Source organism: Eschrichtius robustus, chromosome 14 (assembly GCF_028021215.1).
Source record: "Eschrichtius robustus isolate mEscRob2 chromosome 14, mEscRob2.pri, whole genome shotgun sequence".
NCBI lineage: Eukaryota > Metazoa > Chordata > Mammalia > Artiodactyla > Eschrichtiidae > Eschrichtius > Eschrichtius robustus.
The window spans coordinates 63,424,478-63,568,656 of NC_090837.1; positions in this window are offsets into that span (position 1 = coordinate 63,424,478).

Sequence of the window (144,179 nt, forward strand, 5' to 3'; positions counted from 1 at the left end):
GGTTCCACATTCAAACCTCAGTCATGTTTCCAGGACACAGGTGTCCAGAATCAAACCTCAGTCATGTTCCCAGGGAACAGGGTTCCAGAACCAAACCTCAGTCATGTTCCCAGTCCACAGGATTTCAGAATCAAACCACAGTCATGTTCCCAGGCCAGAGGGTTCCACAATCAAACCTCAGTCATGTTTCCATGCCACAGGGTTCCAGAATCCAACCGATGTCATGTTCCCAGGTCACAGTTTTCCAGAATCAATCCTCAGCTATGTTCCCAGGCTACAGGGTTCCAGACTAAAACCTCCGTCATATTCCCAGTCCACAGGGGACCAGAACGAAGCCTCAGTCATGTTGCCAGGCCACAGGGATCCAGAATCAAACCTCAGTCATGTTGCAAGGCCATAGGGCACCACCATCAAAGCTCAGTCATATTCCCAGCCCTCCGGTTTCCAGAATCATACCGATTTCATGTTCCCAGGCAACAGGGAACCAGAATCCAAACCGATGTCATGTTCTTGGGCACAGGGTTCCACTATCAAACCTCAGTCCTGTTGCCAGGCCACAGGGTTCCACCATCAAGCCTCACTCATGTTCCCAAGCCTGAGGGTTCCGCAATTAAACCTCAGTCATGTTGCCAGGCCACAGGGTTCAACCATCAAACCTCAGTCATGTTCCCAGGAAGCAGGTTTCCAGAATCCAACCAATGTCATGTTCCCAGGCCACGGGCTTCCAGTATCAGGCCTCAGTCATGTTCCCAGTGCACAGGGTTCCACCATCAAACCTCAGTCATGTTGCCAGTCCACAGGTTTCTGCCATCAAACCTCTGTCAAGTTCCCAGGCCACAGGGTTCAAGAATCAAGCCTCAGTCATTTTGCCAGGCCAGAGTGTTCCACCGTCAAACCTCACTCATAATCCCAGGCCACATATTTCCACAATGTAACCTCAGTCATTTTCCCAGGCCATAGGTGTCCAGAATCAAACCTCAGTCATATTCCCAGGACACATGTTTCCAGAATCCAACCTCACTCATGTTCCCAGTCCACAGGGTTCCACATTCAAACCTCAGTCATGTTCCCAGGACACAGGTGTCCGGAATCAAACCTCAGTCATGTTCCCAGGGAACAGGGTTCCAGAACCAAACCTCAATCATGTTCCCAGACCGCAGGGTTTCAGAATCAAACCACAGTCATGTTCCCAGGCCAGAGGGTTCCACAATCAAACCTCAGTCATGTTTGCATGCCACAGGGTTCCAGAATCCAACCGATGTCATGTTCCCAGGACACAGGGTTCCAGAATCAATCCTCAGGTATGTTCACAGGCTACAGGGTTCCAGAATAAAACTTCAGTCATGTTCCCAGTCCACAGGGTTCCAGAACGAAGCCTCAGTCATGTTCCCAGGCCACAGGGATCCAGAATCAAACCTCAGTCATGTTGCAAGGCCATAGGGTACCACCATCAAAGCTCAGTCATATTCCCAGGCCTCCGGTTTCCAGAATCAAACCGATTTCATGTTCCCAGGCAACTCGGAAGCAGAATCCAAACCGATGTCATGTTCCTAGGTCACAGGGTTTCACCATCAAACCTCAGTCCTGTTGCCAGGCCACAGGGTTCCACCATCAAGCCTCAGTCTTGTTGCCAGGCCACAGGGTTCAACCATCAAACCTCAGTCATGTTCCCAGGAAGCAGGGTTCCAGAATCAAACCAACGTCATGTTCCCAGGCCACGGGGTTCCAGTATCAGGCCTCAGTCATGTTCCCAGTACACAGGGTTCCACCATCAAAGCTCAGTCATGTTGCCAGTCCACAGGTTTCTGCGATCAAACCACATTCAAGTTCCCAGGCCACAGGGTTCCACCATCAAGCCTCACTCATGTTCCCAAGCCTGAGGGTTCCGCAATTAAACCTCAGTCATGTTGCCAGGCCACAGGGTTCAACCATCAAACCTCAGTCATGTTCCCAGGAAGCAGGTTTCCAGAATCCAACCAATGTCATGTTCCCAGGCCATGGGGTTCCAGTGTCAGGCCTCAGTCATGTTCCCAGTACACAGGGTTCCACCATCAAAGCTCAGTCATGTTGCCAGTCCACAGGTTTCTGCGATCAATCCACATTCAAGTTCCCAGGCCACAGGGTTCCAGAATCAAGCCTCAGTCATGTTGCCAGGCCACAGGGTACCACCATCAAACCTCAGTCATGTTCCTAGGCAACAGGGTTCCTCCATCAAACCTCAATCTGGTTCCCAGGACACAGGGTTCCAGAATCAAAACAATGTCAAAATCCCAGGGCATGGTTTTCCAGTACCAGGCCTCAGTCATATTTCCAGGGCACAGGGTTCCACAATCAAACCTCAGTCATGTTGCCAGTCCACAGGTTTCTGCCATCAAACCTCAGTCAAGTTCCCAGGCCACAGATTTCCAGAATCAAACCTCAGTCATGTTCCCAGGGAACAGGATTCCAGAAACAAACCTCAGTCATGTTGCCAGGCCACAGGTTTCCACCATCAAACCTCAGCCATGTTCCCAGGCCACAGGATTCCAGAATCAAACCGTTCTCATGTTCCCAGGCCACAGGTTTCCAGAATCCACTGATGTCATGTTCCCAGTCCACAGGGTTCCAGAACCAAGCCTCAGTCAGGTTCCCAGGGCACAGTATTCCACAATCTAAAGAGATGTCATGTTCCCAGGCCACAAGTTTCCAGAATCACGCCTCAGTCATGTTCCCAGACCACAGGGATCCAGAATCAAACCTCAGTCATGTTACCAGGCCATAGGGTACCACCATCAAACCTCAGTCATATTCCCAGACCACAGGTTTCCAGAATCAAACCGACTACATGTTCCCAGGCAACAGGGTACCAGAATCCAAACCGATGTCATGTTCCCAGGCCACTGGATTCCACAATCTAACATCAGTCAGTTCCCAGGCCAATGGTTTCCAGATTCAAACCTCCGTCATATTCCCAGGCCACATGGTTCCAGAATCAAACCTCAGTCATGTTCCCAGAACACAGGGTTCCAGAATCAAACCTCAGTCATGTTCACTGGACACAAGTTTCAAAAATAAAACCCCAGTCATGTTACCAGGCCACAGGGTTCCAGAATCAAGCCTCACTCATATTCCCAGCCCACAGGGTTCCACAAATAAACCTCAGTCATATTCCCAGGCCAAAGGGTTCCACAATCAAACCTCAGTCCAGTTTCCAGGCCACGGTTCCACCATCAAGCCTCAGTCATGTTCCCAGGCCAGAGTGTTCCACAATCAAACCTAAGTCATCTTGCCAGGACACAGGGTTCAACCATCAAACCTCAGTCATGTTCCAGGAAACAGGGTTCCAGAATCCAACCAATGTCATGTTTCCAGGCCACGGGGTTCCAGTATCAGGCCTCAGTCATGTTCCCAGTGCACAGGGTTCCACCATCAAAGCTCAGTCATATTCCCAGACCACAGGTTTCCACCATCAAACCTCAGCCATGTTCCCAGGCCACAGGATTCCAGAATCAAACCGTTCTCATATTCCCAGGCCGCAGGTTTCCAGAATCCACTGATGTCATGTTCCCAGTCCACAGGGTTCCAGAACCAAGCCTCAGTCAGGTTCCCAGGGCACAGGGATCAGGAATCAAACCTTAGTCATGTTACCAGGCCATAGGGTACCACCATCAAACCTCAGTCTTATTCCCAGACCACAGGTTTCCAGAATCAAATCGACTACATGTTCCCAGGCAACAGGGTACCAGAATCCAAACCGATGTCATGTTCCCAGGCCACTGTATTCCACTATCAAACATCAGTCATGTTCCCAGGCCAATGGTTTCCAGATTCAAACCTCAGTCATATTCCCAGGCCACATGGTTCCAGAATCAAACTTCAGTCATGTTCCCAGAACACAGGGTTCCAGAATAAATCCTCAGTCATGTTCCCTGGACACAGGTTTCAAAAATAAAACCCCAGTCATGTTACCAGGCCACAGGGTTCCAAAATCAAGCCTCACTCATATTCCCAGCCCACAGGGTTCCACAATTAAACCTCAGTCATATTCCCTGGCCACAGGGTTCCACATTCAAACCTCAGTCATGTTTCCAGGACACAGGTGTCCAGAATCAAACCTCAGTCATGTTCCCAGGGAACAGGGTTCCAGAACCAAACCTCAGTCATGTTCCCAGTCCACAGGATTTCAGAATCAAACCACAGTCATGTTCCCAGGCCAGAGGGTTCCACAATCAAACCTCAGTCATGTTTCCATGCCACAGGGTTCCAGAATCCAACCGATGTCATGTTCCCAGGTCACAGTTTTCCAGAATCAATCCTCAGCTATGTTCCCAGGCTACAGGGTTCCAGACTAAAACCTCCGTCATATTCCCAGTCCACAGGGGACCAGAACGAAGCCTCAGTCATGTTGCCAGGCCACAGGGATCCAGAATCAAACCTCAGTCATGTTGCAAGGCCATAGGGCACCACCATCAAAGCTCAGTCATATTCCCAGCCCTCCGGTTTCCAGAATCATACCGATTTCATGTTCCCAGGCAACAGGGAACCAGAATCCAAACCGATGTCATGTTCTTGGGCACAGGGTTCCACTATCAAACCTCAGTCCTGTTGCCAGGCCACAGGGTTCCACCATCAAGCCTCACTCATGTTCCCAAGCCTGAGGGTTCCGCAATTAAACCTCAGTCATGTTGCCAGGCCACAGGGTTCAACCATCAAACCTCAGTCATGTTCCCAGGAAGCAGGTTTCCAGAATCCAACCAATGTCATGTTCCCAGGCCACGGGCTTCCAGTATCAGGCCTCAGTCATGTTCCCAGTGCACAGGGTTCCACCATCAAACCTCAGTCATGTTGCCAGTCCACAGGTTTCTGCCATCAAACCTCTGTCAAGTTCCCAGGCCACAGGGTTCAAGAATCAAGCCTCAGTCATTTTGCCAGGCCAGAGTGTTCCACCGTCAAACCTCACTCATAATCCCAGGCCACATATTTCCACAATGTAACCTCAGTCATTTTCCCAGGCCATAGGTGTCCAGAATCAAACCTCAGTCATATTCCCAGGACACATGTTTCCAGAATCCAACCTCACTCATGTTCCCAGTCCACAGGGTTCCACATTCAAACCTCAGTCATGTTCCCAGGACACAGGTGTCCGGAATCAAACCTCAGTCATGTTCCCAGGGAACAGGGTTCCAGAACCAAACCTCAATCATGTTCCCAGACCGCAGGGTTTCAGAATCAAACCACAGTCATGTTCCCAGGCCAGAGGGTTCCACAATCAAACCTCAGTCATGTTTGCATGCCACAGGGTTCCAGAATCCAACCGATGTCATGTTCCCAGGACACAGGGTTCCAGAATCAATCCTCAGGTATGTTCACAGGCTACAGGGTTCCAGAATAAAACTTCAGTCATGTTCCCAGTCCACAGGGTTCCAGAACGAAGCCTCAGTCATGTTCCCAGGCCACAGGGATCCAGAATCAAACCTCAGTCATGTTGCAAGGCCATAGGGTACCACCATCAAAGCTCAGTCATATTCCCAGGCCTCCGGTTTCCAGAATCAAACCGATTTCATGTTCCCAGGCAACTCGGAAGCAGAATCCAAACCGATGTCATGTTCCTAGGTCACAGGGTTTCACCATCAAACCTCAGTCCTGTTGCCAGGCCACAGGGTTCCACCATCAAGCCTCAGTCTTGTTGCCAGGCCACAGGGTTCAACCATCAAACCTCAGTCATGTTCCCAGGAAGCAGGGTTCCAGAATCAAACCAACGTCATGTTCCCAGGCCACGGGGTTCCAGTATCAGGCCTCAGTCATGTTCCCAGTACACAGGGTTCCACCATCAAAGCTCAGTCATGTTGCCAGTCCACAGGTTTCTGCGATCAAACCACATTCAAGTTCCCAGGCCACAGGGTTCCACCATCAAGCCTCACTCATGTTCCCAAGCCTGAGGGTTCCGCAATTAAACCTCAGTCATGTTGCCAGGCCACAGGGTTCAACCATCAAACCTCAGTCATGTTCCCAGGAAGCAGGTTTCCAGAATCCAACCAATGTCATGTTCCCAGGCCATGGGGTTCCAGTGTCAGGCCTCAGTCATGTTCCCAGTACACAGGGTTCCACCATCAAAGCTCAGTCATGTTGCCAGTCCACAGGTTTCTGCGATCAATCCACATTCAAGTTCCCAGGCCACAGGGTTCCAGAATCAAGCCTCAGTCATGTTGCCAGGCCACAGGGTACCACCATCAAACCTCAGTCATGTTCCTAGGCAACAGGGTTCCTCCATCAAACCTCAATCTGGTTCCCAGGACACAGGGTTCCAGAATCAAAACAATGTCAAAATCCCAGGGCATGGTTTTCCAGTACCAGGCCTCAGTCATATTTCCAGGGCACAGGGTTCCACAATCAAACCTCAGTCATGTTGCCAGTCCACAGGTTTCTGCCATCAAACCTCAGTCAAGTTCCCAGGCCACAGATTTCCAGAATCAAACCTCAGTCATGTTCCCAGGGAACAGGATTCCAGAAACAAACCTCAGTCATGTTGCCAGGCCACAGGTTTCCACCATCAAACCTCAGCCATGTTCCCAGGCCACAGGATTCCAGAATCAAACCGTTCTCATGTTCCCAGGCCACAGGTTTCCAGAATCCACTGATGTCATGTTCCCAGTCCACAGGGTTCCAGAACCAAGCCTCAGTCAGGTTCCCAGGGCACAGTATTCCACAATCTAAAGAGATGTCATGTTCCCAGGCCACAAGTTTCCAGAATCACGCCTCAGTCATGTTCCCAGACCACAGGGATCCAGAATCAAACCTCAGTCATGTTACCAGGCCATAGGGTACCACCATCAAACCTCAGTCATATTCCCAGACCACAGGTTTCCAGAATCAAACCGACTACATGTTCCCAGGCAACAGGGTACCAGAATCCAAACCGATGTCATGTTCCCAGGCCACTGGATTCCACAATCTAACATCAGTCAGTTCCCAGGCCAATGGTTTCCAGATTCAAACCTCCGTCATATTCCCAGGCCACATGGTTCCAGAATCAAACCTCAGTCATGTTCCCAGAACACAGGGTTCCAGAATCAAACCTCAGTCATGTTCACTGGACACAAGTTTCAAAAATAAAACCCCAGTCATGTTACCAGGCCACAGGGTTCCAGAATCAAGCCTCACTCATATTCCCAGCCCACAGGGTTCCACAAATAAACCTCAGTCATATTCCCAGGCCAAAGGGTTCCACAATCAAACCTCAGTCCAGTTTCCAGGCCACGGTTCCACCATCAAGCCTCAGTCATGTTCCCAGGCCAGAGTGTTCCACAATCAAACCTAAGTCATCTTGCCAGGACACAGGGTTCAACCATCAAACCTCAGTCATGTTCCAGGAAACAGGGTTCCAGAATCCAACCAATGTCATGTTTCCAGGCCACGGGGTTCCAGTATCAGGCCTCAGTCATGTTCCCAGTGCACAGGGTTCCACCATCAAAGCTCAGTCATATTCCCAGACCACAGGTTTCCACCATCAAACCTCAGCCATGTTCCCAGGCCACAGGATTCCAGAATCAAACCGTTCTCATATTCCCAGGCCGCAGGTTTCCAGAATCCACTGATGTCATGTTCCCAGTCCACAGGGTTCCAGAACCAAGCCTCAGTCAGGTTCCCAGGGCACAGGGATCAGGAATCAAACCTTAGTCATGTTACCAGGCCATAGGGTACCACCATCAAACCTCAGTCTTATTCCCAGACCACAGGTTTCCAGAATCAAATCGACTACATGTTCCCAGGCAACAGGGTACCAGAATCCAAACCGATGTCATGTTCCCAGGCCACTGTATTCCACTATCAAACATCAGTCATGTTCCCAGGCCAATGGTTTCCAGATTCAAACCTCAGTCATATTCCCAGGCCACATGGTTCCAGAATCAAACTTCAGTCATGTTCCCAGAACACAGGGTTCCAGAATAAATCCTCAGTCATGTTCCCTGGACACAGGTTTCAAAAATAAAACCCCAGTCATGTTACCAGGCCACAGGGTTCCAAAATCAAGCCTCACTCATATTCCCAGCCCACAGGGTTCCACAATTAAACCTCAGTCATATTCCCTGGCCACAGGGTTCCACATTCAAACCTCAGTCATGTTTCCAGGACACAGGTGTCCAGAATCAAACCTCAGTCATGTTCCCAGGGAACAGGGTTCCAGAACCAAACCTCAGTCATGTTCCCAGTCCACAGGATTTCAGAATCAAACCACAGTCATGTTCCCAGGCCAGAGGGTTCCACAATCAAACCTCAGTCATGTTTCCATGCCACAGGGTTCCAGAATCCAACCGATGTCATGTTCCCAGGTCACAGTTTTCCAGAATCAATCCTCAGCTATGTTCCCAGGCTACAGGGTTCCAGACTAAAACCTCCGTCATATTCCCAGTCCACAGGGGACCAGAACGAAGCCTCAGTCATGTTGCCAGGCCACAGGGATCCAGAATCAAACCTCAGTCATGTTGCAAGGCCATAGGGCACCACCATCAAAGCTCAGTCATATTCCCAGCCCTCCGGTTTCCAGAATCATACCGATTTCATGTTCCCAGGCAACAGGGAACCAGAATCCAAACCGATGTCATGTTCTTGGGCACAGGGTTCCACTATCAAACCTCAGTCCTGTTGCCAGGCCACAGGGTTCCACCATCAAGCCTCACTCATGTTCCCAAGCCTGAGGGTTCCGCAATTAAACCTCAGTCATGTTGCCAGGCCACAGGGTTCAACCATCAAACCTCAGTCATGTTCCCAGGAAGCAGGTTTCCAGAATCCAACCAATGTCATGTTCCCAGGCCACGGGCTTCCAGTATCAGGCCTCAGTCATGTTCCCAGTGCACAGGGTTCCACCATCAAACCTCAGTCATGTTGCCAGTCCACAGGTTTCTGCCATCAAACCTCTGTCAAGTTCCCAGGCCACAGGGTTCAAGAATCAAGCCTCAGTCATTTTGCCAGGCCAGAGTGTTCCACCGTCAAACCTCACTCATAATCCCAGGCCACATATTTCCACAATGTAACCTCAGTCTTTTTCCCAGGCCATAGGTGTCCAGAATCAAACCTCAGTCATATTCCCAGGACACATGTTTCCAGAATCCAACCTCACTCATGTTCCCAGTCCACAGGGTTCCACATTCAAACCTCAGTCATGTTCCCAGGACACAGGTGTCCAGAATCAAACCTCAGTCATGTTCCCAGGGAACAGGGTTCCAGAACCAAACCTCAATCATGTTCCCAGACCGCAGGGTTTCAGAATCAAACCACAGTCATGTTCCCAGGCCAGAGGGTTCCACAATCAAACCTCAGTCATGTTTGCATGCCACAGGGTTCCAGAATCCAACCGATGTCATGTTCCCAGGACACAGGGTTCCAGAATCAATCCTCAGGTATGTTCACAGGCTACAGGGTTCCAGAATAAAACTTCAGTCATGTTCCCAGTCCACAGGGTTCCAGAACGAAGCCTCAGTCATGTTCCCAGGCCACAGGGATCCAGAATCAAACCTCAGTCATGTTGCAAGGCCATAGGGTACCACCATCAAAGCTCAGTCATATTCCCAGGCCTCCGGTTTCCAGAATCAAACCGATTTCATGTTCCCAGGCAACTCGGAAGCAGAATCCAAACCGATGTCATGTTCCTAGGTCACAGGGTTTCACCATCAAACCTCAGTCCTGTTGCCAGGCCACAGGGTTCCACCATCAAGCCTCAGTCTTGTTGCCAGGCCACAGGGTTCAACCATCAAACCTCAGTCATGTTCCCAGGAAGCAGGGTTCCAGAATCAAACCAACGTCATGTTCCCAGGCCACGGGGTTCCAGTATCAGGCCTCAGTCATGTTCCCAGTACACAGGGTTCCACCATCAAAGCTCAGTCATGTTGCCAGTCCACAGGTTTCTGCGATCAAACCACATTCAAGTTCCCAGGCCACAGGGTTCCACCATCAAGCCTCACTCATGTTCCCAAGCCTGAGGGTTCCGCAATTAAACCTCAGTCATGTTGCCAGGCCACAGGGTTCAACCATCAAACCTCAGTCATGTTCCCAGGAAGCAGGTTTCCAGAATCCAACCAATGTCATGTTCCCAGGCCATGGGGTTCCAGTGTCAGGCCTCAGTCATGTTCCCAGTACACAGGGTTCCACCATCAAAGCTCAGTCATGTTGCCAGTCCACAGGTTTCTGCGATCAATCCACATTCAAGTTCCCAGGCCACAGGGTTCCAGAATCAAGCCTCAGTCATGTTGCCAGGCCACAGGGTACCACCATCAAACCTCAGTCATGTTCCTAGGCAACAGGGTTCCTCCATCAAACCTCAATCTGGTTCCCAGGACACAGGGTTCCAGAATCAAAACAATGTCAAAATCCCAGGGCATGGTTTTCCAGTACCAGGCCTCAGTCATATTTCCAGGGCACAGGGTTCCACAATCAAACCTCAGTCATGTTGCCAGTCCACAGGTTTCTGCCATCAAACCTCAGTCAAGTTCCCAGGCCACAGATTTCCAGAATCAAACCTCAGTCATGTTCCCAGGGAACAGGATTCCAGAAACAAACCTCAGTCATGTTGCCAGGCCACAGGTTTCCACCATCAAACCTCAGCCATGTTCCCAGGCCACAGGATTCCAGAATCAAACCGTTCTCATGTTCCCAGGCCACAGGTTTCCAGAATCCACTGATGTCATGTTCCCAGTCCACAGGGTTCCAGAACCAAGCCTCAGTCAGGTTCCCAGGGCACAGTATTCCACAATCTAAAGAGATGTCATGTTCCCAGGCCACAAGTTTCCAGAATCACGCCTCAGTCATGTTCCCAGACCACAGGGATCCAGAATCAAACCTCAGTCATGTTACCAGGCCATAGGGTACCACCATCAAACCTCAGTCATATTCCCAGACCACAGGTTTCCAGAATCAAACCGACTACATGTTCCCAGGCAACAGGGTACCAGAATCCAAACCGATGTCATGTTCCCAGGCCACTGGATTCCACAATCTAACATCAGTCAGTTCCCAGGCCAATGGTTTCCAGATTCAAACCTCCGTCATATTCCCAGGCCACATGGTTCCAGAATCAAACCTCAGTCATGTTCCCAGAACACAGGGTTCCAGAATCAAACCTCAGTCATGTTCACTGGACACAAGTTTCAAAAATAAAACCCCAGTCATGTTACCAGGCCACAGGGTTCCAGAATCAAGCCTCACTCATATTCCCAGCCCACAGGGTTCCACAAATAAACCTCAGTCATATTCCCAGGCCAAAGGGTTCCACAATCAAACCTCAGTCCAGTTTCCAGGCCACGGTTCCACCATCAAGCCTCAGTCATGTTCCCAGGCCAGAGTGTTCCACAATCAAACCTAAGTCATCTTGCCAGGACACAGGGTTCAACCATCAAACCTCAGTCATGTTCCAGGAAACAGGGTTCCAGAATCCAACCAATGTCATGTTTCCAGGCCACGGGGTTCCAGTATCAGGCCTCAGTCATGTTCCCAGTGCACAGGGTTCCACCATCAAAGCTCAGTCATATTCCCAGACCACAGGTTTCCACCATCAAACCTCAGCCATGTTCCCAGGCCACAGGATTCCAGAATCAAACCGTTCTCATATTCCCAGGCCACAGGTTTCCAGAATCCACTGATGTCATGTTCCCAGTCCACAGGGTTCCAGAACCAAGCCTCAGTCAGGTTCCCAGGGCACAGGGATCAGGAATCAAACCTTAGTCATGTTACCAGGCCATAGGGTACCACCATCAAACCTCAGTCTTATTCCCAGACCACAGGTTTCCAGAATCAAATCGACTACATGTTCCCAGGCAACAGGGTACCAGAATCCAAACCGATGTCATGTTCCCAGGCCACTGTATTCCACTATCAAACATCAGTCATGTTCCCAGGCCAATGGTTTCCAGATTCAAACCTCAGTCATATTCCCAGGCCACATGGTTCCAGAATCAAACTTCAGTCATGTTCCCAGAACACAGGGTTCCAGAATAAATCCTCAGTCATGTTCCCTGGACACAGGTTTCAAAAATAAAACCCCAGTCATGTTCCCAGGCCACAGGGTTCCAAAATCAAGCCTCACTCATATTCCCAGCCCACAGGGTTCCACAATTAAACCTCAGTCATATTCCCTGGCCACAGGGTTCCACATTCAAACCTCAGTCATGTTTCCAGGACACAGGTGTCCAGAATCAAACCTCAGTCATGTTCCCAGGGAACAGGGTTCCAGAACCAAACCTCAGTCATGTTCCCAGTCCACAGGATTTCAGAATCAAACCACAGTCATGTTCCCAGGCCAGAGGGTTCCACAATCAAACCTCAGTCATGTTTCCATGCCACAGGGTTCCAGAATCCAACCGATGTCATGTTCCCAGGTCACAGTTTTCCAGAATCAATCCTCAGCTATGTTCCCAGGCTACAGGGTTCCAGACTAAAACCTCCGTCATATTCCCAGTCCACAGGGGACCAGAACGAAGCCTCAGTCATGTTGCCAGGCCACAGGGATCCAGAATCAAACCTCAGTCATGTTGCAAGGCCATAGGGCACCACCATCAAAGCTCAGTCATATTCCCAGCCCTCCGGTTTCCAGAATCATACCGATTTCATGTTCCCAGGCAACAGGGAACCAGAATCCAAACCGATGTCATGTTCTTGGGCACAGGGTTCCACTATCAAACCTCAGTCCTGTTGCCAGGCCACAGGGTTCCACCATCAAGCCTCACTCATGTTCCCAAGCCTGAGGGTTCCGCAATTAAACCTCAGTCATGTTGCCAGGCCACAGGGTTCAACCATCAAACCTCAGTCATGTTCCCAGGAAGCAGGTTTCCAGAATCCAACCAATGTCATGTTCCCAGGCCACGGGCTTCCAGTATCAGGCCTCAGTCATGTTCCCAGTGCACAGGGTTCCACCATCAAACCTCAGTCATGTTGCCAGTCCACAGGTTTCTGCCATCAAACCTCTGTCAAGTTCCCAGGCCACAGGGTTCAAGAATCAAGCCTCAGTCATTTTGCCAGGCCAGAGTGTTCCACCGTCAAACCTCACTCATAATCCCAGGCCACATATTTCCACAATGTAACCTCAGTCTTTTTCCCAGGCCATAGGTGTCCAGAATCAAACCTCAGTCATATTCCCAGGACACATGTTTCCAGAATCCAACCTCACTCATGTTCCCAGTCCACAGGGTTCCACATTCAAACCTCAGTCATGTTCCCAGGACACAGGTGTCCAGAATCAAACCTCAGTCATGTTCCCAGGGAACAGGGTTCCAGAACCAAACCTCAATCATGTTCCCAGACCGCAGGGTTTCAGAATCAAACCACAGTCATGTTCCCAGGCCAGAGGGTTCCACAATCAAACCTCAGTCATGTTTGCATGCAACAGGGTTCCAGAATCCAACCGATGTCATGTTCCCAGGACACAGGGTTCCAGAATCAATCCTCAGGTATGTTCACAGGCTACAGGGTTCCAGAATAAAACTTCAGTCATGTTCCCAGTCCACAGGGTTCCAGAACGAAGCCTCAGTCATGTTCCCAGGCCACAGGGATCCAGAATCAAACCTCAGTCATGTTGCAAGGCCATAGGGTACCACCATCAAAGCTCAGTCATATTCCCAGGCCTCCGGTTTCCAGAATCAAACCGATTTCATGTTCCCAGGCAACTCGGAAGCAGAATCCAAACCGATGTCATGTTCCTAGGTCACAGGGTTTCACCATCAAACCTCAGTCCTGTTGCCAGGCCACAGGGTTCCACCATCAAGCCTCAGTCTTGTTGCCAGGCCACAGGGTTCAACCATCAAACCTCAGTCATGTTCCCAGGAAGCAGGGTTCCAGAATCAAACCAACGTCATGTTCCCAGGCCACGGGGTTCCAGTATCAGGCCTCAGTCATGTTCCCAGTACACAGGGTTCCACCATCAAAGCTCAGTCATGTTGCCAGTCCACAGGTTTCTGCGATCAAACCACATTCAAGTTCCCAGGCCACAGGGTTCCACCATCAAGCCTCACTCATGTTCCCAAGCCTGAGGGTTCCGCAATTAAACCTCAGTCATGTTGCCAGGCCACAGGGTTCAACCATCAAACCTCAGTCATGTTCCCAGGAAGCAGGTTTCCAGAATCCAACCAATGTCATGTTCCCAGGCCATGGGGTTCCAGTGTCAGGCCTCAGTCATGTTCCCAGTACACAGGGTTCCACCATCAAAGCTCAGTCATGTTGCCAGTCCACAGGTTTCTGCGATCAATCCACATTCAAGTTCCCAGGCCACAGGGTTCCAGAATCAAGCCTCAGTCATGTTGCCAGGCCACAGGGTACCACCATCAAACCTCAGTCATGTTCCTAGGCAACAGGGTTCCTCCATCAAACCTCAATCTGGTTCCCAGGACACAGGGTTCCAGAATCAAAACAATGTCAAAATCCCAGGGCATGGTTTTCCAGTACCAGGCCTCAGTCATATTTCCAGGGCACAGGGTTCCACAATCAAACCTCAGTCATGTTGCCAGTCCACAGGTTTCTGCCATCAAACCTCAGTCAAGTTCCCAGGCCACAGATTTCCAGAATCAAACCTCAGTCATGTTCCCAGGGAACAGGATTCCAGAAACAAACCTCAGTCATGTTGCCAGGCCACAGGTTTCCACCATCAAACCTCAGCCATGTTCCCAGGCCACAGGATTCCAGAATCAAACCGTTCTCATGTTCCCAGGCCACAGGTTTCCAGAATCCACTGATGTCATGTTCCCAGTCCACAGGGTTCCAGAACCAAGCCTCAGTCAGGTTCCCAGGGCACAGTATTCCACAATCTAAAGAGATGTCATGTTCCCAGGCCACAAGTTTCCAGAATCACGCCTCAGTCATGTTCCCAGACCACAGGGATCCAGAATCAAACCTCAGTCATGTTACCAGGCCATAGGGTACCACCATCAAACCTCAGTCATATTCCCAGACCACAGGTTTCCAGAATCAAACCGACTACATGTTCCCAGGCAACAGGGTACCAGAATCCAAACCGATGTCATGTTCCCAGGCCACTGGATTCCACAATCTAACATCAGTCAGTTCCCAGGCCAATGGTTTCCAGATTCAAACCTCCGTCATATTCCCAGGCCACATGGTTCCAGAATCAAACCTCAGTCATGTTCCCAGAACACAGGGTTCCAGAATCAAACCTCAGTCATGTTCACTGGACACAAGTTTCAAAAATAAAACCCCAGTCATGTTACCAGGCCACAGGGTTCCAGAATCAAGCCTCACTCATATTCCCAGCCCACAGGGTTCCACAAATAAACCTCAGTCATATTCCCAGGCCAAAGGGTTCCACAATCAAACCTCAGTCCAGTTTCCAGGCCACGGTTCCACCATCAAGCCTCAGTCATGTTCCCAGGCCAGAGTGTTCCACAATCAAACCTAAGTCATCTTGCCAGGACACAGGGTTCAACCATCAAACCTCAGTCATGTTCCAGGAAACAGGGTTCCAGAATCCAACCAATGTCATGTTTCCAGGCCACGGGGTTCCAGTATCAGGCCTCAGTCATGTTCCCAGTGCACAGGGTTCCACCATCAAAGCTCAGTCATATTCCCAGACCACAGGTTTCCACCATCAAACCTCAGCCATGTTCCCAGGCCACAGGATTCCAGAATCAAACCGTTCTCATATTCCCAGGCCACAGGTTTCCAGAATCCACTGATGTCATGTTCCCAGTCCACAGGGTTCCAGAACCAAGCCTCAGTCAGGTTCCCAGGGCACAGGGATCAGGAATCAAACCTTAGTCATGTTACCAGGCCATAGGGTACCACCATCAAACCTCAGTCTTATTCCCAGACCACAGGTTTCCAGAATCAAATCGACTACATGTTCCCAGGCAACAGGGTACCAGAATCCAAACCGATGTCATGTTCCCAGGCCACTGTATTCCACTATCAAACATCAGTCATGTTCCCAGGCCAATGGTTTCCAGATTCAAACCTCAGTCATATTCCCAGGCCACATGGTTCCAGAATCAAACTTCAGTCATGTTCCCAGAACACAGGGTTCCAGAATAAATCCTCAGTCATGTTCCCTGGACACAGGTTTCAAAAATAAAACCCCAGTCATGTTACCAGGCCACAGGGTTCCAAAATCAAGCCTCACTCATATTCCCAGCCCACAGGGTTCCACAATTAAACCTCAGTCATATTCCCTGGCCACAGGGTTCCACATTCAAACCTCAGTCATGTTTCCAGGACACAGGTGTCCAGAATCAAACCTCAGTCATGTTCCCAGGGAACAGGGTTCCAGAACCAAACCTCAGTCATGTTCCCAGTCCACAGGATTTCAGAATCAAACCACAGTCATGTTCCCAGGCCAGAGGGTTCCACAATCAAACCTCAGTCATGTTTCCATGCCACAGGGTTCCAGAATCCAACCGATGTCATGTTCCCAGGTCACAGTTTTCCAGAATCAATCCTCAGCTATGTTCCCAGGCTACAGGGTTCCAGACTAAAACCTCCGTCATATTCCCAGTCCACAGGGGACCAGAACGAAGCCTCAGTCATGTTGCCAGGCCACAGGGATCCAGAATCAAACCTCAGTCATGTTGCAAGGCCATAGGGCACCACCATCAAAGCTCAGTCATATTCCCAGCCCTCCGGTTTCCAGAATCATACCGATTTCATGTTCCCAGGCAACAGGGAACCAGAATCCAAACCGATGTCATGTTCTTGGGCACAGGGTTCCACTATCAAACCTCAGTCCTGTTGCCAGGCCACAGGGTTCCACCATCAAGCCTCACTCATGTTCCCAAGCCTGAGGGTTCCGCAATTAAACCTCAGTCATGTTGCCAGGCCACAGGGTTCAACCATCAAACCTCAGTCATGTTCCCAGGAAGCAGGTTTCCAGAATCCAACCAATGTCATGTTCCCAGGCCACGGGCTTCCAGTATCAGGCCTCAGTCATGTTCCCAGTGCACAGGGTTCCACCATCAAACCTCAGTCATGTTGCCAGTCCACAGGTTTCTGCCATCAAACCTCTGTCAAGTTCCCAGGCCACAGGGTTCAAGAATCAAGCCTCAGTCATTTTGCCAGGCCAGAGTGTTCCACCGTCAAACCTCACTCATAATCCCAGGCCACATATTTCCACAATGTAACCTCAGTCTTTTTCCCAGGCCATAGGTGTCCAGAATCAAACCTCAGTCATATTCCCAGGACACATGTTTCCAGAATCCAACCTCACTCATGTTCCCAGTCCACAGGGTTCCACATTCAAACCTCAGTCATGTTCCCAGGACACAGGTGTCCAGAATCAAACCTCAGTCATGTTCCCAGGGAACAGGGTTCCAGAACCAAACCTCAATCATGTTCCCAGACCGCAGGGTTTCAGAATCAAACCACAGTCATGTTCCCAGGCCAGAGGGTTCCACAATCAAACCTCAGTCATGTTTGCATGCCACAGGGTTCCAGAATCCAACCGATGTCATGTTCCCAGGACACAGGGTTCCAGAATCAATCCTCAGGTATGTTCACAGGCTACAGGGTTCCAGAATAAAACTTCAGTCATGTTCCCAGTCCACAGGGTTCCAGAACGAAGCCTCAGTCATGTTCCCAGGCCACAGGGATCCAGAATCAAACCTCAGTCATGTTGCAAGGCCATAGGGTACCACCATCAAAGCTCAGTCATATTCCCAGGCCTCCGGTTTCCAGAATCAAACCGATTTCATGTTCCCAGGCAACTCGGAAGCAGAATCCAAACCGATGTCATGTTCCTAGGTCACAGGGTTTCACCATCAAACCTCAGTCCTGTTGCCAGGCCACAGGGTTCCACCATCAAGCCTCAGTCTTGTTGCCAGGCCACAGGGTTCAACCATCAAACCTCAGTCATGTTCCCAGGAAGCAGGGTTCCAGAATCAAACCAACGTCATGTTCCCAGGCCACGGGGTTCCAGTATCAGGCCTCAGTCATGTTCCCAGTACACAGGGTTCCACCATCAAAGCTCAGTCATGTTGCCAGTCCACAGGTTTCTGCGATCAAACCACATTCAAGTTCCCAGGCCACAGGGTTCCACCATCAAGCCTCACTCATGTTCCCAAGCCTGAGGGTTCCGCAATTAAACCTCAGTCATGTTGCCAGGCCACAGGGTTAAACCATCAAACCTCAGTCATGTTCCCAGGAAGCAGGTTTCCAGAATCAAACCAATGTCATGTTCCCAGGCCATGGGGTTCCAGTGTCAGGCCTCAGTCATGTTCCCAGTACACAGGGTTCCACCATCAAAGCTCAGTCATGTTGCCAGTCCACAGGTTTCTGCGATCAATCCACATTCAAGTTCCCAGGCCACAGGGTTCCAGAATCAAGCCTCAGTCATGTTGCCAGGCCACAGGGTACCACCATCAAACCTCAGTCATGTTCCTAGGCAACAGGGTTCCTCCATCAAACCTCAATCTGGTTCCCAGGACACAGGGTTCCAGAATCAAAACAATGTCAAAATCCCAGGGCATGGTTTTCCAGTACCAGGCCTCAGTCATATTTCCAGGGCACAGGGTTCCACAATCAAACCTCAGTCATGTTGCCAGTCCACAGGTTTCTGCCATCAAACCTCAGTCAAGTTCCCAGGCCACAGATTTCCAGAATCAAACCTCAGTCATGTTCCCAGGGAACAGGATTCCAGAAACAAACCTCAGTCATGTTGCCAGGCCACAGGTTTCCACCATCAAACCTCAGCCATGTTCCCAGGCCACAGGATTCCAGAATCAAACCGTTCTCATGTTCCCAGGCCACAGGTTTCCAGAATCCACTGATGTCATGTTCCCAGTCCACAGGGTTCCAGAACCAAGCCTCAGTCAGGTTCCCAGGGCACAGTATTCCACAATCTAAAGAGATGTCATGTTCCCAGGCCACAAGTTTCCAGAATCACGCCTCAGTCATGTTCCCAGACCACAGGGATCCAGAATCAAACCTCAGTCATGTTACCAGGCCATAGGGTACCACCATCAAACCTCAGTCATATTCCCAGACCACAGGTTTCCAGAATCAAACCGACTACATGTTCCCAGGCAACAGGGTACCAGAATCCAAACCGATGTCATGTTCCCAGGCCACTGGATTCCACAATCTAACATCAGTCAGTTCCCAGGCCAATGGTTTCCAGATTCAAACCTCCGTCATATTCCCAGGCCACATGGTTCCAGAATCAAACCTCAGTCATGTTCCCAGAACACAGGGTTCCAGAATCAAACCTCAGTCATGTTCACTGGACACAAGTTTCAAAAATAAAACCCCAGTCATGTTACCAGGCCACAGGGTTCCAGAATCAAGCCTCACTCATATTCCCAGCCCACAGGGTTCCACAAATAAACCTCAGTCATATTCCCAGGCCAAAGGGTTCCACAATCAAACCTCAGTCCAGTTTCCAGGCCACGGTTCCACCATCAAGCCTCAGTCATGTTCCCAGGCCAGAGTGTTCCACAATCAAACCTAAGTCATCTTGCCAGGACACAGGGTTCAACCATCAAACCTCAGTCATGTTCCAGGAAACAGGGTTCCAGAATCCAACCAATGTCATGTTTCCAGGCCACGGGGTTCCAGTATCAGGCCTCAGTCATGTTCCCAGTGCACAGGGTTCCACCATCAAAGCTCAGTCATATTCCCAGACCACAGGTTTCCACCATCAAACCTCAGCCATGTTCCCAGGCCACAGGATTCCAGAATCAAACCGTTCTCATATTCCCAGGCCACAGGTTTCCAGAATCCACTGATGTCATGTTCCCAGTCCACAGGGTTCCAGAACCAAGCCTCAGTCAGGTTCCCAGGGCACAGGGATCAGGAATCAAACCTTAGTCATGTTACCAGGCCATAGGGTACCACCATCAAACCTCAGTCTTATTCCCAGACCACAGGTTTCCAGAATCAAATCGACTACATGTTCCCAGGCAACAGGGTACCAGAATCCAAACCGATGTCATGTTCCCAGGCCACTGTATTCCACTATCAAACATCAGTCATGTTCCCAGGCCAATGGTTTCCAGATTCAAACCTCAGTCATATTCCCAGGCCACATGGTTCCAGAATCAAACTTCAGTCATGTTCCCAGAACACAGGGTTCCAGAATAAATCCTCAGTCATGTTCCCTGGACACAGGTTTCAAAAATAAAACCCCAGTCATGTTACCAGGCCACAGGGTTCCAAAATCAAGCCTCACTCATATTCCCAGCCCACAGGGTTCCACAATTAAACCTCAGTCATATTCCCTGGCCACAGGGTTCCACATTCAAACCTCAGTCATGTTTCCAGGACACAGGTGTCCAGAATCAAACCTCAGTCATGTTCCCAGGGAACAGGGTTCCAGAACCAAACCTCAGTCATGTTCCCAGTCCACAGGATTTCAGAATCAAACCACAGTCATGTTCCCAGGCCAGAGGGTTCCACAATCAAACCTCAGTCATGTTTCCATGCCACAGGGTTCCAGAATCCAACCGATGTCATGTTCCCAGGTCACAGTTTTCCAGAATCAATCCTCAGCTATGTTCCCAGGCTACAGGGTTCCAGACTAAAACCTCCGTCATATTCCCAGTCCACAGGGGACCAGAACGAAGCCTCAGTCATGTTGCCAGGCCACAGGTATCCAGAATCAAACCTCAGTCATGTTGCAAGGCCATAGGGCACCACCATCAAAGCTCAGTCATATTCCCAGCCCTCCGGTTTCCAGAATCATACCGATTTCATGTTCCCAGGCAACAGGGAACCAGAATCCAAACCGATGTCATGTTCTTGGGCACAGGGTTCCACTATCAAACCTCAGTCCTGTTGCCAGGCCACAGGGTTCCACCATCAAGCCTCACTCATGTTCCCAAGCCTGAGGGTTCCGCAATTAAACCTCAGTCATGTTGCCAGGCCACAGGGTTCAACCATCAAACCTCAGTCATGTTCCCAGGAAGCAGGTTTCCAGAATCCAACCAATGTCATGTTCCCAGGCCACGGGCTTCCAGTATCAGGCCTCAGTCATGTTCCCAGTGCACAGGGTTCCACCATCAAACCTCAGTCATGTTGCCAGTCCACAGGTTTCTGCCATCAAACCTCTGTCAAGTTCCCAGGCCACAGGGTTCAAGAATCAAGCCTCAGTCATTTTGCCAGGCCAGAGTGTTCCACCGTCAAACCTCACTCATAATCCCAGGCCACATATTTCCACAATGTAACCTCAGTCATTTTCCCAGGCCATAGGTGTCCAGAATCAAACCTCAGTCATATTCCCAGGACACATGTTTCCAGAATCCAACCTCACTCATGTTCCCAGTCCACAGGGTTCCACATTCAAACCTCAGTCATGTTCCCAGGACACAGGTGTCCAGAATCAAACCTCAGTCATGTTCCCAGGGAACAGGGTTCCAGAACCAAACCTCAATCATGTTCCCAGACCGCAGGGTTTCAGAATCAAACCACAGTCATGTTCCCAGGCCAGAGGGTTCCACAATCAAACCTCAGTCATGTTTGCATGCCACAGGGTTCCAGAATCCAACCGATGTCATGTTCCCAGGACACAGGGTTCCAGAATCAATCCTCAGGTATGTTCACAGGCTACAGGGTTCCAGAATAAAACTTCAGTCATGTTCCCAGTCCACAGGGTTCCAGAACGAAGCCTCAGTCATGTTCCCAGGCCACAGGGATCCAGAATCAAACCTCAGTCATGTTGCAAGGCCATAGGGTACCACCATCAAAGCTCAGTCATATTCCCAGGCCTCCGGTTTCCAGAATCAAACCGATTTCATGTTCCCAGGCAACTCGGAAGCAGAATCCAAACCGATGTCATGTTCCTAGGTCACAGGGTTTCACCATCAAACCTCAGTCCTGTTGCCAGGCCACAGGGTTCCACCATCAAGCCTCAGTCTTGTTGCCAGGCCACAGGGTTCAACCATCAAACCTCAGTCATGTTCCCAGGAAGCAGGGTTCCAGAATCAAACCAACGTCATGTTCCCAGGCCACGGGGTTCCAGTATCAGGCCTCAGTCATGTTCCCAGTACACAGGGTTCCACCATCAAAGCTCAGTCATGTTGCCAGTCCACAGGTTTCTGCGATCAAACCACATTCAAGTTCCCAGGCCACAGGGTTCCACCATCAAGCCTCACTCATGTTCCCAAGCCTGAGGGTTCCGCAATTAAACCTCAGTCATGTTGCCAGGCCACAGGGTTCAACCATCAAACCTCAGTCATGTTCCCAGGAAGCAGGTTTCCAGAATCCAACCAATGTCATGTTCCCAGGCCATGGGGTTCCAGTGTCAGGCCTCAGTCATGTTCCCAGTACACAGGGTTCCACCATCAAAGCTCAGTCATGTTGCCAGTCCACAGGTTTCTGCGATCAATCCACATTCAAGTTCCCAGGCCACAGGGTTCCAGAATCAAGCCTCAGTCATGTTGCCAGGCCACAGGGTACCACCATCAAACCTCAGTCATGTTCCTAGGCAACAGGGTTCCTCCATCAAACCTCAATCTGGTTCCCAGGACACAGGGTTCCAGAATCAAAACAATGTCAAAATCCCAGGGCATGGTTTTCCAGTACCAGGCCTCAGTCATATTTCCAGGGCACAGGGTTCCACAATCAAACCTCAGTCATGTTGCCAGTCCACAGGTTTCTGCCATCAAACCTCAGTCAAGTTCCCAGGCCACAGATTTCCAGAATCAAACCTCAGTCATGTTCCCAGGGAACAGGATTCCAGAAACAAACCTCAGTCATGTTGCCAGGCCACAGGTTTCCACCATCAAACCTCAGCCATGTTCCCAGGCCACAGGATTCCAGAATCAAACCGTTCTCATGTTCCCAGGCCACAGGTTTCCAGAATCCACTGATGTCATGTTCCCAGTCCACAGGGTTCCAGAACCAAGCCTCAGTCAGGTTCCCAGGGCACAGTATTCCACAATCTAAAGAGATGTCATGTTCCCAGGCCACAAGTTTCCAGAATCACGCCTCAGTCATGTTCCCAGACCACAGGGATCCAGAATCAAACCTCAGTCATGTTACCAGGCCATAGGGTACCACCATCAAACCTCAGTCATATTCCCAGACCACAGGTTTCCAGAATCAAACCGACTACATGTTCCCAGGCAACAGGGTACCAGAATCCAAACCGATGTCATGTTCCCAGGCCACTGGATTCCACAATCTAACATCAGTCAGTTCCCAGGCCAATGGTTTCCAGATTCAAACCTCCGTCATATTCCCAGGCCACATGGTTCCAGAATCAAACCTCAGTCATGTTCCCAGAACACAGGGTTCCAGAATCAAACCTCAGTCATGTTCACTGGACACAAGTTTCAAAAATAAAACCCCAGTCATGTTACCAGGCCACAGGGTTCCAGAATCAAGCCTCACTCATATTCCCAGCCCACAGGGTTCCACAAATAAACCTCAGTCATATTCCCAGGCCAAAGGGTTCCACAATCAAACCTCAGTCCAGTTTCCAGGCCACGGTTCCACCATCAAGCCTCAGTCATGTTCCCAGGCCAGAGTGTTCCACAATCAAACCTAAGTCATCTTGCCAGGACACAGGGTTCAACCATCAAACCTCAGTCATGTTCCAGGAAACAGGGTTCCAGAATCCAACCAATGTCATGTTTCCAGGCCACGGGGTTCCAGTATCAGGCCTCAGTCATGTTCCCAGTGCACAGGGTTCCACCATCAAAGCTCAGTCATATTCCCAGACCACAGGTTTCCACCATCAAACCTCAGCCATGTTCCCAGGCCACAGGATTCCAGAATCAAACCGTTCTCATATTCCCAGGCCACAGGTTTCCAGAATCCACTGATGTCATGTTCCCAGTCCACAGGGTTCCAGAACCAAGCCTCAGTCAGGTTCCCAGGGCACAGGGATCAGGAATCAAACCTTAGTCATGTTACCAGGCCATAGGGTACCACCGTCAAACCTCAGTCTTATTCCCAGACCACAGGTTTCCAGAATCAAATCGACTACATGTTCCCAGGCAACAGGGTACCAGAATCCAAACCGATGTCATGTTCCCAGGCCACTGTATTCCACTATCAAACATCAGTCATGTTCCCAGGCCAATGGTTTCCAGATTCAAACCTCAGTCATATTCCCAGGCCACATGGTTCCAGAATCAAACTTCAGTCATGTTCCCAGAACACAGGGTTCCAGAATAAATCCTCAGTCATGTTCCCTGGACACAGGTTTCAAAAATAAAACCCCAGTCATGTTACCAGGCCACAGGGTTCCAAAATCAAGCCTCACTCATATACCCAGCCCACAGGGTTCCACAATTAAACCTCAGTCATATTCCCTGGCCACAGGGTTCCACATTCAAACCTCAGTCATGTTTCCAGGACACAGGTGTCCAGAATCAAACCTCAGTCATGTTCCCAGGGAACAGGGTTCCAGAACCAAACCTCAGTCATGTTCCCAGTCCACAGGATTTCAGAATCAAACCACAGTCATGTTCCCAGGCCAGAGGGTTCCACAATCAAACCTCAGTCATGTTTCCATGCCACAGGGTTCCAGAATCCAACCGATGTCATGTTCCCAGGTCACAGTTTTCCAGAATCAATCCTCAGCTATGTTCCCAGGCTACAGGGTTCCAGACTAAAACCTCCGTCATATTCCCAGTCCACAGGGGACCAGAACGAAGCCTCAGTCATGTTGCCAGGCCACAGGGATCCAGAATCAAACCTCAGTCATGTTGCAAGGCCATAGGGCACCACCATCAAAGCTCAGTCATATTCCCAGCCCTCCGGTTTCCAGAATCATACCGATTTCATGTTCCCAGGCAACAGGGAACCAGAATCCAAACCGATGTCATGTTCTTGGGCACAGGGTTCCACTATCAAACCTCAGTCCTGTTGCCAGGCCACAGGGTTCCACCATCAAGCCTCACTCATGTTCCCAAGCCTGAGGGTTCCGCAATTAAACCTCAGTCATGTTGCCAGGCCACAGGGTTCAACCATCAAACCTCAGTCATGTTCCCAGGAAGCAGGTTTCCAGAATCCAACCAATGTCATGTTCCCAGGCCACGGGGTTCCAGTATCAGGCCTCAGTCATGTTCCCAGTGCACAGGGTTCCACCATCAAACCTCAGTCATGTTGCCAGTCCACAGGTTTCTGCCATCAAACCTCTGTCAAGTTCCCAGGCCACAGGGTTCAAGAATCAAGCCTCAGTCATTTTGCCAGGCCAGAGTGTTCCACCGTCAAACCTCACTCATAATCCCAGGCCACATATTTCCACAATGTAACCTCAGTCATTTTCCCAGGCCATAGGTGTCCAGAATCAAACCTCAGTCATATTCCCAGGACACATGTTTCCAGAATCCAACCTCAGTCATGTTCCCAGTCCACAGGGTTCCACATTCAAACCTCAGTCATGTTCCCAGGACACAGGTGTCCAGAATCAAACCTCAGTCATGTTCCCAGGGAACAGGGTTCCAGAACCAAACCTCAATCATGTTCCCAGACCGCAGGGTTTCAGAATCAAACCACAGTCATGTTCCCAGGCCAGAGGGTTCCACAATCAAACCTCAGTCATGTTTGCATGCCACAGGGTTCCAGAATCCAACCGATGTCATGTTCCCAGGACACAGGGTTCCAGAATCAATCCTCAGGTATGTTCACAGGCTACAGGGTTCCAGAATAAAACTTCAGTCATGTTCCCAGTCCACAGGGTTCCAGAACGAAGCCTCAGTCATGTTCCCAGGCCACAGGGATCCAGAATCCAACCTCAGTCATGTTGCAAGGCCATAGGGTACCACCATCAAAGCTCAGTCATATTCCCAGGCCTCCGGTTTCCAGAATCAAACCGATTTCATGTTCCCATGCAACTCGGAAGCAGAATCCAAACCGATGTCATGTTCCTAGGTCACAGGGTTTCACCATCAAACCTCAGTCCTGTTGCCAGGCCACAGGGTTCCACCATCAAGCCTCAGTCTTGTTGCCAGGCCACAGGGTTCAACCATCAAACCTCAGTCATGTTCCCAGGAAGCAGGGTTCCAGAATCAAACCAACGTCATGTTCCCAGGCCACGGGGTTCCAGTATCAGGCCTCAGTCATGTTCCCAGTACACAGGGTTCCACCATCAAAGCTCAGTCATCTTGCCAGTCCACAGGTTTCTGCGATCAAACCACATTCAAGTTCCCAGGCCACAGGGTTCCACCATCAAGCCTCACTCATGTTCCCAAGCCTGAGGGTTCCGCAATTAAACCTCAGTCATGTTGCCAGGCCACAGGGTTCAACCATCAAACCTCAGTCATGTTCCCAGGAAGCAGGTTTCCAGAATCAAACCAATGTCATGTTCCCAGGCCATGGGGTTCCAGTGTCAGGCCTCAGTCATGTTCCCAGTACACAGGGTTCCACCATCAAAGCTCAGTCATGTTGCCAGTCCACAGGTTTCTGCGATCAATCCACATTCAAGTTCCCAGGCCACAGGGTTCCAGAATCAAGCCTCAGTCATGTTGCCAGGCCACAGGGTACCACCATCAAACCTCAGTCATGTTCCTAGGCAACAGGGTTCCTCCATCAAACCTCAATCTGGTTCCCAGGACACAGGGTTCCAGAATCAAAACAATGTCAAAATCCCAGGGCATGGTTTTCCAGTACCAGGCCTCAGTCATATTTCCAGGGCAGAGGGTTCCACAATCAAACCTCAGTCATGTTGCCAGTCCACAGGTTTCTGCCATCAAACCTCAGTCAAGTTCCCAGGCCACAGATTTCCAGAATCAAACCTCAGTCATGTTCCCAGGGAACAGGATTCCAGAAACAAACCTCAGTCATGTTGCCAGGCCACAGGTTTCCACCATCAAACCTCAGCCATGTTCCCAGGCCACAGGATTCCAGAATCAAACCGTTCTCATGTTCCCAGGCCACAGGTTTCCAGAATCCACTGATGTCATGTTCCCAGTCCACAGGGTTCCAGAACCAAGCCTCAGTCAGGTTCCCAGGGCACAGTATTCCACAATCTAAAGAGATGTCATGTTCCCAGGCCACAAGTTTCCAGAATCACGCCTCAGTCATGTTCCCAGACCACAGGGATCCAGAATCAAACCTCAGTCATGTTACCAGGCCATAGGGTACCACCATCAAACCTCAGTCATATTCCCAGACGACAGGTTTCCAGAATCAAACCGACTACATGTTCCCAGGCAACAGGGTACCAGAATCCAAACCGATGTCATGTTCCCAGGCCACTGGATTCCACAATCTAACATCAGTCAGTTCCCAGGCCAATGGTTTCCAGATTCAAACCTCCGTCATATTCCCAGGTCACATGGTTCCAGAATCAAACCTCAGTCATATTCCCAGAACACAGGGTTCCAGAATCAAACCTCAGTCATGTTCACTGGACACAAGTTTCAAAAATAAAACCCCAGTCATGTTACCAGGCCACAGGGTTCCAGAATCAAGCCTCACTCATATTCCCAGCCCACAGGGTTCCACAAATAAACCTCAGTCATATTCCCAGGCCAAAGGGTTCCACAATCAAACCTCAGTCCAGTTTCCAGGCCACGGTTCCACCATCAAGCCTCAGTCATGTTCCCAGGCCAGAGTGTTCCACAATCAAACCTAAGTCATCTTGCCAGGACACAGGGTTCAACCATCAAACCTCAGTCATGTTCCAGGAAACAGGGTTCCAGAATCCAACCAATGTCATGTTTCCAGGCCACGGGGTTCCAGTATCAGGCCTCAGTCATGTTCCCAGTGCACAGGGTTCCACCATCAAAGCTCAGTCATATTCCCAGACCACAGGTTTCCACCATCAAACCTCAGCCATGTTCCCAGGCCACAGGATTCCAGAATCAAACCGTTCTCATATTCCCAGGCCACAGGTTTCCAGAATCCACTGATGTCATGTTCCCAGGACACAGGGTTCCAGAACCAAGCCTCAGTCAGGTTCCCAGGGCACAGGGATCAGGAATCAAACCTTAGTCATGTTACCAGGCCATAGGGTACCACCATCAAACCTCAGTCTTATTCCCAGACCACAGGTTTCCAGAATCAAATGGACTACATGTTCCCAGGCAACAGGGTACCAGAATCCAAACCGATGTCATGTTCCCAGGCCACTGTATTCCACTATCAAACATCAGTCATGTTCCCAGGCCAATGGTTTCCAGATTCAAACCTCAGTCATATTCCCAGGCCACGTGGTTCCAGAATCAAACTTCAGTCATGTTCCCAGAACACAGGGTTCCAGAATAAATCCTCAGTCATGTTCCCTGGACACAGGTTTCAAAAATAAAACCCCAGTCATGTTACCAGGCCACAGGGTTCCAAAATCAAGCCTCACTCATATTCCCAGCCCACAGGGTTCCACAATTAAACCTCAGTCATATTCCCTGGCCACAGGTTTCCACATTCAAACCTCAGTCATGTTTCCAGGACACAGGTGTCCAGAAACAAACCTCAGTCATGTTCCCAGGGAACAGGGTTCCAGAACCAAACCTCAGTCATGTTCCCAGTCCACAGGATTTCAGAATCAAACCACAGTCATGTTCCCAGGCCAGAGGGTTCCACAATCAAACCTCAGTCATGTTTCCATGCCACAGGGTTCCAGAATCCAACCGATGTCATGTTCCCAGGTCACAGTTTTCCAGAATCAATCCTCAGCTATGTTCCCAGGCTACAGGGTTCCAGACTAAAACCTCCGTCATATTCCCAGTCCACAGGGGACCAGAACGAAGCCTCAGTCATGTTGCCAGGCCACAGGGATCCAGAATCAAACCTCAGTCATGTTCCCAGTCCACAGGGGACCAGAACGAAGCCTCAGTCATGTTGCCAGGCCACAGGGATCCAGAATCAAACCTCAGTCATGTTGCAAGGCCATAGGGCACCACCATCAAAGCTCAGTCATATTCCCAGCCCTCCGGTTTCCAGAATCATACCGATTTCATGTTCCCAGGCAACAGGGAACCAGAATCCAAACCGATGTCATGTTCTTGGGCACAGGGTTCCACTATCAAACCTCAGTCCTGTTGCCAGGCCACAGGGTTCCACCATCAAGCCTCACTCATGTTCCCAAGCCTGAGGGTTCCGCAATTAAACCTCAGTCATGTTGCCAGGCCACAGGGTTCAACCATCAAACCTCAGTCATGTTCCCAGGAAGCAGGTTTCCAGAATCCAACCAATGTCATGTTCCCAGGCCACGGGGTTCCAGTATCAGGCCTCAGTCATGTTCCCAGTGCACAGGGTTCCACCATCAAACCTCAGTCATGTTGCCAGTCCACAGGTTTCTGCCATCAAACCTCTGTCAAGTTCCCAGGCCACAGGGTTCAAGAATCAAGCCTCAGTCATTTTGCCAGGCCAGAGTGTTCCACCGTCAAACCTCACTCATAATCCCAGGCCACATATTTCCACAATGTAACCTCAGTCATTTTCCCAGGCCATAGGTGTCCAGAATCAAACCTCAGTCATATTCCCAGGACACATGTTTCCAGAATCCAACCTCACTCATGTTCCCAGTCCACAGGGTTCCACATTCAAACCTCAGTCATGTTCCCAGGACACAGGTGTCCAGAATCAAACCTCAGTCATGTTCCCAGGGAACAGGGTTCCAGAACCAAACCTCAATCATGTTCCCAGACCGCAGGGTTTCAGAATCAAACCACAGTCATGTTCCCAGGCCAGAGGGTTCCACAATCAAACCTCAGTCATGTTTGCATGCCACAGGGTTCCAGAATCCAACCGATGTCATGTTCCCAGGACACAGGGTTCCAGAATCAATCCTCAGGTATGTTCACAGGCTACAGGGTTCCAGAATAAAACTTCAGTCATGTTCCCAGTCCACAGGGTTCCAGAACGAAGCCTCAGTCATGTTCCCAGGCCACAGGGATCCAGAATCAAACCTCAGTCATGTTGCAAGGCCATAGGGTACCACCATCAAAGCTCAGTCATATTCCCAGGCCTCCGGTTTCCAGAATCAAACCGATTTCATGTTCCCATGCAACTCGGAAGCAGAATCCAAACCGATGTCATGTTCCTAGGTCACAGGGTTTCACCATCAAACCTCAGTCCTGTTGCCAGGCCACAGGGTTCCACCATCAAGCCTCAGTCTTGTTGCCAGGCCACAGGGTTCAACCATCAAACCTCAGTCATGTTCCCAGGAAGCAGGGTTCCAGAATCAAACCAACGTCATGTTCCCAGGCCACGGGGTTCCAGTATCAGGCCTCAGTCATGTTCCCAGTACACAGGGTTCCACCATCAAAGCTCAGTCATGTTGCCAGTCCACAGGTTTCTGCGATCAAACCACATTCAAGTTCCCAGGCCACAGGGTTCCAGAATCAAGCCTCAGTCATGTTGCCAGGCCACATGGTTCCAGAATCAAACCTCAGTCATGTTCCCAGAACACAGGGTTCCAGAATCAAACCTCAGTCATGTTCCCAGAACACAGGGTTCCAGAATAAAACCTCAGTCATGTTCCCTGGACACAGGTTTCAAAAATAAAACCCCAGTCATGTTACCAGGCCACAGGGTTCCAAAATCAAGCCTCACTCATATTCCCAGCCCACAGGGTTCCACAATTAAACCTCAGTCATATTCCCAGGCCACAGGGTTCCACATTCAAACCTCAGTCATGTTTCCAGGACACAGGTGTCCAGAATCAAACCTCAGTCATGTTCCCAGGGAACAGGGTTCCAGAACCAAACCTCAGTCATGTTCCCAGTCCACAGGATTTCAGAATCAAACCACAGTCATGTTCCCAGGCCAGAGGGTTCCACAATCAAACCTCAGTCATGTTTCCATGCCACATGTTTCCAGAATCCAACCGATGTCATGTTCCCAGGTCACAGTTTTCCAGAATCAATCCTCAGCTATGTTCCCAGGCTACAGGGTTCCAGAATAAAACCTCCGTCATGTTCCCAGTCCACAGGGGACCAGAACGAAGCCTCAGTCATGTTGCCAGGCCACAGGGATCCAGAATCAAACCTCAGTCATGTTGCAAGGCCATAGGGCACCACCATCGAAGCTCAGTCATATTCCCAGCCCTCCGGTTTCCAGAATCATACCGATTTCATGTTCCCAGGCAACAGGGAACCAGAATCCAAACCGATGTCATGTTCTTGGGCACAGGGTTCCACTATCAAACCTCAGTCCTGTTGCCAGGCCACAGGATTCCACTATCAAACCTCAGTCCTGTTGCCAGGCCACAGGGTTCAACCATCAAACCTCAGTCATGTTCCCAGGAAGCAGGGTTCCAGAATCAAACCAACGTCATGTTCCCAGGCCACGGGGTTCCAGTATCAGGCCTCAGTCATGTTCCCAGTACACAGGGTTCCACCATCAAAGCTCAGTCATGTTGCCAGTCCACAGGTTTCTGCGATCAAACCACATTCAAGTTCCCAGGCCACAGGGTTCCAGAATCAAGCCTCAGTCATGTTGCCAGACCACAGGGTACCACCATGAAACCTCAGTCATGTTCCCAGGCAACAGGGTTCCTCCATCAAACCTCAATCTGGTTCCCAGGACACAGGGATCCAGAATCAAACCAATGTCAAAATCCCAGGGCATGGTTTTCCAGTACCAAGACTCAGTCATATTTCCAGGGCACAGGCTTCCACAATCAAGCCTCAGTCATGTTGCCAGTCCATACGTTTCTGCCATCAAACCTCAGTCAAGTTCCCAGGACACAGATTTCCAGAATCAAACCTCAGTCATGTTCCCAGGGAACAGGATTCCAGAAACAAACCTCAGTCATGTTGCCAGGCCACAGGTTTCCACCATCAAACCTCAGCCATGGTCCCAGGCCACAGGATTCCAGAATCAAACCGTTCTCATATTCCCAGGCCACAGGTTTCCAGAATCCACTGATGTCATGTTCCCAGTCCACAGGGTTCCAGAACCAAGCCTCAGTCAGGTTCCCAGGGCACAGTATTCCACAATCTAAAGAGATGTCATGTTCCCAGGCCACAAGTTTCCAGAATCACGCCTCAGTCATGTTCCCAGACCACAGGGATCCAGAATCAAACCTCAGTCATGTTACCAGGCCATAGGGTACCACCATCAAACCTCAGTCATATTCCCAGACCACAGGTTTCCAGAATCAAACCGACTACATGTTCCCAGGCAACAGGGTACCAGAATCCAAACCGATGTCATGTTCCCAGGCCACTGGATTCCACAATCTAACATCAGTCAGTTCCCAGGCCAATGGTTTCCAGATTCAAACCTCCGTCATATTCCCAGGCCACATGGTTCCAGAATCAAACCTCAGTCATGTTCCCAGAACACAGGGTTCCAGAATCAAACCTCAGTCATGTTCACTGGACACAAGTTTCAAAAATAAAACCCCAGTCATGTTACCAGGCCACAGGGTTCCAGAATCAAGCCTCACTCATATTCCCAGCCCACAGGGTTCCACAAATAAACCTCAGTCATATTCCCAGGCCAAAGGGTTCCACAATCAAACCTCAGTCCAGTTTCCAGGCCACGGTTCCACCATCAAGCCTCAGTCATGTTCCCAGGCCAGAGTGTTCCACAATCAAACCTAAGTCATCTTGCCAGGACACAGGGTTCAACCATCAAACCTCAGTCATGTTCCAGGAAACAGGGTTCCAGAATCCAACCAATGTCATGTTTCCAGGCCACGGGGTTCCAGTATCAGGCCTCAGTCATGTTCCCAGTGCACAGGGTTCCACCATCAAAGCTCAGTCATATTCCCAGACCACAGGATTCCACCATCAAACCTCAGCCATGTTCCCAGGCCACAGGATTCCAGAATCAAACCGTTCTCATATTCCCAGGCCACAGGTTTCCAGAATCCACTGATGTCATGTTCCCAGTCCACAGGGTTCCAGAACCAAGCCTCAGTCAGGTTCCCAGGGCACAGGGATCAGGAATCAAAACTTAGTCATGTTACCAGGCCATAGGGTACCACCATCAAACCTCAGTCATATTCCCAGACCACAGGTTTCCAGAATCAAATCGACTACATGTTCCCAGGCAACAGGGTACCAGAATCCAAACCGATGTCATGTTCCCAGGCCACTGGATTCCACTATCAAACATCAGTCATGTTCCCAGGCCTATGGTTTCCAGATTCAAACCTCAGTCATATTCCCAGGCCACATGGTTCCAGAATCAAACTTCAGTCATGTTCCCAGAACACAGGGTTCCAGAATAAAACCTCAGTCATGTTCCCTGGACACAGGTTTCAAAAATAAAACCCCAGTCATGTTACCAGGCCACAGGGTTCCAAAATCAAGCCTCACTCATATTCCCAGCCCACAGGGTTCCACAATTAAACCTCAGTCATATTCCCAGGCCACAGGGTTCCACATTCAAACCTCAGTCATGTTTCCAGGACACAGGTGTCCAGAATCAAACCTCAGTCATGTTCCCAGGGAACAGGGTTCCAGAACCAAACCTCAGTTATGTTCCCAGTCCACAGGATTTCAGAATCAAACCACAGTCATGTTCCCAGGCCAGAGGGTTCCACAATCAAACCTCAGTCATGTTTCCATGCCACAGGGTTCCAGAATCCAACCGATGTCATGTTCCCAGGTCACAGTTTTCCAGAATCAATCCTCAGGTATGTTCCCAGGCTACAGGGTTCCAGAATAAAACCTCCGTCATGTTCCCAGTCCACAGGGGACCAGAACGAAGCCTCAGTCATGTTGCCAGGCCACAGGGATCCAGAATCAAACCTCAGTCATGTTGCAAGGCCATAGGGCACCACCATCAAAGCTCAGTCATATTCCCAGCCCTCCGGTTTCCAGAATCATACCGATTTCATGTTCCCAGGCAACAGGGAACCAGAATCCAAACCGATGTCATGTTCTTGGGCACAGGGTTCCACTATCAAACCTCAGTCCTGTTGCCAGGCCACAGGGTTCCACCATCAAGCCTCACTCATGTTCCCAAGCCTGAGGGTTCCGCAATTAAACCTCAGTCATGTTGCCAGGCCACAGGGTTCAACCATCAAACCTCAGTCATGTTCCCAGGAAGCAGGTTTCCAGAATCAAACCAATGTCATGTTCCCAGGCCATGGGGTTCCAGTGTCAGGCCTCAGTCATGTTCCCAGTACACACGGTTCCACCATCAAAGCTCAGTCATGTTGCCAGTCCACAGGTTTCTGCGATCAATCCACATTCAAGTTCCCAGGCCACAGGGTTCCAGAATCAAGCCACAGTCATGTTGCCAGGCCACAGGGTACCACCGTCAAACCTCAGTCATGTTCCTAGGCAACAGGGTTCCTCCATCGAACCTCAATCTGGTTCCCAGTACACAGGGTTCCAGAATCAAAACAATGTCAAAATCCCAGGGCATGGTTTTCCAGTACCAGGCCTCAGTCATATTTCCAGGGCACAGGGTTCCACAATCAAACCTCAGTCATGTTGCCAGTCCACAGGTTTCTGCCATCAAACCTCAGTCAAGTTCCCAGGCCACAGATTTCCAGAATCAAACCTCAGTCATGTTCCCAGGGAACAGGATTCCAGAAACAAACCTCAGTCATGTTGCCAGGCCACAGGTTTCCACCATCAAACCTCAGCCATGTTCCCAGGCCACAGGATTCCAGAATCAAACCGTTCTCATGTTCCCAGGCCACAGGTTTCCAGAATCCACTGATGTCATGTTCCCAGTCCACAGGGTTCCAGAACCAAGCCTCAGTCAGGTTCCCAGGGCACAGTATTCCACAATCTAAAGAGATGTCATGTTCCCAGGCCACAAGTTTCCAGAATCACGCCTCAGTCATGTTCCCAGACCACAGGGATCCAGAATCAAACCTCAGTCATGTTACCAGGCCATAGGGTACCACCATCAAACCTCAGTCATATTCCCAGACCACAGGTTTCCAGAATCAAACCGACTACATGTTCCCAGGCAACAGGGTACCAGAATCCAAACCGATGTCATGTTCCCAGGCCACTGGATTCCACAATCTAACATCAGTCAGTTCCCAGGCCAATGGTTTCCAGATTCAAACCTCCGTCATATTCCCAGGCCACATGGTTCCAGAATGAAACCTCAGTCATGTTCCCAGAACACAGGGTTCCAGAATCAAACCTCAGTCATGTTCACTGGACACAAGTTTCAAAAATAAAACCCCAGTCATGTTACCAGGCCACAGGGTTCCAGAATCAAGCCTCACTCATATTCCCAGCCCACAGGGTTCCACAAATAAACCTCAGTCATATTCCCAGGCCAAAGGGTTCCACAATCAAACCTCAGTCCAGTTTCCAGGCCACGGTTCCACCATCAAGCCTCAGTCATGTTCCCAGGCCAGAGTGTTCCACAATCAAACCTAAGTCATCTTGCCCGGACACAGGGTTCAACCATCAAACCTCAGTCATGTTCCAGGAAACAGGGTTCCAGAATCCAACCAATGTCATGTTTCCAGGCCACGGGGTTCCAGTATCAGGCCTCAGTCATGTTCCCAGTGCACAGGGTTCCACCATCAAAGCTCAGTCATATTCCCAGACCACAGGTTTCCACCATCAAACCTCAGCCATGTTCCCAGGCCACAGGATTCCAGAATCAAACCGTTCTCATATTCCCAGGCCACAGGTTTCCAGAATCCACTGATGTCATGTTCCCAGTCCACAGGGTTCCAGAACCAAGCCTCAGTCAGGTTCCCAGGGCACAGGGATCAGGAATCAAACCTTAGTCATGTTACCAGGCCATAGGGTACCACCATCAAACCTCAGTCATATTCCCAGACCACAGGTTTCCAGAATCAAATCGACTACATGTTCCCAGGCAACAGGGTACCAGAATCCAAACCGATGTCATGTTCCCAGGCCACTGTATTCCACTATCAAACATCAGTCATGTTCCCAGGCCAATGGTTTCCAGATTCAAACCTCAGTCATATTCCCAGGCCACATGGTTCCAGAATCAAACTTCAGTCATGTTCCCAGAACACAGGGTTCCAGAATAAAACCTCAGTCATGTTCCCTGGACACAGGTTTCAAAAATAAAACCCCAGTCATGTTACCAGACCACAGGGTTCCAAAATCAAGCCTCACTCATATTCCCAGCCCACAGGGTTCCACAATTAAACCTCAGTCATATTCCCTGGCCACAGGGTTCCACATTCAAACCTCAGTCATGTTTCCAGGACACAGGTGTCCAGAATCAAACCTCAGTCATGTTCCCAGGGAACAGGGTTCCAGAACCAAACCTCAGTCATGTTCCCAGTCCACAGGATTTCAGAATCAAACCACAGTCATGTTCCCAGGCCAGAGGGTTCCACAATCAAGCCTCAGTCATGTTTCCATGCCACAGGGTTCCAGAATCCAACCGATGTCATGTTCCCAGGTCACAGTTTTCCAGAATCAATCCTCAGCTATGTTCCCAGGCTACAGGGTTCCAGAATAAAACCTCCGTCATGTTCCCAGTCCACAGGGGACCAGAACGAAGCCTCAGTCATGTTGCCAGGCCACAGGGGTCCAGAATCAAACCTCAGTCATGTTGCAAGGCCATAGGGCACCATCATCAAAGCTCAGTCATATTCCCAGCCCTCCGGTTTCCAGAATCTTACCGATTTCATGTTCCCAGGCAACAGGGAACCAGAATCCAAACCGATGTCATGTTCTTGGGCACAGGGTTCCACTATCAAACCTCAGTCCTGTTGCCAGGCCACAGGGTTCCACCATCAAGCCTCACTCATGTTCCCAAGCCTGAGGGTTCCGCAATTAAACCTCAGTCATGTTGCCAGGCCACAGGGTTCAACCATCAAACCTCAGTCATGTTCCCAGGAAGCAGGTTTCCAGAATCAAACCAATGCCATGTTCCCAGGCCATGGGGTTCCAGTGTCAGGCCTCAGTCATGTTCCCAGTACACAGGGTTCCACCATCAAAGCTCAGTCATGTTGCCAGTCCACAGGTTTCTGCGATCAATCCACATTCAAGTTCCCAGGCCACAGGGTTCCAGAATCAAGCCTCAGTCATGTTGCCAGGCCACAGGGTACCACCATCAAACCTCAGTCATGTTCCTAGGCAACAGGGTTCCTCCATCAAACCTCAATCTGGTTCCCAGGACACAGGGTTCCAGAATCAAAACAATGTCAAAATCCCAGGGCATGGTTTTCCAGTACCAGGCCTCAGTCATATTTCCAGGGCACAGGGTTCCACAATCAAACCTCAGTCATGTTGCCAGTCCACAGGTTTTTGCCATCAAACCTCAGTCAAGTTCCCAGGCCACAGATTTCCAGAATCAAACCTCAGTCATGTTCCCAGGGAACAGGATTCCAGAAACAAACCTCAGTCATGTTGCCAGGCCACAGGTTTCCACCATCAAACCTCAGCCATGTTCCCAGGCCACAGGATTCCAGAATCAAACCGTTCTCATGTTCCCAGGCCACAGGTTTCCAGAATCCACTGATGTCATGTTCCCATTCCACAGGGTTCCAGAACCAAGCCTCAGTCAGGTTCCCAGGGCACAGTATTCCACAATCTAAAGAGATGTCATGTTCCCAGGCCACAAGTTTCCAGAATCACGCCTCAGTCATGTTCCCAGACCACAGGGATCCAGAATCAAACCTCAGTCATGTTACCAGGCCATAGGGTACCACCATCAAACCTCAGTCATATTCCCAGACCACAGGTTTCCAGAATCAAACCGACTACATGTTCCCAGGCAACAGGGTACCAGAATCCAAACCGATGTCATGTTCCCAGGCCACTGGATTCCACAATCTAACATCAGTCAGTTCCCAGGCCAATGGTTTCCAGATTCAAACCTCCGTCATATTCCCAGGCCACATGGTTCCAGAATCAAACCTCAGTCATGTTCCCAGAACACAGGATTCCAGAATCAAACCTCAGTCATGTTCACTGGACACAAGTTTCAAAAATAAAACCCCAGTCATGTTACCAGGCCACAGGGTTCCAGAATCAAGCCTCACTCATATTCCCAGCCCACAGGGTTCCACAAATAAACCTCAGTCATATTCCCAGGCCAAAGGGTTCCACAATCAAACCTCAGTCCAGTTTCCAGGCCACGGTTCCACCATCAAGCCTCAGTCATGTTCCCAGGCCAGAGTGTTCCACAATCAAACCTAAGTCATCTTGCCAGGACACAGGGTTCATCCATCAAACCTCAGTCATGTTCCAGGAAACAGGGTTCCAGAATCCAACCAATGTCATGTTTCCAGGCCACGGGGTTCCAGTATCAGGCCTCAGTCATGTTCCCAGTGCACAGGGTTCCACCATCAAACCTCAGTCATGTTGCCAGTCCACAGGTTTCTGCCATCAAACCTCTGTCAAGTTCCCAGGCCACAGGGTTCAAGAATCAAGCCTCAGTCATTTTGCCAGGCCAGAGTGTTCCACCGTCAAACCTCACTCATAATCCCAGGCCACATATTTCCACAATGAAACCTCAGTCATTTTCCCAGGACATAGGTGTCCAGAATCAAACCTCAGTCATATTCCCAGTACACATGTTTCCAGAATCCAACCTCAGTCATGTTCCCAGGGAACAGGGTTCCAGAACCAAACCTCAATCATGTTCCCAGACCGCAGGGTTTCAGAATCAAACCACAGTCATGTTCCCAGGCCAGAGGGTTCCACAATCAAACCTCAGTCATGTTTCCATGCCACAGGGTTCCAGAATCCAACCGATGTCATGTTCCCAGGTCACAGGGTTCCAGAATCAATCCTCAGGTATGTTCCCAGGCTACAGGGTTCCAGAATAAAACTTCAGTCATGTTCCCAGTCCACAGGGTTCCAGAATCAAACCTCAGTCATGTTTCAAGGCCATAGGGAACCACCATCAAAGCTCAGTCATATTCCCAGGCCTCCGGTTTCCAGAATCAAACCGATTTCATGTTCCCAGGCAACTCGGAAGCAGAATCCAAACCGATGTCATGTTCCTAGGTCACAGGGTTTCACCATCAAACCTCAGTCCTGTTGCCAGGACACAGGGTTCCACCATCAAGCCTCAGTCATGTTGCCAGGCCACAGGGTTCCACATTCAAACCTCAGTCATGGTCCCAGGACACAGGTGTCCAGACTCAAACCTCAGTCATGTTCCCAGGGAACAGGGTTCCAGACTCAAACCTCAGTCATGTTCCCAGGGAACAGGGTTCCAGAACCAAACCTCAATCATGTTCCCAGAACGCAGGGTTTCAGAATCAAACCACAGTCATGTTCCCAGGCCAGAGGGTTCCAAAATCAAACCTCAGTCATGTTTGCATGCCACAGGGTTCCAGAATCCAACCGATGTCATGTTCCCAGGACACAGGGTTCCAGAATCAATCCTCAGGTATATTCACAGGCTACAGGGTTCCAGAATAAAACTTCAGTCATGTTCCCAGTCCACAGGGTTCCAGAACGAAGCCTCAGTCATGTTCCCAGGCCACAGGGATCCAGAATCAAACCTCAGTCATGTTGCAAGGCCATAGGGTACCACCATCAAAGCTCAGTCATATTCCCAGGCCTCCGGTTTCCAGAATCAAACCGATTTCATGTTCCCAGGCAACTCGGAAGTAGAATCCAAACCGATGTCATGTTCCTAGGTCACAGGGTTTCACCATCAAACCTCAGTCCTGTTGCCAGGCCACAGGGTTCCACCATCAAGCCTCAGTCTTGTTGCCAGGCCACAGGGTTCAACCATCAAACCTCAGTCATGTTCCCAGGAAGCAGGGTTCCAGAATCAAACCAACGTCATGTTCCCAGGCCACGGGGTTCCAGTATCAGGCCTCAGTCATGTTCCCAGTACACAGGGTTCCACCATCAAAGCTCAGTCATGTTGCCAGTCCACAGGTTTCTGCGATCAAACCACATTCAAGTTCCCAGGCCAAAGGGTTCCAGAATCAAGCCTCAGTCATGTTGCCAGACCACAGGGTACCACCATGAAACCTCAGTCATGTTCCCAGGCAACAGGGTTCCTCCATCAAACCTCAATCTGGTTCCCAGGACACAGGGATCCAGAATCAAACCAATGTCAAAATCCCAGGGCATGGTTTTCCAGTACCAAGACTCAGTCATATTTCCAGGGCACAGGCTTCCACAATCAAGCCTCAGTCATGTTGCCAGTCCACAGGTTTCTGCCATCAAACCTCAGTCAAGTTCCCAGGCCACAGATTTCCAGAATCAAACCTCAGTCATGTTCCCAGGGAACAGGATTCCAGAAACAAACCTCAGTCATGTTGCCAGGCCACAGGTTTCCACCCTCAAACCTCAGCCATGGTCCCAGGCCACAGGATTCCAGAATCAAACCGTTCTCATATTCCCAGGCCACAGGTTTCCAGAATCCACTGATGTCATGTTCCCAGTCCACCGGGTTCCAGAACCAAGCCTCAGTCAGGTTCCCAGGGCACAGGGATCAGGAATCAAACCTTAGTCATGTTACCAGGCCATAGGGTACCACCATCAAACCTCAGTCATATTCCCAGACCACAGGTTTCCAGAATCAAATCGACTACATGTTCCCAGGCAACAGGGTACCAGAATCCAAACCGATGTCATGTTCCCAGGCCACTGTATTCCACTATCAAACATCAGTCATGTTCCCAGGCCAATGGTTTCCAGATTCAAACCTCAGTCATATTCCCAGGCCACATGGTTCCAGAATCAAACTTCAGTCATGTTCCCAGAACACAGGGTTCCAGAATAAAACCTCAGTCATGTTCCCTGGACACAGGTTTCAAAAATAAAACCCCAGTCATGTTACCAGGCCACAGGGTTCCAAAATCAAGCCTCACTCATATTCCCAGCCCACAGGGTTCCACAATTAAACCTCAGTCATATTCCCTGGCCACAGGGTTCCACATTCAAACCTCAGTCATGTTTCCAGGACACAGGTGTCCAGAATCAAACCTCAGTCATGTTCCCAGGGAACAGGGTTCCAGAACCAAACCTCAGTCATGTTCCCAGTCCACAGGATTTCAGAATCAAACCACAGTCATGTTCCCAGGCCAGAGGGTTCCACAATCAAGCCTCAGTCATGTTTCCATGCCACAGGGTTCCAGAATCCAACCGATGTCATGTTCCCAGGTCACAGTTTTCCAGAATCAATCCTCAGCTATGTTCCCAGGCTACAGGGTTCCAGAATAAAACCTCCGTCATGTTCCCAGTCCACAGGGGACCAGAACGAAGCCTCAGTCATGTTGCCAGGCCACAGGGATCCAGAATCAAACCTCAGTCATGTTGCAAGGCCATAGGGCACCACCATCAAAGCTCAGTCATATTCCCAGCCCTCCGGTTTCCAGAATCTTACCGATTTCATGTTCCCAGGCAACAGGGAACCAGAATCCAAACCGATGTCATGTTCTTGGGCACAGGGTTCCACTATCAAACCTCAGTCCTGTTGCCAGGCCACAGGGTTCCACCATCAAGCCTCACTCATGTTCCCAAGCCTGAGGGTTCCGCAATTAAACCTCAGTCATGTTGCCAGGCCACAGGGTTCAACCATCAAACCTCAGTCATGTTCCCAGGAAGCAGGTTTCCAGAATCAAACCAATGTCATGTTCCCAGGCCATGGGGTTCCAGTGTCAGGCCTCAGTCATGTTCCCAGTACACAGGGTTCCACCATCAAAGCTCAGTCATGTTGCCAGTCCACAGGTTTCTGCGATCAATCCACATTCAAGTTCCCAGGCCACAGGGTTCCAGAATCAAGCCTCAGTCATGTTGCCAGGCCACAGGGTACCACCGTCAAACCTCAGTCATGTTCCTAGGCAACAGGGTTCCTCCATCAAACCTCAATCTGGTTCCCAGGACACAGGGTTCCAGAATCAAAACAATGTCAAAATCCCAGGGCATGGTTTTCCAGTACCAGGCCTCAGTCATATTTCCAGGGCACAGGGTTCCACAATCAAACCTCAGTCATGTTGCCAGTCCACAGGTTTTTGCCATCAAACCTCAGTCAAGTTCCCAGGCCACAGATTTCCAGAATCAAACCTCAGTCATGTTCCCAGGGAACAGGATTCCAGAAACAAACCTCAGTCATGTTGCCAGGCCACAGGTTTCCACCATCAAACCTCAGCCATGTTCCCAGGCCACAGGATTCCAGAATCAAACCGTTCTCATGTTCCCAGGCCACAGGTTTCCAGAATCCACTGATGTCATGTTCCCAGTCCACAGGGTTCCAGAACCAAGCCTCAGTCAGGTTCCCAGGGCACAGTATTCCACAATCTAAAGAGATGTCATGTTCCCAGGCCACAAGTTTCCAGAATCACGCCTCAGTCATGTTCCCAGACCACAGGGATCCAGAATCAAACCTCAGTCATGTTACCAGGCCATAGGGTACCACCATCAAACCTCAGTCATATTCCCAGACCACAGGTTTCCAGAATCAAACCGACTACATGTTCCCAGGCAACAGGGTACCAGAATCCAAACCGATGTCATGTTCCCAGGCCACTGGATTCCACAATCTAACATCAGTCAGTTCCCAGGCCAATGGTTTCCAGATTCAAACCTCCGTCATATTCCCAGGCCACATGGTTCCAGAATCAAACCTCAGTCATGTTCCCAGAACACAGGATTCCAGAATCAAACCTCAGTCATGTTCACTGGACACAAGTTTCAAAAATAAAACCCCAGTCATGTTACCAGGCCACAGGGTTCCAGAATCAAGCCTCACTCATATTCCCAGCCCACAGGGTTCCACAAATAAACCTCAGTCATATTCCCAGGCCAAAGGGTTCCACAATCAAACCTCAGTCCAGTTTCCAGGCCACGGTTCCACCATCAAGCCTCAGTCATGTTCCCAGGCCAGAGTGTTCCACAATCAAACCTAAGTCATCTTGCCAGGACACAGGGTTCAACCATCAAACCTCAGTCATGTTCCAGGAAACAGGGTTCCAGAATCCAACCAATGTCATGTTTCCAGGCCACGGGGTTCCAGTATCAGGCCTCAGTCATGTTCCCAGTGCACAGGGTTCCACCATCAAACCTCAGTCATGTTGCCAGTCCACAGGTTTCTGCCATCAAACCTCTGTCAAGTTCCCAGGCCACAGGGTTCAAGAATCAAGCCTCAGTCATTTTGCCAGGCCAGAGTGTTCCACCGTCAAACCTCACTCATAATCCCAGGCCACATATTTCCACAATGAAACCTCAGTCATTTTCCCAGGACATAGGTGTCCAGAATCAAACCTCAGTCATATTCCCAGTACACATGTTTCCAGAATCCAACCTCAGTCATGTTCCCAGGGAACAGGGTTCCAGAACCAAACCTCAATCATGTTCCCAGACCGCAGGGTTTCAGAATCAAACCACAGTCATGTTCCCAGGCCAGAGGGTTCCACAATCAAACCTCAGTCATGTTTCCATGCCACAGGGTTCCAGAATCCAACCGATGTCATGTTCCCAGGTCACAGGGTTCCAGAATCAATCCTCAGGTATGTTCCCAGGCTACAGGGTTCCAGAATAAAACTTCAGTCATGTTCCCAGTCCACAGGGTTCCAGAATCAAACCTCAGTCATGTTTCAAGGCCATAGGGAACCACCATCAAAGCTCAGTCATATTCCCAGGCCTCCGGTTTCCAGAATCAAACCGATTTCATGTTCCCAGGCAACTCGGAAGCAGAATCCAAACCGATGTCATGTTCCTAGGTCACAGGGTTTCACCATCAAACCTCAGTCCTGTTGCCAGGACACAGGGTTCCACCATCAAGCCTCAGTCATGTTGCCAGGCCACAGGGTTCCACATTCAAACCTCAGTCATGGTCCCAGGACACAGGTGTCCAGACTCAAACCTCAGTCATGTTCCCAGGGAACAGGGTTCCAGAACCAAACCTCAATCATGTTCCCAGACCGCAGGGTTTCAGAATCAAACCACAGTCATGTTCCCAGGCCAGAGGGTTCCACAATCAAACCTCAGTCATGTTTCCATGCCACAGGGTTCCAGAATCCAACCGATGTCATGTTCCCAGGTCACAGTTTTCCAGAATCAATCCTCAGGTATGTTCCCAGGCTACAGGGTTCCAGAATAAAACCTCCGTCATGTTCCCAGTCCACAGGGGACCAGAACGAAGCCTCAGTCATGTTGCCAGGCCACAGGGATCCAGAATCAAACCTCAGTCATGTTGCAAGGCCATAGGGCACCACCATCAAAGCTCAGTCATATTCCCAGCCCTCCGGTTTCCAGAATCATACCGATTTCATGTTCCCAGGCAACAGGGAACCAGAATCCAAACCGATGTCATGTTCTTGGGCACAGGGTTCCACTATGAAACCTCAGTCCTGTTGCCAGGCCACAGGGCTCCACCATCAAGCCTCACTCATGTTCCCAAGCCTGAGGGTTCCGCAATTAAACCTCAGTCATGTTGCCAGGCCACAGGGTTCAACCATCAAACCTCAGTCATGTTCCCAGGAAGCAGGTTTCCAGAATCCAACCAATGTCATGTTCCCAGGCCATGGGGTTCCAGTGTCAGGCCTCAGTCATGTTCCCAGTACACAGGGTTCCACCATCAAAGCTCAGTCATGTTGCCAGTCCACAGGTTTCTGCGATCAATCCACATTCAAGTTCCCAGGCCACAGTGTTCCAGAATCAAGCCTCAGTCATGTTGCCAGGCCACAGGGTACCACCATCAAACCTCAGTCATGTTCCTAGGCAACAGGGTTCCTCCATCGAACCTCAATCTGGTTCCCAGGACACAGGGTTCCAGAATCAAAACAATGTCAAAATCCCAGGGCATGGTTTTCCAGTACCAGGCCTCAGTCATATTTCCAGGGCACAGGGTTCCACAATCAAACCTCAGTCATGTTGCCAGTCCACAGGTTTTTGCCATCAAACCTCAGTCAAGTTCCCAGGCCACAGATTTCCAGAATCAAACCTCAGTCATGTTCCCAGGGAACAGGATTCCAGAAACAAACCTCAGTCATGTTGCCAGGCCACAGGTTTCCACCATCAAACCTCAGCCATGTTCCCAGGCCACAGGATTCCAGAATCAAACCGTTCTCATGTTCCCAGGCCACAGGTTTCCAGAATCCACTGATGTCATGTTCCCATTCCACAGGGTTCCAGAACCAAGCCTCAGTCAGGTTCCCAGGGCACAGTATTCCACAATCTAAAGAGATGTCATGTTCCCAGGCCACAAGTTTCCAGAATCACGCCTCAGTCATGTTCCCAGACCACAGGGATCCAGAATCAAACCTCAGTCATGTTACCAGGCCATAGGGTACCACCATCAAACCTCAGTCATATTCCCAGACCACAGGTTTCCAGAATCAAACCGACTACATGTTCCCAGGCAACAGGGTACCAGAATCCAAACCGATGTCATGTTCCCAGGCCACTGGATTCCACAATCTAACATCAGTCAGTTCCCAGGCCAATGGTTTCCAGATTCAAACCTCCGTCATATTCCCAGGCCACATGGTTCCAGAATCAAACCTCAGTCATGTTCCCAGAACACAGGATTCCAGAATCAAACCTCAGTCATGTTCACTGGACACAAGTTTCAAAAATAAAACCCCAGTCATGTTACCAGGCCACAGGGTTCCAGAATCAAGCCTCACTCATATTCCCAGCCCACAGGGTTCCACAAATAAACCTCAGTCATATTCCCAGGCCAAAGGGTTCCACAATCAAACCTCAGTCCAGTTTCCAGGCCACGGTTCCACCATCAAGCCTCAGTCATGTTCCCAGGCCAGAGTGTTCCACAATCAAACCTAAGTCATCTTGCCAGGACACAGGGTTCAACCATCAAACCTCAGTCATGTTCCAGGAAACAGGGTTCCAGAATCCAACCAATGTCATGTTTCCAGGCCACGGGGTTCCAGTATCAGGCCTCAGTCATGTTCCCAGTGCACAGGGTTCCACCATCAAACCTCAGTCATGTTGCCAGTCCACAGGTTTCTGCCATCAAACCTCTGTCAAGTTCCCAGGCCACAGGGTTCAAGAATCAAGCCTCAGTCATTTTGCCAGGCCAGAGTGTTCCACCGTCAAACCTCACTCATAATCCCAGGCCACATATTTCCACAATGAAACCTCAGTCATTTTCCCAGGCCATAGGTGTCCAGAATCAAACCTCAGTCATATTCCCAGTACACATGTTTCCAGAATCCAACCTCAGTCATGTTCCCAGGGAACAGGGTTCCAGAACCAAACCTCAATCATGTTCCCAGACCGCAGGGTTTCAGAATCAAACCACAGTCATGTTCCCAGGCCAGAGGGTTCCACAATCAAACCTCAGTCATGTTTCCATGCCACAGGGTTCCAGAATCCAACCGATGTCATGTTCCCAGGTCACAGGGTTCCAGAATCAATCCTCAGGTATGTTCCCAGGCTACAGGGTTCCAGAATAAAACTTCAGTCATGTTCCCAGTCCACAGGGTTCCAGAATCAAACCTCAGTCATGTTTCAAGGCCATAGGGAACCACCATCAAAGCTCAGTCATATTCCCAGGCCTCCGGTTTCCAGAATCAAACCGATTTCATGTTCCCAGGCAACTCGGAAGCAGAATCCAAACCGATGTCATGTTCCTAGGTCACAGGGTTTCACCATCAAACCTCAGTCCTGTTGCCAGGACACAGGGTTCCACCATCAAGCCTCAGTCATGTTGCCAGGCCACAGGGTTCCACATTCAAACCTCAGTCATGGTCCCAGGACACAGGTGTCCAGACTCAAACCTCAGTCATGTTCCCAGGGAACAGGGTTCCAGAACCAAACCTCAATCATGTTCCCAGACCGCAGGGTTTCAGAATCAAACCACAGTCATGTTCCCAGGCCAGAGGGTTCCAAAATCAAACCTCAGTCATGTTTGCATGCCACAGGGTTCCAGAATCCAACCGATGTCATGTTCCCAGGACACAGGGTTCCAGAATCAATCCTCAGGTATATTCACAGGCTACAGGGTTCCAGAATAAAACTTCAGTCATGTTCCCAGTCCACAGGGTTCCAGAACGAAGCGTCAGTCATGTTCCCAGGCCACAGGGATCCAGAATCAAACCTCAGTCATGTTGCAAGGCCATAGGGTACCACCATCAAAGCTCAGTCATATTCCCAGGCCTCCGGTTTCCAGAATCAAACCGATTTCATGTTCCCAGGCAACTCGGAAGCAGAATCCAAACCGATGTCATGTTCCTAGGTCACAGGGTTTCACCATCAAACCTCAGTCCTGTTGCCAGGCCACAGGGTTCCACCATCAAGCCTCAGTCTTGTTGCCAGGCCACAGGGTTCAACCATCAAACCTCAGTCATGTTCCCAGGAAGCAGGGTTCCAGAATCAAACCAACGTCATGTTCCCAGGCCACGGGGTTCCAGTATCAGGCCTCAGTCATGTTCCCAGTACACAGGGTTCCACCATCAAAGCTCAGTCATGTTGCCAGTCCACAGGTTTCTGCGATCAAACCACATTCAAGTTCCCAGGCCAAAGGGTTCCAGAATCAAGCCTCAGTCATGTTGCCAGACCACAGGGTACCACCATGAAACCTCAGTCATGTTCCCAGGCAACAGGGTTCCTCCATCAAACCTCAATCTGGTTCCCAGGACACAGGGATCCAGAATCAAACCAATGTCAAAATCCCAGGGCATGGTTTTCCAGTACCAAGACTCAGTCATATTTCCAGGGCACAGGCTTCCACAATCAAGCCTCAGTCATGTTGCCAGTCCACAGGTTTCTGCCATCAAACCTCAGTCAAGTTCCCAGGCCACAGATTTCCAGAATCAAACCTCAGTCATGTTCCCAGGGAACAGGATTCCAGAAACAAACCTCAGTCATGTTGCCAGGCCACAGGTTTCCACCCTCAAACCTCAGCCATGGTCCCAGGCCACAGGATTCCAGAATCAAACCGTTCTCATATTCCCAGGCCACAGGTTTCCAGAATCCACTGATGTCATGTTCCCAGTCCACCGGGTTCCAGAACCAAGCCTCAGTCAGGTTCCCAGGGCACAGGGATCAGGAATCAAACCTTAGTCATGTTACCAGGCCATAGGGTACCACCATCAAACCTCAGTCATATTCCCAGACCACAGGTTTCAAGAATCAAATCGACTACATGTTTCCAGGCAACAGGGTACCAGAATCCAAACCGATGTCATGTTCCCAGGCCACTGTATTCCACTATCAAACATCAGTCATGTTCCCAGGCCAATGGTTTCCAGATTCAAACCTCAGTCATATTCCCAGGCCACATGGTTCCAGAATCAAACTTCAGTCATGTTCCCAGAACACAGGGTTCCAGAATAAAACCTCAGTCATGTTCCCTGGACACAGGTTTCAAAAATAAAACCCCAGTCATGTTACCAGGCCACAGGGTTCCAAAATCAAGCCTCACTCATATTCCCAGCCCACAGGGTTCCACAATTAAACCTCAGTCATATTCCCTGGCCACAGGGTTCCACATTCAAACCTCAGTCATGTTTCCAGGACACAGGTGTCCAGAATCAAACCTCAGTCATGTTCCCAGGGAACAGGGTTCCAGAACCAAACCTCAGTCATGTTCCCAGTCCACAGGATTTCAGAATCAAACCACAGTCATGTTCCCAGGCCAGAGGGTTCCACAATCAAACCTCAGTCATGTTTCCATGCCACAGGGTTCCAGAATCCAACCGATGTCATGTTCCCAGGTCACAGTTTTCCAGAATCAATCCTCAGCTATGTTCCCAGGCTACAGGGTTCCAGAATAAAACCTCTGTCATGTTCCCAGTCCACAGGGGACCAGAACGAAGCCTCAGTCATGTTGCCAGGCCACAGGGTTCCAGAATCAAGCCTCACTCATATTCCCAGCCCACAGGGTTCCACAAATAAACCTCAGTCATATTCCCAGGCCAAAGGGTTCCACAATCAAACCTCAGTCCAGTTTCCAGGCCACGGTTCCACCATCAAGCCTCAGTCATGTTCCCAGGCCAGAGTGTTCCACAATCAAACCTAAGTCATCTTGCCAGGACACAGGGTTCAACCATCAAACCTCAGTCATGTTCCAGGAAACAGGGTTCCAGAATCCAACCAATGTCATGTTTCCAGGCCACGGGGTTCCAGTATCAGGCCTCAGTCATGTTCCCAGTGCACAGGGTTCCACCATCAAACCTCAGTCATGTTGCCAGTCCACAGGTTTCTGCCATCAAACCTCTGTCAAGTTCCCAGGCCACAGGGTTCAAGAATCAAGCCTCAGTCATTTTGCCAGGCCAGAGTGTTCCACCGTCAAACCTCACTCATAATCCCAGGCCACATATTTCCACAATGAAACCTCAGTCATTTTCCCAGGCCATAGGTGTCCAGAATCAAACCTCAGTCATATTCCCAGTACACATGTTTCCAGAATCCAACCTCAGTCATGTTCCCAGGGAACAGGGTTCCAGAACCAAACCTCAATCATGTTCCCAGACCGCAGGGTTTCAGAATCAAACCACAGTCATGTTCCCAGGCCAGAGGGTTCCACAATCAAACCTCAGTCATGTTTCCATGCCACAGGGTTCCAGAATCCAACCGATGTCATGTTCCCAGGTCACAGGGTTCCAGAATCAATCCTCAGGTATGTTCCCAGGCTACAGGGTTCCAGAATAAAACTTCAGTCATGTTCCCAGTCCACAGGGTTCCAGAATCAAACCTCAGTCATGTTTCAAGGCCATAGGGAACCACCATCAAAGCTCAGTCATATTCCCAGGCCTCCGGTTTCCAGAATCAAACCGATTTCATGTTCCCAGGCAACTCGGAAGCAGAATCCAAACCGATGTCATGTTCCTAGGTCACAGGGTTTCACCATCAAACCTCAGTCCTGTTGCCAGGACACAGGGTTCCACCATCAAGCCTCAGTCATGTTGCCAGGCCACAGGGTTCCACATTCAAACCTCAGTCATGGTCCCAGGACACAGGTGTCCAGACTCAAACCTCAGTCATGTTCCCAGGGAACAGGGTTCCAGAACCAAACCTCAATCATGTTCCCAGACCGCAGGGTTTCAGAATCAAACCACAGTCATGTTCCCAGGCCAGAGGGTTCCAAAATCAAACCTCAGTCATGTTTGCATGCCACAGGGTTCCAGAATCCAACCGATGTCATGTTCCCAGGACACAGGGTTCCAGAATCAATCCTCAGGTATATTCACAGGCTACAGGGTTCCAGAATAAAACTTCAGTCATGTTCCCAGTCCACAGGGTTCCAGAACGAAGCGTCAGTCATGTTCCCAGGCCACAGGGATCCAGAATCAAACCTCAGTCATGTTGCAAGGCCATAGGGTACCACCATCAAAGCTCAGTCATATTCCCAGGCCTCCGGTTTCCAGAATCAAACCGATTTCATGTTCCCAGGCAACTCGGAAGCAGAATCCAAACCGATGTCATGTTCCTAGGTCACAGGGTTTCACCATCAAACCTCAGTCCTGTTGCCAGGCCACAGGGTTCCACCATCAAGCCTCAGTCTTGTTGCCAGGCCACAGGGTTCAACCATCAAACCTCAGTCATGTTCCCAGGAAGCAGGGTTCCAGAATCAAACCAACGTCATGTTCCCAGGCCACGGGGTTCCAGTATCAGGCCTCAGTCATGTTCCCAGTACACAGGGTTCCACCATCAAAGCTCAGTCATGTTGCCAGTCCACAGGTTTCTGCGATCAAACCACATTCAAGTTCCCAGGCCAAAGGGTTCCAGAATCAAGCCTCAGTCATGTTGCCAGACCACAGGGTACCACCATGAAACCTCAGTCATGTTCCCAGGCAACAGGGTTCCTCCATCAAACCTCAATCTGGTTCCCAGGACACAGGGATCCAGAATCAAACCAATGTCAAAATCCCAGGGCATGGTTTTCCAGTACCAAGACTCAGTCATATTTCCAGGGCACAGGCTTCCACAATCAAGCCTCAGTCATGTTGCCAGTCCACAGGTTTCTGCCATCAAACCTCAGTCAAGTTCCCAGGCCACAGATTTCCAGAATCAAACCTCAGTCATGTTCCCAGGGAACAGGATTCCAGAAACAAACCTCAGTCATGTTGCCAGGCCACAGGTTTCCACCCTCAAACCTCAGCCATGGTCCCAGGCCACAGGATTCCAGAATCAAACCGTTCTCATATTCCCAGGCCACAGGTTTCCAGAATCCACTGATGTCATGTTCCCAGTCCACCGGGTTCCAGAACCAAGCCTCAGTCAGGTTCCCAGGGCACAGGGATCAGGAATCAAACCTTAGTCATGTTACCAGGCCATAGGGTACCACCATCAAACCTCAGTCATATTCCCAGACCACAGGTTTCAAGAATCAAATCGACTACATGTTTCCAGGCAACAGGGTACCAGAATCCAAACCGATGTCATGTTCCCAGGCCACTGTATTCCACTATCAAACATCAGTCATGTTCCCAGGCCAATGGTTTCCAGATTCAAACCTCAGTCATATTCCCAGGCCACATGGTTCCAGAATCAAACTTCAGTCATGTTCCCAGAACACAGGGTTCCAGAATAAAACCTCAGTCATGTTCCCTGGACACAGGTTTCAAAAATAAAACCCCAGTCATGTTACCAGGCCACAGGGTTCCAAAATCAAGCCTCACTCATATTCCCAGCCCACAGGGTTCCACAATTAAACCTCAGTCATATTCCCTGGCCACAGGGTTCCACATTCAAACCTCAGTCATGTTTCCAGGACACAGGTGTCCAGAATCAAACCTCAGTCATGTTCCCAGGGAACAGGGTTCCAGAACCAAACCTCAGTCATGTTCCCAGTCCACAGGATTTCAGAATCAAACCACAGTCATGTTCCCAGGCCAGAGGGTTCCACAATCAAACCTCAGTCATGTTTCCATGCCACAGGGTTCCAGAATCCAACCGATGTCATGTTCCCAGGTCACAGTTTTCCAGAATCAATCCTCAGCTATGTTCCCAGGCTACAGGGTTCCAGAATAAAACCTCTGTCATGTTCCCAGTCCACAGGGGACCAGAACGAAGCCTCAGTCATGTTGCCAGGCCACAGGGATCCAGAATCAAACCTCAGTCATGTTGCAAGGCCATAGGGCACCACCATCAAAGCTCAGTCATATTCCCAGCCCTCCGGTTTCCAGAATCATACCGATTTCATGTCCCCAGGCAACAGGGAACCAGAATCCAAACCGATGTCATGTTCTTGGGCACAGGGTTCCACTATCAAACCTCAGTCCTGTTGCCAGGCCACAGGGTTCCACCATCAAGCCTCACTCATGTTCCCAAGCCTGAGGGTTCCGCAATTAAACCTCAGTCATGTTGCCAGTCCACAGGTTTCTGCCATCAAACCTCAGTCAAGTTCCCAGGCCACAGATTTCCAGAATCAAACCTCAGTCATGTTCCCAGGGAACAGGATTCCAGAAACAAACCTCAGTCATGTTGCCAGGCCACAGGTTTCCACCATCAAACCTCAGCCATGTTCCCAGGCCACAGGATTCCAGAATCAAACCGTTCTCATGTTCCCAGGCCACAGGTTTCCAGAATCCACTGATGTCATGTTCCCATTCCACAGGGTTCCAGAACCAAGCCTCAGTCAGGTTCCCAGGGCACAGTATTCCACAATCTAAAGAGATGTCATGTTCCCAGGCCACAAGTTTCCAGAATCACGCCTCAGTCATGTTCCCAGACCACAGGGATCCAGAATCAAACCTCAGTCATGTTACCAGGCCATAGGGTACCACCATCAAACCTCAGTCATATTCCCAGACCACAGGTTTCCAGAATCAAACCGACTACATGTTCCCAGGCAACAGGGTACCAGAATCCAAACCGATGTCATGTTCCCAGGCCACTGGATTCCACAATCTAACATCAGTCAGTTCCCAGGCCAATGGTTTCCAGATTCAAACCTCCGTCATATTCCCAGGCCACATGGTTCCAGAATCAAACCTCAGTCATGTTCCCAGAACACAGGATTCCAGAATCAAACCTCAGTCATGTTCACTGGACACAAGTTTCAAAAATAAAACCCCAGTCATGTTACCAGGCCACAGGGTTCCAGAATCAAGCCTCACTCATATTCCCAGCCCACAGGGTTCCACAAATAAACCTCAGTCATATTCCCAGGCCAAAGGGTTCCACAATCAAACCTCAGTCCAGTTTCCAGGCCACGGTTCCACCATCAAGCCTCAGTCATGTTCCCAGGCCAGAGTGTTCCACAATCAAACCTAAGTCATCTTGCCAGGACACAGGGTTCAACCATCAAACCTCAGTCATGTTCCAGGAAACAGGGTTCCAGAATCCAACCAATGTCATGTTTCCAGGCCACGGGGTTCCAGTATCAGGCCTCAGTCATGTTCCCAGTGCACAGGGTTCCACCATCAAACCTCAGTCATGTTGCCAGTCCACAGGTTTCTGCCATCAAACCTCTGTCAAGTTCCCAGGCCACAGGGTTCAAGAATCAAGCCTCAGTCATTTTGCCAGGCCAGAGTGTTCCACCGTCAAACCTCACTCATAATCCCAGGCCACATATTTCCACAATGAAACCTCAGTCATTTTCCCAGGACATAGGTGTCCAGAATCAAACCTCAGTCATATTCCCAGTACACATGTTTCCAGAATCCAACCTCAGTCATGTTCCCAGGGAACAGGGTTCCAGAACAAAACCTCAATCATGTTCCCAGACCGCAGGGTTTCAGAATCAAACCACAGTCATGTTCCCAGGCCAGAGGGTTCCACAATCAAACCTCAGTCATGTTTCCATGCCACAGGGTTCCAGAATCCAACCGATGTCATGTTCCCAGGTCACAGGGTTCCAGAATCAATCCTCAGGTATGTTCCCAGGCTACAGGGTTCCAGAATAAAACTTCAGTCATGTTCCCAGTCCACAGGGTTCCAGAATCAAACCTCAGTCATGTTTCAAGGCCATAGGGAACCACCATCAAAGCTCAGTCATATTCCCAGGCCTCCGGTTTCCAGAATCAAACCGATTTCATGTTCCCAGGCAACTCGGAAGCAGAATCCAAACCGATGTCATGTTCCTAGGTCACAGGGTTTCACCATCAAACCTCAGTCCTGTTGCCAGGACACAGGGTTCCACCATCAAGCCTCAGTCATGTTGCCAGGCCACAGGGTTCCACATTCAAACCTCAGTCATGGTCCCAGGACACAGGTGTCCAGACTCAAACCTCAGTCATGTTCCCAGGGAACAGGGTTCCAGAACCAAACCTCAATCATGTTCCCAGACCGCAGGGTTTCAGAATCAAACCACAGTCATGTTCCCAGGCCAGAGGGTTCCACAATCAAACCTCAGTCATGTTTCCATGCCACAGGGTTCCAGAATCCAACCGATGTCATGTTCCCAGGTCACAGTTTTCCAGAATCAATCCTCAGGTATGTTCCCAGGCTACAGGGTTCCAGAATAAAACCTCCGTCATGTTCCCAGTCCACAGGGGACCAGAACGAAGCCTCAGTCATGTTGCCAGGCCACAGGGATCCAGAATCAAACCTCAGTCATGTTGCAAGGCCATAGGGCACCACCATCAAAGCTCAGTCATATTCCCAGCCCTCCGGTTTCCAGAATCATACCGATTTCATGTTCCCAGGCAACAGGGAACCAGAATCCAAACCGATGTCATGTTCTTGGGCACAGGGTTCCACTATCAAACCTCAGTCCTGTTGCCAGGCCACAGGGTTCCACCATCAAGCCTCACTCATGTTCCCAAGCCTGAGGGTTCCGCAATTAAACCTCAGTCATGTTGCCAGGCCACAGGGTTCAACCATCAAACCTCAGTCATGTTCCCAGGAAGCAGGTTTCCAGAATCCAACCAATGTCATGTTCCCAGGCCATGGGGTTCCAGTGTCAGGCCTCAGTCATGTTCCCAGTACACAGGGTTCCACCATCAAAGCTCAGTCATGTTGCCAGTCCACAGGTTTCTGCGATCAATCCACATTCAAGTTCCCAGGCCACAGGGTTCCAGAATCAAGCCTCAGTCATGTTGCCAGGCCACAGGGTACCACCATCAAACCTCAGTCATGTTCCTAGGCAACAGGGTTCCTCCATCGAACCTCAATCTGGTTCCCAGGACACAGGGTTCCAGAATCAAAACAATGTCAAAATCCCAGGGCATGGTTTTCCAGTACCAGGCCTCAGTCATATTTCCAGGGCACAGGGTTCCACAATCAAACCTCAGTCATGTTGCCAGTCCACAGGTTTTTGCCATCAAACCTCAGTCAAGTTCCCAGGCCACAGATTTCCAGAATCAAACCTCAGTCATGTTCCCAGGGAACAGGATTCCAGAAACAAACCTCAGTCATGTTGCCAGGCCACAGGTTTCCACCATCAAACCTCAGCCATGTTCCCAGGCCACAGGATTCCAGAATCAAACCGTTCTCATGTTCCCAGGCCACAGGTTTCCAGAATCCACTGATGTCATGTTCCCATTCCACAGGGTTCCAGAACCAAGCCTCAGTCAGGTTCCCAGGGCACAGTATTCCACAATCTAAAGAGATGTCATGTTCCCAGGCCACAAGTTTCCAGAATCACGCCTCAGTCATGTTCCCAGACCACAGGGATCCAGAATCAAACCTCAGTCATGTTACCAGGCCATAGGGTACCACCATCAAACCTCAGTCATATTCCCAGACCACAGGTTTCCAGAATCAAACCGACTACATGTTCCCAGGCAACAGGGTACCAGAATCCAAACCGATGTCATGTTCCCAGGCCACTGGATTCCACAATCTAACATCAGTCAGTTCCCAGGCCAATGGTTTCCAGATTCAAACCTCCGTCATATTCCCAGGCCACATGGTTCCAGAATCAAACCTCAGTCATGTTCCCAGAACACAGGATTCCAGAATCAAACCTCAGTCATGTTCACTGGACACAAGTTTCAAAAATAAAACCCCAGTCATGTTACCAGGCCACAGGGTTCCAGAATCAAGCCTCACTCATATTCCCAGCCCACAGGGTTCCACAAATAAACCTCAGTCATATTCCCAGGCCAAAGGGTTCCACAATCAAACCTCAGTCCAGTTTCCAGGCCACGGTTCCACCATCAAGCCTCAGTCATGTTCCCAGGCCAGAGTGTTCCACAATCAAACCTAAGTCATCTTGCCAGGACACAGGGTTCAACCATCAAACCTCAGTCATGTTCCAGGAAACAGGGTTCCAGAATCCAACCAATGTCATGTTTCCAGGCCACGGGGTTCCAGTATCAGGCCTCAGTCATGTTCCCAGTGCACAGGGTTCCACCATCAAACCTCAGTCATGTTGCCAGTCCACAGGTTTCTGCCATCAAACCTCTGTCAAGTTCCCAGGCCACAGGGTTCAAGAATCAAGCCTCAGTCATTTTGCCAGGCCAGAGTGTTCCACCGTCAAACCTCACTCATAATCCCAGGCCACATATTTCCACAATGAAACCTCAGTCATTTTCCCAGGCCATAGGTGTCCAGAATCAAACCTCAGTCATATTCCCAGTACACATGTTTCCAGAATCCAACCTCAGTCATGTTCCCAGGGAACAGGGTTCCAGAACCAAACCTCAATCATGTTCCCAGACCGCAGGGTTTCAGAATCAAACCACAGTCATGTTCCCAGGCCAGAGGGTTCCACAATCAAACCTCAGTCATGTTTCCATGCCACAGGGTTCCAGAATCCAACCGATGTCATGTTCCCAGGTCACAGGGTTCCAGAATCAATCCTCAGGTATGTTCCCAGGCTACAGGGTTCCAGAATAAAACTTCAGTCATGTTCCCAGTCCACAGGGTTCCAGAATCAAACCTCAGTCATGTTTCAAGGCCATAGGGAACCACCATCAAAGCTCAGTCATATTCCCAGGCCTCCGGTTTCCAGAATCAAACCGATTTCATGTTCCCAGGCAACTCGGAAGCAGAATCCAAACCGATGTCATGTTCCTAGGTCACAGGGTTTCACCATCAAACCTCAGTCCTGTTGCCAGGACACAGGGTTCCACCATCAAGCCTCAGTCATGTTGCCAGGCCACAGGGTTCCACATTCAAACCTCAGTCATGGTCCCAGGACACAGGTGTCCAGACTCAAACCTCAGTCATGTTCCCAGGGAACAGGGTTCCAGAACCAAACCTCAATCATGTTCCCAGACCGCAGGGTTTCAGAATCAAACCACAGTCATGTTCCCAGGCCAGAGGGTTCCAAAATCAAACCTCAGTCATGTTTGCATGCCACAGGGTTCCAGAATCCAACCGATGTCATGTTCCCAGGACACAGGGTTCCAGAATCAATCCTCAGGTATATTCACAGGCTACAGGGTTCCAGAATAAAACTTCAGTCATGTTCCCAGTCCACAGGGTTCCAGAACGAAGCGTCAGTCATGTTCCCAGGCCACAGGGATCCAGAATCAAACCTCAGTCATGTTGCAAGGCCATAGGGTACCACCATCAAAGCTCAGTCATATTCCCAGGCCTCCGGTTTCCAGAATCAAACCGATTTCATGTTCCCAGGCAACTCGGAAGCAGAATCCAAACCGATGTCATGTTCCTAGGTCACAGGGTTTCACCATCAAACCTCAGTCCTGTTGCCAGGCCACAGGGTTCCACCATCAAGCCTCAGTCTTGTTGCCAGGCCACAGGGTTCAACCATCAAACCTCAGTCATGTTCCCAGGAAGCAGGGTTCCAGAATCAAACCAACGTCATGTTCCCAGGCCACGGGGTTCCAGTATCAGGCCTCAGTCATGTTCCCAGTACACAGGGTTCCACCATCAAAGCTCAGTCATGTTGCCAGTCCACAGGTTTCTGCGATCAAACCACATTCAAGTTCCCAGGCCAAAGGGTTCCAGAATCAAGCCTCAGTCATGTTGCCAGACCACAGGGTACCACCATGAAACCTCAGTCATGTTCCCAGGCAACAGGGTTCCTCCATCAAACCTCAATCTGGTTCCCAGGACACAGGGATCCAGAATCAAACCAATGTCAAAATCCCAGGGCATGGTTTTCCAGTACCAAGACTCAGTCATATTTCCAGGGCACAGGCTTCCACAATCAAGCCTCAGTCATGTTGCCAGTCCACAGGTTTCTGCCATCAAACCTCAGTCAAGTTCCCAGGCCACAGATTTCCAGAATCAAACCTCAGTCATGTTCCCAGGGAACAGGATTCCAGAAACAAACCTCAGTCATGTTGCCAGGCCACAGGTTTCCACCCTCAAACCTCAGCCATGGTCCCAGGCCACAGGATTCCAGAATCAAACCGTTCTCATATTCCCAGGCCACAGGTTTCCAGAATCCACTGATGTCATGTTCCCAGTCCACCGGGTTCCAGAACCAAGCCTCAGTCAGGTTCCCAGGGCACAGGGATCAGGAATCAAACCTTAGTCATGTTACCAGGCCATAGGGTACCACCATCAAACCTCAGTCATATTCCCAGACCACAGGTTTCCAGAATCAAATCGACTACATGTTTCCAGGCAACAGGGTACCAGAATCCAAACCGATGTCATGTTCCCAGGCCACTGTATTCCACTATCAAACATCAGTCATGTTCCCAGGCCAATGGTTTCCAGATTCAAACCTCAGTCATATTCCCAGGCCACATGGTTCCAGAATCAAACTTCAGTCATGTTCCCAGAACACAGGGTTCCAGAATAAAACCTCAGTCATGTTCCCTGGACACAGGTTTCAAAAATAAAACCCCAGTCATGTTACCAGGCCACAGGGTTCCAAAATCAAGCCTCACTCATATTCCCAGCCCACAGGGTTCCACAATTAAACCTCAGTCATATTCCCTGGCCACAGGGTTCCACATTCAAACCTCAGTCATGTTTCCAGGACACAGGTGTCCAGAATCAAACCTCAGTCATGTTCCCAGGGAACAGGGTTCCAGAACCAAACCTCAGTCATGTTCCCAGTCCACAGGATTTCAGAATCAAACCACAGTCATGTTCCCAGGCCAGAGGGTTCCACAATCAAACCTCAGTCATGTTTCCATGCCACAGGGTTCCAGAATCCAACCGATGTCATGTTCCCAGGTCACAGTTTTCCAGAATCAATCCTCAGCTATGTTCCCAGGCTACAGGGTTCCAGAATAAAACCTCTGTCATGTTCCCAGTCCACAGGGGACCAGAACGAAGCCTCAGTCATGTTGCCAGGCCACAGGGATCCAGAATCAAACCTCAGTCATGTTGCAAGGCCATAGGGCACCACCATCAAAGCTCAGTCATATTCCCAGCCCTCCGGTTTCCAGAATCATACCGATTTCATGTCCCCAGGCAACAGGGAACCAGAATCCAAACCGATGTCATGTTCTTGGGCACAGGGTTCCACTATCAAACCTCAGTCCTGTTGCCAGGCCACAGGGTTCCACCATCAAGCCTCACTCATGTTCCCAAGCCTGAGGGTTCCGCAATTAAACCTCAGTCATGTTGCCAGTCCACAGGTTTCTGCCATCAAACCTCAGTCAAGTTCCCAGGCCACAGATTTCCAGAATCAAACCTCAGTCATGTTCCCAGGGAACAGGATTCCAGAAACAAACCTCAGTCATGTTGCCAGGCCACAGGTTTCCACCATCAAACCTCAGCCATGTTCCCAGGCCACAGGATTCCAGAATCAAACCGTTCTCATGTTCCCAGGCCACAGGTTTCCAGAATCCACTGATGTCATGTTCCCATTCCACAGGGTTCCAGAACCAAGCCTCAGTCAGGTTCCCAGGGCACAGTATTCCACAATCTAAAGAGATGTCATGTTCCCAGGCCACAAGTTTCCAGAATCACGCCTCAGTCATGTTCCCAGACCACAGGGATCCAGAATCAAACCTCAGTCATGTTACCAGGCCATAGGGTACCACCATCAAACCTCAGTCATATTCCCAGACCACAGGTTTCCAGAATCAAACCGACTACATGTTCCCAGGCAACAGGGTACCAGAATCCAAACCGATGTCATGTTCCCAGGCCACTGGATTCCACAATCTAACATCAGTCAGTTCCCAGGCCAATGGTTTCCAGATTCAAACCTCCGTCATATTCCCAGGCCACATGGTTCCAGAATCAAACCTCAGTCATGTTCCCAGAACACAGGGTTCCAGAATCAAACCTCAGTCATGTTCACTGGACACAAGTTTCAAAAATAAAACCCCAGTCATGTTACCAGGCCACAGGGTTCCAGAATCAAGCCTCACTCATATTCCCAGCCCACAGGGTTCCACAAATAAACCTCAGTCATATTCCCAGGCCAAAGGGTTCCACAATCAAACCTCAGTCCAGTTTCCAGGCCACGGTTCCACCATCAAGCCTCAGTCATGTTCCCAGGCCAGAGTGTTCCACAATCAAACCTAAGTCATCTTGCCAGGACACAGGGTTCAACCATCAAACCTCAGTCATGTTCCAGGAAACAGGGTTCCAGAATCCAACCAATGTCATGTTTCCAGGCCACGGGGTTCCAGTATCAGGCCTCAGTCATGTTCCCAGTGCACAGGGTTCCACCATCAAACCTCAGTCATGTTGCCAGTCCACAGGTTTCTGCCATCAAACCTCTGTCAAGTTCCCAGGCCACAGGGTTCAAGAATCAAGCCTCAGTCATTTTGCCAGGCCAGAGTGTTCCACCGTCAAACCTCACTCATAATCCCAGGCCACATATTTCCACAATGAAACCTCAGTCATTTTCCCAGGACATAGGTGTCCAGAATCAAACCTCAGTCATATTCCCAGTACACATGTTTCCAGAATCCAACCTCAGTCATGTTCCCAGGGAACAGGGTTCCAGAACCAAACCTCAATCATGTTCCCAGACCGCAGGGTTTCAGAATCAAACCACAGTCATGTTCCCAGGCCAGAGGGTTCCACAATCAAACCTCAGTCATGTTTCCATGCCACAGGGTTCCAGAATCCAACCGATGTCATGTTCCCAGGTCACAGGGTTCCAGAATCAATCCTCAGGTATGTTCCCAGGCTACAGGGTTCCAGAATAAAACTTCAGTCATGTTCCCAGTCCACAGGGTTCCAGAATCAAACCTCAGTCATGTTTCAAGGCCATAGGGAACCACCATCAAAGCTCAGTCATATTCCCAGGCCTCCGGTTTCCAGAATCAAACCGATTTCATGTTCCCAGGCAACTCGGAAGCAGAATCCAAACCGATGTCATGTTCCTAGGTCACAGGGTTTCACCATCAAACCTCAGTCCTGTTGCCAGGACACAGGGTTCCACCATCAAGCCTCAGTCATGTTGCCAGGCCACAGGGTTCCACATTCAAACCTCAGTCATGGTCCCAGGACACAGGTGTCCAGACTCAAACCTCAGTCATGTTCCCAGGGAACAGGGTTCCAGAACCAAACCTCAATCATGTTCCCAGACCGCAGGGTTTCAGAATCAAACCACAGTCATGTTCCCAGGCCAGAGGGTTCCAAAATCAAACCTCAGTCATGTTTGCATGCCACAGGGTTCCAGAATCCAACCGATGTCATGTTCCCAGGACACAGGGTTCCAGAATCAATCCTCAGGTATATTCACAGGCTACAGGGTTCCAGAATAAAACTTCAGTCATGTTCCCAGTCCACAGGGTTCCAGAACGAAGCGTCAGTCATGTTCCCAGGCCACAGGGATCCAGAATCAAACCTCAGTCATGTTGCAAGGCCATAGGGTACCACCATCAAAGCTCAGTCATATTCCCAGGCCTCCGGTTTCCAGAATCAAACCGATTTCATGTTCCCAGGCAACTCGGAAGCAGAATCCAAACCGATGTCATGTTCCTAGGTCACAGGGTTTCACCATCAAACCTCAGTCCTGTTGCCAGGCCACAGGGTTCCACCATCAAGCCTCAGTCTTGTTGCCAGGCCACAGGGTTCAACCATCAAACCTCAGTCATGTTCCCAGGAAGCAGGGTTCCAGAATGAAACCAACGTCATGTTCCCAGGCCACGGGGTTCCAGTATCAGGCCTCAGTCATGTTCCCAGTACACAGGGTTCCACCATCAAAGCTCAGTCATGTTGCCAGTCCACAGGTTTCTGCGATCAAACCACATTCAAGTTCCCAGGCCAAAGGGTTCCAGAATCAAGCCTCAGTCATGTTGCCAGACCACAGGGTACCACCATGAAACCTCAGTCATGTTCCCAGGCAACAGGGTTCCTCCATCAAACCTCAATCTGGTTCCCAGGACACAGGGATCCAGAATCAAACCAATGTCAAAATCCCAGGGCATGGTTTTCCAGTACCAAGACTCAGTCATATTTCCAGGGCACAGGCTTCCACAATCAAGCCTCAGTCATGTTGCCAGTCCACAGGTTTCTGCCATCAAACCTCAGTCAAGTTCCCAGGCCACAGATTTCCAGAATCAAACCTCAGTCATGTTCCCAGGGAACAGGATTCCAGAAACAAACCTCAGTCATGTTGCCAGGCCACAGGTTTCCACCCTCAAACCTCAGCCATGGTCCCAGGCCACAGGATTCCAGAATCAAACCGTTCTCATATTCCCAGGCCACAGGTTTCCAGAATCCACTGATGTCATGTTCCCAGTCCACCGGGTTCCAGAACCAAGCCTCAGTCAGGTTCCCAGGGCACAGGGATCAGGAATCAAACCTTAGTCATGTTACCAGGCCATAGGGTACCACCATCAAACCTCAGTCATATTCCCAGACCACAGGTTTCCAGAATCAAATCGACTACATGTTTCCAGGCAACAGGGTACCAGAATCCAAACCGATGTCATGTTCCCAGGCCACTGTATTCCACTATCAAACATCAGTCATGTTCCCAGGCCAATGGTTTCCAGATTCAAACCTCAGTCATATTCCCAGGCCACATGGTTCCAGAATCAAACTTCAGTCATGTTCCCAGAACACAGGGTTCCAGAATAAAACCTCAGTCATGTTCCCTGGACACAGGTTTCAAAAATAAAACCCCAGTCATGTTACCAGGCCACAGGGTTCCAAAATCAAGCCTCACTCATATTCCCAGCCCACAGGGTTCCACAATTAAACCTCAGTCATATTCCCTGGCCACAGGGTTCCACATTCAAACCTCAGTCATGTTTCCAGGACACAGGTGTCCAGAATCAAACCTCAGTCATGTTCCCAGGGAACAGGGTTCCAGAACCAAACCTCAGTCATGTTCCCAGTCCACAGGATTTCAGAATCAAACCACAGTCATGTTCCCAGGCCAGAGGGTTCCACAATCAAACCTCAGTCATGTTTCCATGCCACAGGGTTCCAGAATCCAACCGATGTCATGTTCCCAGGTCACAGTTTTCCAGAATCAATCCTCAGCTATGTTCCCAGGCTACAGGGTTCCAGAATAAAACCTCCGTCATGTTCCCAGTCCACAGGGGACCAGAACGAAGCCTCAGTCATGTTGCCAGGCCACAGGGATCCAGAATCAAACCTCAGTCATGTTGCAAGGCCATAGGGCACCACCATCAAAGCTCAGTCATATTCCCAGCCCTCCGGTTTCCAGAATCTTACCGATTTCATGTTCCCAGGCAACAGGGAACCAGAATCCAAACCGATGTCATGTTCTTGGGCACAGTGTTCCACTATCAAACCTCAGTCCTGTTGCCAGGCCACAGGGTTCCACCATCAAGCCTCACTCATGTTCCCAAGCCTGAGGGTTCCGCAATTAAACCTCAGTCATGTTGCCAGGCCACAGGGTTCAACCATCAAACCTCAGTCATGTTCCCAGGAAGCAGGTTTCCAGAATCAAACCAATGTCATGTTCCCAGGCCATGGGGTTCCAGTGTCAGGCCTCAGTCATGTTCCCAGTACACAGGGTTCCACCATCAAAGCTCAGTCATGTTGCCAGTCCACAGGTTTCTGCGATCAATCCACATTCAAGTTCCCAGGCCACAGGGTTCCAGAATCAAGCCTCAGTCATGTTGCCAGGCCACAGGGTACCACCATCAAACCTCAGTCATGTTCCTAGGCAACAGGGTTCCTCCATCAAACCTCAATCTGGTTCCCAGGACACAGGGTTCCAGAATCAAAACAATGTCAAAATCCCAGGGCATGGTTTTCCAGTACCAGGCCTCAGTCATATTTCCAGGGCACAGGGTTCCACAATCAAACCTCAGTCATGTTGCCAGTCCACAGGTTTTTGCCATCAAACCTCAGTCAAGTTCCCAGGCCACAGATTTCCAGAATCAAACCTCAGTCATGTTCCCAGGGAACAGGATTCCAGAAACAAACCTCAGTCATGTTGCCAGGCCACAGGTTTCCACCATCAAACCTCAGCCATGTTCCCAGGCCACAGGATTCCAGAATCAAACCGTTCTCATGTTCCCAGGCCACAGGTTTCCAGAATCCACTGATGTCATGTTCCCATTCCACAGGGTTCCAGAACCAAGCCTCAGTCAGGTTCCCAGGGCACAGTATTCCACAATCTAAAGAGATGTCATGTTCCCAGGCCACAAGTTTCCAGAATCACGCCTCAGTCATGTTCCCAGACCACAGGGATCCAGAATCAAACCTCAGTCATGTTACCAGGCCATAGGGTACCACCATCAAACCTCAGTCATATTCCCAGACCACAGGTTTCCAGAATCAAACCGACTACATGTTCCCAGGCAACAGGGTACCAGAATCCAAACCGATGTCATGTTCCCAGGCCACTGGATTCCACAATCTAACATCAGTCAGTTCCCAGGCCAATGGTTTCCAGATTCAAACCTCCGTCATATTCCCAGGCCACATGGTTCCAGAATCAAACCTCAGTCATGTTCCCAGAACACAGGATTCCAGAATCAAACCTCAGTCATGTTCACTGGACACAAGTTTCAAAAATAAAACCCCAGTCATGTTACCAGGCCACAGGGTTCCAGAATCAAGCCTCACTCATATTCCCAGCCCACAGGGTTCCACAAATAAACCTCAGTCATATTCCCAGGCCAAAGGGTTCCACAATCAAACCTCAGTCCAGTTTCCAGGCCACGGTTCCACCATCAAGCCTCAGTCATGTTCCCAGGCCAGAGTGTTCCACAATCAAACCTAAGTCATCTTGCCAGGACACAGGGTTCAACCATCAAACCTCAGTCATGTTCCAGGAAACAGGGTTCCAGAATCCAACCAATGTCATGTTTCCAGGCCACGGGGTTCCAGTATCAGGCCTCAGTCATGTTCCCAGTGCACAGGGTTCCACCATCAAACCTCAGTCATGTTGCCAGTCCACAGGTTTCTGCCATCAAACCTCTGTCAAGTTCCCAGGCCACAGGGTTCAAGAATCAAGCCTCAGTCATTATGCCAGGCCAGAGTGTTCCACCGTCAAACCTCACTCATAATCCCAGGCCACATATTTCCACAATGAAACCTCAGTCATTTTCCCAGGACATAGGTGTCCAGAATCAAACCTCAGTCATATTCCCAGTACACATGTTTCCAGAATCCAACCTCAGTCATGTTCCCAGGGAACAGGGTTCCAGAACAAAACCTCAATCATGTTCCCAGACCGCAGGGTTTCAGAATCAAACCACAGTCATGTTCCCAGGCCAGAGGGTTCCACAATCAAACCTCAGTCATGTTTCCATGCCACAGGGTTCCAGAATCCAACCGATGTCATGTTCCCAGGTCACAGGGTTCCAGAATCAATCCTCAGGTATGTTCCCAGGCTACAGGGTTCCAGAATAAAACTTCAGTCATGTTCCCAGTCCACAGGGTTCCAGAATCAAACCTCAGTCATGTTTCAAGGCCATAGGGAACCACCATCAAAGCTCAGTCATATTCCCAGGCCTCCGGTTTCCAGAATCAAACCGATTTCATGTTCCCAGGCAACTCGGAAGCAGAATCCAAACCGATGTCATGTTCCTAGGTCACAGGGTTTCACCATCAAACCTCAGTCCTGTTGCCAGGACACAGGGTTCCACCATCAAGCCTCAGTCATGTTGCCAGGCCACAGGGTTCCACATTCAAACCTCAGTCATGGTCCCAGGACACAGGTGTCCAGACTCAAACCTCAGTCATGTTCCCAGGGAACAGGGTTCCAGAACCAAACCTCAATCATGTTCCCAGACCGCAGGGTTTCAGAATCAAACCACAGTCATGTTCCCAGGCCAGAGGGTTCCACAATCAAACCTCAGTCATGTTTCCATGCCACAGGGTTCCAGAATCCAACCGATGTCATGTTCCCAGGTCACAGTTTTCCAGAATCAATCCTCAGGTATGTTCCCAGGCTACAGGGTTCCAGAATAAAACCTCCGTCATGTTCCCAGTCCACAGGGGACCAGAACGAAGCCTCAGTCATGTTGCCAGGCCACAGGGATCCAGAATCAAACCTCAGTCATGTTGCAAGGCCATAGGGCACCACCATCAAAGCTCAGTCATATTCCCAGCCCTCCGGTTTCCAGAATCATACCGATTTCATGTTCCCAGGCAACAGGGAACCAGAATCCAAACCGATGTCATGTTCTTGGGCACAGGGTTCCACTATCAAACCTCAGTCCTGTTGCCAGGCCACAGGGTTCCACCATCAAGCCTCACTCATGTTCCCAAGCCTGAGGGTTCCGCAATTAAACCTCAGTCATGTTGCCAGGCCACAGGGTTCAACCATCAAACCTCAGTCATGTTCCCAGGAAGCAGGTTTCCAGAATCAAACCAATGTCATGTTCCCAGGCCATGGGGTTCCAGTGTCAGGCCTCAGTCATGTTCCCAGTACACAGGGTTCCACCATCAAAGCTCAGTCATGTTGCCAGTCCACAGGTTTCTGCGATCAATCCACATTCAAGTTCCCAGGCCACAGGGTTCCAGAATCAAGCCTCAGTCATGTTGCCAGGCCACAGGGTACCACCATCAAACCTCAGTCATGTTCCTAGGCAACAGGGTTCCTCCATCGAACCTCAATCTGGTTCCCAGGACACAGGGTTCCAGAATCAAAACAATGTCAAAATCCCAGGGCATGGTTTTCCAGTACCAGGCCTCAGTCATATTTCCAGGGCACAGGGTTCCACAATCAAACCTCAGTCATGTTGCCAGTCCACAGGTTTCTGCCATCAAACCTCAGTCAAGTTCCCAGGCCACAGATTTCCAGAATCAAACCTCAGTCATGTTCCCAGGGAACAGGATTCCAGAAACAAACCTCAGTCATGTTGCCAGGCCACAGGTTTCCACCATCAAACCTCAGCCATGTTCCCAGGCCACAGGATTCCAGAATCAAACCGTTCTCATGTTCCCAGGCCACAGGTTTCCAGAATCCACTGATGTCATGTTCCCAGTCCACAGGGTTCCAGAACCAAGCCTCAGTCAGGTTCCCAGGGCACAGTATTCCACAATCTAAAGAGATGTCATGTTCCCAGGCCACAAGTTTCCAGAATCACGCCTCAGTCATGTTCCCAGACCACAGGGATCCAGAATCAAACCTCAGTCATGTTACCAGGCCATAGGGTACCACCATCAAACCTCAGTCATATTCCCAGACCACAGGTTTCCAGAATCAAACCGACTACATGTTCCCAGGCAACAGGGTACCAGAATCCAAACCGATGTCATGTTCCCAGGCCACTGGATTCCACAATCTAACATCAGTCAGTTCCCAGGCCAATGGTTTCCAGATTCAAACCTCCGTCATATTCCCAGGCCACATGGTTCCAGAATCAAACCTCAGTCATGTTCCCAGAACACAGGGTTCCAGAATCAAACCTCAGTCATGTTCACTGGACACAAGTTTCAAAAATAAAACCCCAGTCATGTTACCAGGCCACAGGGTTCCAGAATCAAGCCTCACTCATATTCCCAGCCCACAGGGTTCCACAAATAAACCTCAGTCATATTCCCAGGCCAAAGGGTTCCACAATCAAACCTCAGTCCAGTTTCCAGGCCACGGTTCCACCATCAAGCCTCAGTCATGTTCCCAGGCCAGAGTGTTCCACAATCAAACCTAAGTCATCTTGCCAGGACACAGGGTTCAACCATCAAACCTCAGTCATGTTCCAGGAAACAGGGTTCCAGAATCCAACCAATGTCATGTTTCCAGGCCACGGGGTTCCAGTATCAGGCCTCAGTCATGTTCCCAGTGCACAGGGTTCCACCATCAAAGCTCAGTCATATTCCCAGACCACAGGTTTCCACCATCAAACCTCAGCCATGTTCCCAGGCCACAGGATTCCAGAATCAAACCGTTCTCATATTCCCAGGCCACAGGTTTCCAGAATCCACTGATGTCATGTTCCCAGTCCACAGGGTTCCAGAACCAAGCCTCAGTCAGGTTCCCAGGGCACAGGGATCAGGAATCAAACCTTAGTCATGTTACCAGGCCATAGGGTACCACCATCAAACCTCAGTCATATTCCCAGACCACAGGTTTCCAGAATCAAATCGACTACATGTTCCCAGGCAACAGGGTACCAGAATCCAAACCGATGTCATGTTCCCAGGCCACTGTATTCCACTATCAAACATCAGTCATGTTCCCAGGCCAATGGTTTCCAGATTCAAACCTCAGTCATATTCCCAGGCCACATGGTTCCAGAATCAAACTTCAGTCATGTTCCCAGAACACAGGGTTCCAGAATAAAACCTCAGTCATGTTCCCTGGACACAGGTTTCAATAATAAAACCCCAGTCATGTTACCAGGCCACAGGGTTCCAAAATCAAGCCTCACTCATATTCCCAGCCCACAGGGTTCCACAATTAAACCTCAGTCATATTCCCTGGCCACAGGGTTCCACATTCAAACCTCAGTCATGTTTCCAGGACACAGGTGTCCAGAATCAAACCTCAGTCATGTTCCCAGGGAACAGGGTTCCAGAACCAAACCTCAGTCATGTTCCCAGTCCACAGGATTTCAGAATCAAACCACAGTCATGTTCCCAGGCCAGAGGGTTCCACAATCAAGCCTCAGTCATGTTTCCATGCCACAGGGTTCCAGAATCCAACCGATGTCATGTTCCCAGGTCACAGTTTTCCAGAATCAATCCTCAGCTATGTTCCCAGGCTACAGGGTTCCAGAATAAAACCTCCGTCATGTTCCCAGTCCACAGGGGACCAGAACGAAGCCTCAGTCATGTTGCCAGGCCACAGGGGTCCAGAATCAAACCTCAGTCATGTTGCAAGGCCATAGGGCACCATCATCAAAGCTCAGTCATATTCCCAGCCCTCCGGTTTCCAGAATCTTACCGATTTCATGTTCCCAGGCAACAGGGAACCAGAATCCAAACCGATGTCATGTTCTTGGGCACAGGGTTCCACTATCAAACCTCAGTCCTGTTGCCAGGCCACAGGGTTCCACCATCAAGCCTCACTCATGTTCCCAAGCCTGAGGGTTCCGCAATTAAACCTCAGTCATGTTGCCAGGCCACAGGGTTCAACCATCAAACCTCAGTCATGTTCCCAGGAAGCAGGTTTCCAGAATCAAACCAATGTCATGTTCCCAGGCCATGGGGTTCCAGTGTCAGGCCTCAGTCATGTTCCCAGTACACAGGGTTCCACCATCAAAGCTCAGTCATGTTGCCAGTCCACAGGTTTCTGCGATCAATCCACATTCAAGTTCCCAGGCCACAGGGTTCCAGAATCAAGCCTCAGTCATGTTGCCAGGCCACAGGGTACCACCATCAAACCTCAGTCATGTTCCTAGGCAACAGGGTTCCTCCATCAAACCTCAATCTGGTTCCCAGGACACAGGGTTCCAGAATCAAAACAATGTCAAAATCCCAGGGCATGGTTTTCCAGTACCAGGCCTCAGTCATATTTCCAGGGCACAGGGTTCCACAATCAAACCTCAGTCATGTTGCCAGTCCACAGGTTTTTGCCATCAAACCTCAGTCAAGTTCCCAGGCCACAGATTTCCAGAATCAAACCTCAGTCATGTTCCCAGGGAACAGGATTCCAGAAACAAACCTCAGTCATGTTGCCAGGCCACAGGTTTCCACCATCAAACCTCAGCCATGTTCCCAGGCCACAGGATTCCAGAATCAAACCGTTCTCATGTTCCCAGGCCACAGGTTTCCAGAATCCACTGATGTCATGTTCCCATTCCACAGGGTTCCAGAACCAAGCCTCAGTCAGGTTCCCAGGGCACAGTATTCCACAATCTAAAGAGATGTCATGTTCCCAGGCCACAAGTTTCCAGAATCACGCCTCAGTCATGTTCCCAGACCACAGGGATCCAGAATCAAACCTCAGTCATGTTACCAGGCCATAGGGTACCACCATCAAACCTCAGTCATATTCCCAGACCACAGGTTTCCAGAATCAAACCGACTACATGTTCCCAGGCAACAGGGTACCAGAATCCAAACCGATGTCATGTTCCCAGGCCACTGGATTCCACAATCTAACATCAGTCAGTTCCCAGGCCAATGGTTTCCAGATTCAAACCTCCGTCATATTCCCAGGCCACATGGTTCCAGAATCAAACCTCAGTCATGTTCCCAGAACACAGGATTCCAGAATCAAACCTCAGTCATGTTCACTGGACACAAGTTTCAAAAATAAAACCCCAGTCATGTTACCAGGCCACAGGGTTCCAGAATCAAGCCTCACTCATATTCCCAGCCCACAGGGTTCCACAAATAAACCTCAGTCATATTCCCAGGCCAAAGGGTTCCACAATCAAACCTCAGTCCAGTTTCCAGGCCACGGTTCCACCATCAAGCCTCAGTCATGTTCCCAGGCCAGAGTGTTCCACAATCAAACCTAAGTCATCTTGCCAGGACACAGGGTTCAACCATCAAACCTCAGTCATGTTCCAGGAAACAGGGTTCCAGAATCCAACCAATGTCATGTTTCCAGGCCACGGGGTTCCAGTATCAGGCCTCAGTCATGTTCCCAGTGCACAGGGTTCCACCATCAAACCTCAGTCATGTTGCCAGTCCACAGGTTTCTGCCATCAAACCTCTGTCAAGTTCCCAGGCCACAGGGTTCAAGAATCAAGCCTCAGTCATTTTGCCAGGCCAGAGTGTTCCACCGTCAAACCTCACTCATAATCCCAGGCCACATATTTCCACAATGAAACCTCAGTCATTTTCCCAGGACATAGGTGTCCAGAATCAAACCTCAGTCATATTCCCAGTACACATGTTTCCAGAATCCAACCTCAGTCATGTTCCCAGGGAACAGGGTTCCAGAACCAAACCTCAATCATGTTCCCAGACCGCAGGGTTTCAGAATCAAACCACAGTCATGTTCCCAGGCCAGAGGGTTCCACAATCAAACCTCAGTCATGTTTCCATGCCACAGGGTTCCAGAATCCAACCGATGTCATGTTCCCAGGTCACAGGGTTCCAGAATCAATCCTCAGGTATGTTCCCAGGCTACAGGGTTCCAGAATAAAACTTCAGTCATGTTCCCAGTCCACAGGGTTCCAGAATCAAACCTCAGTCATGTTTCAAGGCCATAGGGAACCACCATCAAAGCTCAGACATATTCCCAGGCCTCCGGTTTCCAGAATCAAACCGATTTCATGTTCCCAGGCAACTCGGAAGCAGAATCCAAACCGATGTCATGTTCCTAGGTCACAGGGTTTCACCATCAAACCTCAGTCCTGTTGCCAGGACACAGGGTTCCACCATCAAGCCTCAGTCATGTTGCCAGGCCACAGGGTTCCACATTCAAACCTCAGTCATGGTCCCAGGACACAGGTGTCCAGACTCAAACCTCAGTCATGTTCCCAGGGAACAGGGTTCCAGAACCAAACCTCAATCATGTTCCCAGACCGCAGGGTTTCAGAATCAAACCACAGTCATGTTCCCAGGCCAGAGGGTTCCACAATCAAACCTCAGTCATGTTTCCATGCCACAGGGTTCCAGAATCCAACCGATGTCATGTTCCCAGGTCACAGTTTTCCAGAATCAATCCTCAGGTATGTTCCCAGGCTACAGGGTTCCAGAATAAAACCTCCGTCATGTTCCCAGTCCACAGGGGACCAGAACGAAGCCTCAGTCATGTTGCCAGGCCACAGGGATCCAGAATCAAACCTCAGTCATGTTGCAAGGCCATAGGGCACCACCATCAAAGCTCAGTCATATTCCCAGCCCTCCGGTTTCCAGAATCATACCGATTTCATGTTCCCAGGCAACAGGGAACCAGAATCCAAACCGATGTCATGTTCTTGGGCACAGGGTTCCACTATCAAACCTCAGTCCTGTTGCCAGGCCACAGGGTTCCACCATCAAGCCTCACTCATGTTCCCAAGCCTGAGGGTTCCGCAATTAAACCTCAGTCATGTTGCCAGGCCACAGGGTTCAACCATCAAACCTCAGTCATGTTCCCAGGAAGCAGGTTTCCAGAATCAAACCAATGTCATGTTCCCAGGCCATGGGGTTCCAGTGTCAGGCCTCAGTCATGTTCCCAGTACACAGGGTTCCACCATCAAAGCTCAGTCATGTTGCCAGTCCACAGGTTTCTGCGATCAATCCACATTCAAGTTCCCAGGCCACAGGGTTCCAGAATCAAGCCTCAGTCATGTTGCCAGGCCACAGGGTACCACCATCAAACCTCAGTCATGTTCCTAGGCAACAGGGTTCCTCCATCGAACCTCAATCTGGTTCCCAGGACACAGGGTTCCAGAATCAAAACAATGTCAAAATCCCAGGGCATGGTTTTCCAGTACCAGGCCTCAGTCATATTTCCAGGGCACAGGGTTCCACAATCAAACCTCAGTCATGTTGCCAGTCCACAGGTTTCTGCCATCAAACCTCAGTCAAGTTCCCAGGCCACAGATTTCCAGAATCAAACCTCAGTCATGTTCCCAGGGAACAGGATTCCAGAAACAAACCTCAGTCATGTTGCCAGGCCACAGGTTTCCACCATCAAACCTCAGCCATGTTCCCAGGCCACAGGATTCCAGAATCAAACCGTTCTCATGTTCCCAGGCCACAGGTTTCCAGAATCCACTGATGTCATGTTCCCATTCCACAGGGTTCCAGAACCAAGCCTCAGTCAGGTTCCCAGGGCACAGTATTCCACAATCTAAAGAGATGTCATGTTCCCAGGCCACAAGTTTCCAGAATCACGCCTCAGTCATGTTCCCAGACCACAGGGATCCAGAATCAAACCTCAGTCATGTTACCAGGCCATAGGGTACCACCATCAAACCTCAGTCATATTCCCAGACCACAGGTTTCCAGAATCAAACCGACTACATGTTCCCAGGCAACAGGGTACCAGAATCCAAACCGATGTCATGTTCCCAGGCCACTGGATTCCACAATCTAACATCAGTCAGTTCCCAGGCCAATGGTTTCCAGATTCAAACCTCCGTCATATTCCCAGGCCACATGGTTCCAGAATCAAACCTCAGTCATGTTCCCAGAACACAGGGTTCCAGAATCAAACCTCAGTCATGTTCACTGGACACAAGTTTCAAAAATAAAACCCCAGTCATGTTACCAGGCCACAGGGTTCCAGAATCAAGCCTCACTCATATTCCCAGCCCACAGGGTTCCACAAATAAACCTCAGTCATATTCCCAGGCCAAAGGGTTCCACAATCAAACCTCAGTCCAGTTTCCAGGCCACGGTTCCACCATCAAGCCTCAGTCATGTTCCCAGGCCAGAGTGTTCCACAATCAAACCTAAGTCATCTTGCCCGGACACAGGGTTCAACCATCAAACCTCAGTCATGTTCCAGGAAACAGGGTTCCAGAATCCAACCAATGTCATGTTTCCAGGCCACGGGGTTCCAGTATCAGGCCTCAGTCATGTTCCCAGTGCACAGGGTTCCACCATCAAACCTCAGTCATGTTGCCAGTCCACAGGTTTCTGCCATCAAACCTCTGTCAAGTTCCCAGGCCACAGGGTTCAAGAATCAAGCCTCAGTCATTTTGCCAGGCCAGAGTGTTCCACCGTCAAACCTCACTCATAATCCCAGGCCACATATTTCCACAATGAAACCTCAGTCATTTTCCCAGGACATAGGTGTCCAGAATCAAACCTCAGTCATATTCCCAGTACACATGTTTCCAGAATCCAACCTCAGTCATGTTCCCAGGGAACAGGGTTCCAGAACCAAACCTCAATCATGTTCCCAGACCGCAGGGTTTCAGAATCAAACCACAGTCATGTTCCCAGGCCAGAGGGTTCCACAATCAAACCTCAGTCATGTTTCCATGCCACAGGGTTCCAGAATCCAACCGATGTCATGTTCCCAGGTCACAGGGTTCCAGAATCAATCCTCAGGTATGTTCCCAGGCTACAGGGTTCCAGAATAAAACTTCAGTCATGTTCCCAGTCCACAGGGTTCCAGAATCAAACCTCAGTCATGTTTCAAGGCCATAGGGAACCACCATCAAAGCTCAGTCATATTCCCAGGCCTCCGGTTTCCAGAATCAAACCGATTTCATGTTCCCAGGCAACTCGGAAGCAGAATCCAAACCGATGTCATGTTCCTAGGTCACAGGGTTTCACCATCAAACCTCAGTCCTGTTGCCAGGACACAGGGTTCCACCATCAAGCCTCAGTCATGTTGCCAGGCCACAGGGTTCCACATTCAAACCTCAGTCATGGTCCCAGGACACAGGTGTCCAGACTCAAACCTCAGTCATGTTCCCAGGGAACAGGGTTCCAGAACCAAACCTCAATCATGTTCCCAGACCGCAGGGTTTCAGAATCAAACCACAGTCATGTTCCCAGGCCAGAGGGTTCCAAAATCAAACCTCAGTCATGTTTGCATGCCACAGGGTTCCAGAATCCAACCGATGTCATGTTCCCAGGACACAGGGTTCCAGAATCAATCCTCAGGTATATTCACAGGCTACAGGGTCCAGAATAAAACTTCAGTCATGTTCCCAGTCCACAGGGTTCCAGAACGAAGCCTCAGTCATGTTCCCAGGCCACAGGGATCCAGAATCAAACCTCAGTCATGTTGCAAGGCCATAGGGTACCACCATCAAAGCTCAGTCATATTCCCAGGCCTCCGGTTTCCAGAATCAAACCGATTTCATGTTCCCAGGCAACTCGGAAGCAGAATCCAAACCGATGTCATGTTCCTAGGTCACAGGGTTTCACCATCAAACCTCAGTCCTGTTGCCAGGCCACAGGGTTCCACCATCAAGCCTCAGTCTTGTTGCCAGGCCACAGGGTTCAACCATCAAACCTCAGTCATGTTCCCAGGAAGCAGGGTTCCAGAATCAAACCAACGTCATGTTCCCAGGCCACGGGGTTCCAGTATCAGGCCTCAGTCATGTTCCCAGTACACAGGGTTCCACCATCAAAGCTCAGTCATGTTGCCAGTCCACAGGTTTCTGCGATCAAACCACATTCAAGTTCCCAGGCCAAAGGGTTCCAGAATCAAGCCTCAGTCATGTTGCCAGACCACAGGGTACCACCATGAAACCTCAGTCATGTTCCCAGGCAACAGGGTTCCTCCATCAAACCTCAATCTGGTTCCCAGGACACAGGGATCCAGAATCAAACCAATGTCAAAATCCCAGGGCATGGTTTTCCAGTACCAAGACTCAGTCATATTTCCAGGGCACAGGCTTCCACAATCAAGCCTCAGTCATGTTGCCAGTCCACAGGTTTCTGCCATCAAAGCTCAGTCAAGTTCCCAGGCCACAGATTTCCAGAATCAAACCTCAGTCATGTTCCCAGGGAACAGGATTCCAGAAACAAACCTCAGTCATGTTGCCAGGCCACAGGTTTCCACCCTCAAACCTCAGCCATGGTCCCAGGCCACAGGATTCCAGAATCAAACCGTTCTCATATTCCCAGGCCACAGGTTTCCAGAATCCACTGATGTCATGTTCCCAGTCCACCGGGTTCCAGAACCAAGCCTCAGTCAGGTTCCCAGGGCACAGGGATCAGGAATCAAACCTTAGTCATGTTACCAGGCCATAGGGTACCACCATCAAACCTCAGTCATATTCCCAGACCACAGGTTTCCAGAATCAAATCGACTACATGTTTCCAGGCAACAGGGTACCAGAATCCAAACCGATGTCATGTTCCCAGGCCACTGTATTCCACTATCAAACATCAGTCATGTTCCCAGGCCAATGGTTTCCAGATTCAAACCTCAGTCATATTCCCAGGCCACATGGTTCCAGAATCAAACTTCAGTCATGTTCCCAGAACACAGGGTTCCAGAATAAAACCTCAGTCATGTTCCCTGGACACAGGTTTCAAAAATAAAACCCCAGTCATGTTACCAGGCCACAGGGTTCCAAAATCAAGCCTCACTCATATTCCCAGCCCACAGGGTTCCACAATTAAACCTCAGTCATATTCCCTGGCCACAGGGTTCCACATTCAAACCTCAGTCATGTTTCCAGGACACAGGTGTCCAGAATCAAACCTCAGTCATGTTCCCAGGGAACAGGGTTCCAGAACCAAACCTCAGTCATGTTCCCAGTCCACAGGATTTCAGAATCAAACCACAGTCATGTTCCCAGGCCAGAGGGTTCCACAATCAAACCTCAGTCATGTTTCCATGCCACAGGGTTCCAGAATCCAACCGATGTCATGTTCCCAGGTCACAGTTTTCCAGAATCAATCCTCAGCTATGTTCCCAGGCTACAGGGTTCCAGAATAAAACCTCCGTCATTTTCCCAGTCCACAGGGGACCAGAACGAAGCCTCAGTCATGTTGCCAGGCCACAGGGATCCAGAATCAAACCTCAGTCATGTTGCAAGGCCATAGGGCACCACCATCAAAGCTCAGTCATATTCCCAGCCCTCCGGTTTCCAGAATCTTACCGATTTCATGTTCCCAGGCAACAGGGAACCAGAATCCAAACCGATGTCATGTTCTTGGGCACAGGGTTCCACTATCAAACCTCAGTCCTGTTGCCAGGCCACAGGGTTCCACCATCAAGCCTCACTCATGTTCCCAAGCCTGAGGGTTCCGCAATTAAACCTCAGTCATGTTGCCAGGCCACAGGGTTCAACCATCAAACCTCAGTCATGTTCCCAGGAAGCAGGTTTCCAGAATCAAACCAATGTCATGTTCCCAGGCCATGGGGTTCCAGTGTCAGGCCTCAGTCATGTTCCCAGTACACAGGGTTCCACCATCAAAGCTCAGTCATGTTGCCAGTCCACAGGTTTCTGCGATCAATCCACATTCAAGTTCCCAGGCCACAGGGTTCCAGAATCAAGCCTCAGTCATGTTGCCAGGCCACAGGGTACCACCATCAAACCTCAGTCATGTTCCTAGGCAACAGGGTTCCTCCATCAAACCTCAATCTGGTTCCCAGGACACAGGGTTCCAGAATCAAAACAATGTCAAAATCCCAGGGCATGGTTTTCCAGTACCAGGCCTCAGTCATATTTCCAGGGCACAGGGTTCCACAATCAAACCTCAGTCATGTTGCCAGTCCACAGGTTTTTGCCATCAAACCTCAGTCAAGTTCCCAGGCCACAGATTTCCAGAATCAAACCTCAGTCATGTTCCCAGGGAACAGGATTCCAGAAACAAACCTCAGTCATGTTGCCAGGCCACAGGTTTCCACCATCAAACCTCAGCCATGTTCCCAGGCCACAGGATTCCAGAATCAAACCGTTCTCATGTTCCCAGGCCACAGGTTTCCAGAATCCACTGATGTCATGTTCCCATTCCACAGGGTTCCAGAACCAAGCCTCAGTCAGGTTCCCAGGGCACAGTATTCCACAATCTAAAGAGATGTCATGTTCCCAGGCCACAAGTTTCCAGAATCACGCCTCAGTCATGTTCCCAGACCACAGGGATCCAGAATCAAACCTCAGTCATGTTACCAGGCCATAGGGTACCACCATCAAACCTCAGTCATATTCCCAGACCACAGGTTTCCAGAATCAAACCGACTACATGTTCCCAGGCAACAGGGTACCAGAATCCAAACCGATGTCATGTTCCCAGGCCACTGGATTCCACAATCTAACATCAGTCAGTTCCCAGGCCAATGGTTTCCAGATTCAAACCTCCGTCATATTCCCAGGCCACATGGTTCCAGAATCAAACCTCAGTCATGTTCCCAGAACACAGGGTTCCAGAATCAAACCTCAGTCATGTTCACTGGACACAAGTTTCAAAAATAAAACCCCAGTCATGTTACCAGGCCACAGGGTTCCAGAATCAAGCCTCACTCATATTCCCAGCCCACAGGGTTCCACAAATAAACCTCAGTCATATTCCCAGGCCAAAGGGTTCCACAATCAAACCTCAGTCCAGTTTCCAGGCCACGGTTCCACCATCAAGCCTCAGTCATGTTCCCAGGCCAGAGTGTTCCACAATCAAACCTAAGTCATCTTGCCAGGACACAGGGTTCAACCATCAAACCTCAGTCATGTTCCAGGAAACAGGGTTCCAGAATCCAACCAATGTCATGTTTCCAGGCCACGGGGTTCCAGTATCAGGCCTCAGTCATGTTCCCAGTGCACAGGGTTCCACCATCAAACCTCAGTCATGTTGCCAGTCCACAGGTTTCTGCCATCAAACCTCTGTCAAGTTCCCAGGCCACAGGGTTCAAGAATCAAGCCTCAGTCATTTTGCCAGGCCAGAGTGTTCCACCGTCAAACCTCACTCATAATCCCAGGCCACATATTTCCACAATGAAACCTCAGTCATTTTCCCAGGACATAGGTGTCCAGAATCAAACCTCAGTCATATTCCCAGTACACATGTTTCCAGAATCCAACCTCAGTCATGTTCCCAGGGAACAGGGTTCCAGAACCAAACCTCAATCATGTTCCCAGACCGCAGGGTTTCAGAATCAAACCACAGTCATGTTCCCAGGCCAGAGGGTTCCACAATCAAACCTCAGTCATGTTTCCATGCCACAGGGTTCCAGAATCCAACCGATGTCATGTTCCCAGGTCACAGGGTTCCAGAATCAATCCTCAGGTATGTTCCCAGGCTACAGGGTTCCAGAATAAAACTTCAGTCATGTTCCCAGTCCACAGGGTTCCAGAATCAAACCTCAGTCATGTTTCAAGGCCATAGGGAACCACCATCAAAGCTCAGTCATATTCCCAGGCCTCCGGTTTCCAGAATCAAACCGATTTCATGTTCCCAGGCAACTCGGAAGCAGAATCCAAACCGATGTCATGTTCCTAGGTCACAGGGTTTCACCATCAAACCTCAGTCCTGTTGCCAGGACACAGGGTTCCACCATCAAGCCTCAGTCATGTTGCCAGGCCACAGGGTTCCACATTCAAACCTCAGTCATGGTCCCAGGACACAGGTGTCCAGACTCAAACCTCAGTCATGTTCCCAGGGAACAGGGTTCCAGAACCAAACCTCAATCATGTTCCCAGACCGCAGGGTTTCAGAATCAAACCACAGTCATGTTCCCAGGCCAGAGGGTTCCAAAATCAAACCTCAGTCATGTTTGCATGCCACAGGGTTCCAGAATCCAACCGATGTCATGTTCCCAGGACACAGGGTTCCAGAATCAATCCTCAGGTATATTCACAGGCTACAGGGTTCCAGAATAAAACTTCAGTCATGTTCCCAGTCCACAGGGTTCCAGAACGAAGCGTCAGTCATGTTCCCAGGCCACAGGGATCCAGAATCAAACCTCAGTCATGTTGCAAGGCCATAGGGTACCACCATCAAAGCTCAGTCATATTCCCAGGCCTCCGGTTTCCAGAATCAAACCGATTTCATGTTCCCAGGCAACTCGGAAGCAGAATCCAAACCGATGTCATGTTCCTAGGTCACAGGGTTTCACCATCAAACCTCAGTCCTGTTGCCAGGCCACAGGGTTCCACCATCAAGCCTCAGTCTTGTTGCCAGGCCACAGGGTTCAACCATCAAACCTCAGTCATGTTCCCAGGAAGCAGGGTTCCAGAATCAAACCAACGTCATGTTCCCAGGCCACGGGGTTCCAGTATCAGGCCTCAGTCATGTTCCCAGTACACAGGGTTCCACCATCAAAGCTCAGTCATGTTGCCAGTCCACAGGTTTCTGCGATCAAACCACATTCAAGTTCCCAGGCCAAAGGGTTCCAGAATCAAGCCTCAGTCATGTTGCCAGACCACAGGGTACCACCATGAAACCTCAGTCATGTTCCCAGGCAACAGGGTTCCTCCATCAAACCTCAATCTGGTTCCCAGGACACAGGGATCCAGAATCAAACCAATGTCAAAATCCCAGGGCATGGTTTTCCAGTACCAAGACTCAGTCATATTTCCAGGGCACAGGCTTCCACAATCAAGCCTCAGTCATGTTGCCAGTCCACAGGTTTCTGCCATCAAACCTCAGTCAAGTTCCCAGGCCACAGATTTCCAGAATCAAACCTCAGTCATGTTCCCAGGGAACAGAATTCCAGAAACAAACCTCAGTCATGTTGCCAGGCCACAGGTTTCCACCCTCAAACCTCAGCCATGGTCCCAGGCCACAGGATTCCAGAATCAAACCGTTCTCATATTCCCAGGCCACAGGTTTCCAGAATCCACTGATGTCATGTTCCCAGTCCACCGGGTTCCAGAACCAAGCCTCAGTCAGGTTCCCAGGGCACAGGGATCAGGAATCAAACCTTAGTCATGTTACCAGGCCATAGGGTACCACCATCAAACCTCAGTCATATTCCCAGACCACAGGTTTCCAGAATCAAATCGACTACATGTTTCCAGGCAACAGGGTACCAGAATCCAAACCGATGTCATGTTCCCAGGCCACTGTATTCCACTATCAAACATCAGTCATGTTCCCAGGCCAATGGTTTCCAGATTCAAACCTCAGTCATATTCCCAGGCCACATGGTTCCAGAATCAAACTTCAGTCATGTTCCCAGAACACAGGGTTCCAGAATAAAACCTCAGTCATGTTCCCTGGACACAGGTTTCAAAAATAAAACCCCAGTCATGTTACCAGGCCACAGGGTTCCAAAATCAAGCCTCACTCATATTCCCAGCCCACAGGGTTCCACAATTAAACCTCAGTCATATTCCCTGGCCACAGGGTTCCACATTCAAACCTCAGTCATGTTTCCAGGACACAGGTGTCCAGAATCAAACCTCAGTCATGTTCCCAGGGAACAGGGTTCCAGAACCAAACCTCAGTCATGTTCCCAGTCCACAGGATTTCAGAATCAAACCACAGTCATGTTCCCAGGCCAGAGGGTTCCACAATCAAACCTCAGTCATGTTTCCATGCCACAGGGTTCCAGAATCCAACCGATGTCATGTTCCCAGGTCACAGTTTTCCAGAATCAATCCTCAGCTATGTTCCCAGGCTACAGGGTTCCAGAATAAAACCTCCGTCATGTTCCCAGTCCACAGGGGACCAGAACGAAGCCTCAGTCATGTTGCCAGGCCACAGGGATCCAGAATCAAACCTCAGTCATGTTGCAAGGCCATAGGGCACCACCATCAAAGCTCAGTCATATTCCCAGCCCTCCGGTTTCCAGAATCTTACCGATTTCATGTTCCCAGGCAACAGGGAACCAGAATCCAAACCGATGTCATGTTCTTGGGCACAGGGTTCCACTATCAAACCTCAGTCCTGTTGCCAGGCCACAGGGTTCCACCATCAAGCCTCACTCATGTTCCCAAGCCTGAGGGTTCCGCAATTAAACCTCAGTCATGTTGCCAGGCCACAGGGTTCAACCATCAAACCTCAGTCATGTTCCCAGGAAGCAGGTTTCCAGAATCAAACCAATGTCATGTTCCCAGGCCATGGGGTTCCAGTGTCAGGCCTCAGTCATGTTCCCAGTACACAGGGTTCCACCATCAAAGCTCAGTCATGTTGCCAGTCCACAGGTTTCTGCGATCAATCCACATTCAAGTTCCCAGGCCACAGGGTTCCAGAATCAAGCCTCAGTCATGTTGCCAGGCCACAGGGTACCACCATCAAACCTCAGTCATGTTCCTAGGCAACAGGGTTCCTCCATCAAACCTCAATCTGGTTCCCAGGACACAGGGTTCCAGAATCAAAACAATGTCAAAATCCCAGGGCATGGTTTTCCAGTACCAGGCCTCAGTCATATTTCCAGGGCACAGGGTTCCACAATCAAACCTCAGTCATGTTGCCAGTCCACAGGTTTTTGCCATCAAACCTCAGTCAAGTTCCCAGGCCACAGATTTCCAGAATCAAACCTCAGTCATGTTCCCAGGGAACAGGATTCCAGAAACAAACCTCAGTCATGTTGCCAGGCCACAGGTTTCCACCATCAAACCTCAGCCATGTTCCCAGGCCACAGGATTCCAGAATCAAACCGTTCTCATGTTCCCAGGCCACAGGTTTCCAGAATCCACTGATGTCATGTTCCCATTCCACAGGGTTCCAGAACCAAGCCTCAGTCAGGTTCCCAGGGCACAGTATTCCACAATCTAAAGAGATGTCATGTTCCCAGGCCACAAGTTTCCAGAATCACGCCTCAGTCATGTTCCCAGACCACAGGGATCCAGAATCAAACCTCAGTCATGTTACCAGGCCATAGGGTACCACCATCAAACCTCAGTCATATTCCCAGACCACAGGTTTCCAGAATCAAACCGACTACATGTTCCCAGGCAACAGGGTACCAGAATCCAAACCGATGTCATGTTCCCAGGCCACTGGATTCCACAATCTAACATCAGTCAGTTCCCAGGCCAATGGTTTCCAGATTCAAACCTCCGTCATATTCCCAGGCCACATGGTTCCAGAATCAAACCTCAGTCATGTTCCCAGAACACAGGATTCCAGAATCAAACCTCAGTCATGTTCACTGGACACAAGTTTCAAAAATAAAACCCCAGTCATGTTACCAGGCCACAGGGTTCCAGAATCAAGCCTCACTCATATTCCCAGCCCACAGGGTTCCACAAATAAACCTCAGTCATATTCCCAGGCCAAAGGGTTCCACAATCAAACCTCAGTCCAGTTTCCAGGCCACGGTTCCACCATCAAGCCTCAGTCATGTTCCCAGGCCAGAGTGTTCCACAATCAAACCTAAGTCATCTTGCCAGGACACAGGGTTCAACCATCAAACCTCAGTCATGTTCCAGGAAACAGGGTTCCAGAATCCAACCAATGTCATGTTTCCAGGCCACGGGGTTCCAGTATCAGGCCTCAGTCATGTTCCCAGTGCACAGGGTTCCACCATCAAACCTCAGTCATGTTGCCAGTCCACAGGTTTCTGCCATCAAACCTCTGTCAAGTTCCCAGGCCACAGGGTTCAAGAATCAAGCCTCAGTCATTTTGCCAGGCCAGAGTGTTCCACCGTCAAACCTCACTCATAATCCCAGGCCACATATTTCCACAATGAAACCTCAGTCATTTTCCCAGGACATAGGTGTCCAGAATCAAACCTCAGTCATATTCCCAGTACACATGTTTCCAGAATCCAACCTCAGTCATGTTCCCAGGGAACAGGGTTCCAGAACCAAACCTCAATCATGTTCCCAGACCGCAGGGTTTCAGAATCAAACCACAGTCATGTTCCCAGGCCAGAGGGTTCCACAATCAAACCTCAGTCATGTTTCCATGCCACAGGGTTCCAGAATCCAACCGATGTCATGTTCCCAGGTCACAGGGTTCCAGAATCAATCCTCAGGTATGTTCCCAGGCTACAGGGTTCCAGAATAAAACTTCAGTCATGTTCCCAGTCCACAGGGTTCCAGAATCAAACCTCAGTCATGTTTCAAGGCCATAGGGAACCACCATCAAAGCTCAGTCATATTCCCAGGCCTCCGGTTTCCAGAATCAAACCGATTTCATGTTCCCAGGCAACTCGGAAGCAGAATCCAAACCGATGTCATGTTCCTAGGTCACAGGGTTTCACCATCAAACCTCAGTCCTGTTGCCAGGACACAGGGTTCCACCATCAAGCCTCAGTCATGTTGCCAGGCCACAGGGTTCCACATTCAAACCTCAGTCATGGTCCCAGGACACAGGTGTCCAGACTCAAACCTCAGTCATGTTCCCAGGGAACAGGGTTCCAGAACCAAACCTCAATCATGTTCCCAGACCGCAGGGTTTCAGAATCAAACCACAGTCATGTTCCCAGGCCAGAGGGTTCCACAATCAAACCTCAGTCATGTTTCCATGCCACAGGGTTCCAGAATCCAACCGATGTCATGTTCCCAGGTCACAGTTTTCCAGAATCAATCCTCAGGTATGTTCCCAGGCTACAGGGTTCCAGAATAAAACCTCCGTCATGTTCCCAGTCCACAGGGGACCAGAACGAAGCCTCAGTCATGTTGCCAGGCCACAGGGATCCAGAATCAAACCTCAGTCATGTTGCAAGGCCATAGGGCACCACCATCAAAGCTCAGTCATATTCCCAGCCCTCCGGTTTCCAGAATCATACCGATTTCATGTTCCCACGCAACAGGGAACCAGAATCCAAACCGATGTCATGTTCTTGGGCACAGGGTTCCACTATCAAACCTCAGTCCTGTTGCCAGGCCACAGGGTTCCACCATCAAGCCTCACTCATGTTCCCAAGCCTGAGGGTTCCGCAATTAAACCTCAGTCATGTTGCCAGGCCACAGGGTTCAACCATCAAACCTCAGTCATGTTCCCAGGAAGCAGGTTTCCAGAATCAAACCAATGTCATGTTCCCAGGCCATGGGGTTCCAGTGTCAGGCCTCAGTCATGTTCCCAGTACACAGGGTTCCACCATCAAAGCTCAGTCATGTTGCCAGTCCACAGGTTTCTGCGATCAATCCACATTCAAGTTCCCAGGCCACAGGGTTCCCGAATCAAGCCTCAGTCATGTTGCCAGGCCACAGGGTACCACCATCAAACCTCAGTCATGTTCCTAGGCAACAGGGTTCCTCCATCGAACCTCAATCTGGTTCCCAGGACACAGGGTTCCAGAATCAAACCAATGTCAAAATCCCAGGGCATGGTTTTCCAGTACCAAGACTCAGTCATATTTCCAGGGCACAGGCTTCCACAATCAAGCCTCAGTCATGTTGCCAGTCCACAGGTTTCTGCCATCAAACCTCAGTCAAGTTCCCAGGCCACAGATTTCCAGAATCAAACCTCAGTCATGTTCCCAGGGAACAGGATTCCAGAAACAAACCTCAGTCATGTTGCCAGGCCACAGGTTTCCACCCTCAAACCTCAGCCATGGTCCCAGGCCACAGGATTCCAGAATCAAACCGTTCTCATATTCCCAGGCCACAGGTTTCCAGAATCCACTGATGTCATGTTCCCAGTCCACCGGGTTCCAGAACCAAGCCTCAGTCAGGTTCCCAGGGCACAGGGATCAGGAATCAAACCTTAGTCATGTTACCAGGCCATAGGGTACCACCATCAAACCTCAGTCATATTCCCAGACCACAGGTTTCCAGAATCAAATCGACTACATGTTTCCAGGCAACAGGGTACCAGAATCCAAACCGATGTCATGTTCCCAGGCCACTGTATTCCACTATCAAACATCAGTCATGTTCCCAGGCCAATGGTTTCCAGATTCAAACCTCAGTCATATTCCCAGGCCACATGGTTCCAGAATCAAACTTCAGTCATGTTCCCAGAACACAGGGTTCCAGAATAAAACCTCAGTCATGTTCCCTGGACACAGGTTTCAAAAATAAAACCCCAGTCATGTTACCAGGCCACAGGGTTCCAAAATCAAGCCTCACTCATATTCCCAGCCCACAGGGTTCCACAATTAAACCTCAGTCATATTCCCTGGCCACAGGGTTCCACATTCAAACCTCAGTCATGTTTCCAGGACACAGGTGTCCAGAATCAAACCTCAGTCATGTTCCCAGGGAACAGGGTTCCAGAACCAAACCTCAGTCATGTTCCCAGTCCACAGGATTTCAGAATCAAACCACAGTCATGTTCCCAGGCCAGAGGGTTCCACAATCAAACCTCAGTCATGTTTCCATGCCACAGGGTTCCAGAATCCAACCGATGTCATGTTCCCAGGTCACAGTTTTCCAGAATCAATCCTCAGCTATGTTCCCAGGCTACAGGGTTCCAGAATAAAACCTCCGTCATGTTCCCAGTCCACAGGGGACCAGAACGAAGCCTCAGTCATGTTGCCAGGCCACAGGGATCCAGAATCAAACCTCAGTCATGTTGCAAGGCCATAGGGCACCACCATCAAAGCTCAGTCATATTCCCAGCCCTCCGGTTTCCAGAATCTTACCGATTTCATGTTCCCAGGCAACAGGGAACCAGAATCCAAACCGATGTCATGTTCTTGGGCACAGGGTTCCACTATCAAACCTCAGTCCTGTTGCCAGGCCACAGGGTTCCACCATCAAGCCTCACTCATGTTCCCAAGCCTGAGGGTTCCGCAATTAAACCTCAGTCATGTTGCCAGGCCACAGGGTTCAACCATCAAACCTCAGTCATGTTCCCAGGAAGCAGGTTTCCAGAATCAAACCAATGTCATGTTCCCAGGCCATGGGGTTCCAGTGTCAGGCCTCAGTCATGTTCCCAGTACACAGGGTTCCACCATCAAAGCTCAGTCATGTTGCCAGTCCACAGGTTTCTGCGATCAATCCACATTCAAGTTCCCAGGCCACAGGGTTCCAGAATCAAGCCTCAGTCATGTTGCCAGGCCACAGGGTACCACCATCAAACCTCAGTCATGTTCCTAGGCAACAGGGTTCCTCCATCAAACCTCAATCTGGTTCCCAGGACACAGGGTTCCAGAATCAAAACAATGTCAAAATCCCAGGGCATGGTTTTCCAGTACCAGGCCTCAGTCATATTTCCAGGGCACAGGGTTCCACAATCAAACCTCAGTCATGTTGCCAGTCCACAGGTTTTTGCCATCAAACCTCAGTCAAGTTCCCAGGCCACAGATTTCCAGAATCAAACCTCAGTCATGTTCCCAGGGAACAGGATTCCAGAAACAAACCTCAGTCATGTTGCCAGGCCACAGGTTTCCACCATCAAACCTCAGCCATGTTCCCAGGCCACAGGATTCCAGAATCAAACCGTTCTCATGTTCCCAGGCCACAGGTTTCCAGAATCCACTGATGTCATGTTCCCATTCCACAGGGTTCCAGAACCAAGCCTCAGTCAGGTTCCCAGGGCACAGTATTCCACAATCTAAAGAGATGTCATGTTCCCAGGCCACAAGTTTCCAGAATCACGCCTCAGTCATGTTCCCAGACCACAGGGATCCAGAATCAAACCTCAGTCATGTTACCAGGCCATAGGGTACCACCATCAAACCTCAGTCATATTCCCAGACCACAGGTTTCCAGAATCAAACCGACTACATGTTCCCAGGCAACAGGGTACCAGAATCCAAACCGATGTCATGTTCCCAGGCCACTGGATTCCACAATCTAACATCAGTCAGTTCCCAGGCCAATGGTTTCCAGATTCAAACCTCCGTCATATTCCCAGGCCACATGGTTCCAGAATCAAACCTCAGTCATGTTCCCAGAACACAGGATTCCAGAATCAAACCTCAGTCATGTTCACTGGACACAAGTTTCAAAAATAAAACCCCAGTCATGTTACCAGGCCACAGGGTTCCAGAATCAAGCCTCACTCATATTCCCAGCCCACAGGGTTCCACAAATAAACCTCAGTCATATTCCCAGGCCAAAGGGTTCCACAATCAAACCTCAGTCCAGTTTCCAGGCCACGGTTCCACCATCAAGCCTCAGTCATGTTCCCAGGCCAGAGTGTTCCACAATCAAACCTAAGTCATCTTGCCAGGACACAGGGTTCAACCATCAAACCTCAGTCATGTTCCAGGAAACAGGGTTCCAGAATCCAACCAATGTCATGTTTCCAGGCCACGGGGTTCCAGTATCAGGCCTCAGTCATGTTCCCAGTGCACAGGGTTCCACCATCAAACCTCAGTCATGTTGCCAGTCCACAGGTTTCTGCCATCAAACCTCTGTCAAGTTCCCAGGCCACAGGGTTCAAGAATCAAGCCTCAGTCATTTTGCCAGGCCAGAGTGTTCCACCGTCAAACCTCACTCATAATCCCAGGCCACATATTTCCACAATGAAACCTCAGTCATTTTCCCAGGACATAGGTGTCCAGAATCAAACCTCAGTCATATTCCCAGTACACATGTTTCCAGAATCCAACCTCAGTCATGTTCCCAGGGAACAGGGTTCCAGAACCAAACCTCAATCATGTTCCCAGACCGCAGGGTTTCAGAATCAAACCACAGTCATGTTCCCAGGCCAGAGGGTTCCACAATCAAACCTCAGTCATGTTTCCATGCCACAGGGTTCCAGAATCCAACCGATGTCATGTTCCCAGGTCACAGGGTTCCAGAATCAATCCTCAGGTATGTTCCCAGGCTACAGGGTTCCAGAATAAAACTTCAGTCATGTTCCCAGTCCACAGGGTTCCAGAATCAAACCTCAGTCATGTTTCAAGGCCATAGGGAACCACCATCAAAGCTCAGTCATATTCCCAGGCCTCCGGTTTCCAGAATCAAACCGATTTCATGTTCCCAGGCAACTCGGAAGCAGAATCCAAACCGATGTCATGTTCCTAGGTCACAGGGTTTCACCATCAAACCTCAGTCCTGTTGCCAGGACACAGGGTTCCACCATCAAGCCTCAGTCATGTTGCCAGGCCACAGGGTTCCACATTCAAACCTCAGTCATGGTCCCAGGACACAGGTGTCCAGACTCAAACCTCAGTCATGTTCCCAGGGAACAGGGTTCCAGAACCAAACCTCAATCATGTTCCCAGACCGCAGGGTTTCAGAATCAAACCACAGTCATGTTCCCAGGCCAGAGGGTTCCACAATCAAACCTCAGTCATGTTTCCATGCCACAGGGTTCCAGAATCCAACCGATGTCATGTTCCCAGGTCACAGTTTTCCAGAATCAATCCTCAGCTATGTTCCCAGGCTACAGGGTTCCAGAATAAAACCTCCGTCATGTTCCCAGTCCACAGGGGACCAGAACGAAGCCTCAGTCATGTTGCCAGGCCACAGGGATCCAGAATCAAACCTCAGTCATGTTGCAAGGCCATAGGGCACCACCATCAAAGCTCAGTCATATTCCCAGCCCTCCGGTTTCCAGAATCATACCGATTTCATGTTCCCAGGCAACAGGGAACCAGAATCCAAACCGATGTCATGTTCTTGGGCACAGGGTTCCACTATCAAACCTCAGTCCTGTTGCCAGGCCACAGGGTTCCACCATCAAGCCTCACTCATGTTCCCAAGCCTGAGGGTTCCGCAATTAAACCTCAGTCATGTTGCCAGGCCACAGGGTTCAACCATCAAACCTCAGTCATGTTCCCAGGAAGCAGGTTTCCAGAATCAAACCAATGTCATGTTCCCAGGCCATGGGGTTCCAGTGTCAGGCCTCAGTCATGTTCCCAGTACACAGGGTTCCACCATCAAAGCTCAGTCATGTTGCCAGTCCACAGGTTTCTGCGATCAATCCACATTCAAGTTCCCAGGCCACAGGGTTCCCGAATCAAGCCTCAGTCATGTTGCCAGGCCACAGGGTACCACCATCAAACCTCAGTCATGTTCCTAGGCAACAGGGTTCCTCCATCGAACCTCAATCTGGTTCCCAGGACACAGGGTTCCAGAATCAAAACAATGTCAAAATCCCAGGGCATGGTTTTCCAGTACCAGGCCTCAGTCATATTTCCAGGGCACAGGGTTCCACAATCAAACCTCAGTCATGTTGCCAGTCCACAGGTTTCTGCCATCAAACCTCAGTCAAGTTCCCAGGCCACAGATTTCCAGAATCAAACCTCAGTCATGTTCCCAGGGAACAGGATTCCAGAAACAAACCTCAGTCATGTTGCCAGGCCACAGGTTTCCACCATCAAACCTCAGCCATGTTCCCAGGCCACAGGATTCCAGAATCAAACCGTTCTCATGTTCCCAGGCCACAGGTTTCCAGAATCCACTGATGTCATGTTCCCAGTCCACAGGGTTCCAGAACCAAGCCTCAGTCAGGTTCCCAGGGCACAGTATTCCACAATCTAAAGAGATGTCATGTTCCCAGGCCACAAGTTTCCAGAATCACGCCTCAGTCATGTTCCCAGACCACAGGGATCCAGAATCAAACCTCAGTCATGTTACCAGGCCATAGGGTACCACCATCAAACCTCAGTCATATTCCCAGACCACAGGTTTCCAGAATCAAACCGACTACATGTTCCCAGGCAACAGGGTACCAGAATCCAAACCGATGTCATGTTCCCAGGCCACTGGATTCCACAATCTAACATCAGTCAGTTCCCAGGCCAATGGTTTCCAGATTCAAACCTCCGTCATATTCCCAGGCCACATGGTTCCAGAATCAAACCTCAGTCATGTTCCCAGAACACAGGGTTCCAGAATCAAACCTCAGTCATGTTCACTGGACACAAGTTTCAAAAATAAAACCCCAGTCATGTTACCAGGCCACAGGGTTCCAGAATCAAGCCTCACTCATATTCCCAGCCCACAGGGTTCCACAAATAAACCTCAGTCATATTCCCAGGCCAAAGGGTTCCACAATCAAACCTCAGTCCAGTTTCCAGGCCACGGTTCCACCATCAAGCCTCAGTCATGTTCCCAGGCCAGAGTGTTCCACAATCAAACCTAAGTCATCTTGCCAGGACACAGGGTTCAACCATCAAACCTCAGTCATGTTCCAGGAAACAGGGTTCCAGAATCCAACCAATGTCATGTTTCCAGGCCACGGGGTTCCAGTATCAGGCCTCAGTCATGTTCCCAGTGCACAGGGTTCCACCATCAAAGCTCAGTCATATTCCCAGACCACAGGTTTCCACCATCAAACCTCAGCCATGTTCCCAGGCCACAGGATTCCAGAATCAAACCGTTCTCATATTCCCAGGCCACAGGTTTCCAGAATCCACTGATGTCATGTTCCCAGTCCACAGGGTTCCAGAACCAAGCCTCAGTCAGGTTCCCAGGGCACAGGGATCAGGAATCAAACCTTAGTCATGTTACCAGGCCATAGGGTACCACCATCAAACCTCAGTCATATTCCCAGACCACAGGTTTCCAGAATCAAATCGACTACATGTTCCCAGGCAACAGGGTACCAGAATCCAAACCGATGTCATGTTCCCAGGCCACTGGATTCCACTATCACACATCAGTCATGTTCCCAGGCCAATGGTTTCCAGATTCAAACCTCAGTCATATTCCCAGGCCACATGGTTCCAGAATCAAACTTCAGTCATGTTCCCAGAACACAGGGTTCCAGAATAAAACCTCAGTCATGTTCCCTGGACACAGGTTTCAATAATAAAACCCCAGTCATGTTACCAGACCACAGGGTTCCAAAATCAAGCCTCACTCATATTCCCAGCCCACAGGGTTCCACAATTAAACCTCAGTCATATTCCCTGGCCACAGGGTTCCACATTCAAACCTCAGTCATGTTTCCAGGACACAGGTGTCCAGAATCAAACCTCAGTCATGTTCCCAGGGAACAGGGTTCCAGAACCAAACCTCAGTCATGTTCCCAGTCCACAGGATTTCAGAATCAAACCACAGTCATGTTCCCAGGCCAGAGGGTTCCACAATCAAGCCTCAGTCATGTTTCCATGCCACAGGGTTCCAGAATCCAACCGATGTCATGTTCCCAGGTCACAGTTTTCCAGAATCAATCCTCAGCTATGTTCCCAGGCTACAGGGTTCCAGAATAAAACCTCCGTCATGTTCCCAGTCCACAGGGGACCAGAACGAAGCCTCAGTCATGTTGCCAGGCCACAGGGGTCCAGAATCAAACCTCAGTCATGTTGCAAGGCCATAGGGCACCATCATCAAAGCTCAGTCATATTCCCAGCCCTCCGGTTTCCAGAATCTTACCGATTTCATGTTCCCAGGCAACAGGGAACCAGAATCCAAACCGATGTCATGTTCTTGGGCACAGGGTTCCACTATCAAACCTCAGTCCTGTTGCCAGGCCACAGGGTTCCACCATCAAGCCTCACTCATGTTCCCAAGCCTGAGGGTTCCGCAATTAAACCTCAGTCATGTTGCCAGGCCACAGGGTTCAACCATCAAACCTCAGTCATGTTCCCAGGAAGCAGGTTTCCAGAATCAAACCAATGTCATGTTCCCAGGCCATGGGGTTCCAGTGTCAGGCCTCAGTCATGTTCCCAGTACACAGGGTTCCACCATCAAAGCTCAGTCATGTTGCCAGTCCACAGGTTTCTGCGATCAATCCACATTCAAGTTCCCAGGCCACAGGGTTCCCGAATCAAGCCTCAGTCATGTTGCCAGGCCACAGGGTACCACCATCAAACCTCAGTCATGTTCCTAGGCAACAGGGTTCCTCCATCGAACCTCAATCTGGTTCCCAGGACACAGGGTTCCAGAATCAAAACAATGTCAAAATCCCAGGGCATGGTTTTCCAGTACCAGGCCTCAGTCATATTTCCAGGGCACAGGGTTCCACAATCAAACCTCAGTCATGTTGCCAGTCCACAGGTTTCTGCCATCAAACCTCAGTCAAGTTCCCAGGCCACAGATTTCCAGAATCAAACCTCAGTCATGTTCCCAGGGAACAGGATTCCAGAAACAAACCTCAGTCATGTTGCCAGGCCACAGGTTTCCACCATCAAACCTCAGCCATGTTCCCAGGCCACAGGATTCCAGAATCAAACCGTTCTCATGTTCCCAGGCCACAGGTTTCCAGAATCCACTGATGTCATGTTCCCATTCCACAGGGTTCCAGAACCAAGCCTCAGTCAGGTTCCCAGGGCACAGTATTCCACAATCTAAAGAGATGTCATGTTCCCAGGCCACAAGTTTCCAGAATCACGCCTCAGTCATGTTCCCAGACCACAGGGATCCAGAATCAAACCTCAGTCATGTTACCAGGCCATAGGGTACCACCATCAAACCTCAGTCATATTCCCAGACCACAGGTTTCCAGAATCAAACCGACTACATGTTCCCAGGCAACAGGGTACCAGAATCCAAACCGATGTCATGTTCCCAGGCCACTGGATTCCACAATCTAACATCAGTCAGTTCCCAGGCCAATGGTTTCCAGATTCAAACCTCCGTCATATTCCCAGGCCACATGGTTCCAGAATCAAACCTCAGTCATGTTCCCAGAACACAGGATTCCAGAATCAAACCTCAGTCATGTTCACTGGACACAAGTTTCAAAAATAAAACCCCAGTCATGTTACCAGGCCACAGGGTTCCAGAATCAAGCCTCACTCATATTCCCAGCCCACAGGGTTCCACAAATAAACCTCAGTCATATTCCCAGGCCAAAGGGTTCCACAATCAAACCTCAGTCCAGTTTCCAGGCCACGGTTCCACCATCAAGCCTCAGTCATGTTCCCAGGCCAGAGTGTTCCACAATCAAACCTAAGTCATCTTGCCAGGACACAGGGTTCAACCATCAAACCTCAGTCATGTTCCAGGAAACAGGGTTCCAGAATCCAACCAATGTCATGTTTCCAGGCCACGGGGTTCCAGTATCAGGCCTCAGTCATGTTCCCAGTGCACAGGGTTCCACCATCAAACCTCAGTCATGTTGCCAGTCCACAGGTTTCTGCCATCAAACCTCTGTCAAGTTCCCAGGCCACAGGGTTCAAGAATCAAGCCTCAGTCATTTTGCCAGGCCAGAGTGTTCCACCGTCAAACCTCACTCATAATCCCAGGCCACATATTTCCACAATGAAACCTCAGTCATTTTCCCAGGACATAGGTGTCCAGAATCAAACCTCAGTCATATTCCCAGTACACATGTTTCCAGAATCCAACCTCAGTCATGTTCCCAGGGAACAGGGTTCCAGAACCAAACCTCAATCATGTTCCCAGACCGCAGGGTTTCAGAATCAAACCACAGTCATGTTCCCAGGCCAGAGGGTTCCACAATCAAACCTCAGTCATGTTTCCATGCCACAGGGTTCCAGAATCCAACCGATGTCATGTTCCCAGGTCACAGGGTTCCAGAATCAATCCTCAGGTATGTTCCCAGGCTACAGGGTTCCAGAATAAAACTTCAGTCATGTTCCCAGTCCACAGGGTTCCAGAATCAAACCTCAGTCATGTTTCAAGGCCATAGGGAACCACCATCAAAGCTCAGTCATATTCCCAGGCCTCCGGTTTCCAGAATCAAACCGATTTCATGTTCCCAGGCAACTCGGAAGCAGAATCCAAACCGATGTCATGTTCCTAGGTCACAGGGTTTCACCATCAAACCTCAGTCCTGTTGCCAGGACACAGGGTTCCACCATCAAGCCTCAGTCATGTTGCCAGGCCACAGGGTTCCACATTCAAACCTCAGTCATGGTCCCAGGACACAGGTGTCCAGACTCAAACCTCAGTCATGTTCCCAGGGAACAGGGTTCCAGAACCAAACCTCAATCATGTTCCCAGACCGCAGGGTTTCAGAATCAAACCACAGTCATGTTCCCAGGCCAGAGGGTTCCACAATCAAACCTCAGTCATGTTTCCATGCCACAGGGTTCCAGAATCCAACCGATGTCATGTTCCCAGGTCACAGTTTTCCAGAATCAATCCTCAGGTATGTTCCCAGGCTACAGGGTTCCAGAATAAAACCTCCGTCATGTTCCCAGTCCACAGGGGACCAGAACGAAGCCTCAGTCATGTTGCCAGGCCACAGGGATCCAGAATCAAACCTCAGTCATGTTGCAAGGCCATAGGGCACCACCATCAAAGCTCAGTCATATTCCCAGCCCTCCGGTTTCCAGAATCATACCGATTTCATGTTCCCAGGCAACAGGGAACCAGAATCCAAACCGATGTCATGTTCTTGGGCACAGGGTTCCACTATCAAACCTCAGTCCTGTTGCCAGGCCACAGGGTTCCACCATCAAGCCTCACTCATGTTCCCAAGCCTGAGGGTTCCGCAATTAAACCTCAGTCATGTTGCCAGGCCACAGGGTTCAACCATCAAACCTCAGTCATGTTCCCAGGAAGCAGGTTTCCAGAATCAAACCAATGTCATGTTCCCAGGCCATGGGGTTCCAGTGTCAGGCCTCAGTCATGTTCCCAGTACACAGGGTTCCACCATCAAAGCTCAGTCATGTTGCCAGTCCACAGGTTTCTGCGATCAATCCACATTCAAGTTCCCAGGCCACAGGGTTCCCGAATCAAGCCTCAGTCATGTTGCCAGGCCACAGGGTACCACCATCAAACCTCAGTCATGTTCCTAGGCAACAGGGTTCCTCCATCGAACCTCAATCTGGTTCCCAGGACACAGGGTTCCAGAATCAAAACAATGTCAAAATCCCAGGGCATGGTTTTCCAGTACCAGGCCTCAGTCATATTTCCAGGGCACAGGGTTCCACAATCAAACCTCAGTCATGTTGCCAGTCCACAGGTTTCTGCCATCAAACCTCAGTCAAGTTCCCAGGCCACAGATTTCCAGAATCAAACCTCAGTCATGTTCCCAGGGAACAGGATTCCAGAAACAAACCTCAGTCATGTTGCCAGGCCACAGGTTTCCACCATCAAACCTCAGCCATGTTCCCAGGCCACAGGATTCCAGAATCAAACCGTTCTCATGTTCCCAGGCCACAGGTTTCCAGAATCCACTGATGTCATGTTCCCAGTCCACAGGGTTCCAGAACCAAGCCTCAGTCAGGTTCCCAGGGCACAGTATTCCACAATCTAAAGAGATGTCATGTTCCCAGGCCACAAGTTTCCAGAATCACGCCTCAGTCATGTTCCCAGACCACAGGGATCCAGAATCAAACCTCAGTCATGTTACCAGGCCATAGGGTACCACCATCAAACCTCAGTCATATTCCCAGACCACAGGTTTCCAGAATCAAACCGACTACATGTTCCCAGGCAACAGGGTACCAGAATCCAAACCGATGTCATGTTCCCAGGCCACTGGATTCCACAATCTAACATCAGTCAGTTCCCAGGCCAATGGTTTCCAGATTCAAACCTCCGTCATATTCCCAGGCCACATGGTTCCAGAATCAAACCTCAGTCATGTTCCCAGAACACAGGGTTCCAGAATCAAACCTCAGTCATGTTCACTGGACACAAGTTTCAAAAATAAAACCCCAGTCATGTTACCAGGCCACAGGGTTCCAGAATCAAGCCTCACTCATATTCCCAGCCCACAGGGTTCCACAAATAAACCTCAGTCATATTCCCAGGCCAAAGGGTTCCACAATCAAACCTCAGTCCAGTTTCCAGGCCACGGTTCCACCATCAAGCCTCAGTCATGTTCCCAGGCCAGAGTGTTCCACAATCAAACCTAAGTCATCTTGCCCGGACACAGGGTTCAACCATCAAACCTCAGTCATGTTCCAGGAAACAGGGTTCCAGAATCCAACCAATGTCATGTTTCCAGGCCACGGGGTTCCAGTATCAGGCCTCAGTCATGTTCCCAGTGCACAGGGTTCCACCATCAAACCTCAGTCATGTTGCCAGTCCACAGGTTTCTGCCATCAAACCTCTGTCAAGTTCCCAGGCCACAGGGTTCAAGAATCAAGCCTCAGTCATTTTGCCAGGCCAGAGTGTTCCACCGTCAAACCTCACTCATAATCCCAGGCCACATATTTCCACAATGAAACCTCAGTCATTTTCCCAGGACATAGGTGTCCAGAATCAAACCTCAGTCATATTCCCAGTACACATGTTTCCAGAATCCAACCTCAGTCATGTTCCCAGGGAACAGGGTTCCAGAACCAAACCTCAATCATGTTCCCAGACCGCAGGGTTTCAGAATCAAACCACAGTCATGTTCCCAGGCCAGAGGGTTCCACAATCAAACCTCAGTCATGTTTCCATGCCACAGGGTTCCAGAATCCAACCGATGTCATGTTCCCAGGTCACAGGGTTCCAGAATCAATCCTCAGGTATGTTCCCAGGCTACAGGGTTCCAGAATAAAACTTCAGTCATGTTCCCAGTCCACAGGGTTCCAGAATCAAACCTCAGTCATGTTTCAAGGCCATAGGGAACCACCATCAAAGCTCAGTCATATTCCCAGGCCTCCGGTTTCCAGAATCAAACCGATTTCATGTTCCCAGGCAACTCGGAAGCAGAATCCAAACCGATGTCATGTTCCTAGGTCACAGGGTTTCACCATCAAACCTCAGTCCTGTTGCCAGGACACAGGGTTCCACCATCAAGCCTCAGTCATGTTGCCAGGCCACAGGGTTCCACATTCAAACCTCAGTCATGGTCCCAGGACACAGGTGTCCAGACTCAAACCTCAGTCATGTTCCCAGGGAACAGGGTTCCAGAACCAAACCTCAATCATGTTCCCAGACCGCAGGGTTTCAGAATCAAACCACAGTCATGTTCCCAGGCCAGAGGGTTCCAAAATCAAACCTCAGTCATGTTTGCATGCCACAGGGTTCCAGAATCCAACCGATGTCATGTTCCCAGGACACAGGGTTCCAGAATCAATCCTCAGGTATATTCACAGGCTACAGGGTTCCAGAATAAAACTTCAGTCATGTTCCCAGTCCACAGGGTTCCAGAACGAAGCCTCAGTCATGTTCCCAGGCCACAGGGATCCAGAATCAAACCTCAGTCATGTTGCAAGGCCATAGGGTACCACCATCAAAGCTCAGTCATATTCCCAGGCCTCCGGTTTCCAGAATCAAACCGATTTCATGTTCCCAGGCAACTCGGAAGCAGAATCCAAACCGATGTCATGTTCCTAGGTCACAGGGTTTCACCATCAAACCTCAGTCCTGTTGCCAGGCCACAGGGTTCCACCATCAAGCCTCAGTCTTGTTGCCAGGCCACAGGGTTCAACCATCAAACCTCAGTCATGTTCCCAGGAAGCAGGGTTCCAGAATCAAACCAACGTCATGTTCCCAGGCCACGGGGTTCCAGTATCAGGCCTCAGTCATGTTCCCAGTACACAGGGTTCCACCATCAAAGCTCAGTCATGTTGCCAGTCCACAGGTTTCTGCGATCAAACCACATTCAAGTTCCCAGGCCAAAGGGTTCCAGAATCAAGCCTCAGTCATGTTGCCAGACCACAGGGTACCACCATGAAACCTCAGTCATGTTCCCAGGCAACAGGGTTCCTCCATCAAACCTCAATCTGGTTCCCAGGACACAGGGATCCAGAATCAAACCAATGTCAAAATCCCAGGGCATGGTTTTCCAGTACCAAGACTCAGTCATATTTCCAGGGCACAGGCTTCCACAATCAAGCCTCAGTCATGTTGCCAGTCCACAGGTTTCTGCCATCAAACCTCAGTCAAGTTCCCAGGCCACAGATTTCCAGAATCAAACCTCAGTCATGTTCCCAGGGAACAGGATTCCAGAAACAAACCTCAGTCATGTTGCCAGGCCACAGGTTTCCACCCTCAAACCTCAGCCATGGTCCCAGGCCACAGGATTCCAGAATCAAACCGTTCTCATATTCCCAGGCCACAGGTTTCCAGAATCCACTGATGTCATGTTCCCAGTCCACCGGGTTCCAGAACCAAGCCTCAGTCAGGTTCCCAGGGCACAGGGATCAGGAATCAAACCTTAGTCATGTTACCAGGCCATAGGGTACCACCATCAAACCTCAGTCATATTCCCAGACCACAGGTTTCCAGAATCAAATCGACTACATGTTTCCAGGCAACAGGGTACCAGAATCCAAACCGATGTCATGTTCCCAGGCCACTGTATTCCACTATCAAACATCAGTCATGTTCCCAGGCCAATGGTTTCCAGATTCAAACCTCAGTCATATTCCCAGGCCACATGGTTCCAGAATCAAACTTCAGTCATGTTCCCAGAACACAGGGTTCCAGAATAAAACCTCAGTCATGTTCCCTGGACACAGGTTTCAAAAATAAAACCCCAGTCATGTTACCAGGCCACAGGGTTCCAAAATCAAGCCTCACTCATATTCCCAGCCCACAGGGTTCCACAATTAAACCTCAGTCATATTCCCTGGCCACAGGGTTCCACATTCAAACCTCAGTCATGTTTCCAGGACACAGGTGTCCAGAATCAAACCTCAGTCATGTTCCCAGGGAACAGGGTTCCAGAACCAAACCTCAGTCATGTTCCCAGTCCACAGGATTTCAGAATCAAACCACAGTCATGTTCCCAGGCCAGAGGGTTCCACAATCAAACCTCAGTCATGTTTCCATGCCACAGGGTTCCAGAATCCAACCGATGTCATGTTCCCAGGTCACAGTTTTCCAGAATCAATCCTCAGCTATGTTCCCAGGCTACAGGGTTCCAGAATAAAACCTCCGTCATGTTCCCAGTCCACAGGGGACCAGAACGAAGCCTCAGTCATGTTGCCAGGCCACAGGGATCCAGAATCAAACCTCAGTCATGTTGCAAGGCCATAGGGCACCACCATCAAAGCTCAGTCATATTCCCAGCCCTCCGGTTTCCAGAATCTTACCGATTTCATGTTCCCAGGCAACAGGGAACCAGAATCCAAACCGATGTCATGTTCTTGGGCACAGGGTTCCACTATCAAACCTCAGTCCTGTTGCCAGGCCACAGGGTTCCACCATCAAGCCTCACTCATGTTCCCAAGCCTGAGGGTTCCGCAATTAAACCTCAGTCATGTTGCCAGGCCACAGGGTTCAACCATCAAACCTCAGTCATGTTCCCAGGAAGCAGGTTTCCAGAATCAAACCAATGTCATGTTCCCAGGCCATGGGGTTCCAGTGTCAGGCCTCAGTCATGTTCCCAGTACACAGGGTTCCACCATCAAAGCTCAGTCATGTTGCCAGTCCACAGGTTTCTGCGATCAATCCACATTCAAGTTCCCAGGCCACAGGGTTCCAGAATCAAGCCTCAGTCATGTTGCCAGGCCACAGGGTACCACCATCAAACCTCAGTCATGTTCCTAGGCAACAGGGTTCCTCCATCGAACCTCAATCTGGTTCCCAGGACACAGGGTTCCAGAATCAAAACAATGTCAAAATCCCAGGGCATGGTTTTCCAGTACCAGGCCTCAGTCATATTTCCAGGGCACAGGGTTCCACAATCAAACCTCAGTCATGTTGCCAGTCCACAGGTTTCTGCCATCAAACCTCAGTCAAGTTCCCAGGCCACAGATTTCCAGAATCAAACCTCAGTCATGTTCCCAGGGAACAGGATTCCAGAAACAAACCTCAGTCATGTTGCCAGGCCACAGGTTTCCACCATCAAACCTCAGCCATGTTCCCAGGCCACAGGATTCCAGAATCAAACCGTTCTCATGTTCCCAGGCCACAGGTTTCCAGAATCCACTGATGTCATGTTCCCAGTCCACAGGGTTCCAGAACCAAGCCTCAGTCAGGTTCCCAGGGCACAGTATTCCACAATCTAAAGAGATGTAATGTTCCCAGGCCACAAGTTTCCAGAATCACGCCTCAGTCATGTTCCCAGACCACAGGGATCCAGAATCAAACCTCAGTCATGTTACCAGGCCATAGGGTACCACCATCAAACCTCAGTCATATTCCCAGACCACAGGTTTCCAGAATCAAACCGACTACATGTTCCCAGGCAACAGGGTACCAGAATCCAAACCGATGTCATGTTCCCAGGCCACTGGATTCCACAATCTAACATCAGTCAGTTCCCAGGCCAATGGTTTCCAGATTCAAACCTCCGTCATATTCCCAGGCCACATGGTTCCAGAATCAAACCTCAGTCATGTTCCCAGAACACAGGGTTCCAGAATCAAACCTCAGTCATTTTCACTGGACACAAGTTTGAAAAATAAAACCCCAGTCATGTTACCAGGCCACAGGGTTCCAGAATCAAGCCTCACTCATATTCCCAGCCCACAGGGTTCCACAAATAAACCTCAGTCATATTCCCAGGCCAAAGGGTTCCACAATCAAACCTCAGTCCAGTTTCCAGGCCACGGTTCCACCATCAAGCCTCAGTCATGTTCCCAGGCCAGAGTGTTCCACAATCAAACCTAAGTCATCTTGCCCGGACACAGGGTTCAACCATCAAACCTCAGTCATGTTCCAGGAAACAGGGTTCCAGAATCCAACCAATGTCATGTTTCCAGGCCACGGGGTTCCAGTATCAGGCCTCAGTCATGTTCCCAGTGCACAGGGTTCCACCATCAAACCTCAGTCATGTTGCCAGTCCACAGGTTTCTGCCATCAAACCTCTGTCAAGTTCCCAGGCCACAGGGTTCAAGAATCAAGCCTCAGTCATTTTGCCAGGCCAGAGTGTTCCACCGTCAAACCTCACTCATAATCCCAGGCCACATATTTCCACAATGAAACCTCAGTCATTTTCCCAGGACATAGGTGTCCAGAATCAAACCTCAGTCATATTCCCAGTACACATGTTTCCAGAATCCAACCTCAGTCATGTTCCCAGGGAACAGGGTTCCAGAACCAAACCTCAATCATGTTCCCAGACCGCAGGGTTTCAGAATCAAACCACAGTCATGTTCCCAGGCCAGAGGGTTCCACAATCAAACCTCAGTCATGTTTCCATGCCACAGGGTTCCAGAATCCAACCGATGTCATGTTCCCAGGTCACAGGGTTCCAGAATCAATCCTCAGGTATGTTCCCAGGCTACAGGGTTCCAGAATAAAACTTCAGTCATGTTCCCAGTCCACAGGGTTCCAGAATCAAACCTCAGTCATGTTTCAAGGCCATAGGGAACCACCATCAAAGCTCAGTCATATTCCCAGGCCTCCGGTTTCCAGAATCAAACCGATTTCATGTTCCCAGGCAACTCGGAAGCAGAATCCAAACCGATGTCATGTTCCTAGGTCACAGGGTTTCACCATCAAACCTCAGTCCTGTTGCCAGGACACAGGGTTCCACCATCAAGCCTCAGTCATGTTGCCAGGCCACAGGGTTCCACATTCAAACCTCAGTCATGGTCCCAGGACACAGGTGTCCAGACTCAAACCTCAGTCATGTTCCCAGGGAACAGGGTTCCAGAACCAAACCTCAATCATGTTCCCAGACCGCAGGGTTTCAGAATCAAACCACAGTCATGTTCCCAGGCCAGAGGGTTCCAAAATCAAACCTCAGTCATGTTTGCATGCCACAGGGTTCCAGAATCCAACCGATGTCATGTTCCCAGGACACAGGGTTCCAGAATCAATCCTCAGGTATATTCACAGGCTACAGGGTTCCAGAATAAAACTTCAGTCATGTTCCCAGTCCACAGGGTTCCAGAACGAAGCCTCAGTCATGTTCCCAGGCCACAGGGATCCAGAATCAAACCTCAGTCATGTTGCAAGGCCATAGGGTACCACCATCAAAGCTCAGTCATATTCCCAGGCCTCCGGTTTCCAGAATCAAACCGATTTCATGTTCCCAGGCAACTCGGAAGCAGAATCCAAACCGATGTCATGTTCCTAGGTCACAGGGTTTCACCATCAAACCTCAGTCCTGTTGCCAGGCCACAGGGTTCCACCATCAAGCCTCAGTCTTGTTGCCAGGCCACAGGGTTCAACCATCAAACCTCAGTCATGTTCCCAGGAAGCAGGGTTCCAGAATCAAACCAACGTCATGTTCCCAGGCCACGGGGTTCCAGTATCAGGCCTCAGTCATGTTCCCAGTACACAGGGTTCCACCATCAAAGCTCAGTCATGTTGCCAGTCCACAGGTTTCTGCGATCAAACCACATTCAAGTTCCCAGGCCAAAGGGTTCCAGAATCAAGCCTCAGTCATGTTGCCAGACCACAGGGTACCACCATGAAACCTCAGTCATGTTCCCAGGCAACAGGGTTCCTCCATCAAACCTCAATCTGGTTCCCAGGACACAGGGATCCAGAATCAAACCAATGTCAAAATCCCAGGGCATGGTTTTCCAGTACCAAGACTCAGTCATATTTCCAGGGCACAGGCTTCCACAATCAAGCCTCAGTCATGTTGCCAGTCCACAGGTTTCTGCCATCAAACCTCAGTCAAGTTCCCAGGCCACAGATTTCCAGAATCAAACCTCAGTCATGTTCCCAGGGAACAGGATTCCAGAAACAAACCTCAGTCATGTTGCCAGGCCACAGGTTTCCACCCTCAAACCTCAGCCATGGTCCCAGGCCACAGGATTCCAGAATCAAACCGTTCTCATATTCCCAGGCCACAGGTTTCCAGAATCCACTGATGTCATGTTCCCAGTCCACCGGGTTCCAGAACCAAGCATCAGTCAGGTTCCCAGGGCACAGGGATCAGGAATCAAACCTTAGTCATGTTACCAGGCCATAGGGTACCACCATCAAACCTCAGTCATATTCCCAGACCACAGGTTTCCAGAATCAAATCGACTACATGTTTCCAGGCAACAGGGTACCAGAATCCAAACCGATGTCATGTTCCCAGGCCACTGGATTCCACTATCAAACATCAGTCATGTTCCCAGGCCAATGGTTTCCAGATTCAAACCTCAGTCATATTCCCAGGCCACATGGTTCCAGAATCAAACTTCAGTCATGTTCCCAGAACACAGGGTTCCAGAATAAAACCTCAGTCATGTTCCCTGGACACAGGTTTCAAAAATAAAACCCCAGTCATGTTACCAGGCCACAGGGTTCCAAAATCAAGCCTCACTCATATTCCCAGCCCACAGGGTTCCACAATTAAACCTCAGTCATATTCCCTGGCCACAGGGTTCCACATTCAAACCTCAGTCATGTTTCCAGGACACAGGTGTCCAGAATCAAACCTCAGTCATGTTCCCAGGGAACAGGGTTCCAGAACCAAACCTCAGTCATGTTCCCAGTCCACAGGATTTCAGAATCAAACCACAGTCATGTTCCCAGGCCAGAGGGTTCCACAATCAAACCTCAGTCATGTTTCCATGCCACAGGGTTCCAGAATCCAACCGATGTCATGTTCCCAGGTCACAGTTTTCCAGAATCAATCCTCAGCTATGTTCCCAGGCTACAGGGTTCCAGAATAAAACCTCCGTCATGTTCCCAGTCCACAGGGGACCAGAACGAAGCCTCAGTCATGTTGCCAGGCCACAGGGATCCAGAATCAAACCTCAGTCATGTTGCAAGGCCATAGGGCACCACCATCAAAGCTCAGTCATATTCCCAGCCCTCCGGTTTCCAGAATCTTACCGATTTCATGTTCCCAGGCAACAGGGAACCAGAATCCAAACCGATGTCATGTTCTTGGGCACAGGGTTCCACTATCAAACCTCAGTCCTGTTGCCAGGCCACAGGGTTCCACCATCAAGCCTCACTCATGTTCCCAAGCCTGAGGGTTCCGCAATTAAACCTCAGTCATGTTGCCAGGCCACAGGGTTCAACCATCAAACCTCAGTCATGTTCCCAGGAAGCAGGTTTCCAGAATCAAACCAATGTCATGTTCCCAGGCCATGGGGTTCCAGTGTCAGGCCTCAGTCATGTTCCCAGTACACAGGGTTCCACCATCAAAGCTCAGTCATGTTGCCAGTCCACAGGTTTCTGCGATCAATCCACATTCAAGTTCCCAGGCCACAGGGTTCCAGAATCAAGCCTCAGTCATGTTGCCAGGCCACAGGGTACCACCATCAAACCTCAGTCATGTTCCTAGGCAACAGGGTTCCTCCATCGAACCTCAATCTGGTTCCCAGGACACAGGGTTCCAGAATCAAAACAATGTCAAAATCCCAGGGCATGGTTTTCCAGTACCAGGCCTCAGTCATATTTCCAGGGCACAGGGTTCCACAATCAAACCTCAGTCATGTTGCCAGTCCACAGGTTTCTGCCATCAAACCTCAGTCAAGTTCCCAGGCCACAGATTTCCAGAATCAAACCTCAGTCATGTTCCCAGGGAACAGGATTCCAGAAACAAACCTCAGTCATGTTGCCAGGCCACAGGTTTCCACCATCAAACCTCAGCCATGTTCCCAGGCCACAGGATTCCAGAATCAAACCGTTCTCATGTTCCCAGGCCACAGGTTTCCAGAATCCACTGATGTCATGTTCCCAGTCCACAGGGTTCCAGAACCAAGCCTCAGTCAGGTTCCCAGGGCACAGTATTCCACAATCTAAAGAGATGTCATGTTCCCAGGCCACAAGTTTCCAGAATCACGCCTCAGTCATGTTCCCAGACCACAGGGATCCAGAATCAAACCTCAGTCATGTTACCAGGCCATAGGGTACCACCATCAAACCTCAGTCATATTCCCAGACCACAGGTTTCCAGAATCAAACCGACTACATGTTCCCAGGCAACAGGGTACCAGAATCCAAACCGATGTCATGTTCCCAGGCCACTGGATTCCACAATCTAACATCAGTCAGTTCCCAGGCCAATGGTTTCCAGATTCAAACCTCCGTCATATTCCCAGGCCACATGGTTCCAGAATCAAACCTCAGTCATGTTCCCAGAACACAGGGTTCCAGAATCAAACCTCAGTCATGTTCACTGGACACAAGTTTGAAAAATAAAACCCCAGTCATGTTACCAGGCCACAGGGTTCCAGAATCAAGCCTCACTCATATTCCCAGCCCACAGGGTTCCACAAATAAACCTCAGTCATATTCCCAGGCCAAAGGGTTCCACAATCAAACCTCAGTCCAGTTTCCAGGCCACGGTTCCACCATCAAGCCTCAGTCATGTTCCCAGGCCAGAGTGTTCCACAATCAAACCTAAGTCATCTTGCCCGGACACAGGGTTCAACCATCAAACCTCAGTCATGTTCCAGGAAACAGGGTTCCAGAATCCAACCAATGTCATGTTTCCAGGCCACGGGGTTCCAGTATCAGGCCTCAGTCATGTTCCCAGTGCACAGGGTTCCACCATCAAACCTCAGTCATGTTGCCAGTCCACAGGTTTCTGCCATCAAACCTCTGTCAAGTTCCCAGGCCACAGGGTTCAAGAATCAAGCCTCAGTCATTTTGCCAGGCCAGAGTGTTCCACCGTCAAACCTCACTCATAATCCCAGGCCACATATTTCCACAATGAAACCTCAGTCATTTTCCCAGGACATAGGTGTCCAGAATCAAACCTCAGTCATATTCCCAGTACACATGTTTCCAGAATCCAACCTCAGTCATGTTCCCAGGGAACAGGGTTCCAGAACCAAACCTCAATCATGTTCCCAGACCGCAGGGTTTCAGAATCAAACCACAGTCATGTTCCCAGGCCAGAGGGTTCCACAATCAAACCTCAGTCATGTTTCCATGCCACAGGGTTCCAGAATCCAACCGATGTCATGTTCCCAGGTCACAGGGTTCCAGAATCAATCCTCAGGTATGTTCCCAGGCTACAGGGTTCCAGAATAAAACTTCAGTCATGTTCCCAGTCCACAGGGTTCCAGAATCAAACCTCAGTCATGTTTCAAGGCCATAGGGAACCACCATCAAAGCTCAGTCATATTCCCAGGCCTCCGGTTTCCAGAATCAAACCGATTTCATGTTCCCAGGCAACTCGGAAGCAGAATCCAAACCGATGTCATGTTCCTAGGTCACAGGGTTTCACCATCAAACCTCAGTCCTGTTGCCAGGACACAGGGTTCCACCATCAAGCCTCAGTCATGTTGCCAGGCCACAGGGTTCCACATTCAAACCTCAGTCATGGTCCCAGGACACAGGTGTCCAGACTCAAACCTCAGTCATGTTCCCAGGGAACAGGGTTCCAGAACCAAACCTCAATCATGTTCCCAGACCGCAGGGTTTCAGAATCAAACCACAGTCATGTTCCCAGGCCAGAGGGTTCCACAATCAAACCTCAGTCATGTTTGCATGCCACAGGGTTCCAGAATCCAACCGATGTCATGTTCCCAGGTCACAGTTTTCCAGAATCAATCCTCAGGTATGTTCCCAGGCTACAGGGTTCCAGAATAAAACCTCCGTCATGTTCCCAGTCCACAGGGGACCAGAACGAAGCCTCAGTCATGTTGCCAGGCCACAGGGATCCAGAATCAAACCTCAGTCATGTTGCAAGGCCATAGGGCACCACCATCAAAGCTCAGTCATATTCCCAGCCCTCCGGTTTCCAGAATCATACCGATTTCATGTTCCCAGGCAACAGGGAACCAGAATCCAAACCGATGTCATGTTCTTGGGCACAGGGTTCCACTATCAAACCTCAGTCCTGTTGCCAGGCCACAGGGTTCCACCATCAAGCCTCACTCATGTTCCCAAGCCTGAGGGTTCCGCAATTAAACCTCAGTCATGTTGCCAGGCCACAGGGTTCAACCATCAAACCTCAGTCATGTTCCCAGGAAGCAGGTTTCCAGAATCAAACCAATGTCATGTTCCCAGGCCATGGGGTTCCAGTGTCAGGCCTCAGTCATGTTCCCAGTACACAGGGTTCCACCATCAAAGCTCAGTCATGTTGCCAGTCCACAGGTTTCTGCGATCAATCCACATTCAAGTTCCCAGGCCACAGGGTTCCAGAATCAAGCCTCAGTCATGTTGTCAGGCCACAGGGTACCACCATCAAACCTCAGTCATGTTCCTAGGCAACAGGGTTCCTCCATCGAACCTCAATCTGGTTCCCAGGACACAGGGTTCCAGAATCAAAACAATGTCAAAATCCCAGGGCATGGTTTTCCAGTACCAGGCCTCAGTCATATTTCCAGGGCACAGGGTTCCACAATCAAACCTCAGTCATGTTGCCAGTCCACAGGTTTCTGCCATCAAACCTCAGTCAAGTTCCCAGGCCACAGATTTCCAGAATCAAACCTCAGTCATGTTCCCAGGGAACAGGATTCCAGAAACAAACCTCAGTCATGTTGCCAGGCCACAGGTTTCCACCATCAAACCTCAGCCATGTTCCCAGGCCACAGGATTCCAGAATCAAACCGTTCTCATGTTCCCAGGCCACAGGTTTCCAGAATCCACTGATGTCATGTTCCCAGTCCACAGGGTTCCAGAACCAAGCCTCAGTCAGGTTCCCAGGGCACAGTATTCCACAATCTAAAGAGATGTCATGTTCCCAGGCCACAAGTTTCCAGAATCACGCCTCAGTCATGTTCCCAGACCACAGGGATCCAGAATCAAACCTCAGTCATGTTACCAGGCCATAGGGTACCACCATCAAACCTCAGTCATATTCCCAGACCACAGGTTTCCAGAATCAAACCGACTACATGTTCCCAGGCAACAGGGTACCAGAATCCAAACCGATGTCATGTTCCCAGGCCACTGGATTCCACAATCTAACATCAGTCAGTTCCCAGGCCAATGGTTTCCAGATTCAAACCTCCGTCATATTCCCAGGCCACATGGTTCCAGAATCAAACCTCAGTCATGTTCCCAGAACACAGGGTTCCAGAATCAAACCTCAGTCATGTTCACTGGACACAAGTTACAAGAATAAAACCCCAGTCATGTTACCAGGCCACAGGGTTCCAGAATCAAGCCTCACTCATATTCCCAGCCCACAGGGTTCCACAAATAAACCTCAGTCATATTCCCAGGCCAAAGGGTTCCACAATCAAACCTCAGTCCATTTTCCAGGCCACGGTTCCTCCATCAAGCCTCAGTCATGTTCCCAGGCCAGAGTGTTCCACAATCAAACCTAAGTCATCTTGCCCGGACACAGGGTTCAACCATCAAACCTCAGTCATGTTCCAGGAAACAGGGTTCCAGAATCCAACCAATGTCATGTTTCCAGGCCACGGGGTTCCAGTATCAGGCCTCAGTCATGTTCCCAGTGCACAGGGTTCCACCATCAAAGCTCAGTCATATTCCCAGACCACAGGTTTCCACCATCAAACCTCAGCCATGTTCCCAGGCCACAGGATTCCAGAATCAAACCGTTCTCATATTCCCAGGCCACAGGTTTCCAGAATCCACTGATGTCATGTTCCCAGTCCACAGGGTTCCAGAACCAAGCCTCAGTCAGGTTCCCAGGGCACAGGGATCAGGAATCAAACCTTAGTCATGTTACCAGGCCATAGGGTACCACCATCAAACCTCAGTCATATTCCCAGACCACAGGTTTCCAGAATCAAATCGACTACATGTTCCCAGGCAACAGGGTACCAGAATCCAAACCGATGTCATGTTCCCAGGCCACTGTATTCCACTATCAAACATCAGTCATGTTCCCAGGCCAATGGTTTCCAGATTCAAACCTCAGTCATATTCCCAGGCCACATGGTTCCAGAATCAAACTTCAGTCATGTTCCCAGAACACAGGGTTCCAGAATAAAACCTCAGTCATGTTCCCTGGACACAGGTTTCAAAAATAAAACCCCAGTCATGTTACCAGACCACAGGGTTCCAAAATCAAGCCTCACTCATATTCCCAGCCCACAGGGTTCCACAATTAAACCTCAGTCATATTCCCTGGCCACAGGGTTCCACATTCAAACCTCAGTCATGTTTCCAGGACACAGGTGTCCAGAATCAAACCTCAGTCATGTTCCCAGGGAACAGGGTTCCAGAACCAAACCTCAGTCATGTTCCCAGTCCACAGGATTTCAGAATCAAAGCACAGTCATGTTCCCAGGCCAGAGGGTTCCACAATCAAGCCTCAGTCATGTTTCCATGCCACAGGGTTCCAGAATCCAACCGATGTCATGTTCCCAGGTCACAGTTTCCCAGAATCAATCCTCAGCTATGTTCCCAGGCTACAGGGTTCCAGAATAAAACCTCCGTCATGTTCCCAGTCCACAGGGGACCAGAACGAAGCCTCAGTCATGTTGCCAGGCCACAGGGGTCCAGAATCAAACCTCAGTCATGTTGCAAGGCCATAGGGCACCATCATCAAAGCTCAGTCATATTCCCAGCCCTCCGGTTTCCAGAATCTTACCGATTTCATGTTCCCAGGCAACAGGGAACCAGAATCCAAACCGATGTCATGTTCTTGGGCACAGGGTTCCACTATCAAACCTCAGTCCTGTTGCCAGGCCACAGGGTTCCACCATCAAGCCTCACTCATGTTCCCAAGCCTGAGGGTTCCGCAATTAAACCTCAGTCATGTTGCCAGGCCACAGGGTTCAACCATCAAACCTCAGTCATGTTCCCAGGAAGCAGGTTTCCAGAATCAAACCAATGTCATGTTCCCAGGCCATGGGGTTCCAGTGTCAGGCCTCAGTCATGTTCCCAGTACACAGGGTTCCACCATCAAAGCTCAGTCATGTTGCCAGTCCACAGGTTTCTGCGATCAATCCACATTCAAGTTCCCAGGCCACAGGGTTCCAGAATCAAGCCTCAGTCATGTTGCCAGGCCACAGGGTACCACCATCAAACCTCAGTCATGTTCCTAGGCAACAGGGTTCCTCCATCAAACCTCAATCTGGTTCCCAGGACACAGGGTTCCAGAATCAAAACAATGTCAAAATCTCAGGGCATGGTTTTCCAGTACCAGGCCTCAGTCATATTTCCAGGGCACAGGGTTCCACAATCAAACCTCAGTCATGTTGCCAGTCCACAGGTTTTTGCCATCAAACCTCAGTCAAGTTCCCAGGCCACAGATTTCCAGAATCAAACCTCAGTCATGTTCCCAGGGAACAGGATTCCAGAAACAAACCTCAGTCATGTTGCCAGGCCACAGGTTTCCACCATCAAACCTCAGCCATGTTCCCAGGCCACAGGATTCCAGAATCAAACCGTTCTCATGTTCCCAGGCCACAGGTTTCCAGAATCCACTGATGTCATGTTCCCATTCCACAGGGTTCCAGAACCAAGCCTCAGTCAGGTTCCCAGGGCACAGTATTCCACAATCTAAAGAGATGTCATGTTCCCAGGCCACAAGTTTCCAGAATCACGCCTCAGTCATGTTCCCAGACCACAGGGATCCAGAATCAAACCTCAGTCATGTTACCAGGCCATAGGGTACCACCATCAAACCTCAGTCATATTCCCAGACCACAGGTTTCCAGAATCAAACCGACTACATGTTCCCAGGCAACAGGGTACAAGAATCCAAACCGATGTCATGTTCCCAGGCCACTGGATTCCACAATCTAACATCAGTCAGTTCCCAGGCCAATGGTTTCCAGATTCAAACCTCCGTCATATTCCCAGGCCACATGGTTCCAGAATCAAACCTCAGTCATGTTCTCAGAACACAGGATTCCAGAATCAAACCTCAGTCATGTTCACTGGACACAAGTTTCAAAAATAAAACCCCAGTCATGTTACCAGGCCACAGGGTTCCAGAATCAAGCCTCACTCATATTCCCAGCCCACAGGGTTCCACAAATAAACCTCAGTCATATTCCCAGGCCAAAGGGTTCCACAATCAAACCTCAGTCCAGTTTCCAGGCCACGGTTCCACCATCAAGCCTCAGTCATGTTCCCAGGCCAGAGTGTTCCACAATCAAACCTAAGTCATCTTGCCAGGACACAGGGTTCAACCATCAAACCTCAGTCATGTTCCAGGAAACAGGGTTCCAGAATCCAACCAATGTCATGTTTCCAGGCCACGGGGTTCCAGTATCAGGCCTCAGTCATGTTCCCAGTGCACAGGGTTCCACCATCAAACCTCAGTCATGTTGCCAGTCCACAGGTTTCTGCCATCAAACCTCTGTCAAGTTCCCAGGCCACAGGGTTCAAGAATCAAGCCTCAGTCATTTTGCCAGGCCAGAGTGTTCCACCGTCAAACCTCACTCATAATCCCAGGCCACATATTTCCACAATGAAACCTCAGTCATTTTCCCAGGACATAGGTGTCCAGAATCAAACCTCAGTCATATTCCCAGTACACATGTTTCCAGAATCCAACCTCAGTCATGTTCCCAGGGAACAGGGTTCCAGAACCAAACCTCAATCATGTTCCCAGACCGCAGGGTTTCAGAATCAAACCACAGTCATGTTCCCAGGCCAGAGGGTTCCACAATCAAACCTCAGTCATGTTTCCATGCCACAGGGTTCCAGAATCCAACCGATGTCATGTTCCCAGGTCACAGGGTTCCAGAATCAATCCTCAGGTATGTTCCCAGGCTACAGGGTTCCAGAATAAAACTTCAGTCATGTTCCCAGTCTACAGGGTTCCAGAATCAAACCTCAGTCATGTTTCAAGGCCATAGGGAACCACCATCAAAGCTCAGTCATATTCCCAGGCCTCCGGTTTCCAGAATCAAACCGATTTCATGTTCTCAGGCAACTCGGAAGCAGAATCCAAACCGATGTCATGTTCCTAGGTCACAGGGTTTCACCATCAAACCTCAGTCCTGTTGCCAGGACACAGGGTTCCACCATCAAGCCTCAGTCATGTTGCCAGGCCACAGGGTTCCACATTCAAACCTCAGTCATGGTCCCAGGACACAGGTGTCCAGACTCAAACCTCAGTCATGTTCCCAGGGAACAGGGTTCCAGAACCAAACCTCAATCATGTTCCCAGACCGCAGGGTTTCAGAATCAAACCACAGTCATGTTCCCAGGCCAGAGGGTTCCACAATCAAACCTCAGTCATGTTTGCATGCCACAGGGTTCCAGAATCAATCCTCAGGTATATTCACAGGCTACAGGGTTCCAGAATAAAACTTCAGTCATGTTCCTAGTCCACAGGGTTCCAGAACGAAGCCTCAGTCATGTTCCCAGGCCACAGGGATCCAGAATCAAACCTCAGTCATGTTGCAAGGCCATAGGGTACCACCATCAAAGCTCAGTCATATTCCCAGGCCTCCGGTTTCCAGAATCAAACCGATTTCATGTTCCCAGGCAACTCGGAAGCAGAATCCAAACCGATGTCATGTTCCTAGGTCACAGGGTTTCACCATCAAACCTCAGTCCTGTTGCCAGGCCACAGGGTTCCACCATCAAGCCTCAGTCTTGTTGCCAGGCCACAGGGTTCAACCATCAAACCTCAGTCATGTTCCCAGGAAGCAGGGTTCCAGAATCAAACCAACGTCATGTTCCCAGGCCACGGGGTTCCAGTATCAGGCCTCAGTCATGTTCCCAGTACACAGGGTTCCACCATCAAAGCTCAGTCATGTTGCCAGTCCACAGGTTTCTGCGATCAATCCACATTCAAGTTCCCAGGCCACAGGGTTCCAGAATCAAGCCTCAGTCATGTTGCCAGGCCACAGGGTACCACCATCAAACCTCAGTCATGTTCCTAGGCAACAGGGTTCCTCCATCAAACCTCAATCTGGTTCCCAGGACACAGGGTTCCAGAATCAAAACAATGTCAAAATCCCAGGGCATGGTTTTCCAGTACCAGGCCTCAGTCATATTTCCAGGGCACAGGGTTCCACAATCAAACCTCAGTCATATTGCCAGTCCACAGGTTTTTGCCATCAAACCTCAGTCAAGATCCCAGGCCACAGATTTCCAGAATCAAACCTCAGTCATGTTCCCAGGGAACAGGATTCCAGAAACAAACCTCAGTCATGTTGCCAGGCCACAGGTTTCCACCATCAAACCTCAGCCATGTTCCCAGGCCACAGGATTCCAGAATCAAACCGTTCTCATGTTCCCAGGCCACAGGTTTCCAGAATCCACTGATGTCATGTTCCCAGTCCACAGGGTTCCAGAACCAAGCCTCAGTCAGGTTCCCAGGGCACAGTATTCCACAATCTAAAGAGATGTCATGTTCCCAGGCCACAAGTTTCCAGAATCACGCCTCAGTCATGTTCCCAGACCACAGGGATCCAGAATCAAACCTCAGTCATGTTACCAGGCCATAGGGTACCACCATCAAACCTCAGTCATATTCCCAGACCACAGGTTTCCAGAATCAAACCGACTACATGTTCCCAGGCAACAGGGTACCAGAATCCAAACCGATGTCATGTTCCCAGGCCACTGGATTCCACAATCTAACATCAGTCAGTTCCCAGGCCAATGGTTTCCAGATTCAAACCTCCGTCATATTCCCAGGCCACATGGTTCCAGAATCAAACCTCAGTCATGTTCCCAGAACACAGGGTTCCAGAATCAAACCTCAGTCATGTTCACTGGACACAAGTTTGAAAAATAAAACCCCAGTCATGTTACCAGGCCACAGGGTTCCAGAATCAAGCCTCACTCATATTCCCAGCCCACAGGGTTCCACAAATAAACCTCAGTCATATTCCCAGGCCAAAGGGTTCCACAATCAAACCTCAGTCCAGTTTCCAGGCCACGGTTCCACCATCAAGCCTCAGTCATGTTCCCAGGCCAGAGTGTTCCACAATCAAACCTAAGTCATCTTGCCCGGACACAGGGTTCAACCATCAAACCTCAGTCATGTTCCAGGAAACAGGGTTCCAGAATCCAACCAATGTCATGTTTCCAGGCCACGGGGTTCCAGTATCAGGCCTCAGTCATGTTCCCAGTGCACAGGGTTCCACCATCAAACCTCAGTCATGTTGCCAGTCCACAGGTTTCTGCCATCAAACCTCTGTCAAGTTCCCAGGCCACAGGGTTCAAGAATCAAGCCTCAGTCATTTTGCCAGGCCAGAGTGTTCCACCGTCAAACCTCACTCATAATCCCAGGCCACATATTTCCACAATGAAACCTCAGTCATTTTCCCAGGACATAGGTGTCCAGAATCAAACCTCAGTCATATTCCCAGTACACATGTTTCCAGAATCCAACCTCAGTCATGTTCCCAGGGAACAGGTTTCCAGAACCAAACCTCAATCATGTTCCCAGACCGCAGGGTTTCAGAATCAAACCACAGTCATGTTCCCAGGCCAGAGGGTTCCACAATCAAACCTCAGTCATGTTTCCATGCCACAGGGTTCCAGAATCCAACCGATGTCATGTTCCCAGGTCACAGGGTTCCAGAATCAATCCTCAGGTATGTTCCCAGGCTACAGGGTTCCAGAATAAAACTTCAGTCATGTTCCCAGTCCACAGGGTTCCAGAATCAAACCTCAGTCATGTTTCAAGGCCATAGGGAACCACCATCAAAGCTCAGTCATATTCCCAGGCCTCCGGTTTCCAGAATCAAACCGATTTCATGTTCCCAGGCAACTCGGAAGCAGAATCCAAACCGATGTCATGTTCCTAGGTCACAGGGTTTCACCATCAAACCTCAGTCCTGTTGCCAGGACAAAGGGTTCCACCATCAAGCCTCAGTCATGTTGCCAGGCCACAGGGTTCCACATTCAAACCTCAGTCATGGTCCCAGGACACAGGTGTCCAGACTCAAACCTCAGTCATGTTCCCAGGGAACAGGGTTCCAGAACCAAACCTCAATCATGTTCCCAGACCGCAGGGTTTCAGAATCAAACCACAGTCATGTTCCCAGGCCAGAGGGTTCCAAAATCAAACCTCAGTCATGTTTGCATGCCACAGGGTTCCAGAATCCAACCGATGTCATGTTCCCAGGACACAGGGTTCCAGAATCAATCCTCAGGTATATTCACAGGCTACAGGGTTCCAGAATAAAACTTCAGTCATGTTCCCAGTCCACAGGGTTCCAGAACGAAGCCTCAGTCATGTTCCCAGGCCACAGGGATCCAGAATCAAACCTCAGTCATGTTGCAAGGCCATAGGGTACCACCATCAAAGCTCAGTCATATTCCCAGGCCTCCGGTTTCCAGAATCAAACCGATTTCATGTTCCCAGGCAACTCGGAAGCAGAATCCAAACCGATGTCATGTTCCTAGGTCACAGGGTTTCACCATCAAACCTCAGTCCTGTTGCCAGGCCACAGGGTTCCACCATCAAGCCTCAGTCTTGTTGCCAGGCCACAGGGTTCAACCATCAAACCTCAGTCATGTTCCCAGGAAGCAGGGTTCCAGAATCAAACCAACGTCATGTTCCCAGGCCACGGGGTTCCAGTATCAGGCCTCAGTCATGTTCCCAGTACACAGGGTTCCACCATCAAAGCTCAGTCATGTTGCCAGTCCACAGGATTCTGCGATCAAACCACATTCAAGTTCCCAGGCCAAAGGGTTCCAGAATCAAGCCTCAGTCATGTTGCCAGACCACAGGGTACCACCATGAAACCTCAGTCATGTTCCCAGGCAACAGGGTTCCTCCATCAAACCTCAATCTGGTTCCCAGGACACAGGGATCCAGAATCAAACCAATGTCAAAATCCCAGGGCATGGTTTTCCAGTACCAAGACTCAGTCATATTTCCAGGGCACAGGCTTCCACAATCAAGCCTCAGTCATGTTGCCAGTCCACAGGTTTCTGCCATCAAACCTCAGTCAAGTTCCCAGGCCACAGATTTCCAGAATCAAACCTCAGTCATGTTCCCAGGGAACAGGATTCCAGAAACAAACCTCAGTCATGTTGCCAGGCCACAGGTTTCCACCCTCAAACCTCAGCCATGGTCCCAGGCCACAGGATTCCAGAATCAAACCGTTCTCATATTCCCAGGCCACAGGTTTCCAGAATCCACTGATGTCATGTTCCCAGTCCACCGGGTTCCAGAACCAAGCCTCAGTCAGGTTCCCAGGGCACAGGGATCAGGAATCAAACCTTAGTCATGTTACCAGGCCATAGGGTACCACCATCAAACGTCAGTCATATTCCCAGACCACAGGTTTCCAGAATCAAATCGACTACATGTTTCCAGGCAACAGGGTACCAGAATCCAAACCGATGTCATGTTCCCAGGCCACTGTATTCCACTATCAAACATCAGTCATGTTCCCAGGCCAATGGTTTCCAGATTCAAACCTCAGTCATATTCCCAGGCCACATGGTTCCAGAATCAAACTTCAGTCATGTTCCCAGAACACAGGGTTCCAGAATAAAACCTCAGTCATGTTCCCTGGACACAGGTTTCAAAAATAAAACCCCAGTCATGTTACCAGGCCACAGGGTTCCAAAATCAAGCCTCACTCATATTCCCAGCCCACAGGGTTCCACAATTAAACCTCAGTCATATTCCCTGGCCACAGGGTTCCACATTCAAACCTCAGTCATGTTTCCAGGACACAGGTGTCCAGAATCAAACCTCAGTCATGTTCCCAGGGAACAGGGTTCCAGAACCAAACCTCAGTCATGTTCCCAGTCCACAGGATTTCAGAATCAAACCACAGTCATGTTCCCAGGCCAGAGGGTTCCACAATCAAACCTCAGTCATGTTTCCATGCCACAGGGTTCCAGAATCCAACCGATGTCATGTTCCCAGGTCACAGTTTTCCAGAATCAATCCTCAGCTATGTTCCCAGGCTACAGGGTTCTAGAATAAAACCTCCGTCATGTTCCCAGTCCACAGGGGACCAGAACGAAGCCTCAGTCATGTTGCCAGGCCACAGGGATCCAGAATCAAACCTCAGTCATGTTGCAAGGCCATAGGGCACCACCATCAAAGCTCAGTCATATTCCCAGCCCTCCGGTTTCCAGAATCTTACCGATTTCATGTTCCCAGGCAACAGGGAACCAGAATCCAAACCGATGTCATGTTCTTGGGCACAGGGTTCCACTATCAAACCTCAGTCCTGTTGCCAGGCCACAGGGTTCCACCATCAAGCCTCACTCATGTTCCCAAGCCTGAGGGTTCCGCAATTAAACCTCAGTCATGTTGCCAGGCCACAGGGTTCAACCATCAAACCTCAGTCATGTTCCCAGGAAGCAGGTTTCCAGAATCAAACCAATGTCATGTTCCCAGGCCATGGGGTTCCAGTGTCAGGCCTCAGTCATGTTCCCAGTACACAGGGTTCCACCATCAAAGCTCAGTCATGTTGCCAGTCCACAGGTTTCTGCGATCAATCCACATTCAAGTTCCCAGGCCACAGGGTTCCAGAATCAAGCCTCAGTCATGTTGCCAGGCCACAGGGTACCACCATCAAACCTCAGTCATGTTCCTAGGCAACAGGGTTCCTCCATCAAACCTCAATCTGGTTCCCAGGACACAGGGTTCCAGAATCAAAACAATGTCAAAATCCCAGGGCATGGTTTTCCAGTACCAGGCCTCAGTCATATTTCCAGGGCACAGGGTTCCACAATCAAACCTCAGTCATATTGCCAGTCCACAGGTTTTTGCCATCAAACCTCAGTCAAGTTCCCAGGCCACAGATTTCCAGAATCAAACCTCAGTCATGTTCCCAGGGAACAGGATTCCAGAAACAAACCTCAGTCATGTTGCCAGGCCACAGGTTTCCACCATCAAACCTCAGCCATGTTCCCAGGCCACAGGATTCCAGAATCAAACCGTTCTCATGTTCCCAGGCCACAGGTTTCCAGAATCCACTGATGTCATGTTCCCATTCCACAGGGTTCCAGAACCAAGCCTCAGTCAGGTTCCCAGGGCACAGTATTCCACAATCTAAAGAGATGTCATGTTCCCAGGCCACAAGTTTCCAGAATCACGCCTCAGTCATGTTCCCAGACCACAGGGATCCAGAATCAAACCTCAGTCATGTTACCAGGCCATAGGGTACCACCATCAAACCTCAGTCATATTCCCAGACCACAGGTTTCCAGAATCAAACCGACTACATGTTCCCAGGCAACAGGGTACCAGAATCCAAACCGATGTCATGTTCCCAGGCCACTGGATTCCACAATCTAACATCAGTCAGTTCCCAGGCCAATGGTTTCCAGATTCAAACCTCCGTCATATTCCCAGGCCACATGGTTCCAGAATCAAACCTCAGTCATGTTCCCAGAACACAGGATTCCAGAATCAAACCTCAGTCATGTTCACTGGACACAAGTTTCAAAAATAAAACCCCAGTCATGTTACCAGGCCACAGGGTTCCAGAATCAAGCCTCACTCATATTCCCAGCCCACAGGGTTCCACAAATAAACCTCAGTCATATTCCCAGGCCAAAGGGTTCCACAATCAAACCTCAGTCCAGTTTCCAGGCCACGGTTCCACCATCAAGCCTCAGTCATGTTCCCAGGCCAGAGTGTTCCACAATCAAACCTAAGTCATCTTGCCAGGACACAGGGTTCAACCATCAAACCTCAGTCATGTTCCAGGAAACAGGGTTCCAGAATCCAACCAATGTCATGTTTCCAGGCCACGGGGTTCCAGTATCAGGCCTCAGTCATGTTCCCAGTGCACAGGGTTCCACCATCAAACCTCAGTCATGTTGCCAGTCCACAGGTTTCTGCCATCAAACCTCTGTCAAGTTCCCAGGCCACAGGGTTCAAGAATCAAGCCTCAGTCATTTTGCCAGGCCAGAGTGTTCCACCGTCAAACCTCACTCATAATCCCAGGCCACATATTTCCACAATGAAACCTCAGTCATTTTCCCAGGACATAGGTGTCCAGAATCAAACCTCAGTCATATTCCCAGTACACATGTTTCCAGAATCCAACCTCAGTCATGTTCCCAGGGAACAGGGTTCCAGAACCAAACCTCAATCATGTTCCCAGACCGCAGGGTTTCAGAATCAAACCACAGTCATGTTCCCAGGCCAGAGGGTTCCACAATCAAACCTCAGTCATGTTTCCATGCCACAGGGTTCCAGAATCCAACCGATGTCATGTTCCCAGGTCACAGGGTTCCAGAATCAATCCTCAGGTATGTTCCCAGGCTACAGGGTTCCAGAATAAAACTTCAGTCATGTTCCCAGTCCACAGGGTTCCAGAATCAAACCTCAGTCATGTTTCAAGGCCATAGGGAACCACCATCAAAGCTCAGTCATATTCCCAGGCCTCCGGTTTCCAGAATCAAACCGATTTCATGTTCCCAGGCAACTCGGAAGCAGAATCCAAACCGATGTCATGTTCCTAGGTCACAGGGTTTCACCATCAAACCTCAGTCCTGTTGCCAGGACACAGGGTTCCACCATCAAGCCTCAGTCATGTTGCCAGGCCACAGGGTTCCACATTCAAACCTCAGTCATGGTCCCAGGACACAGGTGTCCAGACTCAAACCTCAGTCATGTTCCCAGGGAACAGGGTTCCAGAACCAAACCTCAATCATGTTCCCAGACCGCAGGGTTTCAGAATCAAACCACAGTCATGTTCCCAGGCCAGAGGGTTCCACAATCAAACCTCAGTCATGTTTCCATGCCACAGGGTTCCAGAATCCAACCGATGTCATGTTCCCAGGTCACAGTTTTCCAGAATCAATCCTCAGGTATGTTCCCAGGCTACAGGGTTCCAGAATAAAACCTCCGTCATGTTCCCAGTCCACAGGGGACCAGAACGAAGCCTCAGTCATGTTGCCAGGCCACAGGGATCCAGAATCAAACCTCAGTCATGTTGCAAGGCCATAGGGCACCACCATCAAAGCTCAGTCATATTCCCAGCCCTCCGGTTTCCAGAATCATACCGATTTCATGTTCCCAGGCAACAGGGAACCAGAATCCAAACCGATGTCATGTTCTTGGGCACAGGGTTCCACTATCAAACCTCAGTCCTGTTGCCAGGCCACAGGGTTCCACCATCAAGCCTCACTCATGTTCCCAAGCCTGAGGGTTCCGCAATTAAACCTCAGTCATGTTGCCAGGCCACAGGGTTCAACCATCAAACCTCAGTCATGTTCCCAGGAAGCAGGTTTCCAGAATCAAACCAATGTCATGTTCCCAGGCCATGGGGTTCCAGTGTCAGGCCTCAGTCATGTTCCCAGTACACAGGGTTCCACCATCAAAGCTCAGTCATGTTGCCAGTCCACAGGTTTCTGCGATCAATCCACATTCAAGTTCCCAGGCCACAGGGTTCCAGAATCAAGCCTCAGTCATGTTGCCAGGCCACAGGGTACCACCATCAAACCTCAGTCATGTTCCTAGGCAACAGGGTTCCTCCATCGAACCTCAATCTGGTTCCCAGGACACAGGGTTCCAGAATCAAAACAATGTCAAAATCCCAGGGCATGGTTTTCCAGTACCAGGCCTCAGTCATATTTCCAGGGCACAGGGTTCCACAATCAAACCTCAGTCATGTTGCCAGTCCACAGGTTTCTGCCATCAAACCTCAGTCAAGTTCCCAGGCCACAGATTTCCAGAATCAAACCTCAGTCATGTTCCCAGGGAACAGGATTCCAGAAACAAACCTCAGTCATGTTGCCAGGCCACAGGTTTCCACCATCAAACCTCAGCCATGTTCCCAGGCCACAGGATTCCAGAATCAAACCGTTCTCATGTTCCCAGGCCACAGGTTTCCAGAATCCACTGATGTCATGTTCCCAGTCCACAGGGTTCCAGAACCAAGCCTCAGTCAGGTTCCCAGGGCACAGTATTCCACAATCTAAAGAGATGTCATGTTCCCAGGCCACAAGTTTCCAGAATCACGCCTCAGTCATGTTCCCAGACCACAGGGATCCAGAATCAAACCTCAGTCATGTTACCAGGCCATAGGGTACCACCATCAAACCTCAGTCATATTCCCAGACCACAGGTTTCCAGAATCAAACCGACTACATGTTCCCAGGCAACAGGGTACCAGAATCCAAACCGATGTCATGTTCCCAGGCCACTGGATTCCACAATCTAACATCAGTCAGTTCCCAGGCCAATGGTTTCCAGATTCAAACCTCCGTCATATTCCCAGGCCACATGGTTCCAGAATCAAACCTCAGTCATGTTCCCAGAACACAGGGTTCCAGAATCAAACCTCAGTCATGTTCCCTGGACACAAGTTTCAAAAATAAAACCCCAGTCATGTTACCAGGCCACAGGGTTCCAGAATCAAGCCTCACTCATATTCCCAGCCCACAGGGTTCCACAAATAAACCTCAGTCATATTCCCAGGCCAAAGGGTTCCACAATCAAACCTCAGTCCAGTTTCCAGGCCACGGTTCCACCATCAAGCCTCAGTCATGTTCCCAGGCCAGAGTGTTCCACAATCAAACCTAAGTCATCTTGCCAGGACACAGGGTTCAACCATCAAACCTCAGTCATGTTCCAGGAAACAGGGTTCCAGAATCCAACCAATGTCATGTTTCCAGGCCACGGGGTTCCAGTATCAGGCCTCATTCATGTTCCCAGTGCACAGGGTTCCACCATCAAAACTCAGTCATATTCCCAGACCACAGGTTTCCACCATCAAACCTCAGCCATGTTCCCAGGCCACAGGATTCCAGAATCAAACCGTTCTCATATTCCCAGGCCACAGGTTTCCAGAATCCACTGATGTCATGTTCCCAGTCCACAGGGTTCCAGAACCAAGCCTCAGTCAGGTTCCCAGGGCACAGGGATCAGGAATCAAACCTTAGTCATGTTACCAGGCCATAGGGTACCACCATCAAACCTCAGTCATATTCCCAGACCACAGGTTTCCAGAATCAAATCGACTACATGTTCCCAGGCAACAGGGTACCAGAATCCAAACCGATGTCATGTTCCCAGGCCACTGTATTCCACTATCAAACATCAGTCATGTTCCCAGGCCAATGGTTTCCAGATTCAAACGTCAGTCATATTCCCAGGCCACATGGTTCCAGAATCAAACTTCAGTCATGTTCCCAGAACACAGGGTTCCAGAATAAAACCTCAGTCATGTTCCCTGGACACAGGTTTCAAAAATAAAACCCCAGTCATGTTACCAGGCCACAGGGTTCCAAAATCAAGCCTCACTCATATTCCCAGCCCACAGGGTTCCACAATTAAACCTCAGTCATATTCCCAGGCCACAGGGTTCCACATTCAAACCTCAGTCATGTTTCCAGGACACAGGTGTCCAGAATCAAACCTCAGTCATGTTCCCAGGGAACAGGGTTCCAGAACCAAACCTCAGTCATGTTCCCAGTCCACAGGATTTCAGAATCAAACCACAGTCATGTTCCCAGGCCAGAGGGTTCCACAATCAAACCTCAGTCATGTTTCCATGCCACAGGGTTCCAGAATCCAACCGATGTCATGTTCCCAGGTCACAGTTTTCCAGAATCAATCCTCAGCTATGTTCCCAGGCTACAGGGTTCCAGAATAAAACCTCCGTCATGTTCCCAGTCCACAGGGGACCAGAACGAAGCCTCAGTCATGTTGCCAGGCCACAGGGATCCAGAATCAAACCTCAGTCATGTTGCAAGGCCATAGGGCACCACCATCAAAGCTCAGTCATATTCCCAGCCCTCCGGTTTCCAGAATCTTACCGATTTCATGTTCCCAGGCAACAGGGAACCAGAATCCAAACCGATGTCATGTTCTTGGGCACAGGGTTCCACTATCAAACCTCAGTCCTGTTGCCAGGCCACAGGGTTCCACCATCAAGCCTCACTCATGTTCCCAAGCCTGAGGGTTCCGCAATTAAACCTCAGTCATGTTGCCAGGCCACAGGGTTCAACCATCAAACCTCAGTCATGTTCCCAGAAAGCAGGTTTCCAGAATCAAACCAATGTCATGTTCCCAGGCCATGGGGTTCCAGTGTCAGGCCTCAGTCATGTTCCCAGTACACAGGGTTCCACCATCAAAGCTCAGTCATGTTGCCAGTCCACAGGTTTCTGCGATCAATCCACATTCAAGTTCCCAGGCCACAGGGTTCCAGAATCAAGCCTCAGTCATGTTCCCAGGCCACAGAGGTCCACATTCAAACCTCAGTCATGTTCCCAGGACACAGGTGTCCAGAATCAAACCTCAGTCATGTTCCCAGGGAACAGGGTTCCAGAACCAAACCTCAATCATGTTCCCAGACCGCAGGGTTTCAGAATCAAACCACAGTCATGTTCCCAGGCCAGAGGGTTCCACAATCAAACCTCAGTCATGTTTCCATTCCACAGGGTTCCAGAATCCAACCGATGTCATGTTCCCAGGTAACAGGGTTCCAGAATCAATCCTCAGGTATGTTCCCAGGCTACAGGGTTCCAGAATAAAACTTCAGTCATGTTCCCAGTCCACAGGGTTCCAGAACGAAGCCTCAGTCATGTTCCCAGGCCACAGGGATCCAGAATCAAACCTCAGTCATGTTGCAAGGCCATAGGGTACCACCATCAAAGCTCAGTCATATTCCCAGGCCTCCGGTTTCCAGAATCAAACCGATTTCATGTTCCCAGGCAACTCGGAAGCAGAATCCAAACCGATGTCATGTTTCTAGGTCACAGGGTTTCACCATCAAACCTCAGTCCTGTTGCCAGGCCACAGGGTTCCAGAATCAAACCAACGTCATGTTCCCAGGCCACGGGGTTCCAGTATCAGGCCTCAGTCATGTTCCCAGTACACAGGGTTCCACCATCAAAGCTCAGTCATGTTGCCAGTCCACAGGTTTCTGCGATCAATCCACATTCAAGTTCCCAGGCCACAGGGTTCCAGAATCAAGCCTCAGTCATGTTGCCAGGCCACAGGTTACCACCATCAAACCTCAGTCATGTTCCTAGGCAACAGGGTTCCTCCATCAAACCTCAATCTGGTTCCCAGGACACAGGGTTCCAGAATCAAAACAATGTCAAAATCCCAGGGCATGGTTTTCCAGTACCAGGCCTCAGTCATATTTCCAGGGCACAGGGTTCCACAATCAAACCTCAGTCATGTTGCCAGTCCACAGGTTTCTGCCATCAAACCTCAGTCAAGTTCCCAGGCCACAGATTTCCAGAATCAAACCTCAGTCATGTTCCCAGGGAACAGGATTCCAGAAACAAACCTCAGTCATGTTGCCAGGCCACAGGTTTCCACCATCAAACCTCAGCCATGTTCCCAGGCCACAGGATTCCAGAATCAAACCGTTCTCATGTTCCCAGGACACAGGTTTCCAGAATCCACTGATGTCATGTTCCCAGTCCACAGGGTTCCAGAACCAAGCCTCAGTCAGGTTCCCAGGGCACAGTATTCCACAATCTAAAGAGATGTCATGTTCCCAGGCCACAAGTTTCCAGAATCACGCCTCAGTCATGTTCCCAGACCACAGGGATCCAGAATCAAACCTCAGTCATGTTACCAGGCCATAGGGTACCACCATCAAACCTCAGTCATATTCCCAGACCACAGGTTTCCAGAATCAAACCGACTACATGTTCCCAGGCAACAGGGTACCAGAATCCAAACCGATGTCATGTTCCCAGGCCACTGGATTCCACAATCTAACATCAGTCAGTTCCCAGGCCAATGGTTTCCAGATTCAAACCTCCGTCATATTCCCAGGCCACATGGTTCCAGAATCAAACCTCAGTCATGTTCCCAGAACACAGGGTTCCAGAATCAAACCTCAGTCATGTTCACTGGACACAAGTTTCAAAAATAAAACCCCAGTCATGTTACCAGGCCACAGGGTTCCAGAATCAAGCCTCACTCATATTCCCAGCCCACAGGGTTCCACAAATAAACCTCCGTCATATTCCCAGGCCAAAGGGTTCCACAATCAAACCTCAGCCCAGTTTCCAGGCCACGGTTCCACCATCAAGCCTCAGTCATGTTCCCAGGCCAGAGTGTTCCACAATCAAACCTAAGTCATCTTGCCAGGACACAGGGTTCAACCATCAAACCTCAGTCATGTTCCAGGAAACAAGGTTCCAGAATCCAACCAATGTCATGTTTCCAGGCCACGGGGTTCCAGTATCAGGCCTCATTCATGTTCCCAGTGCACAGGGTTCCACCATCAAAGCTCAGTCATATTCCCAGACCACAGGTTTCCACCATCAAACCTCAGCCATGTTCCCAGGCCACAGGATTCCAGAATCAAACCGTTCTCATATTCCCAGGCCACAGGTTTCCAGAATCCACTGATGTCATGTTCCCAGTCCACAGGGTTCCAGAACCAAGCCTCAGTCAGGTTCCCAGGGCACAGGGATCAGGAATCAAACCTTAGTCATGTTACCAGGCCATAGGGTACCACCATCAAACCTCAGTCATATTCCCAGACCACAGGTTTCCAGAATCAAATCGACTACATGTTCCCAGGCAACAGGGTACCAGAATCCAAACCGATGTCATGTTCCCAGGCCACTGTATTCCACTATCAAACATCAGTCATGTTCCCAGGCCAATGGTTTCCAGATTCAAACGTCAGTCATATTCCCAGGCCACATGGTTCCCGAATCAAACTTCAGTCATGTTCCCAGAACACAGGGTTCCAGAATAAAACCTCAGTCATGTTCCCTGGACACAGGTTTCAAAAATAAAACCCCAGTCATGTTACCAGGCCACAGGGTTCCAAAATCAAGCCTCACTCATATTCCCAGCCCACAGGGTTCCACAATTAAACCTCAGTCATATTCCCAGGCCACAGGGTTCCACATTCAAACCTCAGTCATGTTTCCAGGACACAGGTGTCCAGAATCAAACCTCAGTCATGTTCCCAGGGAACAGGGTTCCAGAACCAAACCTCAGTCATGTTCCCAGTCCACAGGATTTCAGAATCAAACCACAGTCATGTTCCCAGGCCAGAGGGTTCCACAATCAAACCTCAGTCATGTTTCCATGCCACAGGGTTCCAGAATCCAACCGATGTCATGTTCCCAGGTCACGGTTTTCCAGAATCAATCCTCAGGTATGTTACCAGGCTACAGGGTTCCAGAATAAAACCTCCGTCATGTTCCCAGTCCACAGGGGACCAGAACGAAGCCTCAGTCATGTTGCCAGGCCACACGGATCCAGAATCAAACCTCAGTCATGTTGCAAGGCCATAGGGCACCACCATCAAAGCTCAGTCATATTCCCAGCCCTCCGGTTTCCAGAATCTTACCGATTTCATGTTCCCAGGCAACAGGGAACCAGAATCCAAACCGATGTCATGTTCTTGGCCACAGGGTTCCACTATCAAACCTCAGTCCTGTTGCCAGGCCACAGGGTTCCACCATCAAGCCTCACTCATGTTCCCAAGCCTGAGGGTTCCGCAATTAAACCTCAGTCATGTTGCCAGGCCACAGGGTTCAACCATCAAACCTCAGTCATGTTCCCAGGAAGCAGGTTTCCAGAATCAAACCAATGTCATGTTCCCAGGCCATGGGGTTCCAGTGTCAGGCCTCAGTCATGTTCCCAGTACACAGGGTTCCACCATCAAAGCTCAGTCATGTTGCCAGTCCACAGGTTTCTGCGATCAATCCACATTCAAGTTCCCAGGCCACAGGGTTCCAGAATCAAGCCTCAGTCATGTTGCCAGGCCACAGGGTACCACCATCAAACCTCAGTCATGTTCCTAGGCAACAGGGTTCCTCCATCAAACCTCAATCTGGTTCCCAGGACACAGGGTTCCAGAATCAAAACAATGTCAAAATCCCAGGGCATGGTTTTCCAGTACCAGGCCTCAGTCATATTTCCAGGGCACAGGGTTCCACAATCAAACCTCAGTCATGTTGCCAGTCCACAGGTTTCTGCCATCAAACCTCAGTCAAGTTCCCAGGCCACAGATTTCCAGAATCAAACCTCAGTCATGTTCCCAGGGAACAGGATTCCAGAAACAAACCTCAGTCATGTTGCCAGGCCACAGGTTTCCACCATCAAACCTCAGCCATGTTCCCAGGCCACAGGATTCCAGAATCAAACCGTTCTCATGTTCCCAGGCCACAGGTTTCCAGAATCCACTGATGTCATGTTCCCAGTCCACAGGGTTCCAGAACCAAGCCTCAGTCAGGTTCCCAGGGCACAGTATTCCACAATCTAAAGAGATGTCATGTTCCCAGGCCACAAGTTTCCAGAATCACGCCTCAGTCATGTTCCCAGACCACAGGGATCCAGAATCAAACCTCAGTCATGTTACCAGGCCATAGGGTACCACCATCAAACCTCAGTCATATTCCCAGACCACAGGTTTCCGGAATCAAACCGACTACATGTTCCCAGGCAACAGGGTACCAGAATCCAAACCGATGTCATGTTCCCAGGCCACTGGATTCCACAATCTAACATCAGTCAGTTCCCAGGCCAATGGTTTCCAGATTCAAACCTCCGTCATATTCCCAGGCCACATGGTTCCAGAATCAAACCTCAGTCATGTTCCCAGAACACAGGGTTCCAGAATCAAACCTCAGTCATGTTCACTGGACACAAGTTTCAAAAATAAAACCCCAGTCATGTTACCAGGCCACAGGGTTCCAGAATCAAGCCTCACTCATATTCCCAGCCCACAGGGTTCCACAAATAAACCTCAGTCATATTCCCAGGCCAAAGGGTTCCACAATCAAACCTCAGTCCAGTTTCCAGGCCACGGTTCCACCATCAAGCCTCAGTCATGTTCCCAGGCCAGAGTGTTCCACAATCAAACCTAAGTCATCTTGCCAGGACACAGGTTTCAACCATCAAACCTCAGTCATGTTCCAGGAAACAGGGTTCCAGAATCCAACCAATGTCATGTTTCCAGGCCACGGGGTTCCAGTATCAGGCCTCAGTCATGTTCCCAGTGCACAGGGTTCCACCATCAAAGCTCAGTCATATTCCCAGACCACAGGTTTCCACCATCAAACCTCAGCCATGTTCCCAGGCCACAGGATTCCAGAATCAAACCGTTCTCATATTCCCAGGCCACAGGTTTCCAGAATCCACTGATGTCATGTTCCCAGTCCACAGGGTTCCAGAACCAAGCCTCAGTCAGGTTCCCAGGGCACAGGGATCAGGAATCAAACCTTAGTCATGTTACCAGGCCATAGGGTACCACCATCAAACCTCAGTCATATTCCCAGACCACAGGTTTCCAGAATCAAATCGACTACATGTTCCCAGGCAACAGGGTACCAGAATCCAAACCGATGTCATGTTCCCAGGCCACTGTATTCCACTATCAAACATCAGTCATGTTCCCAGGCCAATGGTTTCCAGATTCAAACGTCAGTCATATTCCCAGGCCACATGGTTCCAGAATCAAACTTCAGTCATGTTCCCAGAACACAGGGTTCCAGAATAAAACCTCAGTCATGTTCCCTGGACACAGGTTTCAAAAATAAAACCCCAGTCATGTTACCAGGCCACAGGGTTCCAAAATCAAGCCTCACTCATATTCCCAGCCCACAGGGTTCCACAATTAAACCTCAGTCATATTCCCAGGCCACAGGGTTCCACATTCAAACCTCAGTCATGTTTCCAGGACACAGGTGTCCAGAATCAAACCTCAGTCATGTTCCCAGGGAACAGGGTTCCAGAACCAAACCTCAGTCATGTTCCCAGTCCACAGGATTTCAGAATCAAACCACAGTCATGTTCCCAGGCCAGAGGGTTCCACAATCAAACCTCAGTCATGTTTCCATGCCACAGGGTTCCAGAATCCAACCGATGTCATGTTCCCAGGTCACGGTTTTCCAGAATCAATCCTCAGGTATGTTACCAGGCTACAGGGTTCCAGAATAAAACCTCCGTCATGTTCCCAGTCCACAGGGGACCAGAACGAAGCCTCAGTCATGTTGCCAGGCCACACGGATCCAGAATCAAACCTCAGTCATGTTGCAAGGCCATAGGGCACCACCATCAAAGCTCAGTCATATTCCCAGCCCTCCGGTTTCCAGAATCTTACCGATTTCATGTTCCCAGGCAACAGGGAACCAGAATCCAAACCGATGTCATGTTCTTGGCCACAGGGTTCCACTATCAAACCTCAGTCCTGTTGCCAGGCCACAGGGTTCCACCATCAAGCCTCACTCATGTTCCCAAGCCTGAGGGTTCCGCAATTAAACCTCAGTCATGTTGCCAGGCCACAGGGTTCAACCATCAAACCTCAGTCATGTTCCCAGGAAGCAGGTTTCCAGAATCAAACCAATGTCATGTTCCCAGGCCATGGGGTTCCAGTGTCAGGCCTCAGTCATGTTCCCAGTACACAGGGTTCCACCATCAAAGCTCAGTCATGTTGCCAGTCCACAGGTTTCTGCGATCAATCCACATTCAAGTTCCCAGGCCACAGGGTTCCAGAATCAAGCCTCAGTCATGTTGCCAGGCCACAGGGTACCACCATCAAACCTCAGTCATGTTCCTAGGCAACAGGGTTCCTCCATCAAACCTCAATCTGGTTCCCAGGACACAGGGTTCCAGAATCAAAACAATGTCAAAATCCCAGGGCATGGTTTTCCAGTACCAGGCCTCAGTCATATTTCCAGGGCACAGGGTTCCACAATCAAACCTCAGTCATGTTGCCAGTCCACAGGTTTCTGCCATCAAACCTCAGTCAAGTTCCCAGGCCACAGATTTCCAGAATCAAACCTCAGTCATGTTCCCAGGGAACAGGATTCCAGAAACAAACCTCAGTCATGTTGCCAGGCCACAGGTTTCCACCATCAAACCTCAGCCATGTTCCCAGGCCACAGGATTCCAGAATCAAACCGTTCTCATGTTCCCAGGCCACAGGTTTCCAGAATCCACTGATGTCATATTCCCAGTCCACAGGGTTCCAGAACCAAGCCTCAGTCAGGTTCCCAGGGCACAGTATTCCACAATCTAAAGAGATGTCATGTTCCCAGGCCACAAGTTTCCAGAATCACGCCTCAGTCATGTTCCCAGACCACAGGGATCCAGAATCAAACCTCAGTCATGTTACCAGGCCATAGGGTACCACCATCAAACCTCAGTCATATTCCCAGACCACAGGTTTCCGGAATCAAACCGACTACATGTTCCCAGGCAACAGGGTACCAGAATCCAAACCGATGTCATGTTCCCAGGCCACTGGATTCCACAATCTAACATCAGTCAGTTCCCAGGCCAATGGTTTCCAGATTCAAACCTCCGTCATATTCCCAGGCCACATGGTTCCAGAATCAAACCTCAGTCATGTTCCCAGAACACAGGGTTCCAGAATCAAACCTCAGTCATGTTCACTGGACACAAGTTTCAAAAATAAAACCCCAGTCATGTTACCAGGCCACAGGGTTCCAGAATCAAGCCTCACTCATATTCCCAGCCCACAGGGTTCCACAAATAAACCTCAGTCATATTCCCAGGCCAAAGGGTTCCACAATCAAACCTCAGTCCAGTTTCCAGGCCACGGTTCCACCATCAAGCCTCAGTCATGTTCCCAGGCCAGAGTGTTCCACAATCAAACCTAAGTCATCTTGCCAGGACACAGGTTTCAACCATCAAACCTCAGTCATGTTCCAGGAAACAGGGTTCCAGAATCCAACCAATGTCATGTTTCCAGGCCACGGGGTTCCAGTATCAGGCCTCAGTCATGTTCCCAGTGCACAGGGTTCCACCATCAAAGCTCAGTCATATTCCCAGACCACAGGTTTCCACCATCAAACCTCAGCCATGTTCCCAGGCCACAGGATTCCAGAATCAAACCGTTCTCATATTCCCAGGCCACAGGTTTCCAGAATCCAATGATGTCATGTTCCCATTCCACAGGGTTCCAGAACCAAGCCTCAGTCAGGTTCCCAGGGCACAGGGATCAGGAATCAAACCTTAGTCATGTTACCAGGCCATAGGGTACCACCATCAAACCTCAGTCATATTCCCAGACCACAGGTTTCCAGAATCAAATCGACTACATGTTCCCAGGCAACAGGGTACCAGAATCCAAACCGATGTCATGTTCCCAGGCCACTGGATTCCACTATCAAACATCAGTCATGTTCCCAGGCCAATGGTTTCCAGATTCAAACCTCAGTCATATTCCCAGGCCACATGGTTCCAGAATCAAACTTCAGTCATGTTCCCAGAACACAGGGTTCCAGAATAAAACCTCAGTCATGTTCCCTGGACACAGGTTTCAAAAATAAAACCCCAGTCATGTTACCAGGCCACAGGGTTCCAAAATCAAGCCTCACTCATATTCCCAGCCCACAGGGTTCCACAATTAAACCTCAGTCATATTCCCAGGCCACAGGGTTCCACATTCAAACCTCAGTCATGTTTCCAGGACACAGTTGTCCAGAATCAAACCTCAGTCATGTTCCCAGGGAACAGGGTTCCAGAACCAAACCTCAGTCATGTTCCCAGTCCACAGGATTTCAGAATCAAACCACAGTCATGTTCCCAGGCCAGAGGGTTCCACAATCAAACCTCAGTCATGTTTCCATGCCACAGGGTTCCAGAATCCAACCGATGTCATGTTCCCAGGTCACAGTTTTCCAGAATCAATCCTCAGGTATGTTCCCAGGCTACAGGGTTCCAGAATAAAACCTCCGTCATGTTCCCAGTCCACAGGGGACCAGAACGAAGCCTCAGTCATGTTGCCAGGCCACAGGGATCCAGAATCAAACCTCAGTCATGTTGCAAGGCCATAGGGCACCACCATCAAAGCTCAGTCATATTCCCAGCCCTCCGGTTTCCAGAATCATACCGATTTCATGTTCCCAGGCAACAGGGAACCAGAATCCAAACCGATGTCATGTTCTTGGCCACAGGGTTCCACTATCAAACCTCAGTCCTGTTGCCAGGCCACAGGGTTCCACCATCAAGCCTCACTCATGTTCCCAAGCCTGAGGGTTCCGCAATTAAACCTCAGTCATGTTGCCAGGCCACAGGGTTCAACCATCAAACCTCAGTCATGTTCCCAGGAAGCAGGTTTCCAGAATCAAACCAATGTCATGTTCCCAGGCCATGGGGTTCTAGTGTCAGGCCTCAGTCATGTTCCCAGTACACAGGGTTCCACCATCAAAGCTCAGTCATGTTGCCAGTCCACAGGTTTCTGCGATCAATCCACATTCAAGTTCCCAGGCCACAGGGTTCCAGAATCAAGCCTCAGTCATGTTGCCAGGCCACAGGGTACCACCATCAAACCTCAGTCATGTTCCTAGGCAACAGGGTTCCTCCATCAAACCTCAATCTGGTTCCCAGGACACAGGGTTCCAGAATCAAAACAATGTCAAAATCCCAGGGCATGGTTTTCCAGTACCAGGCCTCAGTCATATTTCCAGGGCACAGGGTTCCACAATCAAACCTCAGTCATGTAGCCAGTCCACAGGTTTCTGCCATCAAACCTCAGTCAATTTCCCAGGCCACAGATTTCCAGAATCAAACCTCAGTCATTTTCCCAGGGAACAGGATTCCAGAAACAAACCTCAGTCATGTTGCCAGGCCACAGGTTTCCACCATCAAACCTCAGCCATGTTCCCAGGCCACAGGATTCCAGAATCAAACCGTTCTCATGTTCCCAGGCCACAGGTTTCCAGAATCCACTGATGTCATGTTCCCAGTCCACAGGGTTCCAGAACCAAGCCTCAGTCAGGTTCCCAGGGCACAGTATTCCACAATCTAAAGAGATGTCATGTTCCCAGGCCACAAGTTTCCAGAATCACGCCTCAGTCATGTTCCCAGACCACAGGGATCCAGAATCAAACCTCAGTCATGTTACCAGGCCATAGGGTACCACCATCAAACCTCAGTCATATTCCCAGACCACAGGTTTCCAGAATCAAACCGACTACATGTTCCCAGGCAACAGGGTACCAGAATCCAAACCGATGTCATGTTCCCAGGCCACTGGATTCCACAATCTAACATCAGTCAGTTCCCAGGCCAATGGTTTCCAGATTCAAACCTCCGTCATATTCCCAGGCCACATGGTTCCAGAATCAAACCTCAGTCATGTTCCCAGAACACAGGGTTCCAGAATCAAACCTCAGTCATGTTCACTGGACACAAGTTTCAAAAATAAAACCCCAGTCATGTTACCAGGCCACAGGGTTCCAGAATCAAGCCTCACTCATATTCCCAGCCCACAGGGTTCCACAAATAAACCTCAGTCATATTCCCAGGCCAAAGGGTTCCACAATCAAACCTCAGTCCAGTTTCCAGGCCACGGTTCCACCATCAAGCCTCAGTCATGTTCCCAGGCCAGAGTGTTCCACAATCAAACCTAAGTCATCTTGCCAGGACACAGGGTTCAACCATCAAACCTCAGTCATGTTCCAGGAAACAGGGTTCCAGAATCCAACCAATGTCATGTTTCCAGGCCACGGGGTTCCAGTATCAGGCCTCATTCATGTTCCCAGTGCACAGGGTTCCACCATCAAAGCTCAGTCATATTCCCAGACCACAGGTTTCCACCATCAAACCTCAGCCATGTTCCCAGGCCACAGGATTCCAGAATCAAACCGTTCTCATATTCCCAGGCCACAGGTTTCCAGAATCCACTGATGTCATGTTCCCAGTCCACAGGGTTCCAGAACCAAGCCTCAGTCAGGTTCCCAGGGCACAGGGATCAGGAATCAAACCTTAGTCATGTTACCAGGCCATAGGGTACCACCATCAAACCTCAGTCATATTCCCAGACCACAGGTTTCCAGAATCAAATCGACTACATGTTCCCAGGCAACAGGGTACCAGAATCCAAACCGATGTCATGTTCCCAGGCCACTGTATTCCACTATCAAACATCAGTCATGTTCCCAGGCCAATGGTTTCCAGATTCAAACGTCAGTCATATTCCCAGGCCACATGGTTCCAGAATCAAACTTCAGTCATGTTCCCAGAACACAGGGTTCCAGAATAAAACCTCAGTCATGTTCCCTGGACACAGGTTTCAAAAATAAAACCCCAGTCATGTTACCAGGCCACAGGGTTCCAAAATCAAGCCTCACTCATATTCCCAGCCCACAGGGTTCCACAATTAAACCTCAGTCATATTCCCAGGCCACAGGGTTCCACATTCAAACCTCAGTCATGTTTCCAGGACACAGGTGTCCAGAATCAAACCTCAGTCATGTTCCCAGGGAACAGGGTTCCAGAACCAAACCTCAGTCATGTTCCCAGTCCACAGGATTTCAGAATCAAACCACAGTCATGTTCCCAGGCCAGAGGGTTCCACAATCAAACCTCAGTCATGTTTCCATGCCACAGGGTTCCAGAATCCAACCGATGTCATGTTCCCAGGTCACAGTTTTCCAGAATCAATCCTCAGCTATGTTCCCAGGCTACAGGGTTCCAGAATAAAACCTCCGTCATGTTCCCAGTCCACAGGGGACCAGAACGAAGCCTCAGTCATGTTGCCAGGCCACAGGGATCCAGAATCAAACCTCAGTCATGTTGCAAGGCCATAGGGCACCACCATCAAAGCTCAGTCATATTCCCAGCCCTCCGGTTTCCAGAATCTTACCGATTTCATGTTCCCAGGCAACAGGGAACCAGAATCCAAACCGATGTCATGTTCTTGGGCACAGGGTTCCACTATCAAACCTCAGTCCTGTTGCCAGGCCACAGGGTTCCACCATCAAGCCTCACTCATGTTCCCAAGCCTGAGGGTTCCGCAATTAAACCTCAGTCATGTTGCCAGGCCACAGGGTTCAACCATCAAACCTCAGTCATGTTCCCAGGAAGCAGGTTTCCAGAATCAAACCAATGTCATGTTCCCAGGCCATGGGGTTCCAGTGTCAGGCCTCAGTCATGTTCCCAGTACACAGGGTTCCACCATCAAAGCTCAGTCATGTTGCCAGTCCACAGGTTTCTGCGATCAATCCACATTCAAGTTCCCAGGCCACAGGGTTCCAGAATCAAGCCTCAGTCATGTTCCCAGGCCACAGAGTTCCACATTCAAACCTCAGTCATGTTCCCAGGACACAGGTGTCCAGAATCAAACCTCAGTCATGTTCCCAGGGAACAGGGTTCCAGAACCAAACCTCAATCATGTTCCCAGACCGCAGGGTTTCAGAATCAAACCACAGTCATGTTCCCAGGCCAGAGGGTTCCACAATCAAACCTCAGTCATGTTTCCATTCCACAGGGTTCCAGAATCCAACCGATGTCATGTTCCCAGGTAACAGGGTTCCAGAATCAATCCTCAGGTATATTCACAGGCTACAGGGTTCCAGAATAAAACTTCAGTCATGTTCCCAGTCCACAGGGTTCCAGAACGAAGCCTCAGTCATGTTCCCAGGCCACAGGGATCCAGAATCAAACCTCAGTCATGTTGCAAGGCCATAGGGTACCACCATCAAAGCTCAGTCATATTCCCAGGCCTCCGGTTTCCAGAATCAAACCGATTTCATGTTCCCAGGCAACTCGGAAGCAGAATCCAAACCGATGTCATGTTTCTAGGTCACAGGGTTTCACCATCAAACCTCAGTCCTGTTGCCAGGCCACAGGGTTCCACCATCAAGCCTCAGTCTTGTTGCCAGGCCACAGGGTTCAACCATCAAACCTCAGTCATGTTCCCAGGAAGCAGGGTTCCAGAATCAAACCAACGTCATGTTCCCAGGCCACGGGGTTCCAGTATCAGGCCTCAGTCATGTTCCCAGTACACAGGGTTCCACCATCAAAGCTCAGTCATGTTGCCAGTCCACAGGTTTCTGCGATCAATCCACATTCAAGTTCCCAGGCCACAGGGTTCCAGAATCAAGCCTCAGTCATGTTGCCAGGCCACAGGGTACCACCATCAAACCTCAGTCATGTTCCTAGGCAACAGGGTTCCTCCATCAAACCTCAATCTGGTTCCCAGGACACAGGGTTCCAGAATCAAAACAATGTCAAAATCCCAGGGCATGGTTTTCCAGTACCAGGCCTCAGTCATATTTCCAGGGCACAGGGTTCCACAATCAAACCTCAGTCATGTTGCCAGTCCACAGGTTTCTGCCATCAAACCTCAGTCAAGTTCCCAGGCCACAGATTTCCAGAATCAAACCTCAGTCATGTTCCCAGGGAACAGGATTCCAGAAACAAACCTCAGTCATGTTGCCAGGCCACAGGTTTCCACCATCAAACCTCAGCCATGTTCCCAGGCCACAGGATTCCAGAGTCAAACCGTTCTCATGTTCCCAGGCCACAGGTTTCCAGAATCCACTGATGTCATGTTCCCAGTCCACAGGGTTCCAGAACCAAGCCTCAGTCAGGTTCCCAGGGCACAGTATTCCACAATCTAAAGAGATGTCATGTTCCCAGGCCACAAGTTTCCAGAATCACGCCTCAGTCATGTTCCCAGACCACAGGGATCCAGAATCAAACCTCAGTCATGTTACCAGGCCATAGGGTACCACCATCAAACCTCAGTCATATTCCCAGACCACAGGTTTCCAGAATCAAACCGACTACATGTTCCCAGGCAACAGGGTACCAGAATCCAAACCGATGTCATGTTCCCAGGCCACTGGATTCCACAATCTAACATCAGTCAGTTCCCAGGCCAATGGTTTCCAGATTCAAACCTCCGTCATATTCCCAGGCCACATGGTTCCAGAATCAAACCTCAGTCATGTTCCCAGAACACAGGGTTCCAGAATCAAACCTCAGTCATGTTCACTGGACACAAGTTTCAAAAATAAAACCCCAGTCATGTTACCAGGCCACAGGGTTCCAGAATCAAGCCTCACTCATATTCCCAGCCCACAGGGTTCCACAAATAAACCTCCGTCATATTCCCAGGCCAAAGGGTTCCACAATCAAACCTCAGTCCAGTTTCCAGGCCACGGTTCCACCATCAAGCCTCAGTCATGTTCCCAGGCCAGAGTGTTCCACAATCAAACCTAAGTCATCTTGCCAGGACACAGGGTTCAACCATCAAACCTCAGTCATGTTCCAGGAAACAGGGTTCCAGAATCCAACCAATGTCATGTTTCCAGGCCACGGGGTTCCAGTATCAGGCCTCATTCATGTTCCCAGTGCACAGGGTTCCACCATCAAAGCTCAGTCATATTCCCAGGCCTCCGGTTTCCAGAATCAAACCGATTTCATGTTCCCAGGCAACTCGGAAGCAGAATCCAAACCGATGTCATGTTCCTAGGTCACAGGGTTTCACCATCAAACCTCAGTCCTGTTGCCAGGCCACAGGGTTCCACCATCAAGCCTCAGTCTTGTTGCCAGGCCACAGGGTTCAACCATCAAACCTCAGTCATGTTCCCAGGAAGCAGGGTTCCAGAATCAAACCAACGTCATGTTCCCAGGCCACGGGGTTCCAGTATCAGGCCTCAGTCATGTTCCCAGTACACAGGGTTCCACCATCAAAGCTCAGTCATGTTGCCAGTCCACAGGTTTCTGCGATCAAACCACATTCAAGTTCCCAGGCCACAGGGTTCCAGAATCAAGCCTCAGTCATGTTGCCAGACCACAGGGTACCACCATGAAACCTCAGTCATGTTCCCAGGCAACAGGGTTCCTCCATCAAACCTCAATCTGGTTCCCAGGACACAGGGATCCAGAATCAAACCAATGTCAAAATCCCAGGGCATGGTTTTCCAGTACCAAGACTCAGTCATATTTCCAGGGCACAGGGTTCCACAATCAAGCCTCAGTCATTTTGCCAGTCCATAGGTTTCTGCCATCAAACCTCAGTCAAGTTCCCAGGCCACAGATTTCCAGAATCAAACCTCAGTCATGTTCCCAGGGAACAGGATTCCAGAAACAAACCTCAGTCATGTTGCCAGGCCACAGGTTTCCACCCTCAAACCTCAGCCATGGTCCCAGGCCACAGGATTCCAGAATCAAACCGTTCTCATATTCCCAGGCCACAGGTTTCCAGAATCCACTGATGTCATGTTCCCAGTCCACAGGGTTCCAGAACCAAGCCTCAGTCAGGTTCCCAGGGCACAGGGATCAGGAATCAAACCTTAGTCATGTTACCAGGCCATAGGGTACCACCATCAAACCTCAGTCATATTCCCAGACCACAGGTTTCCAGAATCAAATCGACTACATGTTCCCAGGCAACAGGGTACCAGAATCCAAACCGATGTCATGTTCCCAGGCCACTGTATTCCACTATCAAACATCAGTCATGTTCCCAGGCCAATGGTTTCCAGATTCAAACGTCAGTCATATTCCCAGGCCACATGGTTCCAGAATCAAACTTCAGTCATGTTCCCAGAACACAGGGTTCCAGAATAAAACCTCAGTCATGTTCCCTGGACACAGGTTTCAAAAATAAAACCCCAGTCATGTTACCAGGCCACAGGGTTCCAAAATCAAGCCTCACTCATATTCCCAGCCCACAGGGTTCCACAATTAAACCTCAGTCATATTCCCAGGCCACAGGGTTCCACATTCAAACCTCAGTCATGTTTCCAGGACACAGGTGTCCAGAATCAAACCTCAGTCATGTTCCCAGGGAACAGGGTTCCAGAACCAAACCTCAGTCATGTTCCCAGTCCACAGGATTTCAGAATCAAACCACAGTCATGTTCCCAGGCCAGAGGGTTCCACAATCAAACCTCAGTCATGTTTCCATGCCACAGGGTTCCAGAATCCAACCGATGTCATGTTCCCAGGTCACGGTTTTCCAGAATCAATCCTCAGGTATGTTACCAGGCTACAGGGTTCCAGAATAAAACCTCCGTCATGTTCCCAGTCCACAGGGGACCAGAACGAAGCCTCAGTCATGTTGCCAGGCCACACGGATCCAGAATCAAACCTCAGTCATGTTGCAAGGCCATAGGGCACCACCATCAAAGCTCAGTCATATTCCCAGCCCTCCGGTTTCCAGAATCTTACCGATTTCATGTTCCCAGGCAACAGGGAACCAGAATCCAAACCGATGTCATGTTCTTGGCCACAGGGTTCCACTATCAAACCTCAGTCCTGTTGCCAGGCCACAGGGTTCCACCATCAAGCCTCACTCATGTTCCCAAGCCTGAGGGTTCCGCAATTAAACCTCAGTCATGTTGCCAGGCCACAGGGTTCAACCATCAAACCTCAGTCATGTTCCCAGGAAGCAGGTTTCCAGAATCAAACCAATGTCATGTTCCCAGGCCATGGGGTTCCAGTGTCAGGCCTCAGTCATGTTCCCAGTACACAGGGTTCCACCATCAAAGCTCAGTCATGTTGCCAGTCCACAGGTTTCTGCGATCAATCCACATTCAAGTTCCCAGGCCACAGGGTTCCAGAATCAAGCCTCAGTCATGTTGCCAGGCCACAGGGTACCACCATCAAACCTCAGTCATGTTCCTAGGCAACAGGGTTCCTCCATCAAACCTCAATCTGGTTCCCAGGACACAGGGTTCCAGAATCAAAACAATGTCAAAATCCCAGGGCATGGTTTTCCAGTACCAGGCCTCAGTCATATTTCCAGGACACAGGGTTCCACAATCAAACCTCAGTCATGTTGCCAGTCCACAGGTTTCTGCCATCAAACCTCAGTCAAGTTCCCAGGCCACAGATTTCCAGAATCAAACCTCAGTCATGTTCCCAGGGAACAGGATTCCAGAAACAAACCTCAGTCATGTTGCCAGGCCACAGGTTTCCACCATCAAACCTCAGCCATGTTCCCAGGCCACAGGATTCCAGAATCAAACCGTTCTCATGTTCCCAGGCCACAGGTTTCCAGAATCCACTGATGTCATGTTCCCAGTCCACAGGGTTCCAGAACCAAGCCTCAGTCAGGTTCCCAGGGCACAGTATTCCACAATCTAAAGAGATGTCATGTTCCCAGGCCACAAGTTTCCAGAATCACGCCTCAGTCATGTTCCCAGACCACAGGGATCCAGAATCAAACCTCAGTCATGTTACCAGGCCATAGGGTACCACCATCAAACCTCAGTTATATTCCCAGACCACAGGTTTCCAGAATCAAACCGACTACATGTTCCCAGGCAACAGGGTACCAGAATCCAAACCGATGTCATGTTCCCAGGCCACTGGATTCCACAATCTAACATCAGTCAGTTCCCAGGCCAATGGTTTCCAGATTCAAACCTCCGTCATATTCCCAGGCCACATGGTTCCAGAATCAAACCTCAGTCATGTTCCCAGAACACAGGGTTCCAGAATCAAACCTCAGTCATGTTCACTGGACACAAGTTTCAAAAATAAAACCCCAGTCATGTTACCAGGCCACAGGGTTCCAGAATCAAGCCTCACTCATATTCCCAGCCCACAGGGTTCCACAAATAAACCTCAGTCATATTCCCAGGCCAAAGGGTTCCACAATCAAACCTCAGTCCAGTTTCCAGGCCACGGTTCCACCATCAAGCCTCAGTCATGTTCCCAGGCCAGAGTGTTCCACAATCAAACCTAAGTCATCTTGCCAGGACACAGGGTTCAACCATCAAACCTCAGTCATGTTCCAGGAAACAGGGTTCCAGAATCCAACCAATGTCATGTTTCCAGGCCACGGGGTTCCAGTATCAGGCCTCAGTCATGTTCCCAGTGCACAGGGCTCCACCATCAAAGCTCAGTCATATTCCCAGACCACAGGTTTCCACCATCAAACCTCAGCCATGTTCCCAGGCCACAGGATTCCAGAATCAAACCGTTCTCATATTCCCAGGCCACAGGTTTCCAGAATCCACTGATGTCATGTTCCCAGTCCACAGGGTTCCAGAACCAAGCCTCAGTCAGGTTCCCAGGGCACAGGGATCAGGAATCAAACCTTAGTCATGTTACCAGGCCATAGGGTACCACCATCAAACCTCAGTCGTATTCCCAGACCACAGGTTTCCAGAATCAAATCGACTACATGTTCCCAGGCAACAGGGTACCAGAATCCAAACCGATGTCATGTTCCCAGGCCACTGGATTCCACTATCAAACATCAGTCATGTTCCCAGGCCAATGGTTTCCAGATTCAAACCTCAGTCATATTCCCAGGCCACATGGTTCCAGAATAAAACTTCAGTCATGTTCCCAGAACACAGGGTTCCAGAATAAAACCTCAGTCATGTTCCCTGGACACAGGTTTCAAAAATAAAACCCCAGTCATGTTACCAGGCCACAGGGTTCCAAAATCAAGCGTCACTCATATTCCCAGCCCACAGGGTTCCACAATTAAACCTCAGTCATATTCCCAGGCCACAGGGTTCCACATTCAAACCTCAGTCATGTTTCCAGGACACAGGTGTCCAGAATCAAACCTCAGTCATGTTCCCAGGGAACAGGGTTCCAGAACCAAACCTCAGTCATGTTCCCAGTCCACAGGATTTCAGAATCAAACCACAGTCATGTTCCCAGGCCAGAGGGTTCCACAATCAAACCTCAGTCATGTTTCCATGCCACAGGGTTCCAGAATCCAACCGATGTCATGTTCCCAGGTCACAGTTTTCCAGAATCAATCCTCAGCTATGTTCCCAGGCTACAGGGTTCCAGAATAAAACCTCCGTCATGTTCCCAGTCCACAGGGGACCAGAACGAAGCCTCAGTCATGTTGCCAGGCCAAAGGGATACAGAATCAAACCTCAGTCATGTTGCAAGGCCATAGGGCACCACCATCAAAGCTCAGTCATATTCCCAGCCCTCCGGTTTCCAGAATCATACCGATTTCATGTTCCCAGGCAACAGGGAACCAGAATCCAAACCGATGTCATGTTCTTGGGCACAGGGTTCCACTATCAAACCTCAGTCCTGTTGCCAGGCCACAGGGTTCCACCATCAAGCCTCACTCATGTTCCCAAGCCTGAGGGTTCCGCAATTAAACCTCAGTCATGTTGCCAGGCCACAGGGTTCAACCATCAAACCTCAGTCATGTTCCCAGGAAGCAGGTTTCCAGAATCAAACCAATGTCATGTTCCCAGGCCATGGGGTTCCAGTGTCAGGCCTCAGTCATGCTCCCAGTACACAGGGTTCCACCATCAAAGCTCAGTCATGTTGCCAGTCCACAGGTTTCTGCGATCAATCCACATTCAAGTTCCCAGGCCACAGGGTTCCAGAATCAAGCCTCAGTCATGTTGCCAGGCCACAGGGTACCACCTTCAAACCTCAGTCATGTTCCTAGGCAAAAGGGTTCCTCCATCAAACCTCAATCTGGTTCCCAGGACACAGGGTTCCAGAATCAAAACAATGTCAAAATCCCAGGGCATGGTTTTCCAGTACCAGGCCTCAGTCATATTTCCAGGGCACAGGGTTCCACAATCAAACCTCAGTCATGTTGCCAGTCCACAGGTTTCTGCCATCAAACCTCAGTCAAGTTCCCAGGCCACAGATTTCCAGAATCAAACCTCAGTCATGTTCCCAGGGAACAGGATTCCAGAAACAAACCTCAGTCATGTTGCCAGGCCACAGGTTTCCACCATCAAACCTCAGCCATGTTCCCAGGCCACAGGATTCCAGAATCAAACCGTTCTCATGTTCCCAGGCCACAGGTTTCCAGAATCACGCCTCAGTCATGTTCCCAGACCACAGGGATCCAGAATCAAACCTCAGTCATGTTACCAGGCCATAGGGTACCACCATCAAACCTCAGTCATATTCCCAGACCACAGGTTTCCAGAATCAAACCGACTACATGTTCCCAGGCAACAGGGTACCAGAATCCAAACCGATGTCATGTTCCCAGGCCACTGGATTCCACAATCTAACATCAGTCAGTTCCCAGGCCAATGGTTTCCAGATTCAAACCTCCGTCATATTCCCAGGCCACATGGTTCCAGAATCAAACCTCAGCCATGTTCCCAGAACACAGGATTCCAGAATCAAACCTCAGTTATGTTCAATGGACACAAGTTTCAAAAATAAAACCCCAGTCATGTTACCAGGCCACAGGGTTCCAGAATCAAGCCTCACTCATATCCCCAGCCCACAGTGTTCCACAAATAAACCTCAGTCATATTCCCAGGCCAAAGGGTTCCACAATCAAACCTCAGTCCAGTTTCCAGGCCACGGTTCCACCATCAAGCCTCAGTCATGTTCCCAGGCCAGAGTGTTCCACAATCAAACCTAAGTCATCTTGCCAGGACACAGGGTTCAACCATCAAACCTCAGTCATGTTCCAGGAAACAGGGTTCCAGAATCCAACCAATGTCATGTTTCCAGGCCACGGGGTTCCAGTATCAGGCCTCAGTCATGTTCCCAGTGCACAGGGTTCCACCATCAAAGCTCAGTCATATTCCCAGACCACAGGTTTCCACCATCAAACCTCAGCCATGTTCTCAGGCCACAGGATTCCAGAATCAAACCGTTCTCATATTCCCAGGCCACAGGTTTCCAGAATCCACTGATGTCATGTTCCCTGTCCACAGGTTTCCAGAACCAAGCCTCAGTCAGGTTCCCAGGGCACAGGGATCAGGAATCAAACCTTAGTCATGTTACCAGGCCATAGGGTACCACCATCAAACCTCAGTCATATTCCCAGGCCACAGGTTTCCAGAATCAAATCGACTACATGTTCCCAGGCAACAGGGTACCAGAATCCAAACCGATGTCATGTTCCCAGGCCACTGGATTCCACTATCAAACATCAGTCATGTTCCCAGGCCTATGGTTTCCAGATTCAAACCTCAGTCATATTCCCAGGCCACATGGTTCCAGAATCAAACCTCAGTCATGTTCCCAGAACACAGGGTTCCAGAATAAAACCTCAGTCATGTTCCCTGGACACAGGTTTCAAAAATAAAACCCCAGTCATGTTACCAGGCCACAGGGTTCCAAAATCAAGCCTCACTCATATTCCCAGCCCACAGGGTTCCACAATTAAACCTCAGTCATATTCCCAGGCCACAGGGTTCCACATTCAAACCTCAGTCATGTTTCCAGGACACAGGTGTCCAGAATCAAACCTCAGTCATGTTCCCAGGGAACAGGGTTCCAGAACCAAACCTCAGTCATGTTCCCAGTCCACAGGATTTCAGAATCAAACCACAGTCATGTTCCCAGGCCAGAGGGTTCCACAATCAAACCTCAGTCATGTTTCCATGCCACAGGGTTCCAGAATCCAACCGATGTCATGTTCCCAGGTCACAGTTTTCCAGAATCAATCCTCAGGTATGTTCCCAGGCTACAGGGTTCCAGAATAAAACCTCCGTCATGTTCCCAGTCCACAGGGGACCAGAACGAAGCCTCAGTCATGTTGCCAGGCCACACGGATCCAGAATCAAACCTCAGTCATGTTGCAAGGCCATAGGGCACCACCATCAAAGCTCAGTCATATTCCCAGCCCTCCGGTTTCCAGAATCATACCGATTTCATGTTCCCAGGCAACAGGGAACCAGAATCCAAACCGATGTCATGTTCTTGGGCACAGGGTTCCACTATCAAACCTCAGTCCTGTTGCCAGGCCACAGGGTTCCACCATCAAGCCTCACTCATGTTCCCAAGCCTGAGGGTTCCGCAATTAAACCTCAGTCATGTTGCCAGGCCACAGGGTTCAACCATCAAACCTCAGTCATGTTCCCAGGAAGCAGGTTTCCAGAATCCAACCAATGTCATGTTCCCAGGCCACGGGCTTCCAGTATCAGGCCTCAGTCATGTTCCCAGTGCACAGGGTTCCACCATCAAACCTCAGTCATGTTGCCAGTCCACAGGTTTCTGCCATCAAACCTCTGTCAAGTTCCCAGGCCACAGGGTTCAAGAATCAAGCCTCAGTCATTTTGCCAGGCCAGAGTGTTCCACCGTCAAACCTCACTCATAATCCCAGGCCACATATTTCCACAATGTAACCTCAGTCATTTTCCCAGGCCATAGGTGTCCAGAATCAAACCTCAGTCATATTCCCAGGACACATGTTTCCAGAATCCAACCTCAGTCATGTTCCCAGTCCACAGGGTTCCACATTCAAACCTCAGTCATGTTCCCAGGACACAGGTGTCCAGAATCAAACCT